We start from the raw sequence: 144,179 nt of genomic DNA, 5'->3' as shown, positions 1-144,179 counted from the left end.
CTTAGGAATCAAATTCAAAATAAATTTAGACATTAAAAAACAAAAACATCGCAAGTGATGACAAGTATTTCGCCCTCAAAAATATTAATCAAGAATGTATACATATGTTCCACATGTGGGGATATACTACAATGACTTATACTCTTTAAATCCTGATTGACTGAGAAAAGGATCACAAAAATAAAAGGCCACACCAAGCCTAATAAAAAGGGCTATGGAGATTTGAGGTGATTTAAGAGATGTAATTTGTCAAATATAAAAGAGCATTTCAATGTCAACCACACGTAGATGAATCTTGATGCAGTGAAATTGTGTTAAACATCAAAGGTTTAATCCTGTTCAAATGTGTCCATGTGGGTGGAGTTGCAAACTTTATCATACAGGACCATTATTATGGAATCAAATATGCACCCATAGTCGGAAAACAATCACACCTAACAGAATCTTTGCCTACATAGCTAGCATCTTGCCAGGCCAATAGTAATAAATTTTCAAATAACTATATGCCCAGCTAATGTCTATAAGAGCTGCTCTAAGGCTTCCAAATAAAAAGTTGGGTAGCCCTTCGAATTTGAGGCCCACTGCTTATCTTGCTGAGACAAAATGAGGCTTGTATGTTGAATCACATATTGTCCTGCATATGCTTGTAGATACTCTGCCAGCTCTTAGGAAAACAACCATCCATGCTTCTACAACCTCCTCTTTGCCTCACTTTCATTTTACACAACTCATAGGGGCATCTCATTCTGAATCACATTATTAACTGCTAAACTTTTGATCCTGTGTGGCACACCTTTCCTATAAATTGCCGGTGGCAGATATTTGTATCTTTACCTGTTTCATTGCAATGTTTTGGTTGAAATAGGGCTCCTGTCTTAATCCTGTTGTCTCAATGCTCAGATACACATCTGCTCTGCACAACCAACCCTTTCTATTGATTGAGAAAGTAATGGAACTCCCTAATCTCATCCACAATAGATTAGTGTGAAGGTGCCGATTTTCTCTTTGTTTGTGCAGTCTCCAATATGAGCCTCTTGAGAAAGAATGGGTCATAGGAAAGCTTGTAAGGTAGAATTAAGCATGAACAACCAATTGCATCCCTAACAAGCCATGCTAAAGATCAGGATTGTCCTTAATCAAAATGCTAACCATCACAACCTCTCTCTCTCTCTCTCTCTCTCTCTCTCTCTCTCTCTCTCTCTCTCTCTCTCTCTCTCAGAGCGGCTTAATAGTAACACTAAGATTTCCCTCATGCATGCCTTAGAAACTTCCCTACCGTACAAAATCTGTTGGTAGCACAATTGACTTAATCTAATACAATGGTCCTTTACATTAAAGTTATATTTCTACAAATCAGAATGCCTGCTTGAGCTTGCAATTGGAAATAAACAAATGGAATCTGCTAATCACAACAATAGCTTCCCCCTTGACCACACAAACAACAAAGTGTGTGCATTCCAGTGCTTATAGACCTCCCCGCTTGGAAATGTCCGCTTCACACTGCTCAGCCAATTCTAAGATTGTACATCAAGATTCCACTGATTGGACTTCTGCAGGTTGGACATATGTTACGGTCTTTTTGACATTGATTAAGGCATACATGGCAATAGTCAAAGTGCACTGTCAAACACCAGAAAGAGTGAGTTTCTCATCACATAAATGATGTACTGTTCTGCACAACATCATGAAAGAGATGATGGACTTACTGCATGGCAACGGCAGAACATCTCGAGGCTGCACATCAAGAGGCTCCAAACTTAGGTTAAAGAAACTCATTTGATATCATGACATATTCGTGTTAACTAAATACATTAAGATTACCTGGACAAAGCAGATTCTGCAGGTTGTTCTATCCTTTTCTTGCTCCTGTGCAAGCAGTCCAAGGTTATGAACAAATCTCAGCAGGACAGCACGAAGCTTTGAATTGGGCCACTGAGATACAAGATAAATTCAACTGTAGGCTTACATATTTCTCATTCAGATCCATGTACTCCCGTCTAAGCTGGTCAATCTCTGCCTTAAACATGGCATGTTCGTGTGCAGTGGCAGTTTCAATCTCCTTTTGCTGATGCTTGAGTTTGTTGCATTCTTTGATGGCCTCTAGACTACAAAAGAGCCTTATATCAAAAAAGTTGCATCCTGCTGGAAGCACACTCTTGCAGCATGGCTGATATGCAACTCACCGTTGCTCCTCCAGCTTCCGTCGAACCGTTTCATCAATAACTTCTAGGAGTTTCCTAGCTGCATGCTGGACAGCAACCAGATCTTGATAATCAGCCCTCCCAACAGATGCCTCATCAACAAGGAATTTTGCCCTGTTGATAAGGTAGAATTAGGACACTCCTGTTTATTTCCACCACAGCATTTTACGAGCAAGATTGATAGCAAGCCACAGAGCACACATATAAAACACAGGCATTGCCATGACTCTCAAATAGGTGCCTATTGATACAAAAGTCATTATCATGATAATTCACAGGCCCTGATGTAAGCTTGTGTTAATGTTATAATAAAGCCAATAAGCACAGTATCATACAGACCCTCGTGTAATGTGGTAGTGTCATAAAGTCAGTAGACACATCTAAATAAGAGTACCATACAGACCCTCACGTAAGCTAATGATACTCTAAATCAGAGTATCATACTGATGCCCCTCAGTTTTTGAACAAAGTCCATTGCCATACCCCTGAATCAAGGACTTCATCATTAGATGGCACTCAATATTCTTTGAGTTTGCCAGCTCCGCAAGCTCGACATCATTTTTCTCTTCCATCTGACGAATCAACTCAGCTTCCTCAACAGCAGAGACCTTGCAAGTTTGACATATTGAATTTAGAAAAGGGCAGCCAAGCCACACGCAGACAAATGATAAGCAAAGAGGTATGTTTTGTGGCCAGGTTCCTCGTTACCTCCTCCTCTGCATGCATCCACTGTGCCCTCTCATCTTCGATATCAAAAACCTAGTCCACAGATCTACCAACGCTGTAAAACTGAAAACGCTTGATCAAGATGCCACATCAGAAGATCATATGTCCTGCATACCTGTGACAAAAGGAGATCTCTATACCTGAGCGTCTTCGGCCCTCTCTTCTACTTCTGCGTCCGGCGAGACGGTAGCAAGCAAGGCCAAACCCTCGTCGGCGAGCTGGAGGACGAGGTCTTGCTGTTGCAGCCAAGCTTCTTCTTCCTGTGTGGCAGGCCTGGGGGGTGCACGCTTCCCGGTATCAGAGCAGGCACAGCCACCAGGGGTGGTCTCCATTTTCATGTGCCGGGCGGCGATGCGTTCGGCACCGGAGGAAGAACAGGTACAGGGACGGGCACAGGCAGACAGACAGACAGACAAAGAAAACCCTAACCAGACCCTCAAGAGCTTCCCCTTGCTATTTTTGGCGTTGGAAGTTTGAACTTTTAAATTTGATGGGGATAAAACTGCACACTTGCAGACTGTTTAGAGGGCGTCCCTGCGCAGTGCAGTTGACATCCGCGCCACCTGATGCGCGATGGACCGTGCACACGCTTACGCGTGTTCATCGAAACAATTTTTGGAGCCAATACAAAAACCTTCAACCTTGACAACTTTTAATTTTTTTTTCTTTTGATTCTAGAATACAACAGCCTTCAACCATGACAATTCGAAGGCTTTTTTTTTTTACTCTGTAGGATTTATTGGTCATAATATGACTAAAACAAACCTCGATTTTACAACTAAAAAACTTCTCTGTAAAAATTTGAAGTTCCCCCCGCCCCAAATTTTATGATTCACTTGAGAGGAAACCTTAAGGAGTGAGAAAGGAAGACATGAAAGAGGGACCCTTCAATTAGTTTAGGCATGTATCATGAACTTCCATTAGTAATATCACTTACATGCTCATGGATTTCCCTACTATGGTGATTGTTTTCCTACATGGCAATATGTTATTCCTTACTACTAGTTAATTTAAGCCAATCTAATTCACCATGGGATTTTTCAATGTTACATGCAATACCCACAAAAAATACACATTCTAGCATACTTGTACCAACTAGAATCTAAAATACAGAAATTTTTATGCCCTTCTTTAAAATGAAGGTACATTTTCTTTTGTATTAACCAATGTTTCATATAGACTTTGATAGCAAAACTTGCTGCTTTGAAAATTTGCCCTTATTTTGACCTAGAAAAAATCACAAGCATTGGAATTTACATGACCTATTACGGTCGATGGCAAAATCTTCTTCAACATCTCATGTTCCTATTCAATGTTGCGAATATATGTGTGCCTAATATTTTAATCAACCAAAAATCTTCTTATTACATTGCAATCAAACAATGCCTACTTGTTGAAAAGGATAATGCTAGTTATCCAAGATCTATGGAAGTGAGAGGGTGCCATGAGAGAGAGAGAGAGAGAGAGATTTTTGCAAATGTGCACATTTATGTTATTTGTTACTAAGGAGTCTTTAAATAGGCATGTGCAACGTCCTTTCGAGTAGCCCACAACCTTGATTCCGCCTCACTAGACTGGAGATTGCACCCCTAAGTTCACTCCACCTTCTTTATTAACACAAGATTCATGATATGAAGTAACATCTTACTTGCATCAACAACAGCTTAATAGTTTTAACCACCCTTTTAGCCTAATGTCCCATCAAGTTGTACAAACATATTAGTCCTAACGCACATTATATTGGCTTAATGGCTTCCTGGTATACATGATTGATAAGATTTTAGATTGCACTAGGTGTAAGATCTCTAGGATGACTCTTTGGCTTTGAGTGGCTCATAGCCTTTTAATATTTCATATTGGGGAGCTTAAGTGATCCCATATAAGACATTGTCCCTAAAGTTAAATATATAATCTCATTGATCACTAGATTACATAATAGTAGCACCCATAGCATCTTGCTTCATACAAGATGCATTTGTGGTAGTGCTTCTAATGTGTTTGGCAAGGGATTTGGTTGTCTCAAAGCTCAGATCCTAACAACATCCATAATAGCTCAACAACCTAACATATATCCCAACCTCCTTGACCCCTATATCTAGAATGCAAGTCCTGATTACGAAGGACATGCATGATGTTTCTTAAACCAAGCGTTACAAAAGATTCCAAATGACGATTGACCTCCAAAGAGCAACCTCGTGAATTTTAAAGGAAAATGAAGGGTCTTGGAAGTGGCTTGGATTCAATAACAAAATGAGACAAAGTGGAACCTCCAAGACATGTGCATTCATTTTGACCATGTGCACATGGTATATGGTTTGAGCTAGCAATGTGTGTAGTGATTATGATCCATATATTGGGGTGATTCTAACTATTGCTATGTATAAATTTAAAGTGGAGGATAAGTTTTGCTTACATTACATTTTGGCTCATAGTTAATGCATTGCTAGAAATTTTAGTTTTTCAAAGCCATATTTAGGGGTTTCATGGCCGATGAGGCCCAATAGAATTGGAGTGCTATTTGTATTGTAAACCTTGGAGAGGTAAATAAGATAAAGCTAGAGAAAGAAATAAGTTGTATTTTGACTCGTGTTTTAAATAAAAATCAAGCACCTTGGAAATGGCTTGGGTTTGATAATAGAAAGGGACCAAGTGGAAACCTCCAAGGTATGGGTGTTCATTCTGACCATGTGCACATGATCTATGGTTTGGGCCAACTATGTGTGTTTATGATTATGATCCATATATTTGGGGGACTTCTAACTATTGCTATTTAGGAAATTAAAAGTGGAGGATAAGTCTTGTTTACATTACATTTTGGCATATAGTCAATGAAGTGGTTGATAGTTTGGTCTTCTGAAGCTAAGATTTGGAGCCTTCACAAGTGATGAGACACAATAGAGTTGGAGTGCTATTTGTATTGTACACCTTGGAGGGGCAAATAAGATAACACTAGAGAAAGAAATAATTTGTGTTTTGCATTTGGAGAAAACAAGATATTTCACACATGTAAATGCATTATACAATATTCATTAGAAAAACATAAATCTTTTTGTTGTAAATTGTGAAATTCATAGTCTAAGGGTGTAGCTCATATTTGCAACAATAAGCTTAGAAAAGCTTGGAATGCATGCCATGCTCTATATGAAAGGAATTATGTACTCTAGAGACCTAGTTGATGTGATGGGATATCATATCATTTCATTGTGGTTCACGGTTTGTTACGCAGAAGGAATTCAGTGTCCTTTGTTCGAGGATAAATCTTGTTAAAGCTAAGCATACTAGCATGGGAAGTAGTGTTGGCTAGAAGAACCAAATAGCTTTGTTTGATACCATAGAAGCATACATGTCATTGCCATTGTTACAAAGTGTAAGTATAATGCATACCTAAAGGAAAACATGTTTAGCAAACTAACTAGGGATGTTAGGCATGACAAATCTTTGGATTATGCTCATGTAGTTACATCCAAAATAATAGCTTACATCTAGAACAATAGCATCCATCCTTAGTTTTCTATCATACAAATAGTTTAAGAGATAAAAAACATGTGTGGATCCACATGTTAGTTTTTGCTATGTGTTTTTGTTGTGGTGGTTATGTTGTAGCTCCCTCTAAAGAGAGAAGCATTGTGATATTATATTTAAGGGGATTGTTTGCCACATGTTGCTTGGTTTTCTACCTTGTTAGAGGAATGCCTTTAGTTTTATTTTGTGAGGGTGGCAAGTTTGTGTTAATTGAAAGAAATACAATCAAGAAATCCAAATTAAAGATTTTTAGGAAAGAATAACCAATGCTATGAGTTATTGTACTTTACTTTACAATAGATAGGTGGCATCTAATGTTAGATACAAAAACTACAAATAGCAATAATCGCATGCTTTTTGACTCCATATGCAAATTCTTTGATGGTTCTAATTGCCTTGAGTGAGCTAAGAAGGGAGGTTAGGATAACAAAAAACTTGTATACAATATTTTTAGGATAAAACCAAAATCTAGCTCAAATGCATTAATAAGGATACATTAATAGTAATCTAAATTACTATTAATGTATCCTTATTATTTGTTTGACTTGGAGCTTAAAAACTCAAATCACAATATCACATAGTTTAGGATAATTAGCTTAAGTAACTCTTGCTTAAAGTGTCTCAAGTAGAATGTACTTTATTAACCTCATATTCATGCCCAATTAATTTTTTAGTTGAGTAAACAATAACAAAAAACTTGATGGGCCCTTAGAATTTCATTTACTTGAAAATAAAAAAACCCAAATCACAATGGCACATTGTTTACTATAATGGACTTAGTGAGCTAAACCTTCCACAACCCAAACCTTTGTGGCTAAGCAATAAAGCATGCTTTAAAAGTTATTTCCATTAAATTCATATGATTGTATTACTTGCGATTCACATTGTTAATTGTGCACAACTCTCAGAGACTTGAAAAGAGCAATGAATTTTCCTTGAGTTCTCAAGCCTTGTCATTATGACACAAGTTATTTCTCCAATCAACATGTTTTAATGTGAGACAAAAGTAATTACAATCAACCTACATGTTGCCTCACTTGAAGTCGTGTTCAAATCGAATGTTGACCCCAAAATGATGCACAAATCAAATGCCGTATGCGTACATAGCGAGCGCTGAAAGGTCCCCAAGAACAAAGAACTCTGCTTTTTGCTCAAAATCCAAGAGAGTAGACTTGCACGACATGAAGCAAGAAGACCAATTGGGTACAATCTCCCCCCATGCCTTGTGTGAGCGCTCCGCAAAGTATGTATTTAATATATTATTCATCTCCAAGCTCAAAAATAGCCCAATTTTACAATTAGCATGCCTTAGCTTTTGTGTTTGCTTTTGTCCAAATAAAGAATAAAGTGGTTGGGCGTCCCAAGTGTCGGATTATGCCCAAATACAATGACTAATAATGAATATTTAAATCGTGCGCCCATGCGCATACAAAATAATAAATATATATCAAGCGCTTTAATAAATAAGCGTGTCAAAATAAATATTGGTGCCACGCCTAAGACGCGTGCCCATCAAAAATGATAATTTATTCTAAATAACTTGAATAAATGTTATCGCCCACCAGTGCTTCTCAGCGCCACCGTCGCCTGCTCTACACATCAACTGAAGCATTCACAATTGCTAGAAAATAATAAAATTAAACCAACAAAAGTGAATGCCTAACAGTCTTCAGCTACAAAATAAATAAATACGTTGGAACTCTGTCCTAACCTTAATTTAATATGAGTGCGCACTCTAAACTCATAAACATCCATTAATTTAAATATGTATTTTGCGGAATCGCTTGCTATGGAATCGCCCACTTGCACATTAAATTAACGAGACATCCGAAAAGGACAGGCGTCCCCATCGACTTTTTGCACAAGGAATCCACCTTGTGTACGAGCCCCATCAAACAAATATAATTTTGAATCCACTGCAAAACCTCACGGAATCCATTGTGGAATATGCCCTGGCATCATACCCCTGGGGTGGGATAACAATTGTCCTCAATTGCTATTAGCTCAATGTGGAGCGAGCAATGAGGGGTAAGTACTTAGGTCACGAGTGTGCATCCATTGGGCCTCTTCAACAGGACGATTTTTTAATTTTACCAAATATCTAGAATATCTACGGCCAGTTCTAGTGGTCATAAAGTCAGTATCTAGAATAGTCTCAGGTTCAAGGATTTCAGTTTCTTCTTCTAACAAAGGAGGATTTTCATAGACATGGTGCACAGGTAATTGGCCTTTGAAAGGTCGTAACAAGCTGATATGAAAAGTATTATCGATTTTCCAGTGTTGGGGTAGTTCTAATTTAAAGGCATTGTCATTGATTTTGTGAATGATTTTGAAAGGTCCATAAAATCTAGGAGCTAACTTTACAACAGGGTGTTTCTCAACACTTTGTAGTCTTCGCTTTTCAATTCGTAACCAAACATAATCATCAACTGTAAAATTCATAGCTTTTCTTTTCTTGTTTGCTTGTTTAGTATATGATTGCTGGGCTTTCGCAATCATATCTTTAACTTCATAAAAAATAGTAGCATGCATGTTGGCAATATCATCAACAGCTTTAACTTTGTTTGATAATGAAGTAAGAGGTATAGGCAATCTATATCCATAAATGATTTCAAAATGTGCTTTTCGTGTAGTTGTATGTGGTGTGTTATTGTATGCAAACTGAAGGAAATACAAGTGTGTATCCCAGGTTTGTGGTTTTGAAATTGTGTATGCACGTAAAAGATCCAAGATTGTGTTGTTTGTAGCTTCTGTTTGTCCATTTGTTTCAGGATGAAATGTAGATGAAAAATCAATCTTTGTTCCTAAGTTAGCAAACAAACCAGTCCAAAATTTATTACAGAATCTACAATCACGATCAGAAATAATAACTTTTGGTAAACCATAGTTAGTGAAAACAGTTTTCAGAAACAATTGAGCAGCTTGAGATGCAGTTAATGTTTTCTTGCATGGAATAAAATATGCATGTTTGCTAAATCGATCTACAATAGTCCAAATCATATCATGATTAGCTTGAGTGTTAGGCAAACCAGTAAAAAAATCCATTGAAATATGTTCCCATGGTCTTTCAGGAATTGGTAAAGGCATTAACAAATCATACTGCTTACCACGGTGTCACTTAACTCTTTGACAAATAAAACACTCAGATACAAAGTTAGAAACATCAGATTCCATCTATGGAAAATAAAAATCTTCAATCAAAGTACGTAAAGTGGAAATGATACCTCTATGGCTTTGATATGGGGGACAATGAATTTCGTGCAACACAAATGATCTAAATGGAACAGTTACACATAACCTTTTCTCATAAAACATAAATCCATCAGCATAAGACAATGAATCAATTGGAATCCAGTTATTGGCAATTAATTTATTCCAATTAGCTTGAAAACTGGGGTCTTGATCATATGTATCTTTCATAGAGATAAGAGAATCAAAAGATATCACAAAGATATTATGAATAGTTTATCTTCTACTCAAAGCATCGGCAACAACATTTTCTTTTCCGGATTGGATAAGTGGATGAAAACTTTGAATAAAAGCATCCCATTTAATGTGTCGGTCAGATATTTGTGGTTGATTAAGGAGATGTTTGATACTTTGTTGGTCAGTTTTAATCATGAATTCAGATCCCATTAAATAGTATTTCCATTGACGTAAAGCTTGTACTACAGCTAGTAATTCCTTATTATAGGTAGAATATTTAAGTTCAGAGGGTCTAAGCTTACAACTAGAGTAGGCTATAGGATGAGAATCTTGCATAAGGACAGCTCCTATTCTAGATCCACTAGCGTCAATGACTACTAGGAAAAATGTCTATTAAAGTCAGGGAGTTGCAATGCAAGAGCATGGATTAAAGTATGTTTTAGTAAATCAAAAGACTTTTGCTAATTTTCAGACCAATGATATACAATACCTTTCTTTAATAATTTTGTCAAAGGTAATGCAAGCAATGAAAAATTTCTCACAAATTTTCTGTAAAAGCTAGCAAGACCTAAGAAAGAACATAATTGATGCACATTTTTAGGTATCAGCTAATTCAAAATTGCTTCTATGTTTTTAGGATCAACTTTAATACCTTCAGATGAAACAATATATCCTAAGTATTCAATTTGTGTTTGAAAAAATTCACTCTTTTCAAGATTAGCATATAATTGATTCTCTTTCAGTAATTTGAAAACCAAAGATAAATGTTCATAATGCTCATTCTCATTCTTACTGAAAACCAATATGTCATCAAAGAAAACAATGACACAATGCTGATGCTTCAAAAATATGTGATTCATCATACGACCGAATGTGGCTGGTGCATTAGTTAAACCAAAAGGCATAACAAGGAATTCATAATGTCCAAATTGAGTTCTAAATGTAGTTTTGAAGTTGTTAGATGTGTCAAGTCGTACTTGATGGTATCCAAATTTAAGATCTATTTTGCTAAATATTTCAGGCCCTTGTAGTTTGTCCATAAGATCGTCTATCCTAGGGATCGAATATCTATTTTTGACAGTGATTTTATTTAGGGCACGATAATCAATGCACATCATATAGGTGTTGTTTTTCTTTTTAACTAATACGGCAGGTGCACCAAATGGAGAACTACTGGGCCTAATGAGTCCTGGGTTAACAATTCTTCAACTTGAGTTTGAATTTCTTTCTGTTCAATTTGATTATGTCGATAAGGTGCTTTACATGGTGGTTGAGGACCTGGAATTAAGTCTATTTTATGATCTTCAGGACATGTGGGTGGTAAACCAGGTGGTAAGTCAGCAACAAAACAATCTTTAAATTGTGAAAGAAATTGTGCGTTGCTAGGATGCATCTTATTTTTCTTAACTTCAATTTCATTCACCCAGATTAAGTAAGATTTGCTATCTTTTCTTAGTGCACGTTTAGCCTATGTATGACTAAGCAATGGAAAATTATCAAAAGTATGTATACCATGCAATGTGATTTGTTTCCCATAAGAATGAATCTTCATTAAAAGCGTGAAATAATCTATATCGGGATTATACTGATGATGCCAAGGCATTCCTAAAATAATGTCACTAGATTGCAGAGGCACAACTAAGAAATTTATACGTTCAACATAGTCACCAATTTTAATTTCTAAGTCATGCACTTCTTGTGTTCCATTGTATCTAGTGCCTATGATGCCAGGAGGCATATTCCACGGTGGATTCCGTGAGGTTTTACGGTGGATTCCGTAAACTTAGATGACCGGGGCTCATACGCAAAGAGGATTCTTTGTGCGAGAAGTTGATGGGGACGCCTGTCCTTTTCGGGCGTTTCATTAATTTAGTGTGTACATGGGTGATTCCGCAAAATGCATATTAAATTAATAAACGTTTATGAGTTTAGAGTGCGCACTCGTAATAAATTAAGGTTAGGATTTATTTCTAACCAGTTGATTTATTTATGTAGCTGAAGACTGCTAGGTATTCACTTTTGTCGGTTTAATTGTGTTATTTTACTAACGATTGTGAATGCTTCAGTTGATGTGTAGAGATAGCAGCAGTGGCGGAGGAAAGCATTGGAGTCTAGCGGGTTTTCGATCTTTGGACTATATTTTGATAGGCGCCACGCCTATATTTTGATTATGTCTATAGAGACATCGATTATTTATTATTATTTTGTATGCGCTTATGCGCCTGGATATGTTATTTTTATTTGGACATTGAGATTGGGCGTGCCAAACTCTATGGGCACCGTCCATTAGCTTTATTTTCCTATTTTTGGTAGAAAGCAAACTCAAAAGCTAAAAGCTTGTCATATTTTTGTAATTGGGCTATTTTTGAGCATAAAGATTGGAAATATACATTAAATACATGCTTTGTGAAGCGCTCACACAAGGCATGGGGGAGATTGAACCCAATTTGTCTCTTGTCTCATGTCGTGCTTGTTTTTACATTGGTTTTTGTGCTAAAAAGTAGAGTGCTTTGTTCTTGGGGACCTTTGGGAATTCACTACGTGAGCTACCTGCGTCCGATCTGCGCACCAGTGGTATCAGAGCAGAGAAGAGATCAAGGGCTTCCAATCGCTACCAATCTCGGGCGAAGGCGGAGCTCCAGGAACAAACGGCCTCTACAGTCAATCTCGTCGCGAACCGTCGATACAGGCAGACTTCTGGCGATCAAGAACCCCTATTCCCACTGTCAGATCACGAAGGACCAATCTCTGTCGGCGGAGGACCACTCAAACACTTCCTTCATGAAGTCGTGGAGTTACAGATAAGCTTGACTAATTTTCTCATTATTTCATTAAACAAAAAGCTTAAGACAAAGCTTAGGAAGCTTTATAAGCTTCATAATTATCAGTCGACTGGCAAGAGGAGGGCCCCGAAAATCACGCGCGGAAAAAACGGACCCCCCCCCTCACGAAAATCGTCGACGTGCTGCTTCCTTTCATATTTAAGCTTATTAAGCTTAAGCTTAACTCATTAAGCTTAAGTCCCTCCATACTCTGCAAGTCAGTGAAGGAAAATAAGTCTGTAAACTCCGGGTCTCGCACTCCAGAAGTCAAGTTCAGTAAGTCACTTGGAATCAAGTCCTGCAAGTTCTGCAAATCGGCTAAGTTCAGCAAGTCAACAACCCTGCAAGTCTGTTATCTGCAACTCTGCAAGTCAGACTAAATCAGAACTGACTAACGCTCGAAACTCCTAGAAGACTTGTTCGTTTGCAAAAACTCAAAACTGGAAAGTTGTTCGCAGCAAGCTGTTTTACCTATCTACAAGTTCGTTGAAGTATTTTCAGCAAACGGAGACAGAAATATTTCGGAATTTCTGAAAATTGAAGAAGAAAATACCCAAAAATACATAGCCTTGTAACCCCAAATTTGAGCTACGCTCATCCCGCTAACTGATTTTGAGTGAGAAATGTTTGTTGAGTTTTACAGGATGACTACCCCACATATGGATGATCCTATGGCTGAAGACGACCTACCTGAGCCTACCATGGAACAAAAGCTGGATCTTATCATGTTACAATTGGACGAAGAGCGAAGAGCTAGGCAAGCCTTACAAGCGCAATTGACAAAGCTACAAGGAGCGTCCACTGATAAAGAAGAACCTCAAGCTGAAGATCTGATTCGCCGTACCATCGATGCCACTCTTGAAGCACAAACCATTCGCAAGGAATCCAAGATAAGTAAACGAAGTTTCAAGTTTCGCACTTTCAATGGCATAAGAGAAGGAAAGACTGTTTTATCATTCATTAGCCAGTTTGATGACTATTTCCATGAGGAAACTTATCCTGAGAAAGATAAAATCAAGTGTGTTACTAATCATCTAATAGATAGAGCATCACTTTGGTGGACTGTCGTCCGCAAGAGCATAGAATGTCCTGCTACATGGGAAGATTTCAAGAAGAAGTTCATGCAAAATTTCCTACCACCGCAATTTCATGAGAAGGCTATCAAGCAATGGGATTTACTTCAACAACGCGACCGTGAGCCTATTCCACAGTATACAGAGCGTTTTTGGAATGCACTCCTACAGTTACGCATGCTTGAAGACGTACCAGAGACGACACATAAGCGGAAGTATATGTCTGGACTTCTTGGACATTACTACGCTGAGGTGAATATGTTCAAGCCTGCTACCCTTGAAGATGCTATCTCCTTAGCTCACGACACTGAAGATAAGTTACGCGGAAGAGATCGACGACCACAGCCATTCCAAGCAAACGGTAATTATGGATCTAAACAATTCAATTCCAATTTCAGAAGGTTTAATCCAGGTCGTTTTTCATCACCATCTTTTCGCAAGAATTGGCCTAAACCACCTGCATTACCATCCACTGTCAATCCAAATCCTAAGCCTATCCAACAAGCAAATCCAAATATACCCAGACTCCCAGCCATTGCAAATAATGTGACCAAAGCCAAGCCCATCGTATGCTACAAGTGTCACCAGCCAGGCCATCTCGCAGCAAATTGTCATTCAAAGAAGCCATTAGCACATATCAACTACCTTGGAGCTATGGACGAAGACGAGCATGAGGATATGCCGGATTTCACTGAAGAAGAAGATGATCCTACTACTACTTCCGACACTTTACCAGGTATGCCTACTTTACATTCATTATTGACTATGAAATGTATGGTGCATGGAAAAGAAAGAACTATATTGCATGATGACGGTAGTACGCATGATTTTATTTCAGCAAAATTGGTAAAGGAATTGAAATTGCATACAGTACCTACGCATTATCGCATAAAAGCTGCATTTTTAGGCACTAGGTACAATGGCACACAAGAAGTTCAAGATCTAGAAATTCAAATTGGTCCATATATTGAAAGAAGAAATTTCTTAGTTGTCCCATTACAATCTAGCGACATTATTCTAGGAATGCCATGGAGACACCAACATAATCCCAATATAGATTATTCCACACACACAATGAATATAAATTTTCAAGGAAAATCTATTACATTATTTGGTATGCATGCATCTCATATGTTTCCACTGCTTTCGCATACTCAAGCAAAACGTGCACTACGCAAGAATACTAAATCATATCTCATTTGGGTGAATGAATTGCACGCAAAAGAAACTCATATGCACCCTAGGCATAAGGAATTTCTTGCATATTTTAAGGACTGTTTTGCAGAAGACCTACCACCAGGTTTACCTCCATCACGTCCAGAAGACCATAAGATTGACCTAATACCTGGCACACAACCACCTTGCAAAGCCCCATATAGGCACAATCAAATAGAGCAAAAAGAAATCCAGAGTCAAGTAGAAGAATTACTAAATAGAGGTTTAATTCGACCTAGCAGTTCCCCATTCGGTGCACCTGTGCTCTTAGTCAAGAAAAAGAATAATACTTATCGGATGTGTATTGACTACCGAGCATTAAATAAGATCACTGTAAAGAATAGGTACCCTATACCTAGAGTTGACGACCTTATGGACAAACTGCAAGGATCTTCTATATTTAGTAAAATTGACCTTAAATCTGGATATCATCAGGTGAGGTTAGATAGATCTGACATATTTAAGACTGCATTCAGGACACAGTTTGGCCATTACGAATTCTTAGTTATGCCATTCGGATTAACTAATGCACCTGCCACTTTCAGTAGAATGATGAACCGTATTTTTCTAAAATATCAGTATTGTGTGATTGTTTTCTTTGATGATATTTTAGTATTCAGTCAAAGTGAAAAAGAGCATTATGAGCATTTATCATTAGTTTTTCAATTACTAAAAGAAAATCAATTGTTTGCAAATCCTGACAAGAGTGAATTCTTTAAGACAGAAATAGAATATCTAGGTCATATTGTATCAAAAGAAGGAATAAAAGTTGATCCTAAGAAAATTGACGCAATATTGCATTGGCCTGTTCCTAAAAATGTACATGAAATACGCTCATTCCTTGGTCTTGCTAGTTTCTATAGGAAGTTTGTACGTAATTTCTCATTACTTGCTTTACCACTGACCAAACTTCTTAAGAAAGGTATTGTTTATCAATGGACTGAAAACTAGCAGAAATCCTTTGATTTACTTAAACGTGCATTGACCAATGCCCCTGTCCTACAATTGCCTGACTTTAATAGACCATTCTTTTTAGTTGTGACCGATGCTAGCGGATCAGGAATAGGAGCCGTGCTAATGCAAGACAACCATCCAATAGCATATTCTAGTTCTAAACTGAAACCCTCTGAGCTCAAATATTCCACTTATGACAAGGAACTCTTAGCAGTTGTACAAGCATTAAAACAATGGAAGCATTATTTAATGGGTTCAGAATTCATGATAAAGACCGACCAGCAAAGCATTAGACATCTACTTAGCCAACCCCAAATTTCTGACCGTCATATCAAATGGGCTTCATTCATTCAAAGTTTCCATCCTATCATTCAATACCAACCTGGAAAAGAAAATGTAGTTGCTGATGCATTGAGTAGAAGACCTGCAATTCATAATATTTCTATCATATCTTTTGATTCTTTGATTGCTATGAAAGACACATATCACCAAGATATTACTTTTCATTCTGATTGGCAAAAAAATTAGTTCAAAATAATTTCATTCCCGTTGATTCATTGTCATATAATGATGGATTCATGTTCTTTGAAAAGAGACTGTGTGTTACTATTCCATTCCGAACTTTTGTTTTAAATGAAATTCATTGTCCCCCATATCAAGGTCATAGAGGTATCATTTCTACATTATGCATGTTAACTGAAGATTTTTATTGGCCGCATATGGATGCAGATGTGTCTAATTTTGTTTCTGAATGTTTGATTTGTCAAAGAATAAAAAGACATCATGGTAAACAGTATGGGTTATTAATGCCTTTATCTATTCCATCTAAACCTTGGGAACATATATCTATGGATTTCATTACTGGCTTACCAAATACTAAATCTAACCATGACATGATTTGGACAATTGTAGATAGATTTAGTAAGCAAGCATATTTCATTGCATGTAAGAAAACTTTAACAGCATCACAAGCAAAACAGTTATTTTTGAAAACTATTTTTACTAACCATGGATTGCCGAAAGTGATTATTTCAGATAGAGATTCTAGATTTTGTAATAATTTCTGGATTACACTGTTTGCAAATCTAGGCACAAAGATTGATTTCTCATCTGCATTTCATCCAGAAACAAATGGACAAACAGAAGCCACAAATAGCACTATTTTAGATCTTTTACGTGCATACACTATCTCTAAACCTCAGACATGGGATACTCATTTGCATTTATTACAGTTTGCATATAATAATACACCGCACACATCTACAAAGAAAGCACCTTTTGAAGTTATTTATGGACATAGATTATCTACACCTGTTGCATCTTTGTCTAATAGAATACAAAGTGCCGATGATATTGCTGTTATGCATAACACTATTTTTGATGAGGTAAAGGATATGATTGCTAAAGCCCAACAATCATATACCAAACAAGCCAACAAGAAAAGACAAGCCATGAATTTCAAAGTTGATGATTATGTTTGGCTTAGAATAGAAAAGCGTAGACTGCAAAGTGTAGATAGACATCCAGTTGTCAAATTAGCCCCTAGATTCTACGGACCATTTAGAATCATTCATAAGATTAATGACAATGCATTCAAGTTAGAACTGCCATCTCATTGGAAAATTCATAATACATTTCATATTAGTTTATTGAGACCATTTAGAGGACAACTACCTATCCACCCTGTCTATGAAAACCCACCTTTACTAGAAGAAGAGACTGAAATACTTGAACCAGAAGCCATTATAGACACTGACTATATGACCACTAGAACTGGCCGAAGGTATTCTAGATATCTAGTGAAATTTAAGAACCATCCTGTAGAGGAAGCACAATGGATGCACGCTAGAGACCTAAATGCTTTCCCCACTCTGTTAGCTCCACATTGAGCTAATAGCAATTGAAGTCAATTGCTATCCCACCCCGGGGGTATGATGCCAGGAGGCATATTCCACGGTGGATTCCGTGAGGTTTTACGGTGGATTCCGTAAACTTAGATGACCGGGGCTCATACGCAAAGAGGATTCTTTGTGCGAGAAGTTAATGGGGACGCCTGTCCTTTTCGGGCGTTTCATTAATTTAGTGTGTACATGGGTGATTCCATAGCGGGTGATTCCGCAAAATGCATATTAAATTAATAAACGTTTATGAGTTTAGAGTGCGCACTCGTAATAAATTAAGGTTAGGATTTATTTCTAACCAGTTGATTTATTTATGTAGCTGAAGACTGCTAGGTATTCACTTTTGTCGGTTTAATTGTGTTATTTTACTAACGATTGTGAATGCTTCAGTTGATGTGTAGAGATAGCAGCAGTGGCGGAGGAAAGCATTGGAGTCTAGCGGGTTTTCGATCTTTGGACTATATTTTGATAGGCGCCACGCCTATATTTTGATTATGTCTATAGAGACATCGATTATTTATTATTATTTTGTATGCGCTTATGCGCCTGGATATGTTATTTTTATTTGGACATTGAGATTGGGCGTGCCAAACTCTATGGGCACCGTCCATTAGCTTTATTTTCCTATTTTTGGTAGAAAGCAAACTCAAAAGCTAAAAGCTTGTCATATTTTTGTAATTGGGCTATTTTTGAGCATAAAGATTGGAAATATACATTAAATACATGCTTTGTGAAGCGCTCACACAAGGCATGGGGGAGATTGAACCCAATTTGTCTCTTGTCTCATGTCGTGCTTGTTTTTACATTGGTTTTTGTGCTAAAAAGTAGAGTGCTTTGTTCTTGGGGACCTTTGGGAATTCACTACGTGAGCTACCTGCGTCCGATCTGCGCACCAGCCTAAGAATGCAGCCTTGATGCAATAATGAGTAGAAGCAGTATGTAAATTCAATTCTTTGACCAATTTTACAGAAATAAAATCATGTGTACTTCCATCATCATGTAAAACAATCTTTTCTTGACCATGCACAAGACATTTAATCGTTAATAAATAATATTTCTTCATGGTCTTTATCTTCAGGCGCTCCCAAATAGTTGATGTGAACAATTGGCTTTTTGGATTGACAATTTGCCGCTAGATGTCCACATTGATGGCATTTATAACAGACTATGGATTTGGCTTTAGAAACATTATTGGTAATAGCTGGAAATTTAGGAATGTTGGGATTTGGCTGAAGAGATGGCTTAGGATTTGGATTTGTGTTTGATGGTAAAGCAGGGGTTCTTGTCCAAGATTTATGGAATGAAGATGGAAAAAAGCGGTTTTGATTGAATCTTCGAAAATTAGAATTGAATTGCTTTGTACCGAAGTTATCATTGTTTGAGAATTATTGTGGTCGCTTCTCTCGTCCTCGAATTTTGTCTTCAGCATCATGGCCAAGGAAATTGCATCTTCGAGAGTCGTTGGCTTGAACATGTTCACTTCTGCATAGAAGTGACCAAGCAAACCAGACATAAACTTGCGCTTATGGGTCGCCTCAGGTATATCTTCGAGCATTTGAAGTTGCAATAAAGCATTCCAAAAATGCTCGGTATATCGGGAAATAGGATCGTGATCTCTTTGTTGCAGAAGATCTCACTGTTTGATTGCTTTTTCATGGAATTGGGGTGGAAGAAAATTTTGCAAAAATTTCTTTTGGAAAGTCTCCCAAGTAGTAGGACAATCAATGCTTTTGCGGACAATAGTCCACCATAGGGATGCTCTGTCCACTAAATGATTAGTGACACACTTAATTTTGTCTTTTTCGACATACTGTTCTTCATGGAAATAATCATCAAACTGACTGATAAAAGCAAGTACAGTCTTTCCATCGCATGACCCATTGAAAGCACGAAATTTGAAATTTCTTTTACTTATCTTGGTTTCTTTTCGAATAGATTGTGCTTCAAGTGTCACATCGATCGTACGTTGTATAATATCTTTAGATTGCGGTCCATATTGATCGGCAATAGATCGTTGCAAACTGGCCAATTGAGCTTGCAAAGTTTGACGTGCCCTTTGTTTCTCTTGAAGCTGCATCATAATTAGGTCCAGTTTTTGCTCCATCATTGGTTCCGGTAAATCACCTTCGACCATAAAATCTTCCATATTTGATCTGTCATCCTACAAAATTTCAAACAACCTCACATACTCAAAATCTTGTTAGTGAGATGAGCGTAGCTCAAGGTTGGGTTTACAAGGCTTGCTCTTTTTTTTATAAAAAAGTGGTTTTTTAGCAATCTTTCTTCTTCACGGTTACGAAAATTGATGTCGGCCTTCTTTCAAGTGGATATGTCTTCTGTATAATCTATGTGTGATTCTCTGCTTGCTGGAATTCGGCTCTATCGAGGCTCTGTCACAGCATAGATGCGAACAGGGGCTTGCAGGGAGGTTAAAAGCCAGCTTAGGAGTTATTGCATGTGAACTCCTACTATGGGAGAGATTGGAACTTTGAGAATTTAAGCTTAAAAGCTTAGAAGACTTTAAGCTTTGTCTTTTAAAGCTTTTAAATAAAACGTTTTTGCTTGAATCAAAATGGCAAGAGCGGCAACATGTCGTCCACGGAATCTCGCTGATCAGAAGATACTCCCACCGTCGTTCGAAAAATTGATGGAGCTTAAGCTTATTTTAAGCTTTTGTTAAAGCTTAAACTCAAGTTTGAGCAGAATTCTTGCATGTTCTTTTTGAGAAGAAGAAGACTTAGCAAAGGAACTTCCCGGGTGGTCCTCTACCTACAGAGAATGGTCCTTCGCAATCTGACAGTGTAGTAGGGGGTTCTTCACTGCCAGGAACACACTGGTATTGACGAATTGTCGCAAGACTGACTGTAGAGCCCGTTCGTTCCAGGAGCTTTGCCTTCACACGAGATAGTAAGCAATTGAAAGTCCTCGATCTCAACTTTGCTTTAATACCAGTGATGTGCAAATCGGATGTTGTATGCGTACGTAGCGAGCACCGGAAGGTCCCCAAGATCAAAGAACTCTGCTTTTTGCTCAAAGCCCAAGAGAGTAGACTTGCACAACATGAAGCACGAAGACTAATTGGGTACAATCTCCCTCCATGCCTTGTGTGAGCGCTCCACAAAGCATGTATTTAATATATTATTCATCTCCAAGCTAAAAAATAACCCAAATTTACAATTAGCATGCTTTAGCTTTTGTGTTTGCTTTTGTCCAAATAAAGAATAAAGTGGTTGGGCGCCTCAAGTGTCGGGTTGTGCCCAAATACAATGACTAATAATGAATATTTAAATCGTGCGCCCATGTGCATACAAAATAATAAATATATGTCAAGCACTTTAATAAATAAGTGCATCAAAATAAATATTTACGCCACGCCTAAGACACACATCCATAAAAAATGATAATTTCTTCTAAATAACTTGAATACACGCTATCACCCAGTGCTTCCCAGTGCGCCACCGCCGCCTGCTCTACACATCAACTGAAGCATTCACAATTGTTAGAAAATAATAAAATTAAACCAACAAAAGTGAATACCTAGCAGTCTTTAGCTATAAAATAAATAAATAGGTTGGAACTCTGTCTTAACCTTAATTTAATACGAGCGTGCACTCTAAACTCATAAACGTCCATTAATTTAAATATGTATTTTGCGAAATCACCCGCTATGGAATCACCCACTTGCACATTAAATTAACGAGACACCCGAAAAGGATAGGTGTTCGTATCGACTTTTCGCACAAGGAATCCACCTTGTGTACGGCAAATAAATATAATTTTACGGAATCTACCACAAAACCTCACGGAATCCACTGTGGAATATGCCTCCTGGCATCACAAAAATAACTTGTTTAAGCATGTTCTAATTTTTGTATAGAGTCAACATCTATTGTACTTCTATGATTTTATATTCTTTTCAATGTAGACAAACTTATTTCATTGGAAGTTTGCTACTTTGCAAAGCATGCTTAAAGAATTTTACAAGTAGCTACTATGTCTTACCATGTAAGGTTCACAACAAATGTCAAGTCTATTGAAGCTACTTTTACTACGAAACCTTTTTGCCAATTTGGTATTTGGCAACAATAACAAAATCAATCATTCAACAAAGTAGACAAACAAGTTGAAATTTCAATATAGCATGTTTCAAAAAAGGAAGCAAAGAGGGGTTTGCCTTTTATTTTGGATTAAAGGGAATGGTGAACAATTAAACAAGTGCAATTAAAGGGATTGGAGCATGATGGACATAATGGGAAAATTCAAGCAAGTATGGCACTCTTACACAAGAGCAACCTAGACATATAGCATGGCTTGGACTATTATATCTCCTTACAACCTCCTCAATACATTATCTAATGGAATAAGGATCATGATTCTTGTTTTAATGTTGGGAGGGTCTTGTAATTGACATTACTTCAAAGTTCCTTTGTTTTATGATATTTATTATTTTGAACATAAATGAGAGGAGTTTTGGAGAATGTCTTATAATACATTTGTAGCCTTCTTAGAATGATTTGTGAAGTCATAGCACAAGGAAGTTATTTGTCAAAGCTAAACAAATTTTAGAGTTGAAATGCAAACTTTTCTTTTTATTTCAAATAATCAAGTTTATTCTCAATTACATTTTTATCTATTGCCAAGTTATACATTGATCATTCTGTATTTTTGCTCATAGCAATGATGCATATTATAAGTATCAAACCTCCTACAAAACAAGACTATACTGATTAAATGTGTAACATTACAAGGATAAGGTTTGATCGAGAGTACAATAACAAGAGATTAGAAGTAGCCTAAGTATCAACACTATGCTCTATAAACTTGCCCTTGCCCTTGCTAATGTTGTTGCAAATTACGTACATGCAATAGTCTACAAGGGATTTAATTCCATTGAAATATATGTGCATGCAATTGTATGCAAGGGATTACCATAGGCAATATGAATTTTTAGAACACAGACATAACATTAACGCAATCACATAGTAGTAAGTATGCATTGGAAAATTTCTATTACATTAGAATCACCTAACAAGTAATTTAAGTCCAACCTTACAAAGAGTGGCTATAACCCAAAACACAAGTACATTATACGTAAAACAACCCCATTGATAATTTCTACAATTCCTTAAAACAAAGTGCGCAACCACCTCAATAAGCAACTTTTGCACCCATTGGATGATATATGAACAAGAGAAAATGATACATGAATGCATTTTCCATGAAGATATTTCTCCAGGAGGTTAGCATACTAAAGTAAGATGCATTGATATAAACTTAATAAATCCTTAAAATGCCTATACTTGCTTAAAGTCTCCAAAGACTCATCATTAAGATAATAATCATGTGGAAGATATTTTCCCAAAAGGTTTGTAGATAAAGAAATATGTGTTGATAAAAAGTCAATAGATCCTCAAAAGAGTCTATACTTGCTTGAAGACTCAAACACCCATCATTTAAGTAATAAATTTGCATCAAGATTTTCTATTTATTAGATGCTATAATTTTAATTGAAATCCTTTAGCATTGTGTGCAATAAGATTGTAATAAAGTAGAACAATGTACAAACTGTGTTCCTTGGCAAAATACTTCTCACACAATGGCTTGTCACATTTGATCAATAGGAAGAGAGATCATGAATCAAGGTAATGCATATAGAGACACAAAGAGACAAAAAGAGGTGATGTGTAACTAGCTTTCGAAAGAAAATCTTTGATGAGAGGCATACTAGACCCTCCATCAATGGGTTCACTAATCAACCTCTTATCCCCTTTCATTATTATTGTTTACACATGACATCGACATGGAAGCTTTGAATGCGATGATGTGCCCCCCTTCTCAATGTTTTGCTCAACACTCATTCTCTATCCGAAGGCCTAAATTTGACAACGATCATCCTTATTGTTGTATATTCTTCTAGTCAAAACAAGTAAAAAGAAATTGCATTTATCAAACATATGTCTTGTAAAACATGTTTTTCATTGATCTTATGCATATCTAAGTTTTTATATTGTTTTGACACATACCACATAAATCCAAGGTATGCTTAAAAACTTATCACATGAAATAGTGAGCACCTCATCAAATTTAGCCCTTGCTAGTCTAGTTCTACCTTCTCTTTACTACTCCTCTTATCCCCATGTTGCATGAAGAAAAATAAAGCCTAATTGTCAAAAGACTAATTTCACTTGCTTTGACTATGACGATTGATTACTTCCTTCAAGAAAGCCTCTCTCTCTCTCTCTCTCTCTCTCTCTCTAGAATGCCATTATGTAGATAGATGCTTTGATGTGAGAATATGAGACTGTTAACCCTAAGCCGAATCCTCCAAATGAAAAAGTAGAAAGAAGATGGAAAAGGAGCAAGGACACGTAGGTAGTCTTCAAAGCTAAGCCGGGGCCAAAAGCGTAGTTTTAAATAAAAGGCACCTCAAAAACTCCATAAACTCTTGTAAAAGAGTGCCAAGCTCCCTCCTGTGCCACCTGTAAAAGAATAGTCGAATATAGGCCTAGGGCATGGAGCGAAAAGAGGGAATTAGAAAAAGGGACCTTGCCACAATGGCCGGTCATGTAAAAAAGGATGGGTGCCCATGGGGTTTTAGGGTTTGTATATATAAAGTTCAAAAAGTGAATGGAAGCTCATTCTTTGGTGTGTGCCCAACAAGAGCTCTCCTCTTCTTCTCTTCTTCTCTTCTTCTCTTCTTCTCCTCTCCTTGCTTGTGTGTGCTCTTGAGAGAGGGAGTGATTGTGAGAGTGAGGGAGGGAGTGAGTGGAAGTGAGGGATCAAGGGGGTGAAGCTCTTTACCATCTTCTCTTCTCTTCTCTTCTCTTTCCTTCTCTTGCACACATGGCTATGGTGGTTGGAGCTTGGAGAAGGAGGAGGCTTGAGCATGCTTGAGCTAGCATCTAGGATCGTGGAGCTACCGGAGTGTGGAAGAGAGGAGGCAACTCATATCGGCATCAATGTAAGCTCTGTGGGTCTTGGCGGTTGAGCGAAAGCTCCCACATTTTGGTTCTGTTATTGCCAGGACCAACGGATTCAAGCTTGAGCACTTGCGCGCCCCATATCAAGCATCAAAGTAAGGGATTCTCCCCCGAAACGGAGCTTGAGGTAGGTAGGAAGGTTGGCTGTTTTGATCTTCGAAACAAGTAAGTATTTTGGGTTAGTTAGTTAGTTTGATGATTGGAAAATAGGGAGAAATCATGTCTGTTTGTCGCTTTCGATTCTCGTTGCATTTAGTGTAGGATAGCATTAGGAAATCAAACTGGGAAATGGTAGGGTTTACTATTGCAAACAGGAAAAAACATGGCATAAAACATGCAAAAAATGGCAAAAAGCTAGCTTGGGATGTTTAATGTTGGCAAGTGAGTGATTGAGAGTGTCAAAGCCCTACCCGGGAAGGGGTTTAAGGGCTAGGAGGCCAAGGGAGAGCTCATTTGCAACCATTGCACAAAGAGAGAGAGAGAGAGAGAGAGAGAGAGAGAGAGAGAGAGAGAGAGAGAGAGAGAGAGAGAGAGAGAGAGAGAGAGAGAGAGAGAGAGAGAGAGAGAGAGAGAGAGAGAGAGAGAGAGAGAGAGAGCCCACAAAGATTCGATTCGATCGCGTCGTCAGAGAGCCTACCGCTCACCCCAGGTATACCAATCACTTCCCTTGGTGCCTTAGCCAGGATATGGAAGTTTATGTAGGGGGTGATTGCCTGACTAGGGAGATTCGATCGAAATCGTCATTGCGCGGCATTCGTCGCGCCGCATTCGGCCCGTCTGAATGGCCCTTATTAGGCCAAGTCCCAGACTCGGCCCTCGGACCCACCCATTCGGACCTCGACTCGAAAACCCTAATCGGCCCTCGGACCCGATACCCGACTCGGCCCGTCCGAGTTACTCGGCTTGGCCCTTTGACCAAACCAACACTCGGTCTGAGTGTTCACTCGGCCCAGGACATGATACTCGGCCCTCGGCCCAACATCTGGTTCGGCCCGTCCGAGTTACTCCACTCAGACCTTGGCCTACGAAAAACCTTTTGCACTCGGACCGGAGAGATTCGGCCCGTCCGAGTCACTCTCTCGGCCCCTGCAATTCAAACCAGTTGGGCCGAGTGTGTGCCTAACTCAGTCTCAGAGATTTGACTTGACCCAACTGGAGCTCAGCGGCGCAACTTGTCGTAAGCCCTCCTGATGTTTAAAGCCTGATTCTGGTGCACTGAGTAGACAAAATCGTAAGGCATGGCCGCTTACCAGTTTGAGTGGGCTGTTGCGATACCTAGAGACCCAGAGACCTAGAGGTAACCTACCGAGCCATAAAACCCTAATCGAGCCTAAAAAATGGCAAGGCAACGTAGCCGAAAGGTCCTAAACCCCGTCTAGATGGCCAAGAGAATTGATCTACCAAGCCTATCAGGCCCGAGGGTGCATGAGACGCGTAGAGGCTGTTTGCCACACTCACCTTGAATTTCCACACTTGAAGTGCACTTAAGAAAAACTGAAAGCCTGATTGAACACACGTGCACCAGAAAAAACACATGCATGGGGTGGAGATAACTTGAGGACTGCATTTAATAAGTCAAAGAACTCACTCAGATAAGCCACTCAAGGAACCCACGAATAGGAGAGAACCCATGGACGGAGACAAACCATCAACACGCAAAGTAGGACCAAGCAAGCGGCGTAAACAAAGGGGATTTGACAAACCCACTCAATTCGATTGATAGCTTGGTGAAGCACGAGAACTTGTCTATGGCGGAGGAAAGCTCGGACCTCAGGTTTAACGAGGAACTCGACTTGGGCATCTTTCCAGAGGCTATTCAGCAATTGGTCAGTAGCTACGATGCTCACGCCCGATATGAGCACCACGGTCGGACAACAGATGCTATCATTGCAGACTTAGAAGAAGAGAGGAAGCTAGCCCATAAGGCATTGCAAGGCATAGCCACGTACAATAGAGACCAGCAGGTCAGGAGCCAAAGGCAAAGCACAGAGTTGCGTGAGGTATAGCGAATGCTGAACTTAGCTGGCAGAAATCGAACGGATCACGAGAGAGCCCTAGAAGGAGACTTAACACTGAGCGAACTTCTTATGAAGTGATTGTTAGACAACACCACAGCAAAGCAAAGTGCTGCAGCATTAGCAACCTCACTGCTGATAGGGTTAGGAGCAACCCAAGGTTCTAAGAGCCAGTCTAAAATCCCGATAGTCGCAAAGCAGCTCGACAAGTACCAACCCCATGACGACCCATACAGCTTTGTAGAGCAGTTCGAGCAAGTCTGCAAAGCCAACGGCCTCAGCGACCTGACTCAGCATTCTCAAGCGTTCGGACTCTACTTAGGTGACAAGGGCAGGACCTGGTATACAAGTTTAGATGCTGCAGAGCAGCCAAACTTCAAAAGCCTCAAGGATCTCTTCATTAAGAAATTTTCTGAGCCTGGATACTTCGACAATCTGCTGGTGCGATTGATGAATGTCAAGCAGAAAGAGAAGGAGAACATTCACAATTACGTAACCCACGTAAGGAGCCTCTTCAAGAGAATCCCTACAGGTGAACGACCGACTGAAAGAGCAGTTTCAATTGTGTTCATTAGCGGAATTCGAAATGAGGAACTACATAAGGCTTTGGTAGCCAACTCGAGCTTGTAGTGAGACATGCTAGCCAGGGTTTTTGAGGAAGCTATCAGAGTTGACGATCAACTGAAAGAGAGGAGCTCCATGAACTCCAACTTAGAAGAAACCATCTCGTGAGGCTTGGAAAGAGCACCAACCTCTGGTGAGCGACCAACACCATCATCCCAAGATAAGGGGAAGACCATCAAGACGAACCACGACTTGGCTGATGTCAAGATGGAGATAGTCAAGCTGCAAGACCTGTGGAGACGATCAACGCGGCCACACATCCAATGTGTATACTGTGGCGGAAATCATTTGCTAGTCGAGTGTCAAGACTCTCGGTCGAGACCTTGCACTAACTGCGGCAGGTTCGGTCACGATCCTATGCACTGCAGATTGCCCAGGAGACTTCCGTACTCCCAACCATATGGTCAGCCTTACCTAGCAAACAGATTGCAGCCACTTTTCGGTAGGGGAGCCCCATTGGCCCTTCCTGCGCCTAACGACATGAAGCCGGTTGTCCCCAGGATGGACATAAACCCTACAGGTATCCCTAGGCCGCCCGGTCCCTATGTGACCCATCCACCGAGTGATGCTCCAGTCGACTACGTGGAAGAGCCAAATGAGGAAGAGACCTACTTATATCCTTATGTCTCTCACGACGAAGAGGGTAACGCCGTCCTCATGGACTATCGACTAGTACTAGTGATGGCGTTAGGAAGAGGACGAGGTAGAGGCCTAGGGGGGCAGACGCATGATCCAATCATCTGTTGGACCTGTGGACACCCAGGCTTTGTCTTATCACGTTGCCCTGAGAGGGAGCAGTAGAACGGAGACAAAACTGACCTAAGGTGTGTAGAGTGTGGAATCACCCATCTCTTCGTCGATTGCCCAAAGTGAAAACCTTCTACAAATTCAGTCGAAGTACCATCTGTCCCATTGGGGCTGTTCGGCGTCGAGAACCTTGATACCCATCCCATTGCGGGTCATGACCCTTGCCCAGACAAAGCAGGCCGGCATATCACTACCAGGGTCCAGCAACCTCGATATAGCCTCGATGGGGAAAAAGAGCCGCATGAGAAGGAAGAGGAGGCCGGAGGCTAAGATCACACTAAAAGCTGAGGGTGCTACAACTCTACCTGTTGGAAAGAAAGTCGAGGACGCAGAGATGGAAACTTCAGCCCCCAAGATGGCCGAAAAGGGGAGTGCCAAGGTAGGGGAGTACCCACATCCGAAGAGCCAACTCGAGGCCATAGAGAAGGTGAGGGACTGGGTAAAAGAGGTACAAGTGCACTTAAGAGATGTTGAGCCCATCCTAGAGGACGAGAGCGAGGATCTCATCAGCATGACCACGGCAGACTCACCCCCTCAACCAAAGTCAGGAAGGGCAATCACACCCCAGACAGCACCCCTTAGGGCAAACCTTGATGCTGAAGGCCCACAAATTAGTCACGACCATTGGCCAAGACAATTCGGCACAGGAGAGGGACGAGCAACTGACAGCCTCCTCACCATGCTAATGACCACCCCAGTGACGTTAAGCCTAGGAGACCTGCTTAAGCAGCACCCCACCCTATGGCAAAACCTCAAGCAGTGGGTCGAGGAGTCACGAGAACAGGCATCGGATCTGCAGGATCTGGATGCAAAAACACAAATACTGAGTCTAATGCTACACTCTGTGCCAAAATCCTTGCACATTAACGCTTTCTAGGAAGGCACTGAGATGCATGCAGTGTTACCAATCCTGGCCTTAGGAAACACAACAAGAAAGGGGATCATAGACACGAGAGTCGGGGTTAGTGTGCTAAGCCATGCAGTATAGCAAACCTGGGGAAACCCGCCTGTTGAGATCACTCGGTTTAACGTCACGTTAGCAAACGGCATGAGGGTGAGGCCATTCGGGGTACTTAAAAACTGGCCGATGAAAATCATAGGTGTCCAGTTCTCTGTCGACTTTATAGTTATGAAGGGGGTGGATTATGATGTCCTGTTAGGCCAGCCTTGGATGTGCAATGCCAGAGTTATTGAAGATTGGGGTAATGGTTTGATATTCTTAGGCAACAGGACGGAAGCTGTGAGGGTGGAGATGGACACTTGGAAAACCTCACCAATCAACTTGGATGCCATTTCCTCGATGCTCAAGGGCGACAGTCAGGTCAATAAGTCTTATGGGCCCTTGACCAAGTATATCCCATGTCCAGAAGATGAGGGGATTGGATGCATGTCCTTGCTACAATCAACCTACTGTTCTCGGACCAAGAAGCGCATGAGCAAGCCATCAAGATGACGGGCACGACCGACGGCACGCCCTCTATACCAGTGTGCATGATGGAAGGAACCCATCTTGGGAGACCTAAGTCTGTCACCTTCCAAGTGCGAGGCAACAAGAAAGAACTCCAAGAGGCCTTGGAATACATAATAGACAAGCTGGCTGACAACTGAGCAGCAAACCTCACACCTCTCCATGACCTCTTAGGCGAATCTGAGTGGCAATGGACCAGAGTGCATGACTTGAACCTTATGTACAACTGGGCCTTAGTCCCGGATTGGCAACAAGAGAAGTACCAAGCCCTATGGGACGACGAACCGGTTGGTGCAAAGGACTCTGACGACGAGTATGAAGGCTGCCAACCCTTCAGGGATGAAAGTGAGGGTGAGGTGGATTCGGTAGAGTACAACACGGAGGGACATGAAATAGAAAAAATATGGGCAAATTCCAAGCCGCAAAAAAGAAGGGCCTACAAGACAGAACGAGGACTCAAGCACATAAATTGTGACCGTGCTTGGTTGGAACACGTAGCAGCCATAGACCTTGAGCAAGCAGGCCTAGCTCAATCAGGGGCAATACAGGTGCTTAGAGTAGAATCACCATCTGAACTGCGACCACCAGGGGAGACCCCCTCTTCTAGCGAAGATGGCGATTTCGACTTTGAGTCAAAAGTGAGCTTGGATAGCGACCCAGAAATACCTAGGCCGCCCAAGACCCAACGCACAGCCGGGGACTTACCTGTCCACCTGAGGCGCAAACGATTGAAGCAAGAAAGGGCGAACCAACCCAGGGGCGTAGACGAGCAACAAAAACCACGGGACCTTCCAAAACGATTTACGAAATTCAAGAAAGGAGATAGGATAATGATCTTGTTGGGTGCCAAATGGCAAGGGCAAACGAGCAAACCAATCGAGGGACCAACTAGGGTCAAAGAGTGAACTTAGCCCGGGAAGGGGAGACACCCCGACTAGTCTTCGTTGCCGATGACTTGGCTGAGGACGAGGAGGCGAGTCTGGTTGCTCTCTTGCGAGAGTATGTGGATGTGTTCGCATGGTCCTTGGAAGAGCTTAAAGGGGTAGATTCGAGTGTAGTGACTCATAACATACCCATGACACCAAATGCAGCGCCGGTGAATCAGCGACCATACCCAATGAATCCTAAGCACGCTCATGCTGTCAAGGAAGAAATTGATAAGTTGATGAAAGTAGGATTCATTTACGAAATTGAGCACATGGACTGGGTATCACCCATAGTCATTGTGATGAAAAAAAATAGAAAAATTAGAGTGTGCATCAATTATAAAAAGGTGAACACTGCTACCAAAAGGGATAATTATCCACTGCCATACACCGAGCACATGCTTGAAAGGGTGGCAAGCAAGGAGGCCTACAGCTTTCTGGACGGCTTCTCAGGATACAACTAGGTGCAAGTGCATCCTGCCGACAAGCATAAGACTGCCTTCGCCACCGAGTGGGGCGTCTTTGCGTACATAGTCATGCCTTTCGGGTTGACTAATGCCCCTGCCACCTTCCAACATCTCATATGCACCATATTTAAAGACATGCTTCGCAAGGAGTTAAAATTCTTTGTCGATGAACTCTGCGTTCACTCGACCTGGATGGAACACTCGAACAAACTCCAAGCAGTCTTTGATCGGTGTCGCCTATATTGCCTCTCCCTGAACCCCTTGAAATGCCAATTTTGGGTGAACATGGATGCATCTTCGGCCATGTGGTGTCGAAGAACGGCATTGCCACTGACTTCTCAAAGGTCAGGGCCATTGTCGACCTTCCACCCCCAACCAACTACAAGGGAGTTCAATGCTTCTTAGGCCATATGGGATACTATTGACGATTTGTGTTGAATTACGCATTGATAGTAAGACCTTTATACAAACTGTTGATTGTCTTCGAATGGACTAAAGCCTGCCAATGCGCATATGAAGAGCTGAAGAGGGCTCTAACCACGGCACCAATTCTACGAGCCCCGGATTGGACCATAACCTTCCACGTGCATATCGATGCTTCTAAAATCACTATGGAGGCAGTGTTGTGCCAACTTGGCGAGCACAACCTAGATTATCCAGTGAGCTTTGCTAGCAAACAACTGATATAGACGGAAATGAATTACTCGACGATCGAAAAAGAGGGCTTGGCCATGGTGTTTGCTGTGAAGAAGTTCTGGCATTATCTATTGGCTACGCCTTTTACCTTCTTTGTAGACCATCAAGCCTTGCTATACCTAGTGAACAAACCTTGCGCTACAGGACGCATAGCTCGGTGGCTCCTTCTGCTTTTGGTTTGACTTCTCTGTGGTTGTACGGAAGGGGAAACAATACTACATAGCTGATCATATGTCACACATCCCCACAGGGGAATCCGCTGGAGAAGGGGAAACAACACTACATGGCTGATCATATGTCACGCATCCCCATAGGGGAATCCGTTGGAGAAGGCATTGCCGATGAATTGCCAGATGCCCACCTCTTTAATCTCTCCAACGAGAGGGATTTATTCAAGGCCGATTTAACACCATATTTGGCGGATGATATAGTCCGACTGCTTGAGCATGGACTGCCTGAACGACCAATAGAGAAGGCAAGACTGAGGCAACTTATTCTTAAAATCCAACCCTACTAGTTGATAGTAGGCTAGCTATATCACTTAAGGCAAGATGGATTGATGCGCAGATGCGTGTGCGAACATGAGATGCACGACGTGCTCTCGGATTGCTGGTGGACACTTTTGTGGAGACACAACGGTCCGCAAGGTGTTGCAATCTCAACTATGGTGGCCAACACTGTTTCGTGATGCCACACGATTTGTTAAGCATTGTGACGAATGTCAGCAACGGATGAAGGTCCCGATTTGCAAGGATCAGATGGAGTTGACCCCATTCATTGCACGACAACCCTTCGAAAAATGGGCGATCGACTTCATGGGACCCATCAGCCCTGCTGCACAGTATTCTCAGGCCAAATACATCATTGTGGCCACAGAGACTACCTAACAAAGTGGGCAGAGGCGAGAGCAACCCGAAAGAACGATGCTCGAATGACTGCCAAGTTCTTATGGGAGCAGGTGATCTCACGATTCAGATGCCCCATCGAACTAGTCAGTGACCAGGGGACACACTTCATCAATGAAGTGATAACTCATCTCCTATCCACCTTCCTAATTATCCATCGGAAATCCTCTCCATACTACCCTTAAGCAAACGGGCAAGCGGAATCCACAAATAAGATTCTTGTCAACGTCCTAACCAAGGTAGTCTCGGCCTCACACAACGACTGGGATAACAAGCTAATGGCGGCCTTGTGGGCTTACCGTACAGCTTACAAAACGACCGTCGGACAGACCCCCTTTAGGCTAACCTACGAAACCGAAGCAATTCTCCCCGTAGAATTCTTTGTGCCTAGCCTACGAATTGCGCTTTAGGAACGATGGGAAGGAAAGGAAGCATGGATGCAATGCCTAGAACTTGAACGCCTCTTAGAGACCTGTCTTGTAGCCACTCACACACTCATATGCGAGAAGGCACGACGCAAGAACTGGTTTGACAAGCATGTCAAGCAACGCGACTTCGAACAAGGCGACCTAGTGCTCTTGTACTCAGTCAAGGGGCACAAGCAAAAAATGAAGTTTCGGGGTCTTGGACCTTTCAGGGTCCGTGCGATCAGCCGAACGGGCAACGTCGAGCTTGAGACTCTAGCTGGCGAAGGAATAGGCTTCTTCAATGGCAACCATGTCAAGAAATACTATCCCCCCATGCATCCTTTGCATGAACCACCAATGTTGGAACCACCAGTCAACATCCGAGTAGCCACCCTCACCGAAATCGATGAAACGGATGAGGAAATCATGGAACCTGCATACCTGCACATCACGGTCACTACCAAGCAAACATGCATCTTCAAGGCCTTAATTGACGAGGGAGCGGACTTCAATGTCCTGACTCACGATCATTGGAACCAACTTGGCAAACCCCCACTACAACCCACTAACGCCATGTTAAATCCATATGGGGGCCTCTCCTATGCACTCCTCGGCAAGTGCAGGGCCGTCATTTCTATCGAGACTGAAACAGTACCAATGATCTTCTACGTGCTGCCGAACACCAAGGATGCAGGCATGGAGACGCTGCTAGGGCGAACCTTCAAGAAGTAAACTCGTTGCCACATCGATTATGAGTCGCAGGGCGTTCACCTCGCCATAGGCAACATCCGCATTGATACACCTTTCAGCAAGGATTGCGCGATGGAACAATCCGGCCACAGTGCTCCCCAGGTCCACATCCATCAAGCCCATCTACACATATGACCGAGAGACTCAAACAAGCCTACCGGCCCAAACGCCAGACACCATCACATGACCCATCACCCACTAAAGTCCATCCAACTACAATGATCCACTCTGAAGGTAGCAATCCATCAGAAGTAGCGGCTGCTCCCCCAGCCCTAAGCCAGGAAGCCCAACTGCTACCTAAGGCACACCCACAACCACAACTATCCACTGTCAAAGGCTCTAGTGCCATCAAACCCCAACCACCAACATGTCTTAAACCCTCCTATGAGCAGAAGTCATTTTTGACACTGGCCTCAGATCTACCTAGCCCCGCAGATATAGGGGATGATGTGGTTGATTGCATTAGACGTCTCGATGCCACCTTAAGAGAGCTGGCTCTGAGCTATGACCGCTTGGACTTAGGCTTGTTGCTCGAACCTTTTGCAACCAAAATTCGCACGATGCCTTGTTCTTGGGAGACGTTTGAACTTGCCTTTGCAAAGGCAGCAAACTCCATTGCTGTATTGCTCAATAGAGAGGTCTCTAAAGAGCAAGCCCTCAAACAGCACCTCATAACGTCATACAATCAACAAACCACTTCTGCCATCACTGACCAAGAAATCACAAAAGTATCCCAACTTGTTGGGAATGAATCCCCATTTTTGTGTCATTGGTACACGCTTAGGTTGCAATGGGAAGTAGAGGGATGCCGAGTCATGACCAACGCGGAGCAGCACCGCGCAATCAAAACAGCAGAGTACGACCCCACTTATATCACGCCAACCTCCTATAGAGTGTTAACCACTCTTCGCAACTGCCCCCTGGAAGAGCACATCAAGGGATATCCTTACCTTGATTGCCTACTGACTGAGGAGGAGCTACACATTACTAGCCGCGGTGCCTCCGGTGACTTCCTAACATATGTTTTCACTTACATAACACACGTTGGCACTCGCCCTTTTGATCTCGATCGCACAGCTCAGTTAGAGTACAACCCCGATTTTTACACTTGGTTCCTACACCAATGACTCCTAAGATCCATTGCCGAAGGTCCTCAACCTCCTACCCCTTCAATCCTAGTAAGGATTCTTCTCAAGCTGGGAAGGGAAGGAGAGTAAGGTGAATCAAGAGATCAATTAAAACCAGTGAAAATCAAGCAAAACGCATAAGCACGTAGACAAGTGAGGTAGAAAGATGTCAAGAGAACCTTAAAATAAAAGGCAAAAAGTTAAAGCTGAAAGGGAAGGCTCCACATTGGATAGGATTTTAAGGCTTTCATTCAAAAAACACATAGAGTCTTTCTTTTTAGTCTATGATGTTTTTGTATTATTAATTTGGAAGAACTAATGGAAACTGGGGTTTATGACAGGAACGAAAGATGTCGCAACAAGATCGTGCCCACCGACTTCCATTCAGGGAAGAGGAAAGAGCGCAGTACAACATCACTGTGGAGAGCCGCGCCTACAACCAGCTAAAGTTCCAAACCATTCACAACGAAGGTTTGGTGGCCAAGAAAGAGACGGCCAGGAGAGTCGTTGAAAAATGCAACTTCACCAAGTACTTGGAAAGATTCGCACAAGAACCCGACCACACAAAGTGTGTGGAATTTCTCAGGTCTTATGACCCTGACAATGAGTGCGGCACCATCACTTAACCCCCGCCTTGGTGAAAAAGGCATTGGGACTGGAGTCGAAGATAGAAAAGAAACAGAAGAGAGATGTGTACACCATGCTGAGGATGAGAAAGGAGGATGTGCTGACAAATGACAGCATCAGCATTCATGACATCCCTGATGTAGAAACCAAATTGCAGGAAAAACTGGTACACACGCTCTTCTCCAGCCAGCGCTACAACGCATTGATGCACCGAATCAGTGTGCCTGTGCTGGAGAACGTAGTGGCTCATACCCTACATGAAGTCGATTGGAATGGCTATGTGCACAAACCTATCGACTAGGCGGCTAAAGCACTGGCCTTAGGAAGCACGCCCACTGAAGGAGAGTCTCCAACATCTAGGGTCACAGAAAGAAAGAAGGCCTCGTCCAAGGCATCGTTCATCGCCTACGGAAGCATTTTAACTGTGCTCATCCAAGAGGTAGTCAAAGAGACACAGGATACAGAAGCGGGGGAAGGGGAAACGCCCGACAGGTCACCCCCTCATCAGTACCAAGAGAGGTCCAACGATAGGACTGAGACCGATAAGGAAGGACAGGGGCAAGAAGAGCAATCAAGCAAAAAGCAGGTCAAGGAAACCAAGAAGAAGACATCACAAAAGAAAAAGAAACCGGATGAAGGCCGCAGGAAGGAGAAAGAGGATTTGGAAAAAGCAAAAAGACAATCCCTCAAGGAGGTTGAGGAGAGGGAGAAGAAGAGGAAGCAGGAGGAAGAAGAAACAACAGAGCAAGTCAAGAGGGCTAAAAAGGCATCAAAACAGGAGGCTGAGAAGAGAAAAAGAGAAGAGCAGGAAGAAAAGAAAAACTGGAGGGAGAATATAGGAAGGCCGAAAAAGAAAGGCAAAGAAGAGCTGGGGAGGAAGAAGAGGAACTAAGAAGAAAGGAGGAGGAGGACTTGGCCGAGGCCACATGCCGGTCCATTGAGCAATAGTGCAGGGCTGATGATCCAGGAGCCTGGAGCCAACTGAGGGAAGAAGGGCCTAGCTCTAGCACGCAGGTACCAGAAGTTGCGCCGCCCACAGTCCTAGAAGGCAAAGGCAAAGCCCTCCTCCATCCTATCCCCACCCTCATAGCACCCTCCACTGAACCCACTATACTCACCCCTAGCATCCCCACCAGCATGGAAGTTTCCAACTTCGTGGCCTGGATGCAATACTTCATCAGTAAAGAAATAGCCCAAGGGAAGAGCACAGAAACCACGGCCATGGGGCAAAAGAGGCCAGCCGCGGATGCTGAGTGGCCTCGACCACCCCCACCCACGCAACAATGACGCTACCAGCCAGTTATGACGAATACGTCGCCGAGCTGCTCTCCCAATTGGAGAGAGCAAAGGAGGAAATGAGAATGACGGTGGCTGAGTTGGTGGTAGAAAAGGAGTTAGTAGCCGCCTTCAAGCTAGAGAAAACCTACATAATAGCCATGCAACAACGACAAATCCTCGGCCTCAAGCAAGAATTGAAAGCCAAGGAAGACATTGAAGAAAGCTACAAACAACGGCTTGAGGAGGAAAATCAAGAACTGGTGCAGATGCAGCGGGAATACAAGCTCCTCCTGATGCAACATGGGAAACTAGAGGCGAAAACTGCCAACATCGAGCAAATGATAGAGGAACTAAATGCCAAAGAAGAGGAGAGAAGACAAGAGAGGGAGCAACAACGAAAAGAGATCGAGTCTATGACCGACCAACTGCACCTTGGAAGAAAAGAGCACGAGAATATGAGTAGAGAACTCAGAGCCCAGGAGCAGAAGCTCGTAACCCTCGCACAGAAGTAGGGGGAGAGCATGGAAGGAATGAACAAAAGGGCAGAGGAATGGGCCGCACGGAACGAGAAACGGGTGAAGGCACTGGCGCAGCACCTCGCTTTGGTGGAAAAAGAAAAAATCTTGGCAGAAAGTAAAGTAGACGTCGTCCAGACAACCTTTAGTGCCCAGCAACAGGCCTTCCTCAATACATTACAGGACACGACCCGACCAGAGGGAAAGGAGTTGTTGGAGGTGGTGCAGAAGAAACTGAGCATCGCATGCAGGGCTTTGCAGGCAGGGCTACGAATGCCATCCCAACCTGCGGAGGTTAGGATGGGCTTACAAGAATAGCGAAAGTACCTACTATTGGCCGGCCTAACCCCCCAGGAGTTGGATGCACTCGGCTTTGAGGAAGGAGCGCAACTAGACAACCGGCAGGGAGAGGAGGCTGACATTGAATTCGTCATAAGGAGAACCAACGAAGAGATAATCCCACAACCCCCCTCGTTGCATGATCAAGAATGGCAATAGATTGAACCGCACTCGGACAGACAAACCGCGCTCAGGGAGCGATGGAGGAAATTAGTTGAAGAAACCAAGAGGCAGCTAAGAGCCAAACCAGTCGTGCGGCCGTCCTCCCACTGTGCCCTGATGACCTCCCTGTGGGATTCCAAGCTGAGCTGGTGATTTTGGGAACAGTAAGAAAATGAAAAGGACCCTTTCACCTTCAGCTTCCTCATGCCTAACAGCCTGAGGAGGGTCCTATCAATTAAGGTAATGGAGGAGGTGATTGCGACTGGCAACCGACTGGGCCAAAAATGGCTGGAAGAAAGAGAGAAGACCCCCACTCTGTGGGCATGGAGGAAGCAGAGTTTTGACAAGGCAAAGTGTTCAAAATACCACACACTGTACAGGGCTACAACTGCCAACCTCTTTGGAGGAGGCGAGTGTGCGATATTAGCATGCTCGCCTGGATGGCATTTTGCAACACCCTACCTTACGAGAGGAACGACCCCACATTCATAGTGTATCCTCATAGGGTAGGTGTGGATTTTGCATGTACCCTATGATCTCCATGATGCGCTTTCTCGCGGACTTCTCCTCTTGTCCCGATCCCGTTGAAAGGCGCAAAGATAAAGGGAAAGACAAAGTGCAGGATAAGTCTTCTGATCGCAGCATATTGCCTGCAAAGTCCAGTGTTAAAATTGAAGAGATCAATGTTATGCAGCCTGAGGATGTTGATGATGATGATTATATCCTTGCAGCTTCTTCTAGTGCTTCGTAGATGACAGAGATACACTCTATATATGCACAGTGTTGGCTCTTGGACTCAGGTGCGTCCTTTCATGTGACACCTTGCCGAGAGTGGTTTCATTCATACTGTACTGTTTCGGGTTCTGTGCGCTTGGGTGATGACAGCTCTCTTGATATTGTGGGCATTGGTGATGTTAGGCTGCAGTTTCCTTTTGGCAGCAATTTTGTTATGCAGGATGTACGTCATGTACCTATTTTGACACGCAGTCTCTTGTCAGTTGGACATCTTGATGACTCAGGTTATCATGTATCTTTTGGAGACTCTCCATGGAAGATCACTTGTGGTAGACTTGTGATTGTGAGAGGTGCCAAGGTTGGCAGCCTCTATCCCTTGATTGTATCCGCTTCTTCCCTTGATCATGTTTTGTTTGTGGGTTCTATCCCACATGTATCTCTTTGGCATGCCCATTTGGGCCATATGTCTTTGAAGGAAATGAAAATGCTTTCTGGTTTGCAGTACTTACCGCCCCTTGATTATGCATGTTTTGATTCATGTAAGCATTGTCTTTATGGCAGGCAGACTAGGTCTATGCATAAGAAGTCTGGTAGGCCATGCATGAGTGATCCCTTAGCATTGGTACATTCGGATGTCTGTCATGTGCCCAGGGACAAGAGAAGTAAGCTGGATCCTAAGAGTATCAAATGCATTTTCCTTGGTTATGGAGATGCAGGAGAGATGGGTTATCATCTCTGGGATCCGCAGGCGCAGAAAGTCATCCACAGTCATGATGTAGTTTTCCATGAAGACAAGATGCATCGGCAGCTTAAGAGAGTTGTTGAGATCCGCAGGGTCATATTTCAGGAGGAGTCGAGAGCTCCTGCACAGCCAGTTGGCCATCCTACAGCTGTAGTAGATGCTCATGGTCAGGATGTTGGACATGCAGCAGAGCTTGCCGTGAGACGGTCTACTAGAGACAAACATCCACCTGATAGATTTTAGCCCTCGATGCATTATGTCTTGGTTACAGATGTAGGAGAGCCTTTCACTTATGATGAGGCTATGTGCAGGGGTGACAGTCACTCCTGGGAAAGGGCTATGCAGTCTGAGATAGACTCCTTACATAAGAATGACACTTGGGATTTGGTTTCCCTGCCTACGGGCAAGAAGACTTTGCCATGCAAGTGGGTGTACAAGCTGAAAGGTACCCCTAAACACCCCAAGCCGGCATACAAGGCTAGATTGGTAGCAAAGGGTTTTAAGCACGAGTATGGTGTGGAATTTGATGAGGTCTTTTCTTCTGTGGTTAAGATGACCACCCTGCACTTAGTCTTGGCTTTGGTTTCTCAGCTTGACTTGGATTTATACTAGATGGATGTCAAGATGGCTTTCTTACATGGGGATTTGCATGATGAGTTTTATATGGAGCAGCCTAAGGGCTTTGCAGAACTTGGCAGGGAGCACCTAGTGTGCAAATTGAAGAAATGTCTTTATGGCTTGAAACAGGCACCTAGGGAGTGGTATCATAAGTTTGATGCCTTTATGCAGTCATAGGGCTACAGCACGAGTACTATGGATCCGTGTCTTTACACGAAGAAAGCCCGTGATGGTTCTTTATTGATTTTGGTCCTCTATGTGGATGATATGCTGATAGCAAGGAAAGCTCATGATGAGCTAGATGCTCTTAAGGCTCAGCTCAAGAAGAGCTTTGAGATGAAAGATCTGGGACATGCCACTCACATACTTGGTATGCGCATTAGACGCGACATGCATTAAGGACTCATCTACTTGTCACAGAGGGAGTACATTCATAAAGTCCTTGAGCGCTTTCACATGCAGGACGTAAAGCCTATTGGCTATCCATTGCCTTCTTATGTGAAGGTATCATAGGCTGATTGTTCACAGACAGAAGACTAGAGGGCCGAGATGGCCAAGATTCCCTATGCATCCGCAGTGGGCAGTCTTATTTTAACATACCAGGCGAGCCTAGTAACGAGAGGAAGGACTTGTTGAAAGAGTTAATACAAGCGCATGTTGAATAGAGAGAACCAGTGAGCGAGGCTATTTTAACATACCAGGCAAGCCTAGTAACGAGAGGAAGGACTTGTTGAAAGAGTTAATACAAGCGCATGTTGAATAGAGAGAATCAGTGAGCGAGGCCATACTTGAAACAAGAAGTTTAGGAGACAATGGCAAGGATAGACTTTGGACTTGCAAATATCGTAGAAGACCACAAAAGAAGCCCAAGCCTCATAGATGAAGGTATTGATGGAGAATTAGCACAACGCCGCGATGGATATCCAAAGCGTTGCTACATACTCAAGGGTATTGTTAACTCTCAAACGAACAAGATGAAAAAGCTGAAAAATTTAAAGCAGAAGACAAGGCCAAGGCAAAAGTGAAACAAAGGATGAAGGCGGACCAAGAAGAATCTGGAAACACAAGAAGTGTAGAAAAGTCCTAAATCAAGGAAAAATGTGCATGAGAAAAAGTGCGAGTCTATACTATTGTAAAAAAGTGCAAGGTGCACCATGATTTATTTTGAGTGCAGGGCTCTCACCCGTGCAATTTGTAAATATAGATGGGTGGTGGAAAGGAAGCTAGGAAGATAGGAGGAAAATGGAAAAAAGGACCTAGGCCACAGCCGGCCATGTAAAAAAGGGGATGACTGCCCAAAAGTGATTTAGGGTATTGTATATAAAGTTGAAAAGTGAATGAGAAGCTCATTCTTGTGTGTGGCCAAAAGTGGCTCCCCTCTTCTTGTTCTTGTTCTTGTTCTTGTTCTTGTTCTTGCTAGCTTGAGCTTGTGCTTGAGAGAGGGAGTGTGAGAGTGTGAGGGTGAGGGACCGGGGAGGAGAAGCTTTCCATCTTCTCATCTCTTCTTCTCTTCTTTTCTTTTCTCTTGTCTGCTCGCAGGAGTGGAGCTTGGAGCGTGGAGCTTGAGGATGGAGCTTGCTTGAAGCTTGCACTTGGATTGTGGAGCTACCGGAGTGCGTGGGAGAGGAGGTAACTCGATTGGTATGGAGGTAAGCTCACTACACCCGTAGATGTGGATGGTGCGTCGGCTATGTGAGAGGTAGCCATTAGTGCTCGGCTTGAAACGCTTGAAGCAATAAGCGGTCCGTGGGTCTTGGTGGTTGAGCGAAAGCTCCCACATTTTGGTTCCATTACCGGGACCAACAGATTCAAGCCTTGAGCACTTGCATGCTTCGAATCGAGCATTGAAGTAGGGTTTTTCTCGAACCAGTGCTTGAGGTAGATAGGTAGGAAGCGAGGGAGTTTGAAGAGGTATTTGATCTCCTTAGCAAGTAGGTTTTTGGTTTTTGGACTTGGAAAAGCATGTTGGAGTAGTGTAGGTATTTGCTTTGTGATTCGGATGCATTAGGGTAGGAAAAAACAAAGAAAAAGAAGAAAAAAAGCACCAAGGTTTTTGCTATCATAATAGGGCATGAGGATTTGATTCATTAGGTGATTGGCATTTTGGAGTTTGTTGGCTATTCCAAGTATATACAACTCTTTCCCTCCACCCATAGCTTTGATCTGGAGGTGTGTGCGACAGACCGTGACCTAAATCGTGTGATTTGAGCGATTTATTGTTACGTCGGACAAAATCATGCCGCGTTTGGCTCATTCGAGTGACAGTGATTCTGGGCCAAGTCCCAGAATCGGCCCTCGGCCCCGACCAAATCAACCATCCGGCCCATCTTACTCGAACGCCCACCACTCGGCTCCGAATTGACCATTCGGACCAACTTGATATTCGGCCCGGCTAACTCGGCCCACTTGACTCGGCTCTCGGCTTGCTCGGCCACTCGGCCCTTGGATAACCACACTCGGACTGGCCGAATTTGGCATTCGGACCAGTTACATTCGGCCCTTGGCCCTCGAATGAGCCGAATCGAGCATTCGCCCCCAGCAATTCGGACTTGTTGGGTTGAATTTGGATTTTTTCAAATTTTAACTTGTAGACCTTGAAACTGACCGAGAGACCATATAGAGCCGAAACCATATCATAGATCAATCACTAGGCTGAAATCTAGAGCAAGTAGCTCAAAATTTGGCTATGAACGGTCCTTCAAATCGCGCATGGCATTTACCATAACGGCCCTGTGGCCCCCTCCGCACCTCCCCCAAGTAGGTTGGAGAGAAAACGCGTGCTGTGACAGGTCCTCTAAATTAGATCCTAGTGTAGTAAGGGCTCTACACAAGCATGGTTTCTCACTTGCAAAGGAGCAACCAAAAGCCCATACCTGAACAAAGACAAATAGAGACCCTGGAACCTCAATGGGCCAATCTAGCCAACAAGGGCAAAAAGGCCACACCACAAAAACACGTATGCGTTGCATTTGGACTGCATCTAGTCAAATCGAAAAGCAACAACATCAAGCTACAACTGCAAGGATGATTAGATATGATAGTCCTGATGATAGATGCACCTTGAATAGCACTGCATAGACGATCCAAGACATCAGTGGAGAATCCACATTTGGTCATGTAATTGGGAACTCAAGGGCATTTGTCAGAATACTTAAATTTATAAGCCAAGACTCGGAAGATGAAGACATAGTACCGCCTGCTTATCTTAGGGTCAAACTCACCACAAAAAGAGAGCACAATGTCGATGCTCTCATTGATGAAGGGGCATATTTTAACATCTTGACCTATCGAGCATAGACCCTAGTAGGCCAACCAGATCTCACACCGACTAATGCAACTCTTAGTCCTTATGGGGGACACTCACAAGCACTTATAGGGAAGTGTAAAATCCTTGTGACCATTGAAATGGAAAGCTTGTCTATCCTATTCCATGTCCCTCCAAATAGTGCTAATTGTGGAAAGGAAACCCTCCTAGGAAGACCCTTCAAAAGGGCAACCAAGTGTGAGGCTGACTATGTAGCACAGAGAATACACTTGACACTACCAGGAGTGAGGATAGTCACAATTTTTAGCAAGGGTGACCTCATCGAACCTCGAGGGATAGGCAAGGAAGGTGTTGACATAACAGGCAAGCCTAATAATGAGAGCAAGGACCTATTGAAAGAGTTGATACACGCATAGGTTGAACAACGAGAACCAGTGAAGAGTGAGGCCATGCTTGAAACAAGAAGGTTAAGAGACAATGCCAAGGACGGGCTTGGGACTTACAAATATCATAGAAGACCCCAAAAGAAGCCCAAGCCTTATCGACGAAGGCATCGATGGAGAGCCATCACAACGCCGAGATGGATATCCAAAGCGTTGCTACGTGCTCAAGGGTATTACGCAGGTAATCGATGGATTTGGATACCAAAACCCCTTGCTAAACCTCCTCTATCAGCTGAAGGCCACATCGTATCAAGAGCAAAGAAGCGTAGGAGGAAATCTAAATGAAAAACCAAGTCTCGAGTCAAAGACATTGGAATGATCGAGCCCCTCATGGTCGAAATCAAGAAACCAAATGGGACTATTCGAAGGGTAGATCCTCAGCCTAGCGTGCTTGACCAGTAGATTTCAGATGTAATCGTTGAGGGTACGCAAAAGCCACTATTGCCCAAGGAGCCTTTGATTTCCCAAGTAGATAACAAGCATCATAGGCACAACATTGCTCATGGCAAGGCTAAATGCTCAACAAAGCAAATGGCAGAATCATCTAACAGCCATGAGAAAATCTTCCAGCCAGTGTCAAAGCCACTTAGGAGTCCTAAGTCTCCTACACCCTCTTTCCCTAAATAGACACATGAAGCACAACAGCAGCCATCAAGTGTAGTTACTCAATCCCAACCTCTATCTCCATTTAAGCTTCCAGATGTCCAAGAGGTGGGACATGACACCACGCGTAGCTCTCAGCCCAAGGATATGCATGCGCAACCTAATGTGACTAGATCAATTGATGCTTGATCTACACAAGTGAATGATCAAAGAGCAACAAAAGACACAACCACTTTCAATCGGCCTAAGGACTTGACATCGCAATCCATCAATAGTAGTTAGTCCATTGAACTAGCTACTACTACTTCCAATCAGGGATCACAACAGTCAGCGCCCTTGGCTGTGACAATGCCCCTTGTGGAACATGTCCTTAGTAGTTCACATGTGGAGGAGGCGTCGCAACCAATATCCTTGACACCTCTAGCACTTCCGAAGCACCTAAAGCCTAGGCTTGAGGAGAAATCTCTCAAAGAGATGGCCAAGGAGAGGATGCCTCTAACCAATCAACCTAGCAAGGCTGTTCAGCAGGTCGCAGCTAAGTCCCATAAGGACACACTAGAGAAAGAGAATGCTGAGGCCCAACCAAACACATCAATGGTTGACCTGGTGTTCAGGGTCCTGGGTCCTTAAGGGAGGCACCGCAATTGCCCAAGAAAAATAGGACAAAACAATGAAAATAACGGCAGTTGCAAGTGGTGGTAGACACCAGGACAATCGAGACCAAGAGCACGGAAGAACTTGGGAATAAAGCATTGAGTCCACCCACTAAGGAACCCAATGCCATCTCCCCTAACAGTGGTGAAACCTCAGACACATCCCTGTGTTCTAATAAGTCAAAGCAACCATCATCACCAGCAGTTGCTTGCAATACTCAATCCACCGACAACAGAACTCACATTGACCAATCAAGAGTGGATACAACACTCTCACAATAGGGTGACAAATCTATACCAGTCACATTCGAGGAGAACCATGACACAATAACAGCAAAACCTCAGGAAAAATGCACAAACCCCGAGAGCATAAGCAATCCTAGCATTGACCAATCTTGCTCATCTAGGCCTAAGCCCCCAGCTATGCTAAAGCCTACGGAAACTCCTAGAACCTTGCATGAGATAGCAACCGAGTAGGCCCTCATTGAACATAGAAGTGTCGCATAATGCTTAACTGAGTTGGACGCTAAGCTCAAAGTGTTCGCACGTGTCTATGTCCTTGCAGACATGGGCACATTCCCTAAGGAGCAGCTTGAAGAATACTTTCCATTTCCCCTATCCTGGGAAGAGCAAGAACATCTTGACGAGCACCATGACAGGCTCTTGCATGAACGCATGCAACTCACCTCTGATGAGGAAGCCGACGAATTACGCTTAACTGTAACATTCAATGATGTGCTCTACCAACCAAATCTCTTAGAGACAGAGAAACTACAGCGACAATCAGAGGATTGAAGTCAATTTGAAAAAAATTGGTTTGAAAATCGCGTTGCAATGGCCAAACTAGGAGCCTAGATTATGACAGTCTCAGAGGAGCGATTGGCCAAATGGCAGTCTCAAAGAGACCCAACCTATGTGGCACCAACTTCCTTTCGAATGCTGATTGCCATCCGAGGTACGGACTTAGCATGAACTAGCCAAGAGAACTCTCTGGTTGATAAGGTTCTCACTGAGGAGGAGTTACATGTTGCCAGTAGACTCAGACAAGGTACCATGCTACTCGATGTTACAAAATATCTATCGTTATTGAGTAAGTTGCCACGAGTATTGGATGCGTGTGCCACACTCCAGTACAATCTTGAGCTCTACAATTGGTTTTTATCCTCATGAAGTGACATGGATTCATAAATATGTACATAAATAAACAATGAGTTTCGTGACCCTGTATAGATAATATCAACACATACAAGCGATGATAGTTAAGCATAGGGAGAATAGTTGGGTTTGATAGGCTGAGCTCCTCAAGTCCTCCTCTCACCACACATTTAGAAGTCGTGTGACCATTCCTGCCTCCAAGTGGAGGGCATGCAACCCTCATTACTGCCATAGGAAGCCTTGACCAACATCTCTGATGGCGTAGATGGGGCACTACCCCCTTCCATACACCTTTCTCATTTTCGGTCTATCCTTCCGGGGACGTGAGCTCTGCTCCAGTCCATGCAACTTTGCATAAGCCAAGATCTGCTAATGGGGCTAGAATACACCCCGCAGTCCAGGCATGATGAACATCATCATGGGGGCCGTCCCTCTACAACAAACACTGCATGTCTCACCTCGCCCCTCCTCCTCATATGCTTGATAATCCATTGTTTAATCCCGTTCATGCAAATAATTCTATCCAGCCTCAAAGCCTAACCTTGATTCACATTTTGCAGATTTCCTCGACAGTAGCCGTCATGGAACACCCATTGTAGCTGGCTTGCAAGGATGCTATCCACCGTTGGAGGAAGCATGCAGCACAAGCTCCTCCCCCAGAATGCTATGTGCCTACCCTTAAAAGTTATGCAAAGAAATGAGGCCCCAAGAACCACCGTCCGGACGCAGGCCAAACACTTCCCATGCCAAGAAAACAGAAGCTCAAGGGAATGCGTGGGGAGTGGCAACCCCGACCGTGCACGGGCCCTCCCTAGAAGCTCGGGTACTAGGTGCTCAAAGGAGGAGAAGGAAGATCGATTCAAGGAGGAATTTGACCAATTGTTTTGAGGCATTCTTGAGATCAAGGCGGCTAGGGACTATACATTTTGGTTCCCAGCCGATGTCTTCCCTGCCCAGCCTAGCCAGGAGCCCACCATCGGCACAGCCCCAATTGCCTGACCATCCAAATTCACCCTGCCTCGTACAGATCGAGTAGGCCCTATGTTATATGAGCTACTTGCCAAATGCCATCTTGCCACAACTTTTTGTTTTTAAGTGGTTAAAGGGGCAAGCCTCCCCCATCTATACAAACCTTCCTTACTACTAATGCACGTCACCTCTTTAATAAGCTCGAATGAGATGCATCGCTATCAACACCATAGGATTTAGATGAAGTAATATATTTTTGCATTGCAGCTGTTTGTCATAATTGATGCATGTGATTTACATATACTCTCACGAAGCGTCAAGTGGATGCAGGACGACACAGGTCTTTGTACAGGCCACTTTCTCTTTCTGGGTCAAACTATACACCTGGCACTCACGGCAGCTGTTACCTCAATTGTACCAACATCGTACTTTACAAAGAGGTTTTACAAAATCTCCAATGTATCTCCCCATCTCAACAACGGTTTCTCTAGCAACGAGGCTAGGACACAATCATTGTTGTAATATCCAGTTTTGCAGCCTTTGAATCTCGACATTTTCTGATCCAATTGAAAGGTTGTGGCCTCAACGTATTGCAATGGTTGTACTTATGTTATTCTTAAAAAAAAAAAGAGGTGTGGGAAAGAAAAGGAAAGAAGAAAAAGAAAAAAAAGAAAAGAAAGAAAAAAAAAGAAAAGAAAAGGAAAAGAAAAGAGAGAGAGAGAGAGAGAGAAAAAAAGCACTCACAATCACAACACGACACCTAGGGGTCCTCAAATTAGGTACGCCCAATGACCTTGGTTAGCTGGCTCCGTCCCTAGTCCCCTAGCCATCTACATATCCCCCACAATTGTTCAGTGCACATCAAGGGTAGGACATACCTAGTGAGCTTGTCTTGCCTATGGTTAGACCTGTCACCTGACCCATTTGCACGATTCCTTTTTGCACTCCGCCTTAGTATCATTGCAATTGATTGTGGTAAGCACCACACGAATGTCCATAAAAAGTACACCGTACTCGTCGAACAAGCCCAATAGCTACCGACTACCAAAAGTTCGCTGTCAATGTGTTCGATTATGCTACATCGTGCTATCACAATGCAAAGGATGTCTCATACACCTTCATGTATACTTCTCAACATGAACAACTTTGCTTCATCACATGTTGTTATGAGGAATCAGACCTGCGGTCTTCTAACTACGTAATATCTAAGTATCCAGGGGCACTCACATAATATCTGCGCCAAAATATATACATAGTTTGGGTCCACAAGTGCAGGACATTCCTCTTAGTATGCTTAGAGTTCAATATGTCTCCCAAACTAATCAAACTATGTCTTGTGTATGATAAGAAGACTGGCACTAACCCAGGGAGAGACCACATATGAGAGGTTTTCAATGGTAGGTATTGAAGACTCCAACGAAACTGTTGTTTGCTCTTCATCGACACTCAACTCTAAATTCTTATCCTTTATCATCCTGCGAGCCTGCCAAGAATCATCACGTGCAGAATCTCCAAAAACCAATACCTGTGCCAGCCTAGTGCAATTCCCAACGGCGAACAATCCTACCCCCAACTCCAACCATCCTACCACCAGCCACCCACACCAACAATGTGGCCCCAACAACCTTCATCTGCGCACCACCAGAAATCCTCCAAGGCAACCACAGACGTCCTTGCCACCCACGTCTTCGGTGCACGCTAAAGCCTATTACCTACTACTGTGAGTGCCATGGAACTGGCACTCATCTAGCAGGGGGGTAATGTTAACCCTCAAACAAACAAAGTGAAAAAGCTAGAAAATCTAAAGCAGAAGACAAGGCCAAAGCAAAAGTGAAATAGAAGACGAAGGCGCGCCAAGAAGAATTTGGAAACACAAGAAGTGCAGAAAAGTCCTAAATCAAGGAAAAAGGTGCATGAGAAAAAGCGCGAGTCTATACTATTGTAAAAAAGCGCAAGGCGCACCATGATTTATTTTAAGAGTGCCGGGCTCTCACCCGTGCAATTTGTAAATGTAGACGGGTGGTGGAAAGGAATGTAGGAAGATAGGAGGACAATGGGAAAAAGGGCCTAGGCCATGGCCGGCCATGTAAAAAAGGGGATAAAGGGATGACTGCCAAAAAGGGATTTAGGGTTTTGTATATAAAGTTGAAAAGTGAATGAGAAGCTCATTCTTGTGTATGGCCAAAAGTGGCTCCCCTCTTGTTCTTGTTCTTGCTAGCTTGAGCTTGTGCTTGAGAGAGCGAGTGTGAGAGTGTGAGGGAGTGAGTGTGTGAGGGTGAGGGACCGGGGAGGAGAAGCTCTCAATCTTCTCCTCTCTTCTTCTCTTTTCTTCTCTTCTTTTGTCTTGCTCTCGCGGCAATGAAGCTTGGAGCGTGGAGCTTGAGGATGGAGCTTGCTTGAAGCTTGCACTTAGATCGTGGAGCTACCGAAGTGTGAGGGAGAGGAGGTAACTCAATTGGCATGGAGGTAAGCTCACTATACTCATAGATGTGGATGGTGCATCGGCTGTGTAAGAGATAGCCATTAGTGCTTGGCTTGGAACGCTTAAAGCAATAAGTGGTCCGTGGGTCTTGGCGATTGAGTGAAAGCTCCCATAGGTATTATGCTGGTAAGCGATGGATTTGGATACCAAAACCCTTTGCTAAACCACCTCTGTCAGCTGAAGGCCGAATTATATCAAAAGTGAAGAAGCGCATGAGGAAATCTAAACAAAAATTCAAGTCTCAAGTAAAAAACATTGGAGTGACTAAGTCCCTCATGATACTGAAACCAAGAAACCAAGCATGACTATTTGAAAGGTAGATTATTAGCCTAGCATGCTTAACAAGCAGATATCAGATGTAATTGTCGAGTGTGCACAAAGACCACTAGTGCTAAGGAGCCTTTGATTTCACAACATGATAATGAGCACCATAGGCACAATGCTGCTCATGATAAGGTTGATTGCTCAATAAAGCAAATGGTAGAAGTGTCTAATAGCCATGAGCAAATCTTCCAGTTAGTGCCAAGTCCACCTAGGAGTCCCAAATCTCTTGCACCCTCTTTCCCTAAACGGATACAGGAAGCACAACAACAGTCATCAAGTGTAGTTGATCAATACCAATCTCTATCTCCATCTGAGCTTCCAAATGTCCAAGATACAGGATATGATAGCACCCTTAGCTCTCAGCCTAAGGATATGCTTGTGCAATCCACCACGACTAGCTCAACTGATGCGCGATCTGCACAAGTGAATGCGCAAAGGGCAACAAAAGACATGACCACTCCTGATCTGCTTAAGGACTTGACACCATAGTCTACCAATAGTAGCCAGTACACTGAACCAGCCGCTACTACTTCCAATCAAGAATCATAGTAGTCACAACCTTTGGCTGTGATCATGCCCCTTGCGAAACGTGTCCTTATCAATTCACCTATGGAAGAGGTGTTGCAACCAATATCCTTGACCCCTATATCACTTCCAAAGCACCTAAAGCCTAGGCTCGAGGAGAAATCTCTCTAAGATTTGGCCAAAGAGGTAGTGCATCTAACCAATGAGCTAAAGATGAAGTGCATAATGAAGCTTGATCACAAGCTGATAGCCATCACACGGCGAGGCTGTTCAACAGGCCATGGCTAGGTCCCATAAGGACATGCCAAAAAAAGAGAATGCTGAGGTCCAACCAAGCACATCAATGACTATCTTAATTTATGGTCTGAAGTCCACCTCGATTACCCAAGAAAAAGAGGAGAAAACAACGAAAATAATGGCAGTTGTAAGTGGTTATAGATGCCAAGAAGATTGAGACCCAGAGTGCTAAAGAGCTAAAGAACAAAGCATCAAGTCCACCCCCATGAATGAACCCATTTCCATCTCTCTTAACAGTGGTGAAACCTCAGACACATCTGTGTGTTTTGGTAAGTCAAAGCAACCATTATCATCAATGGTTGCTTGCAACACTCAATCCACCAACAACAAAATTTACATTGACCAATTAAGAGTGGATACAACACTGTCACAATAGGTTGACAAAACTACATCGGTCACATCTGAGGAGAATCGTGACACAATAACGGAAAAGCCTCAGGAGAAACATGAAGACCTCGAGGAAAAAAGCAATCCTCGCATTGGCCAACCTTGCTCATCTAGGCATGAGCCCCCAGCTATGCTAAAACCTAGGGAAACTCCTAAAACCTTGCACGAGATGGCAACCGAGCAAGTTCTCATTGAACATAGAAGTGTCACAAAGTGCTTGCCCGAGTTGGATGCTAAACTCAAATTATTCACACGTGCCTACATCCTTGCGGACATGGGCACATTCCCTAGGGAGCAGCTTGAGGAATATTTGTCATATTCGCTATCTTGGAAAGAGCAAGAATATCTTAACGAGCACTATGACAAGCTCCTACATGAACACATGCAACTCATCTTTGATGAGGAAGCCGTCAAACCATGCTTAACTGTGACATTCAATGAAGCACTTTGCCAACCAAATCTCTTAGAGATAAAGCAACTAAAGCAACTAAAGCAACAATCAGAGGGTCGAAGTCAAATTGAAAAACGTTGTCTTAAAAACCGCGCTAAAATGGTCGAACTTGGAGCCCAGATTATGATAGTCTCAGAGGAGCGACTGGCCCAATGGTCTCAAAGAGACTTGACCTATGTGGCACCAACTTCCTTTCGAGTACTGACTACCGTTTGGGATATGGACTCAGCTGGAACTAGCCAAGAGAACTCTTTCATTGATAAAATTCTCACTAAGGAGGAGCTACATGTTGCCAGTAGACTCCGACAAGGCACCATGCTACTTGATGTTGCAAAATATCTGTTGTTATTGAGTAAGCTACCGCGATTACAAGATATATATGCCACACTCTAGTACAATCCTGAGTTCTACAATTGGTTTTTATCCTTACAAAGTGTCATGGATTCATAAACGTGTATATAAATAAACAATGTGTTTTGTGACTGTGTTCAAATATTACCAAAAGAAGCAAAGCAAGCACGCACAAAAGCAATGATAATCAAGCGCAGGTGATATGCATCGAAGTCAACACTATGGGATTCAGATAAGTGATGTATCTTTGAGCTGCACCTGTTCATTATGGTTGAAGCATATGACTTGCATGTACTCTCACGAGTTGCCAAGTGAATGCAAGATGACAAGTCTCTGTATAAAAGCTTTCAATGTTCTTGGTATTTCCGTCATTGCATAAAATCACGCATGCAGAAAGCACACATTGTATAAAAAATCACGCATGCAGAAAGCCCCACTGGAAGAAAAAATCACGCATGCAGAAAGCACACATTGCATTTGAGCATGGTCAAAAGCATAGTCATTGGCTAGTCTCCCTTTCTTAGACAAACTCTATATCTGGGTAGGAGCCATGCTCTCAACAATAACAAACGTTTCTTCATCAACCAGGATTCAATCCACCAAATTCTTTGTCCCTTGTCTATGCACAATTCACTCCAGATACTACCTCAATTGTTCCAATGTCTCACATATTACAAAGAGGAACTCGAGATGGTAGGCCAACTTCTGTTCTTAGAGGAAGAGAACAACAGGGACCGATTGACCACTAAAAACACAAGCCTACAACCAACCAAAGTACTACATCGTTAGCAATTTGAGAACTCTGGTGAATAAGGAAGGCACGATGAGACAAATAGTTGACCAGTGCAATCTCCACAAGACACATGGAGAAGGTTGGGACCACGGCAGATGCATATAATTTCTAAGAACTTTTAATGAAAGAAGGAACATTAACATGGTGGCCATCAAGCACCCTACCGTTTTCTGCAGGTTAAAATGGCCCACATCCTCTTCACAAGCCAGAGATGTAATGCTCTCAAGAACAAAATAGGTGTATCATTACTAGAGAGTCTTGTAGGAAATGCCTTAGATGAGGAAAATTGAAACAGCTATGTCCGCAAGACAATACATGCATCGGCAAAGGTACTAGCCACAACACCAAGGTGGGGGAAAACAAGTCTTTGGCTACTATAGCGGAGTTCGAGAGGAAACAACTTGTCTCCAAGGCTTGAACTGTAGGCTTTGGAGAAGTGTTAATTGCCATCATTTGGGAAACTCTGGGGGAGGCGGAAAGAGAAGTAGCAGAGAAGACCCCATAGCCATCACCAATCCGAGAGGAGCATCGCTCTCCCACCCCATCAAGCCCAACCATCTCACTTTCAGTAGTAGGAGAATAGGGGGGAGAAAAAGTCCACAAGGAATAGTAGGACAACATGGAGAGAGTTACTAATAAAAAGAAGAATGACCAACCATCTTAATAGCAAGAGAGCGAGATGACAATCCATGAGTAGCAAGGCTAAAAATTGTCAAGTCAAGGGGAGAGGAAAAGATCACACTCTCAAAATCCCCATAAGAAGAACTCCATCCACCTCCAAAGAAAACAGAGAGCTGCAAAGGGTGGAGGAGGAATCGAAGAGACTAGAAGAAAAGCACAAGCAAACGCCAGAAGCGGAGGAAGAACGACTAAGGCAAAAGGGAGGAGGAGATGGCTCTAATGAAGATGGAATCAAAGATTTAGCCTACAAGCTGGCACATTGATGGCAACATGGACTCCATGCCATGACACTTAAGCCTAATACTGTCTTAGGAGTAGAGGAGCAACGTACTCCCCTAATCTCAACTGGCTGAACCTCAAAGGAACTCTCCTTGCTAGGGCTTGGGGAGCCAAAACAACAAATGCAGTCGACCTCAATAGGAGCCACTGGGAGCCGATAGTCCAAGAAGAGGGGCGTGACTCTAAATCGGATCAACAAAAGAAAGAACGAGTGTAGGAACCAAGCCCCCTCCGTGGCCACAACAAGTACAATCAAAAGACAAAAGGGCTCCATGCCAAGCCATGCATTCTCGGTAAATCTCTTAGGCCCCCTTGAAATGTAACTATTGTAGAGCATCAAGATGATATCTAGCGTACCCCCTCCCAATGCATCTCCAAAACAAAACAAAAAGAGAGAAAAAGAAAAGAGAAAACAAACAAAAGACCCACACAAAGCAAAAGGAAAGGAACAATGAGCTTTTCCATGTATATCAGAGTGCCATAAACACTGTACCTAGGGGTTCTCAAGTTAGGCATGTTCGATGGCCTTGGTCAGTTGGCTCTGTGCCTAGCCCCCTAGCCCTTTCTGTCCCCCCAGTTCACACTTAGGGCACATCAAGGGTAGGACACACCTAGGGAGTTTGTGCTAGCCTATGGTTAGATCTGTCTCTCTAAGTGATACCCACAGCACCTCTCTTGTACACAAATTGGGTCCTCAAGTGTGGGACAACACCCCAGTCTTCTCGACCCAACTCATAGTTTCACTAGCATGGATACCATGCAACACTCCACAGTGAGGTGGACACATTCCAAGGTAGTGCACTTCCTTTTTCTTTTTTTAGATATACTCAACAATGGTGATCAACCACCAACATTGAAGGCCCCCACTACCTGATCAAATCTAATCTCGGCGTCAATGAGCTCAATTATACTACATCGTGTTGTCAAAATCACAAATGATGTCTCAAAAAGCTTCAAGTGTACTTCTCCTCAACAACGACAAATTTTTCCACTCCATTGAAACCTCGCTTCATCCACACATTGCTACGAGGAACTAGACCAACAGTCTAACTACGTAATATCTAAGTATGAATGTGTGGGTACATAATATCCGCACCACAATCTATACAGAGTTTGGGTCCTCAAGTGCAAGACAATACTCTTGGCTTGCTTAGAGTTCGATTTGTCTCCCAAACTAATCAAACTACGTCTTACATGATAAGAATACTAGCACTAAGCCCTAGGGAGAGACCATATGAGAGGTTTTCAATTGCAAGTATTGAAAACTCCAATGAAAGTATTGCCAGCTCTTCATCAACACTCAACTCTAAACTCTTGTCCTTTATCATCATCTAATCCCACCAATGAATCGTTACATGTGCAAAATCCCCAGAACACCAACACCTGTGACAACCATGAGTGCAACTCCCAACAAAGAACAACCCTATCACCAACTACAACAACCCTATCACCAGCCAATTAGGCCAACAAAGTGCCACCAACGACCTTCATCGACACCACCACCAAAACTCCTCGACAAACCACAGCAATCCCTTCCACCCACGTCTTCAGTGTATGCCAAACCTTGCTATCTACAACAGAGTGCCATGGGATTGGCACTCATCTAGGAGAGGGGTGATATTAACCCTCAAATGAACAAGGTGAAAAATCCAGAAGATCTAAAGCATAAGACAAGGCTAAGGCAAAAGTGAAACGAAAGACGAAGGCGCGCCAAGAAAAATCTGGAAACACAAGTAGTGCAAAAAAGTCATAAATCAAAGAGAGAGATGCACAAGAAAAAGTGCAAGTCAATGATTTTGTAAAAGAGTGCAAGGCGCACCACGATTTATTTTGTAAAAGAGCGCCGGGCTCTCACCCGTGCAAATTGTAAATAGTTAGAATGGGCCAAGCCCGGACAAGAAAGGGGATGACCACCCAAAAGGGATTTAAGGTTTTGTATATAAAGTTGAAAAGTGAATGAGAAGCTCATTCTTGTGTGTGGCCAAAAGTAGCTCTCCTCCTCCTCTTCTTCTTCTTGCTTGCTCGAGCTTCTGCTTGAGAGAGGGAGTGAGCATATGAGGGTGAGGGACTGTTGTGGAGAAGGTCTCCATCTTCTCCTCTCTTCTTCTCTTTTCTTCTCTTCTCTTGTCTTGCTCGCAACAATGGAGCTTGGAGCGTGGATCTTGAGGATCGAGCTCACGTGAAGCTTATACTTGGATTGTGGAGCTACCAGAGTGCTCGGGAGAGGAGACAACTTGATCGGGCATGGAGGTAAGCTTACTATAATCATAGAGAGAGTGAACGCGTTGGCTATGTGAGAGGTAGCCATTAGTGCTTGGCTTGAAACGCTTGAAAGAATCAGTGGTCCGTGGGTCTTAGTGGTTGAGGGTGAGCTCCCATTACAAATTGGTTGAAAGATATTCCTTGAAGTACAAGAGAGATGTAGGAAATTTCTAGCAAAAGAGTATGGGCAATAATATTTTCAATCAACCTACAAAATATGGATAAGTTTTTAGCCAATCAAGATACTCTTTTAAGCAAGAAAATAGGGGTTATAACAGTCAAAACAATTATAACAACAAAGTATCATATTTTTCCACTGTTTATGCCTCTAAACAATGTGAAAATTATGCATAGAAATAGGGGTAAATTTTCAGAAATATGGTTGAGACAAGAGACACTTTTTCAAGAACTAAAAATACTCCTAAATTGTCCCAAAACAATTCTAACATCAACTTCCTTTCTCACGACAAGCTTAGAGAAATGCATGCCAAATGATTATGCTTCAAATGTGGGGAGAAGTGGTCACAAGATCATAAGCTGAAGTGTAAAGCTAAGAATTTAAAAATCAATATGGTGATCACTCAAGATGTTAAAGTTGAGGAAGAAGAAGATCAAGAGGAAAATTTATTACATGTTGATGCTTACCCAATGGTAAAAAAGATTCATGAAGAAGAGGATGCCACTAACGAAGGATTCTATGATCCCATGGATGGATTTACATTTGATCCGGGTGGTCCTCATGATTTTCATGTTTCCTTGTGTACCATTTCACATGATGCATGGATCGGTTGCAAAGGAAAAAGTACACTTAGACTCAAAAGTATTATTAATGGCAAGGTTGCATATATTTTAGTGGATATGGGTAGCCCTTGTATCTTCACTCTTTTGCTTGCGAAAGTAAGTTTTGCTTGTGAAAGTAGATGAAGAGCAAACATCAAATCAGCCATATTCCTCCACAAAGAAAAGGGGTCTAAGATTGAAAGAGGTATTGGAGAAATACAAGGATTTATTTTAGCCACCATCATCTTTACCTCCGAAGTGAGTGATTGGCCATCCTATCGATTTGTTTCCCAACACAAAGCCCATCAACAAATCTCCCTATCCTTTGTCCAAGTTTGAAAGGGAAGAAGTAGAGCGATAAAGTTAAAGAATTTTTACAAATAGGTTCAATTCAGCAAAGTCAATCACCGTTTGCCTCTCCCATACTCTTAGTCAAGAAGAAGCATGGATCATTTCATATTTGCATTGATTATTGGGATTTAAATAAGTCAATGGTCAAGAATATATATCCTATTCTCTGAATTGATGATCTTTTGGATGAGCTAAAGGATGTAAAGGTCTTTACCAAAATAAATCTTCAATTGGGTTATCATAAAATTCGAATGAAGAAAGGAGATGAGTTCAAAAAAACTTTTAGGACTGGAAGAGGGTTATACCACTTCTTGGTTATGCCATTTGAGCTTCCAATGCACCCGCTACTTTTCAAGCCCTCATGAATAAAATATTGCAGCCCTTCTTATTCAAAACAGTCCTTGTTTTCTTTGATGATATCCTTATCTATAGTAAATTCAAGGATGAACATTTGAAGCATATACGAGAGGTCTTTGACACATTACGAAAACACATACTCTTTGCCAAGATGACAAAGTGTTCTTTTATGGAAGATGAAGTTGAATACTTAGGTCACATTGTGAAAGAGCAAGGCATTAGAGTGGATCTCAACAAGGTAAAATGTGCTAAAGAATGGCCTACTCCTACAAATGCAACCTCTTTGAGAGGATTCCTTGGGTTATCATCCTTCTATAGGAGGTTCATCAAGAATTATGCTCATCTAGCGGCTTCATTTTTAGCACATATTCTTGTATGCTCGAATTTCTCTAAGGAGTTTATCATATGTACGAATGTTAGTGGAAGATGAATTCGGGTTGTTTTATATCAAGACCATGGACTCATAGCTTATGAAAGTCGAAAGCTCGATGACAAGGAGCGCTAATTATATGTTTATGAGCAAGAGATGTTGGTAATCTTGCATGCTATTAAAAAGTGGCATCATTACATATGTGGCAACCATTTCAAGGTCAAAAGCGATTGTGTACTGAAATACTTCCTTTCACAACCAAATTTGTCTCTCAAGCAACGAAGATGGTTAGCTACTCTTCAAGGATATGACTTTGAGATATCTTATATGACTGAAAAAGACAATGTGGTAGCGGATGCCTTATCAAGAATGTGGGCATGTTCTATCTCTCCCATTTCAATAGTGCATAAGGATTAAATCCATGACATTCAAGAAGAGTACTTGCTTCATGAGCAAGTATCCAAAATGATGAAGGAATTTCAGCAAGGCAAAGGAGAAGAGTATCCAAATTATAAATGACATAATGGTCTTTTATGATATCAAGGACGAGTTTTCTTGACTCCTCAATTATATTTCAAAGACCGCATTTTGCACGAGATGCACTCTTCATCTTTAGCGGGACATCATGGTTTGTTCAAAACATTTGATAATATTCATAAGAGCTTTTATTGAAAAGGGATTTGGAGAGATGTTAAAGACTATGTCATGAGTTGTCTTCAGTGTCAACAAAATAAGAATTCCAAACTTCTACCTAGTGGTTTGCTTTAGCCACTACCTATTCCTCATGGGAAGTTGACTGATATTAGCATGGATTTCATAACGAAATTGCCTACAACAAAGCACGGGTGGAATAGCATTTATAGACCGGTTGACTAAATTAGCCCATTTCATTCTAACAAAGGCTCAATTTACAACAAAGTAAATGGCTGATCAGTTTATGAAATGTGTTTTTAAGCATCATGGAATGCCGATGAAGATTGTGTCCGATCGTGACACCAAGTTTATAGGCAGCTTTTGGAGAAGTTTGTTCTCTTCTATGGGAACTATTTTAATTCCTAGTATAGCTCATCATCCACAAATAGACATGCAAACTGAAAGGGTCAACAAATGGCTAGAAGTTTATTTGTATCATTTTTACCATGACATACAAAATGTATGGGACCATTGGCTTCATCTTGTAGAACTTTGTTATAATAATACTTATCACATGAGTATTGGAATGTCTCTTTTTAAAGCATTATATGGTTACAAGGTTCAAGTGCCTTCCACATTGTTTCATGATGATGTAAATCTTAATGCTCGTGAAGAGTTAGAGAAGATGGAGGCTTTTATGAAGCATTGCAAGGACAACATTGGAAAAGCTCAAGAGGCAATGAAGGCTTATGCGGATGAGAAAAGAAGATATGGAGTTTGATAAAGGTGAATGGGTTTTCCTGAAGGTTCCGAAATCCCATTATGCTTCTTTTAAGGAATGATATAATAAACTTGCTCATAGGTATTATGGTCCATACCACATAGTTAAGAGTTTTGGGGATCTTCCTCTATCAACTTGATTTACCTTCAACTACATGCATCCACAATGTCTTTTATGTATCTTAGCTTAAGAAGTATGTTGGCCTTGAAATCCAAGTTCTTGAAAAACTACCTCCCCTTCATGAAGATGGTCTAATCATTTATGAACCTGAAAAGATTATTGGTAAGTGGGAGAAAGTTCTAAGAAACCGAGTTCTTGTGGAGTAATTGAGTGGAAGGGTTTGCCTATGGAAAAATCTTCTTAGCAACATGCTTCATATTTGGAACAATTTTCATGGCTTCTTCATCAAGAGGATAGTTCATTCACTAGATAATAAACTTGCTATAATAAATTTTTGTTTTGAAGTTAAATGCTTTATCTTCATTCAAAATTTGATTTTGATGGCGTGGATGGATACTACACATTGTCCTCTACATTTCTATATCTCAAAAATGAAACTTGAATACTTCTACTTCAAGATATGACCGAATTTGTAATGTAGCCTATTTTGGCAACCTACAACAGTTTGTTCCATTTACATAGTCTTTCTTCATTGACTTATTTGGTCTTTTTCAACATGGACTTTTATTTCAACATGACTTCATCTATTTCAAGCCATTCTTGTACTCATCCTTGTATCTTGTTTTCAAATTCAGCTTTGAGGACAAAGCTATTCCAAGCCGAGATGGCTTGTCATATAGTAAAAGTGCCTAAATGCCTTAACTAATATTTAGCCTATTAGGGTTAAGTTGTAACTAGCCTAGGATCTTTTTGCCATTTTACAACATTATATATTTAAGGTCTCAACTTCCCACTATCTAAGAAGGTACATACTCTTGGCCACTATAGCTTGGAGTGCATACCATGTTGCAATCTCTCATAATTTGATTCTCAACCAACAATGGTAATATCATTTCATGCCTAGCCACATTGGCTATGGTTTCTTGGTTAAATAATCGATTTCTTTGTATTTTTTGTTTAATGGCTTCATGTATGAATTAGTTTCTTATCGGATGAAAGGATACATTTGATATAACCTCAACTATTTCCAAACATGTCTAAATTTGCAATGAAGTGGCTAGAGGAGCGATGACTCCTGAGAAAATGACACATGATGGATCATGGGGCTTATCACCTGACAAACTATGGCCTTAAAAAAGCTTTCATTGTCATATTTAAAGATTGCATGTTATGATTCGATTTGTTTATCCTCTAAAAATAGAAAGAGCTTTAGCTCATTTAGAGCCACACACACACACACACACACACACACACACACACACACACACACACACACACACACACATATATATATATATAGAGAGAGAGAGAGAGAATGTGTGCGTGTAACACATAATAGATTATGATATTAATACCGAGAAATCATCCTAAAGTAACAAATAAATAGTAACATTAGAGGGAATAAAAAATGAAGGTAATGTTTGATATTGATAACGGGTTTCATTTTCAAAAATTCCATCGCAATTCCCAAATCAAGTTGAATATTAAGACCTTCCTAGGGTAGGCCAAAAAGTATTTGCCTCATCTTAGCCACCCTCTTGTAACAAGACGTGAGGGATTTCATTGACTGCACATGTCAATGTAATATGTTTACTTTCACATAAGCCATAGAATCAGATACTCATTGTGTATCTCCAAAAAATGTGATATAAACTTCCACTTTCTCCCACTCAAAAAATAGTGCAACTTATAGAAGAAAAATAACTTATTAGATGATTAGTAGAATATTAAAGTTGTTCAAAGAACAAAAGACCTTTGACCTAGATAGGAGCATTATTCTAAATAGCTCACATGTTTTTGGCTTTATGGAAGACTCTTATTTTAATGTTGGAGGTTTTCATATGTTGAAATAATTGCCATCAATCCTCATATTCCCATCTCCACTGATCCTCTTCTTTGTCGTCTCCCTTAGTTGCTTGAGCTCCTTCCCACCCTAAGCATATCGTCTTCCATGAGTATGATATCTTCACAGGGAGCAAAGGAAGCTGGATCCTGGTAACCCAATCATAACCCCTTCACTTTATCCACAATCTTGGTGATGTGCAATATGCACATTCCACAATCCACAACCTATGTCCCAAAACCAACCGAGCAACTAGTTATTACAGCACTGTAAATGCAGTTATGACATGCTTAGATTATCTAACCTGCAAAAAACTCTCCTTGAAAACCAGCAGAATACCATCATTGATGTTGATGCCATTATGGTAAGCTTCGATTATCTAAGCTGCAAAGAACTCTCCTTGAAAACCTGCAGAATCCCGCCACACCACACAACCACCCACCCCAAACAAAATAAAAACCAAAAACAAAACCCCACCTTTCTCTTCCATCAAGGAGCATGGAGATCACGATCTTTGTATTTTTTATCATGAATAAGTTCCATAGACCTGAATCTCAATTCTCCTGAAGCCTGCAATTAGATTGAATCTTCAAGAGAAACCCAAACTTGCTTGGCTTTGGGGCATAAAGAACCGAAGTGTGTGCCTTCGCATGATTGGAGATGAGAGTATAATACTAACTACTGTTGAGCAAACTGATGAAAGGCTAAGCAGTTTGCTTGTTTTTGAAAGTGGACCCTCAAAAGGATCAGCTGTTGTGAGATACAGCTGCTTCTCTGCATTGTCTTGTTCAAAGAACTCAAAGAGCCACACATGTGATTGTATTTTGAAAGTTGGTAACAATCATTTATCCAAACTATCAAATAGAGAGAACTTTAATGATCCAGGAACTGTAACCTAATTATACATTTACTGAGAGAGAGATAAGCAGGAAAATCTCCACTGAGAAAGTAAGATTGACATGCGCTGAATCTCAGAGCTCCAGTTGTACATATTTACACTCAAACATGCTGAAGTATTGAGAGAATATATTAGAAGAGTACATTAAGAGCTGTGAGCTGCATGTTTTTGAGGTCAGCTGGTCTTAAAACTAGGATCATTCTCACAAAAAGGCTTTTCCTTGGTCAACTGCTCTCTGCTGAGGCTTCTTCTGGACCTGTGCCTTTTCCTTTCCTTCCGCATAGTTTTAACATCTTGTTCAGAATGATCATCTTCCGATAAGCTTTTGTTGACCTTAGAGGACCACCTCCTTTTATGCTGTCTATTACTGTGTGAAACTCCTTCAGCAACTGCATCTTCCTGGTAAGAATACTCATGTTCAGATGGCTCATTGTCTTCATAATCCTTGCTTCCATCCCAATTATGATTGTGTTTCCTGTCATCTTTCTTGTGGCAATCCGTTTTTCTTCCATGCTTCTCATAAGAAGCTGTCTTAAACTCTTCCTGTTCATCATCCTTGTACAAGTGTGCGCTTTCTTTAGTTTCTTTCTTTTCACTTCTATGCTCCCTTCTTTTCTCATGCTTTTTGCCATGATATGAAACATCATCTCCTTTCCGATGATATGTTTTCTTTTCACGTCTCTCAAGCTGGTCTTCTTTATCTTCCTCTTCATGTATGGCTGTGTCCTCCTCATAGGAATGATGATACTTCATTTCTTCAGACGTCTGATGAACTTTTCTCTTTTCGTGCCTCTCAAGAGCATCTTCCTCATAAACCTCCTTATGTGAACTCTTCCTAGTTGCATGTGATCTATGGCCCCATCTATCGTCCTCTTCATGCTGATACTTGTCACTTCTGTAATGATGATGGCGGTGTTCTTTATCACCCTCTTCTTTCCTTTCATGCCTTTTGTGATGCCGTTTCTTGTCTACTTCACTGTAGGTGTCACTTCCCCTTGCATGACTTTTATGCCTTCTCTCACTATCACGTTCCTCCAATGTAACTTTTTCTATTGTTTTCTCACGTTTTGTTGACCCATAAGACTGCAAAAACCAGAACTTTAGTAAACAGATCCATTCCAAACCCACCATTCCCCCTTCCCTTCTCAATCCCTCTCACAATATATACTTCAGAACTTACATGATGAGACATTTCTTCTTCATCATGTTGGCTTGACTTTCTTTTGTTGCACATATCTGATTTCCTCTTTGGTAAAGGAGGATTCTGAAAATATGTAATTTATTAGCTGCCTGTTTTAGCAATCCCCTTGGATTTACTGGAAAGAAATGTGCATGTACCTCAAAACGGGACATATACCGGCCTGGAAGAGGAATCCCAAGCTTTTCAAGTTCTTCTTGAGGGATTGGCCGCCTGTATAGTCCAATTCAGGCACCTCTCCATCTCCCTCCCTCCCTCCCTCTCTCGGATCTTGCAGGGTGACAGGAGAGCCATGAGCTCGTGTGCATAGATGGCATTATTTTATTTTTACTTTCTCATGACCAGGCATACCAAATAAGACTTTCTTTATCTCTCCTCTGTCATCATGTGCTCTTTTATCTAACATTGATTTCACATTTCCTCAGGATGGTCATATGGAGTAACCACTCTTAGTGCATGGCACCAGTCATGATGCATTTCAAAAACCTGGCCAACTCATTTGGAAGCAGATTGAAGAGGAGCACATGCAAAAGAATGCAAAATATCCTCTCAACTCATAGCCCCTGTACCATCTTTAACAAAAAATTGAGTGGCAATACAATGGGACAAGTTACAACCTGGTCAAAAAGCTCAGAGCCAAGATAACTAAGTTTAGAAGTCAAGGTTTCTTGAACTGAACAGTCAAAGTTGTAGGTCATGCTCACATAGCTAGAGAGTCAAGATATCCGCTTTGTATTGAGACTATGCTGTCAAAATTGGGGTTCTAAGACTTTTGAGCCTTGTATTTTTCACATTGTTCATCTAAAACCTCGTTTCCTTCAGACATGTCTTGTCATACAGGATAGACTTCTATTAGATGTACCAAGTCTCCGTGGAGAAAAGAAAGTTCTTACTGGATGCTATTATAACATTTCATTATAGCTCTATCTTGAGAATGTGGCTTCACTCACTTGTCTGCTTTACAGCCCTCATTAGCTTGGACTGTGGACCTGTAGGGAGGGGTAGTCTGCCCAATGTTCCATGACTACAACCTCCGCACTAACTTGGCAGAACTCTTGTAAATTTGTGTGCTCCTAGTTAGCGTCAGGATTCAATTAAAGCTTCACATCAGTATTGATGATGACCTCTTTAAATCAATCTGAAGTATGCACTTAACATTGGTATGAACTTACAATTGTATCCAAGCAAAGAGCATATTGACCGCAACTATAGGGTAACTTCCATGGCAAACATGCAATAAAGTTAGACATCTTTTACAAGCACAGCAAGAATAGTTTTTCCAGAAGATGACAATCTGAATGCATCGTTATTGCTCCTTACAGAGGTTTCCGAAATGGACGATCTCGACCACCAAAACGCAATTGTCCCGACTCTTTGCGTCCACCTAAACCACCACCTGAAAAGCCCAGCCAAGCATGTTAGTGTGTGCTGCAAGATTATGGAAAAGTTTCCAAAAAGTTTCTATTATTCAGGAGCCAAGTAAATTATTTGTTACGACTCCAAAAAAAGAAGGATCAATTCAGTTAAGGTTTGTGCTAAGAGGGAGGTGTCAGAAATTTGGTGGGCTCAAAGGAGAAAGGAGGACGAAGAAAGTGTCGTAGCATGGTCATATGCACATAGATTAGTATACATACTAAGATGAACCAATCCTTATCTGACCAAAAAATAAACAAACTATTAAAGGATATGAGAGTTATTCATTTGTCCTCTTGCAAAGCTTCATAACCAATCCACCACTAAGCAATATCTTGGCCGATTATCTTCATCATCATCTCCAACTCCCCATGACAAGGATAAGACACTCATACCACACAACACACATCACCACAAAACATAGAATATAACATTCATAATCGAAAATACAAAATAGTCTGAATGGCAACTTTCCTCAACAATGAAAGGCAACTAGAAGGGATTCCATTAATCATGAAAAAGAAGAAGAAGATACATCTCAAAACTAATCCGCCTATTTGCTAGGATGAAGATACTTCTTCTTGAACTGCATACCAAGCTTGAGGCGTTCTAGGGTTTTGCTTTCATCCACAAAATGGAGAGGTACATTTTGAAGAAATTGCAAACAGCATATCCTTTCCAACAATATAATGAATTTGGTGGGGAAGGCTTACGATTCAAAACAAAAGATGGAAGGAATAGGAGGAACAACAAGAGAAGGATCTGTAGGAGGAAAAGAGGTAGTAGGATCAGCAATAAAAGGGCATGAAGTAAAAATTGGAATATGAGGGGATAAAGCAAGGGTAAAAGATAAAATAGAAATGGAATTAGGATTGGTAGTAAGAAGATGAATATAAGAAGGAAGGCGAAAAGCATGAGAGAATATGAAATAAGATCATGAGGATAAATAGAACAGCGGAATTTAAAATTTTGAAAAAACTCCTTAGTAAACAAGGGATTATCAACAATGTGTTGCAACACTTAAGCATACAACTGTTGGATATTAGACTTATAAAAAGCATAGTTACCTGGAATGGGGAACGAAAACGGGAACGGGACCCCCTGGAACGGGGGGGACGTCCAAGGTGGGGAAATGGGAACAGGGGGAATGGCACATGTCTTAAGTGCTTCGAATATGCCTTGCATCACCCAAGTTGCCCCAAACAATGTCCCTCTAATTGCCTCAATACCCCTCAATGATCTAAATTGACTCATGTCCAATTGACTCAATTACCCCCATAGCTCCAAATTGCTATGAATTGCCCAAATTATCCCAATTTTCCCTGAAATTAGACAATATAAATGGATGATTACCTTGGAATTGAGAATAGGCTGAAATTTAATTGTGATTTGCAAGAGTTCATAATGCATCAAATTTAAACTTTGCATGGACTCTTGATTGGCTTGTGGATTGTCTTGACACTTTGAATCTTCAATGAGAGAGAGAGAGAGAGAGAGAGAGATTAGTGTGTGCACATTAGGTGATGGAGATGGCTGAACATGTGGTAGGAGTGTGATACAAGCAAAAAGAAAAAACTAGAAAAAACATAAATTTTTGGTCAACAAGCTTGGAACGGCTATACCAAATAGGGAACGGTAGGGGGAATGGCAAGGAACGGCCTTCGGAACAGCAGGGAATGTTCCCTGGCCGTTTCACCTTCTCCGAGGGTCTATGATAAAAAGTACTCTGTCGATGATGTGGACTCATGATATCATCATCCAAAGGAGGATGCCAAGCATCTCCTCTATACCATGACGTGCGCTGATGAAAATTTTGTAGACCATCCACAAGATCTAACTCCACAGAATGTACATACAATATAGCTTGCAAAACCACATTCCCCACATAAAAATTCAAATCCTCCTCATCTGGAATTTGCAAATCCCCTTTAAAATACATGAAAGATCGATCTGACTTGAGGATCAAGCATATCATCCAAGGCTTTGTCAAACACCGATTTGAGCAAATCACTCGACCAAAGATTCTGCCAATTGTCCTCTGGAGGTTGTAAATCCACATTGCTCAAAGAGATATATAAGGCCAACCTGTGCTAACGATATTCAAGCCAAAAAGAGGATGGAGGGGAAACAAGTTCACTGTAATGAGTAAAACCTTCCTACACACAATCCATACGATGATGTGACCGTTTGACTTGGGCAACAAAGACATCACACAACCTAGCTTGTTTCTCTAAATTCTCCAGCTCCTCCTTAGACAGTACAACAGAACGAATAACAGGAGTAGGAGGGGTAATAGAGAGGGTAACTATTTTAGATTGCAACTCATCAATATGCTTTTGTTGAGAAGATTCCACAGTCACTTGGGCATATTTTAATTCACCCTCACAAATACTAAGTTTCATGGCTAAAGTAAGCATATCAGCCAAAGCATTATCCTTCTCTTTAGTAATGGAGACCTTATCTGTCTCTGAGCTTGCAATTTTAACTTCCAACTCGCTAATAGTAGCTTTCCAAGAACCTATTTAAACAGTAGTTCCTTGCATTTGCTTATGTATGTCACTTAGGATAGACCTTTCTAAAGCTAAATCTTCGAGTGCCTAGTGGATACAAAGTATCACTCTTGCAACCTCCGGCAATAACCCTAGATCCCTTACAGATCTTTCATTTTCCATTACCAAAGGTGGTATAAAAACCATCAACGTCTAGTTGCCCTGTGCTAATCAAGCTCTTCTTGAGCTCAGGTACATGCCGTACATGCAGAAGTGTAAAGACGGAGCCATGCTGAAACTGTAACTGCACACTGCCAATACCTGCAATCTCACATGCATAGTTGTCCCCAAGATAGACAACAACATGTGGACCCCCTGTATAGGCGGAAAACCACTCATGATGAGGGGTGACATGAAAGGAAGCACTTGAATTAAGAATCTAGGTATGCATGTCATCATTTGTATCAAGTAAAGCACATGCACCAAAGTGTGAAGAGACAAAATGTACGTCACTCCCATTGTCACTGTCATGAGTGACTACATTCACCTCTTCAATTTTTACAAAGTAGATCACTCCCACCGTCACTGTCATGAGTGACTACATTCACCTCTTCAATTTTTACACTGCTCTTCTTAGGCTGATTGTCCTTCTTCTCTTCCTTGCTATCATCTGTCTTCTTGCCTTTTCCTTTCTCTTTCTTCCATTTGTAGTAGTCACGTTTAAAGTGACCCTTCTTGCCATAGTGATGGCATTCAATATATTTGCCACGTGATTTGTTGCGTCCCTTGCCATCATATTTGCCCTTTTGCTGTGATCTGCCCCTAGTATGCAAAACACTGGAAGACTTACTGGATGCATTGTTCTACCAATTCATCTCTTCCATAAGTAGAGCACTCTCTACATCAGCATACAAAAGGATTATATTAGAATTTCTCAAAGCAGTCCTGAATGTATCCTAACTCTCTAGTAGAGTGCAAAGCAAGAAAGTAGCTTTGAATTCCTCATCAATCATGAACTTCAAGGCAACCAACTGGCTAAAAATGGAGTTAAACTCACTCAAGTAAGTAGACATTGATGTACCCTCTTTCATACGCAAATCGATAAGCTTTTTCAGCCAATACACTTTGCTTGTAGCACTCTTCTATGCATACAATTCTTCCACTCTAGTCCATATAGCATATACAGAATCCAAACCTTCAATGTTGAAGAGTAAGGCATCAGAAATCGATAGCTCTATGGTTGAGTGTGCAAGCTCATTCAACTCATCCCAATCATCCTGATCCATGTCCACAAGCTTTGCCCCTTTGGTTTTGATCGGCTTTGCCTGCTTCTTTTGTAACAGGATATTGTAGCACTACTTTTACCAAACTGCAAAATTATGTGCGCCTTTAAGCTTCTTTATGTGCATCAGATTACTGCTGTCATTGCTGCCAGCCATGATTTTCAGCCCAAATGTGACCAAAAAACCAGCAAATGCAGGCCCAAACTGTCACCCAAGTGACCAAGGTACAAACAAGTACCAATCAGCAATAAATAACCACGCAGCACAGATTTCAGATCTGTAATTAAATTTTCAGGAGCACCAAACCATGTGCTACAGCCTTATCCAACTGATTATAGCTGTTCCAAGGGCATATGCATCACATTACATGAGAAATCCCAAAATTTCAGCTGCAATTTCTGTTGTACATGTACCCACAGGCATAAAATTTGACACGAACAATCAAAAGCCCCAAAATTTTGTGCTCAAAGCATCAAACACACATCTGCATTTCCTCTGTCATGCATAAAACAGGTTAGTTTTGCCAAAATATAGCAATTTCAGCAAAACCCCCAAATTTTACCAAGTGTTGATGTCCAAATTACGCGGAATTCAACCTACATGTACATAAAATGACCAAATGCTGCACAAATTTTGCCCAAACTGCAAAAGCCCCAAGTTGCACGGGTTCCAATGTGCATCTATGTCAAGAAATTGGGTAAATTTCAGGGCTGCTCAACTTCTTCCTCTTCTTCGGCTACCCAGTCGCCTCCATAGAGAGATAGTGACTGTTGCCCACCTCTTGCTCATTTAGAGCCCCACCCTTCCCCACCCTCGACTACTCAGGTTCGAAAGGCTACCTCTAGAAGCTCTTCGACACCCCAGATACCTTCTTCGACACGACCGACGGCACTTCCTTCGTCATCAGACATTTTAAAGTCCGTGATCCATGAGTTTTTGGATTCCCTATCTACTTCAAAGGGGGATGTTATTTCTTTGCCCTCAGAGGGGGCATCTACTTCTTCTTCGACTTCAACGGGAGCCCCTCCACCTCCCACCTCAAAGGGGGAACCTACTCTACCTAAAGTTCTTCACCCATCCTCTACTTTCTTGGGGTGGCGGTCTTCAACCAATCATCTCTTCTATTGATACCCAGGATCTTCAGGTATGACCTAGATCGGGACCTCGAAGGTTCAGCCGCGACTTGGTGACGAGGCCTTCGTATTCCTTCCAGCATGGATGCATGGAGCTAGTGGCTTCTCTCTCAAGGTTGTGTTTCGGGTTCTCCAATTCACTCTGTCTACTGGTCTTTACTATAGGCTCCCTTTCCGGTGGAAATCTTGGATCTTAGGGATCCTCTATATCTTCTTCCTCCTCTTCTCTTCTTGCCTTGGTCACTTGGTTAGCATGTAGACACCTCCCAAGATCGAGTACGGGCATATCCTTATGATTCTTGGCACCACACAAAGTCCGACATTCCTCCTATGCATTGCATGTTTTCATCATCTTTGTACTAGAGTGCTTGGGCAAGTGAACAATTTTTCCACGAGGGACACTGTCCAAGTGGCACCTGTTGCATGAGCATTCTTCAACATGTAGCATTGCATCTCTACCTCACTCTTCTCCTGTTCCCCTTTTTGGGCCTAAGAGGGGGTGTTGAGAAACCCTTCACCCTTCACCTGTAGTTTGCGTTTTGCGTTTAGAGTTTGCAGCCCCAAAAAGGGGGCGCCATCCTAGATTGACTGTGCTTATTTATAGGTCACTCTCTCATTCATTCCTCACGGCTGATTCATTCAATCCATCACCTCTTCTCTCCAGCCTCTCCACTACCCTCATACCCCTTCAGGAGGACATTGTGGTTCGTGGTTCGTGGCTGTCTTCATCATCTTCCTTGTGCTACGGCACCTGCACCCTTGTTCCCTTGCATCACATTCACTCCATGATTAAAAAATTTCATCATTCCATTCATCACAGTTTTGTCTCTCTTCTTTTCTCTTCTCCATGTTTGCCGAGTTCACTCCGTGTTCCTCCCCGCAAACCCTACTATCTCGCTAGTACGTCATCTTTTGATAGGGCGGTCCATTTATAGTACCCTTTGTCCAATGCTTTGGTCTCTTTGGAATGGGACCTTTTGCATGACAAAGAAAAGAAAAAAAAACGAGGGCAAGAGTCAAGCATGTCAATCCATTGTTGTGGGCTTAATAGGGAGTGTTAAGCTGCCAAAGATTTCGCATGCATTAATTCCATATTCGTCAACTCTTGTACAGATCCTCCACAATACAAATTTCAAGCATTAATCCAAGTCTATAACTTTGGTAAGACAATGGGCACAAAACCTTCTATAATAGAATACATAGGGTGTCATCATTTGCTTCCCTAGTTATCAATATCCATACGCCCTTAGCCTTCAGGCATCCTAGAGAACATGTGCTCATCCCGTTCAAGCAACTACATCCTCGGAGCAACACTGCTGCTACCCTAGTCCCATCAAACCTACTGCCACATCATCTCTGTGTGGTGATGAATAGAATAAGAGATAGCAACGAAGAGTAAGAGAATGTGGTCACTGCTCGACACTTGATTGATTGAAAGTACAAAGTACCACCCTTAGACTTTAGGGTTGTGTAAATGACTTAAAGTGTGTGTTCATACACAAATGTGTGTAATGTGTAGTAAGTGACCAAACTGTGTAGCATAAATACACAGATGAGAAATAATGTGACTGGAAAAAAAAAATAAAGAGTAAAAAGTGCCCCAATGTTCTACGTGTGGATCACCAACACTCTTGTGTGAGCATAGGCGTGAGTAAAACCCAATAAACCCCCCTAGAGTAATAAGTGATCAATATACAAGAATCATCCACCAAAGGAGATCAAATTTAAAGTATTGCGAAATGCTTCAAATTTATCACAAGGAAGAGCTTTGGTGAAGATGTCTGCCACATTGTTGTTGGTAGGACACTAGACAAGGCTGATATTTCCTACATGTAGCCTCTCTTTGATAAAGTAATAATGTATCTCAATGTGTTTCATACATGCATGAAACACTGAGTTCCGTGCCATTGTAATGACACTCTGACTATCAGTAAACAAGGGGTAGACTTCGTGACAGATGTAAGCTTGTGGAGCTTGTTTCAAACCATACAAAGTCTTTTTCAGCTTATATACCAAGTGTTTGGATCTTTTTAACTGCAAAACCCATGGGCTAATGAACATAAACTTCTTTTTGAAGTTCCCCGTGTAAAAATGCAGTTTTAATGTCAAGTTGGTGCCCAATCCAACCATAATGGGCAGCCAATGTAACCATACACTTGATAGTAGTCATATGAGATGTAGGACCAAATGCGTCTTCATAATCAATGCCTTTCTTTTGTGCATAGCCTTTTGCCACAAGCCTGGCCTTGTACTTATCAATGGATCCATCTACTTTTCGTTTTAGCTTATAGACCTATTTAGTACCAATGGCTTTCTTTCCAACAAGCAATGTAACTAAACCTCATGTTTGATTCCTCATGATAGAATCATATTCAGCTTGCATTGCTACCATCCAATGCACACTCTATTGTGCATCCTCAAAAGAACCAGGCTCATCATCATCAAGTGTGTTTGCTGCCATAACAAACTCCATAGCATTAGCATGATCATGCAAACATGTTTGTCTTTGAGTACGATTAGCAAGAGAAGCATCCAAATGATTGTCTTCTAGAGTCTACAAGTACCATCTAGGTATATGTCTAGCCACCTAATTATATACATGCTCTTGATGAACCTTATGTTCAACGTCTTGCTAAATATTCAGATCAGCCATAGGCTGAATTTTTACATTTTTTAATGGAGCAACTGGCTAAACATTTTGTTCATTTAATGCAGCTCCAACTATATCATCAAAAGAAATAGGCAGCAACCCTTCAAACACATCTTTTGCAGCCTGATATGTGTCATAACCAGCAAGAGATAATTCTGATTTTTCAGCAAGAATCACGTATCTACTGACAAAAACTTTCTTGGAAATAGGATCGTACAATCGGTACCCTTTGCTTTCACTACTGTACCCCACAAATATGCATTTGACAGCCTTATTGTCCAACTTTTTTCTCAGTACTTTGGGAATATGAGCATATGCAAGAGACCCAAAAGTACAAAAGAAACGTGACAAGTGCACATAACTACTTCCATCCAAAATCCATGTGACAATTTTTTAGCTTTCAGCATATATTTGGCCATCTCCACGAGTGACCGATTCTTCCTTTATACAACCCCGTTTTCCTGTGGAGTATATGCAGTAGTATATTGATTGAATATACTACAGCTAGCAGAGCAATTGGTGGAGCTGTCAAACAAGGCAGGTAGAGCTGAGCAAGTGGAACTGCTGCTAGTGGCACCAGGCACATGGTGCCATAGCTGGCAGACCTGTAGGTCACGAACATACTAGAGCTGGCGGGCAGACTGCAAGTGGTGCAGTTTGCAGGATTGGTGGGCTGGCAAGTGGACAGCGCAGTCTGCAGGACTAGCGGGCTGGAACTGAGCTGCAGGGTAGGCAAGGTGGCTGCCAAGTGGCTGAGGCTTTGATAACACTTGTTGGTGATGAACAATATGAGAGATAGCAGCAGAGAGTAAGAGAGTGTGGTCACTGCTCGACACTTGATTGATTGAAAGTGAAGTACAAAGTACAAAGTACAACCCTTAGATTTTAGGGTTGTGTAAGTGACTTAAAGTACGTTCACACAGATATGTGTGTAATTGACCAAACCGTGCAACATAAATACACAGATGAAGAATAATGTGACTGAGGGGAAAACCTCTCTTATGGAGAGTAAAAAGTGCCCTAGTGTCCTATGTGCGGATCACCAACACTAAGTGTAGGCAAGAGTAAAACCCGACAATCTCTAGGGATGTGTTTGGGGTTGCTTCTATCTCATGAGAGCTCCAAAGGAGTCAGGTGGTACTAGTTGTGAACCCTACAGTCAACACCACTGCTGCTGCTCAGATTCACTGCATCACAGACCTACCATGTCAGATGCTGCTGCTGCAATACTGCTGTCCAGCAGGTGCTGGTGTTGTCACAGCCTGCCCAGATACACCATATCACGGACATACCATGTGATCAAAACACAGCCTGACTGCTGCTGCACTGCTGTCCAAGAGGTGCTCCTGTTGTAGCTTGCCACACCAGCATCTCAGCCAGGAACAACCATGTTCTAGCTGTCTACATCTGTCTTGCAACTAGGCAGCTGATCCTACATCCTTTGGCATCAAATTTGGCTGGTTGTTTGCCTTCAGGATCCATCTGTGCACAACAATCCTGTTCATGGCATCATCAAGGACTCTGCTAGTCACCCTCGTAGTCCACACCTAGAGAAAAAAAAATAGGCGGGAAACGATATTCCAGATGTGGATGATTTTTTTACAGTTCCCTACTTGACCTTTCCCAGCAAATTTTTTATCATTCCATACTTGACATTATGATTGTAATGCTTTGAAGTTTGATATTTTATGAATTCAAAGTTAATATATTATACCAGCTTTGAGTTCCAAGTTTGAAGGTTGAAAGTTGTGTCCAATGTTTTATTTTTCTGGTTTTTTCCCATAAGATTAGGGTCACAGGCCCCAATGGCTGAACCATACTCCAATCATACTTCCATGTCCATATGCATTTGCCATATGAAAACATATGGAAAAAACTATAATTGATTGAGTGTCACACAATGCATTCATTCATTACAATTTCATTCCATTTCGTGGTCTCTTTTGGGCAAATTAGGCTATACATCTGTGAAAGCTTATTCTGCAGTATGGTAAATATATCTAGCCCATCCACCCCACTTATGTGTCCAACTTGCAATGTGCCTTACAAAAAAGGTCTAGCTAAATCTTACACAAAATACCCTCGAGTACAGCAATGATCCCTCCTATAATTCTGCATTCTGCAGACATTTACACATCTAAAACTGTTCTACCTTGAGCCCCATCTGGGTCTAAACATCAATAAATGTCTGCATTCTGCAGACATTTGTTGAGCACTGCATTCTGCAGACATTTACATCTCTAAAACTGTTGAACCTTGAGCCCATCTGGGTCTAAACATCAATGAAGAGTAAGTCATTCTTCATCATATATGTAGGCACAGACCTCTACTCTTAGGTGCAATCAGTGCAGACATCTACTCTCAAGCAGAGTGACTTGCATGATATAATTTATTAACATTGTGCAGTTCCTTTGAAGTCATAGTTTTTGACTCATTTGCAGATGTTTCATAGTAAAGCATTCATTATCATCAGTGACTAATACATAAGCATAAAAAATAATAAAACACCAACCCAATCTACGCGGAATCCATCCTGGCATTAGTAATTGCCGATTGTAATCTACCAAAACTGGACGTCCATCCATTCTGATTTGATGTGCTGCCTGTAATAATAGCTACTGTAAGGGCCCCACCTGTCTATAGCTGGAGTAAATATAACATAAAGCTTATCTCACCTCATATGCACGCCGCATTTCTTTCTCTGTCTCATACTCTACAAACGCATAGCCTTGAGATGCTCCAGTAACTATAGCAAAATTCACTTAAGGTCATGAAGTAGATAGTAAAGCCCAAGTGCCATGACACAAGTGACAGGAAAAGACATGAACGATGTTATTTACGAGCAGCACATTGTTGACATATGCAAGGTTCACTCTCGTAGTACTCAAAGCAACAGATGGAGCATGAGACGAAGATGGAATAACATTCTCATTAAGAGTGAGAAACAGAAACATAACAGCAATTTTACTGCTTTAGCTCACCAATGTCTCGCACAAGTCGAATGTTCTTTATCTTTCCAAACTTGCTCATGACCTGCATAAGTATGCAAAAAGCACAAAAGGTGATATCAACCTAGAGGCTGGCACCTCAAGAGCACCAAAAGGCAATACTACCTAGCATGCCATGGGTGGACACAAGCAATCACTTTAAACCCAATATGGACTTTATTGAGGGATTCCAGTGTTGTTATCCTACTAGCTTGAAGAATAAAGTTGCAGCAATGATAATATCGCACACCACAGTTTTTGAGCATCATGCATATCATGTGTGTATGAGGCCTTTTTTTCCATCTTTTTTTCCTTGTTTTGGGGGCCGGTCTAGTGTGGGGGTGTGGGTGGGGGACCGAGGTACACTTAACATATCATGTGCAAGACATATACTGCTATTGCGTACAATACACACCTCCTCAATTGTTGCTTCTATGGTTTCTCTTGCTAATCGCCCAACGAAAACAATACAATGAGGGTCTCCTTGAGCTTTAGGATCTCCCATGGGATCATCTGAAAAAACATGAGAAATAGAGGATATCAGCAACAAGCTTTAAACACTTGAAACGGCGTAGTCAACTAAAGCTGGAAATGATAACAATTCGAAAAGCCTAATTACAATACCACAAGTTAATATAGAGGCAGAATGAAACCAGCCTTCCTTCTTGGAGAGGGTGGTAATTCCTTGATTAAGCACTTCATTATAGCAATCAGCAAATAAATATAAATTGAAATGCACAATTTACCTTAATAATCTTGGACATTGGACACCCTGTTGGCCCCAAAACTGACGCCCCTTTCAATATTTCTTTAACTCTGATTGCTAATGAAATGAGTACAAGCTAAGATTCCACAATCTTCTTTGTTGTTCTCCACTTCATAATATTTTGTATGTATTTGTTAAGGCATAGGATCAACATGCATGAGAATGTGTTGTGTTTTTGTGTCACGGGGACATGAAACTTTAAAATGCTTTTAAGATGCTTTAATCTTGCCGATAACATTTGATTAAGTTATCAATCAAATGTACAAGGTTGTTTAGCACACATGATGCACATGGCAATTATTTCATGGTAACAAGCCAAGAACCCTGAGAATGCAGTGGGTATCGAAGGAAAAAGTTACAACAAGTTATGTCTGACAAGTACTAGGTGGTACCCAATGTCAGATTTTGACCTAGAACAATTTATTAGCCACTAATATCCGTGGTGATATTAGAGACTAGGCATTAATTAATTAATTAATTAATTAATGCCAATCTAAGGGCCAATTATTGCTCAAGGATACTTGGAAGACAAATTAGCCTAGCCAATTTAATATTGGTTAGTGAAATTAATTTTTTGAGCACTAGAATAATTATACAATTAATTTTTTAAATTAATATTCCAAAAATGAATGTAATAAGTTGGATAATGTTGCAAAATGGTTTAGAAGGCAGCCATTTGGGAGCCTCAACAAGCAAGGGACAACAAGGAGACACCTTCCAAAGACTGGCAACAGCATTGCTGATCAGATGACAGCATTTGGAGGTGCCTGACAGTAAGTGACTACATTAAATGCAGACTAGAGCAGGCAGCAAGCAAAGTTTAGGGTCTTCTCGCGAAGAAAATCAGATTTCTCTCTCCTCTTGGCTTTCTCTCACCTCCAATAATTTCTCAAAGATCTCAACATTTCTCAGCCATTTGGAGCAAATGTTAGTTATATTTGGTAGACAGCAAAATGATTTTTGTTGTAAACCTTAGATTTGTGCAAAAATTAGGGTTTGACATCCACCTTGGAATCCGTGCCAATAGGAGAGGGCCTCATACGTTGAATTCAACACTTGAAATTTATGTAATTGTCAAGAAATTCAAATGCTAGCCCATTCATTGTAAATTGGGGCAGCATAAAAATAGGATATTATGAATGCACCATAAAATAGAGGCAAAGACACAATACATTCTTAGGCATGTTGATCCTATGCCTTAACAAATACATACAAGATCTTGTGAAGTTGAATATACACCTACATGACATTAAAAATGAATATTGTGAACTAATTTGAACCTTCCAATATTTATGGAATCTTAACTATTGTTGCATATAATGCTTGAATAAATGCTTATGTTCCTTCAAATAATTCAACTAAAAAGTTGAATATTTTCTTGCCCAAATGGAGACATCAAAGGGGAACTTAAACTCTAATCTTGAAATTTCATGATTGTATAAGATATAAAAGGGGAACTTTAATCTTGAAATTTCATGACTGTATAAGATATGTGAATCAAATTAAAATTACAATCTCCTAAAAGTTGATGCTTCAATAAGGTCAAATCATGAATTGTTCCACCCTTGTGCAATCTCCTAGCAAAGGTAGTGTCACCCAATATTCCACAATCTGATTTGCTCATACCAATTGTAGTACGTGGTAGGCAGGGGCTACATTCAACTTTCTTGGGGAGCTCATGTAAACTTGTAATGCATTGGAAAAAAACCCCTTGAACACATACTAGACATGTTGAAAAACATGGTCACCGAGAGCTATTGGATGAAAAAATGAGACAATCCACTATGATTAACTAACCACAAAGCACTTTAGGCCACTCTAGTTAGCTATACAACAATGAAGAGTTGAGGCATAATTTAGTATAATAAGTATGGCATCCTTCTACTAAGCTTCACATCCATTTATAGCTTTCTGAGTTGATCTCTGTTCGTTTCTTTGATTAATGTTTTGCTTCCTTTCTTCTCATGCACTCTCTCTTTTCAACTTGATACCCAACACCTAGTGGACAAAATTACAAAGGAGACTCACAATGTGAGATTTTTGTAAATACAAGAATTTAGAAAAGGCAACCAAATTTTGGCGTGAGGTTCTTGATGTTCTAATAATGCTACCTTGAATCGTTTTTCCTATCAAACACCAAGTCAAAAGTTACTTCCATTGGGCCTTGCCATTCCTCCATGACATTTGCTTAGTTACTCCAACAGTTCTTGTATAATGGCTAATCCTTTTACACTTTGCACACATTTGTTTCATTCTATGGTCGCAAGATCTTTCATGACCAATTCTTCCCGAAATGGTTGCAAGTAACTCTTTGCCCTTTGTTCTTCATTTGTGATTCTCTAGAGTAAAATACAATCTCGTTTTGGGGTTTGAAGAAGTTTCATTGTATTTAGAGTTAAGGTTTCCCTCCTGAATCTTGATCATATCTCCACATCACCTAGCTTCTTCTCATAAGCATTGCTTAATGCAATTGTAACTTGCTCGTACTCTTGCATTCCTTGTTAATACTATTGAGAATCACAACTACAACTTTATCTTCTTCAATATATTTGACATTGAATTTCTCTATCATTTTATGTGTTTTAGAAACTTTAGTTGGAGGGCACATTAGTGCATTTCTTTTTGGGGCTTGGGCACTTTGGGCCATTTTTAGGGTTTTGCAACTTTTTGCCTATATATAGGCGGCTTGCCCTCCCACTCTCATTATCCATCATTGATCCTTCGTGATCAGGCAACCCTCCTCATTCTCTCATACCCCTGCTACCACCTAGTGCCCACACTAACACATAAAGCTACATGTTGCAGCTAACCATTGCAGCCTTGTACCTTCAGCCATTTCAATCACATTGTTCCTTCTCTCTCTTGCATTCTCTCTTTGTATCCTCTCCATGTTCACATTCCTCTTTCTGTAGCGCACTCTCACATGGTATCAAAGCCACGCATGGGAGACAGAAATCTCAACGAGGAGCACTCTGTTTGTGTAACCAGCCAGTTTAATCACCAGTTTGGGAGCTACAGCCCTGCATTTGAGAACAGGGTGGTGTTCTTTCCTGGTTGGCAATCCCATTTGTTTGCAGGACAAGTCTATCTGCTGCCTGCGTTTCAGTGCAGTCAACCTTTATTGCTTTGTGTTTGGTTGGGCAGACCATCATTGTGCACCTAGGTGGCATATATCAAGCTGGGTGACCTGATTTTTTATCTTGGGCAGCCTTAATCAGGCTGAGTGGCACCCTTTATGCAGGTTCAAACCTGTGTTTCAAGCAGGTGACCCCCCCTCCAATCTGTGTTTTTACTGCAGGGCAGTTACCAGGCTGGGTGGCTTCTTACAGACCTAGGCGACCTTCTTTACTGCACCCGAGCGGCCTTATCCAGGCTAGGCGGCACATTTCCAGGCTGGTCAGCCCCTTTTGGCAGAAAGACTTACTTTTGCTGTGTTTTCTACTGGACAGTTTCTGTCTTTACCAAGTGGCCCCTTTCTTGGCTGGGCGACAGGTCTTCTGACCTGTTTGACTGCATTTATTGCAGCCATATCTACATTTTTCAGATTTGCCCCTCTCTGCTCGGCATCGAGTCATCTCTCTCACCTCGAACACTCCTCGTCTACACTGTTGTCCATCAACTTTCTTGGCTGGGTGACACACTCTCTGACTTGTCTGACTGCATCGATTGCAACCATATCTGCATTTTGCAGATCTGCCCCTCTCTGCTTGGCATCGAGTCATCTCTCTCACCTTGAATACTCCCCATCTACACTATTGTCCATCAGTCCATTCTGATCAGCACCCCGACAAACCCCGTACAGGTGGAGGATATCCCAATTGCAGCATCTTCTTTTTTTTCTTGCGGGTATTTCTTGAAGGACATCAATGGTCAATGTGTATGCTATGGGAGATCATGTGGTTCGGGACAATTCAGACTGACCACCATCCTATCTCTCTTTCCCGTTGTATTTTTCCGGGGCTTCCAGTCCCTGATTGGCATCGATGGCATCTATTGAGTAAGCGCCAATCCTACCCCCTCTACCTACATCCGACAAGCTAGATGGGACAAACTACCCTCTATGGTCATGCTGCATGGAGTGTCTCCTCAACAATTGTGACCTTTGAGATTTTGTTACTATCCCTATATCCTAACCTACTATGGATCCTCATGATGGTGTGACTACGGATTCGGCTACTCTATGGGATCGATTGAATGCCAAAGCCCACTCTTTTCTCTTTTTTAGTTGTACAGATTCTGTGCTCATGCATGCTAGACGTATTTGCACCACTACACAGGTTTGGAGGAGATTGGCATCTCTCCCCCAAATCCAAGTACTTGGACATCGATTATCTCTTGAGTTGAAGTTACAACAGCTTTCTATCGCAAATTCCCCTTTGATGAGGGATCACATCCACAAGATGAAGGAGATTCGAGATGAGCTTGCATCCATTGGTACGAACATTTCTTCAGAGGACCTCACTATGATACTTCTCTCACATCTTCTGTCACCGACATAAGATGTTTCTACACTAGTCTTCTCACTTCTTGTAGCCGAGAGACTTACTTGGAAGGAGTTAGTCCCATTGGTGCTTGAGCAAGATGTGCGTTACAATGAGCCACCTTCTTATTGAGCCTATGCACATGGGTGTGCTTTTGCGGCTTTATCTATAGGTACTGAACAAGCAAAGAAAAAGAAAGAAAAGAGGAAGAAGTTAGAGTCATCTTCCAACTTTGATACAAATTTTGTGGAGAAGCGTAAAGGATATCCCACATGTCCTCATCATGGGAAGACCCCACACCCCGAGAAGAGGAGGAAATACCCTCACCTTTGTTTGAGAGCAAAGGGTGGATCTACATCGGGGCCTTCGTCTACCTCTACTTCGTCACTCGCCAGTACCACCATCTTTGTGTTTCTACACCTTTATCAAGTGGAGGAGCTTTCTTGGACCGTCTTGCCTTTTGAGTAGCCTTGGCTCTTTGATACTGGTGCATGGAGTCCTATAACTCCCCAAGGTGATTTGTTGCAAGATCTCCATCCATCACAGGGTATCTTCATTGCTGGTGATATGTGGTGTTGGCACCTTGCCTCTATTATCTAACCATCCCTTGAGCTTTGTTTGACAGGCCTACATGTTTCAAACTTCAGTATCCCTCTCCTCTCAATGTATCTCCTTTCTAGACTCAGATTCCATGTTATGTTCACCAAGGCGGCCATCTTTGTTAAGGATTCTTCTACAAGAGCCACTTTTATGATAGGTTAGCAGGAGACAGGGCTATCTATGCTCCATTCCCCTTCCATTGTGTGGGGCCCTCTGAAGCAGCTTTTTATTGCCACACTCGTCTCCGATTGTGATAGGTTAGCAAGAGACGAGGCTATCTATGCTCCATTCCCCTTCCATTGTGTGGGGCCCTCTGAAGCAGCTTTTTATTGCCACACTCATCTCTGACTGGGCACCCTCTATCCCACAGGTTCCATCCCATCCCCCACCATCTCCTTTGATGGTTCCCTCGTACCTCCCATCCCTTTCACAAGGGGACAATATCGATGATGCGGCTATGGATTCCTTGAGCCTTTGTGTTTCAAAGGATACTTTCCAGGATCATGGAGTTTCCTCAGGGTTTCCACCCTACCTTGGGCCTTTCTTTTATGCGGCAACCTCTTTTCTTCACAATCAAGCCACTATCCCCTGCCGCTTGGCCCTCAGTCCCTATTGTTTCTATGCAACTTATGGCACCTTCAATAGTTCCTTACTATTGTCTCAGAGTTGGGTTAGAGGCTTGGCTTGCCTAGAGTTTTCAAGAGTGATCTATTTGAGGTCTCTCCGTTTCCATTGCCCTTTGGTGGAATATCATTTGATCAGATTTTTCTATGGAGAGGAGGTCTTGCTCCTTAGCTAGCTTTCTTCATCGACAGACTTCATTGGCATTGGCAATCTTCTTGCCACCCTTACTCTCACATCTCCTTTGGCCTTCCACCACATCCAAGATCCGAGAGGAGATACTAGCAGTTATGCATGTCTTGTGTAGTCATCTCCCCCCTGTGAGCCTCATCAATCTAAGTCAGATGAGGACATTAGGAGCTCTAACATTGTATTTGTCTATCATTTTATATGTTTTACACACTTTAGATGGAGAGAACGTTGTGCATTTCTTTTTGGGTACTTTTGGTGCATTTTTAGGGTTTTGACCCTATTTAGAGTTTTGCCACTTTTGGTCTATATATAGGCGGCCTACCCTCCCACTCTCATTATCCATCATTGATCCTTCGTAATCAACCGACTCTCCTCATTCTCTCATCCCCCAACTACCATCTCGCACGCACACTGATGCATAGAGCTATGTGCCGGGATTGACCATGTTGTACAACACCTTCAATCATTGAAGTCACATTGTTTCTTCTGTCCCCTACATTCTCTCTGTCTCCTTCTCTCCGTGTTCACTTTCCTCTTTCTGTTGCACTCTCTCACAAAAACTTTGTTTCTATGAACAAGCCTTCTTACTAAACAACCACACCATTTGATAGCCTTTATGTACAAGAATAAGTCTTCAACATTTATTTGATTGTGAAGTATTAAAATGAGGAAAGAGACCAATCAAAGATCAATTATAGGGTTAAAACTTGTCGTCTTATCTTTGACAAGCATCATAGCTATTTCTCTTCCATTGATTGTGCATCTGATGCTAACACTAGTGGATGGAATGTCTTTGCCACATCGCAATGCAGCTGTAATCAGTAATTCAGTAGCCATTAGCATTAGAGTGGAGAGGCAATGTCAATACCAATGGCATGAGATAGAGAGCCCAGTATGCCTTTATCAAATCCAAATATGGCAACCAAGAGACACGTCAGCATGTGAACTACAATCCTTCATCTTCAATATCACTGACAGTCTTTAGTTGGGCTTTTCTCTCAACAGCAGCATGCAGCTGTTAGAGGTTCATCTCCTGTTTGTCTCAATCATGGACAGTTTCTGTCCATTTGTGGACAGGTGGCAGCAGTGTGGCAGTCCAAAAGCAGCCAGCCATCATTTATGACCAGTCAGCCATTTACAGCAAGGCCTATCTTACCCAAAGTGGCCCTAGAAGATTTGCTGGGTTTGCCCCTACTACCTTATCCACATCTATCTTCACGATAAATTATATAGCACACTCTAAGCCAGTAAGAGGCTCTAAAGCATCTTGAACAGTGATTAGCTGTGGAAAAGAGCTAGAGAGCATTAACCTGAACAGAGCTTGGAACTGTCAGAAGTGGAGCAGCAATGGAAGCATAAACATAAGCTGTAATAAACTGCTGAAACACAAGACAAAAGAGAGGGAAAGAAAGAACACAATACAGATGAGAACTCAGATGTATGCTCCAGAAATAGAATCCATATATCAAACACGACTGTCGCATACAACAGTGAGTCACCAACTGTGTGGGCACCGGCACCGGCACTGGCTCCTCTCTCCACATGAACTCCAAGTGGTGAACTGACCAACTGAGGAGGAGGAGCCCAGAATAAATAGGCACAAATAATGCCATAAAATATGTCAAGTTGGCCAGAAATTAATGCTGGTCAGCAAGCAATAAATGCCAAATATGACCATAAAATGACACAACAAAAAATGCTTAAATAATGTGCCCAAGCCTCTACAGCTCAGACTCACACATGAGCTGACATATCTACTAACAAGAACTTGTTGGAAACACAGCTAGAAGCCATTGTCAAAGTGTAGCGAAGGTGGAAGTGTATGACCAAACTGAAAGAAACAAGAGAGAAGAGGGAAAGAGAAAGAGACACTAGAACACAAAAATCTACAGTGAATGAACACTGAAATGAAGAAGGCAGATGTGCACAAGGGCTGTTGAGTGTATCTCCACCGGACCATCTCTCTCTCCACCTAAAAAACAAGTGAATATGACCAAAGGCTGGCCAGACTAAGAATAGGCAATAAAATAATCAACAAAACAATCAGGTTGACAAATTAACCAACTGCTGCATACTGCAATCGCAGCAATAAAATAATGAATAAAATGCTGCAACATCAATGCCTATGCCACACGGCATCCTATACAACATGCACGGCCTGCCTAACTACCCGGAAGTGCTAGAAACCATTCGGTAACTGCATGAAACTGATCAACCTATATACAGGGAATGTGTAACTATTCCCAAGAGTGCTAACCGTACAACAATACACTGTGTGTGTCCGTCTAGGGGATGATTGAATCTCTAACATCCCTTCTTAGATCCTGGACACGGCATAAGGCTCAAGGATCTAGAGTATTGTCAAAGAACGGCCTGAGGAAGAGCCTTCATAAACAAATCTACCAAGTTATCCTCTGTCATGCAATATACCATATCAATGGTCTCATCCAAGATCTACTCCCAAATGAAATGGTATTGGATTCCATCCCCAAGCAATGCAATTCTCATTATTGCAATGAAGCATACTAGGACTTGTTTGAGGACAACTGAGCTTTCCTAACACCTCCAAAGCCACATTGTCTCACATGTTGTGGAAGATGCAGCTTGATACTCTGCCTCTATAGATAATAGGGCAACTATGGGCTGCTTCTTACTACTCCAAGAGATGGCTACACCCAAAGTGAAGCAATATCTCGTTGTTGACCTCCTATGGTCAACATCTCCAAGCCAATCAGAATCCATCCAGCCTTGTAGAACAAAGGTTGAATCACTTGTAGCTGTTGGATAATAAATACCTAGGTCAAGGGTCCCCCTCAGGAACTGTAAAATCCTCATTAGAGCCTTCCAATGGACCAACATGGGTTCACTCATGAACCCCGCAAGCAAACCTACATGAAAACCCAAATCAATCTGAGTATTTAGAAGCCATATCAATGAGTAGCAAGTAGCACTTGCTACCCATGAATCTGCATGGGCCATTGGATCCATGGGAGTAGAAATTGCCTTACATCCCTCCATCTCAAAAGTTGTCAAAAGCTTCTGTATACACCGATGTGCTAGGAGATGAAAATCCCCCTCCAAGCCTGCCAAATCTCATAACCCAGAAAGAAGCAAACAAGGCTCATATTTGTCATCTTGAAGATCCCGTGTAGTGCCTCCTTTGTCTGCTTCACCTTCCAAGCATGGTTGCTTGTCAAAATGAGATCCTCTACATAACACATGCACAACATATGCCCTCTAGCTGAGGCATGGACATACAACTGGGATCAACACAAGAACACTTAACTTTCCTTGCAGAAACAAGTCAATCTTCTTGTTCCAAGTATGCGGAGCTTGTTTGAGGATGTAAAAGGCCTTCTTCAACCTATAAACTTTACCATTGGATAAGGAAAGGCCAGAAGCCTATTCAACATAGATCTCCTCCTTCAAAACACCATTAAGGAATGCAAACTTCACATAAAGCTAAGAAACAAGGCATCTCCTACGGCTTGCTAAGGCAAGAACAGCCGTAATGGTAGCCATCCAAGTTGTACATGCAAAGATATCATGGAAATTCACTCCTTGCTACTACGTGAAACCCTTCGCAACAGGATCTGCCTTGTGCTTAACCAAATTGACATCATTATGGTACTTGATCTTAAAGACCCACCTTCCCATGAATGGACCGTGGCACAAGATGCCAAGTGCCATTCTGTTCAATAGCATCCAACTCTTGCTCCATAGCCTTCTTCCAATGGTGAGACTACAAAGGCTCCTTCATGGAGGTGGGCTCCCTATCCTATATGGCACGAGACATCAAACAATAATTAGTACAAACAAGCTCTGTGAAGTGTACCTAGTATCTCCAAGATCATTCATGGCCATTTTGCAACTACCACTCCTCAAGAACTTCCTTAATCCTTGCATCACAGAGTGTATCCCGTGCCCAACGAGGAGGCGGTTGATACTCCCCTCACCACTTGACCTCTAATGAAGAATCTAAAATATTAATGGATGTTGTCTTAATGGGTGAATCCAATGATGAAGCAATCCCATCCGCCATTGATCATGGAGCATCAAGAGACATAAGCTCCAAAGGTATTGGCTCAAGCGCCCAATTGTCACTCAGATCTCCAAGGATGGGATAGTCAACACCCTCCTCTACAACTGGAAACTCCACGAACTGAACATCTGGACTCGTATAGACCTCTTGTGAGATGGGATTATAAAAACTATATCCCTAAGACAGTGGACTATAACCCACAAACACCTATATTTTAGAAGCCAGCTCAAACTTGTCCCTCTATTTCTTCCAGATGTGAACATAAGCATCACACCCGAATACCCTGAAATACAAGACATCCAGCTTTTGACCAAAGTATGCCTCAAAAGGTGTCATATCAACCACAAACAATGTAGATGATCAATAAAGGATTTGGATAGCAGTAGCCACTGCTTCGGCTCATAGACACTAAGTTATCTACTGATGCTCCATCATAGTTCACAATATCTCAATCACACCATGATTCTTTTGCTCTAATACGCCATTTTCCTGAGGTGCATTTGTATAAGCAAACTCTTGCTAAATCCCACAATCTGCATAAAACTTGAGTGGCTTGTTGGAGATCAACACCTCTCCTTTGTTGAAATACAAGGTTTTGAGTTTGCTACCATACATGTTTTCCTTGAAGACTAACCAATCCTTAAAGTAAGAGAATGCTTCAAACTTCAACTTCAAGACATACACCCAAGTCGCCTTGCTATAAAAATCATCAACAAATAGCATAAAGTATAAACTCCAATAAACTCCCCTTAAAGGACTCTATCCTTATTGGTCCACAAAAGTCCGTTGAAACGACCAAGGGCTCCTTAACCCTACATGAAGCATTGCTAGGAATCGCATATCTGTGCTCCTTGCCACAAATAACGACACACAAGGCAGGTTGCTCATCCCAATCTTTAGCAAGCCATGTGCAAGCTGACCACAAGCTATCTTCCGAATGTACTCATAGTTGAGGTGGCCAAACCAAGCATGCTATAGCTGAATCTAAGTTTGTGAAGAGAGAAGAAGAGAACTAAACACTGATGAAGTCCGGATCTTGTAAGTGTCATGAGGATGTGAAATTTTATTACTTTGGTTAGCATTTGATTAAAAGTTAATCAATTATTCTAATGTGACTTGCAAATGTGGGTGTAAGTTAATTATTTTACATTGTGGGACCCAAGACCCCAAAATATCAGTTGATACCAAAGGCAAAAGTCGTAATAAGTCATGTCTACTGACCATAGTTGTTAGGTATGAAAGGTACGATATGGTACCGTACGATTAAATATAGTACTAAATGGTACCTTATGATTTTATAAGGTACAGTACGATATTAGTACGAAAAAAAATTCAGATGATTTTTTAAATTAAATAAACCATAAATCATTAAATGATAGATCATAGAATACATGTTTAAAGTGAAAATAGCCATTTCATTATAAAATAAGATGAATACATGAAGTGACCATCGCGGTCGCATGGATTGTGCAAAACATGCGATACAACTACAGTCTAGTATATCTAATTTTTAAAAAAAAGAGACCTATGTCATATGAATCTATGATGAGGCATCACTATCATCATCATCATCATCATTAGAACCATCTGAGTGCTCATCAAGAGAGTCTGAAGATGACTCCTCGGCATCCAATGATGAGACACACTCATACTCATCCTCACTCATGAGGTTACCATCATCATCAAATGATGGCTCCCTAGGTGATGGCTGTGTAGGTAAGGGGGGAATGTCATCATAAGGCACAAGATGTGAGCTACTAGAGCCCTGCCTTACATATGTCTACAAGCCACTCGAACCACCCCTCCTCGATGATGGACGGCGTCGAATGACCATGCCCCTGCTGCTACCTACTCAAACTCCTCGCTCACGAGCACGCTGATTGCGAGTGTCACGAGTATCTGCTACTATAAGCTCCCTATAGAGCTCTGCAAAAATCATCTTCTCCTCCTCATCCACCTTCTTATGTATATACTCGAAAGAGTGCCGCCCATCAACTTGAATGTATCAACATTCACCTACACAATGCAGTGATGTACGTAAGATTGATCATTGTAAATGCTAAAGTCTAAATTGTAAAGTATAAACTTCAAAGTTCAAAGTTCAAAAGTTAAAACAACAAATTTAAAAATTTAAATGTTATGGTTAAGTATTTAAACTTTACCTGCTTCGGACTACCCAAGCTCATCATAGCTCTCATCATGCATAAGTTAGTGTAGCAATAGACTAGCCGCTCTAACGGTTGTGTGCTAAGCTGATTGCAAATCTTTGTGTGAATGAGAGAATAGGGACTCCAGTTTCTCTCACATACACCCGAAGAGCAATCCTGGGCAAGGACCCTCATGGCCAAGGGCTGAAGGATCTCCAGTGTGTATCCAAAGTTTTGCCACCAAAATAAAGGCTTCACCGATGACTCTCTCCTCCAACAAGTGGGAGAAGCAAAAGCCACATACCTTCTCTGACCTGCGTAGCATCCTACTTCCTCTAGCATAGCATTGTGGTCATCCACAAGGACCACACGAGTCAAATAAGCAAGTTGGTCCGAGCGGAACTCTCTATCATCCATGACCACCGGTGACTTATAGGCCGAATGTACCAATGCGGCAAAACCATGGAATGGCCTTATGCATCCACGCCCACCTCCTCTCTACTATCTCTAAAACATGTGCACGTTGTGTCTCTGTGATCACTGTACAAGCACATGCCTCCACCAATGCCGCTCTAAAGAAGTGAACGAGAAGGCCTATGGTGGATCCCTCGCAATCACTCATACGTAACACCCTATAAAAGGGAGTCACGACAATGACAACGGCACGGACTTTTTGCCAAAATTGCTCATTAAGGCACAAGCGCTCCATGGCTTTGGCCTCCTTTGTCTCATGCTCATCCCACTCATTCCATAGAGTGAACACCACTCTCTGCTGGCGCAAGGGAGACCGCATCTCATAAAGGCGCTCTAGCAATAACCACATGTAAGCAAAGCGAGTTGAAGAAGGCTTCTTCAACTCAAGTGTGCTATACTCACGATACATCGCAAGCACCTTTATCTTTGCCTTGAAGAATGTGACAATTGATGTAGCTTTGCAGACCATCCTCTTCACCCACTTGAGCTTCCCAATGTCCTCCATAAGTAAGTCTAAACAATGACTTGCACATGGAGTCCACACAATCGTAGGGAAACTCGGACTCAAGCAAACGGCCCATGCGCCAACAATTCGATGCATTGTCGGTAACAACTTGCACCACATTTGAGAAGCCCACCTACAACCACAATTTACAAATTACAAGTAAATATACTTATTACTACTTGGAAATTGGAGGTTAGAGAGAGAGAGAGTCTAAAGAGAGTTGAAACTTGAGGCTTTCAAGTTTCAAGTTTTAACTTTAAACTTTCAAGATTCAAGAATGAAGAGAAATGGGGCCCTGGGGCTGGGGGCCTTCCGGCTTGGAGGGAAAGAGAGAATCGAGATAGATCATAGATACTAGAGGGAGATTAATTATTAGAATACGAAGATAGATAGTTATGCATAAATCAAATTTCAATTATGAATCATGATATTATCATAATGAAATAAAGTGAAACAAATTTAAAAGGCAAATTGCAATGTATATCTCAATGATAGCTTGTCGAATGAGGTGGTAGATAAATGCGCCCGTTGTTTTTCTCCCCCTCTTGCTGGTATCTACGGCCCGCAAAAAGTAAGTGCCGAGTGGACATGAGACAAGTATCTTGATGATGCCACATTTCTTACAATCACTCCATCCGTCGATAAGAATGGAGCAACCGTATTTTATCCATGCGGCCTGAATAGGATCAAGGGCTCTATCAATCCTCTCCTCTTCATCAATCTTTTTCGTCCTCATGTCGTTGTATGTAACAACGATCCATCCTTCACATGGATCCACATTAGCAATGGCTTTTACCATCTTCTTCCATTGCTCTTGCTTTAGGACATTGAATGCAAGATTGCACTCAATCACCGTGCGTGCAATTTCAATGTCCGCAAGTCGTCGTCTTTCTCTAAGAAAGGCAACCAATCCATACACATGACCGGGAGCTTGAGAGAGAGAGGATTGTCTCTCCAGTACCGCATGAGCCTCAACTCTATGTCTTTTACCACAACCGGATGCGAATGTGGAGCCCCCACCACCAATGATAGAGGCCTCTCCCGCATCAATTGAAGATACGCCCACGTTGGATAATTCCTTGTTAGTAGGCATAGGAGTTGGTGTCGATAAGCCACTTCCTCCTCCTCTTGTGGATTCCTCTCTCATCATGGCGAGAATCTTCTCCGCAATGTTTTGAGGGATCTCCTTGCATGGAGCAACTTAGCCCCCCGTCTTGGAAAGATGTTGGAGAAGCCGAGTTGCACCACTTGTATAGCACTTCCCGCAATACTTGCATGTCCAATGGTGGGAGTTGGACTTCTTTGTGTCCCTCTCAACATGGATCGCATGCAAATTGAAGGCCTTGTGTTTCTCAGGAGTCATGGTGCCGATGACGGATAAAGAGGCCAAAGAGAGAGAGAGAGAGAGAGAGAGAGAGAGAAAGAGAGATGCTTGAGTCTCGACTCTTGAAACTTGAAAGTTGATTCTTGAAAGTTGAAAGGGAGGGAGACCTGAGAGGCCCAAGGGTTGGGGTAAACTTGAAAGAACAAGAGTGAGAGAGAGGGGATGGGAGATGAGAATGGCAAATGCTTTGATAGAGTGCAGGATAGAGGGGATGGGAGATGAGATTTGAGAATGGCAAATACTTCGATAGGGTGCGGGAAAGAGGGGATGGAAGGTGAGATCCTAGTTGTCAGGTACAAAAGGTACGATAAAATACGGTACTAATTGGTACCTTATGATTTTATAAGGTACGGTACGATATTAGTACGAAAAAAAATTAAGATGATTTTTTAAATAACAAAAACCATAAATCATTAAATGATAGATCATAAAATACATGTTTAAAGTGGAAATAGCCATTTTATTATAGAATAAGATGAATACATGAGGGTGACCATCGTGGTCACATGGGCTACACAAAACATGCGATACAACTACAGTCTAGTATATCAGATACAAAAAACAAGAGAGACCTATGTGACATGTCATATGAATGATGAATCTATGATGAATCATGAGGCATCACTATCATCATCGTCATTATCATCATCATCAGAACCATCTGAGTGCTCATCAAGAGAGTCTAAAGATGACTCCTCAGCATCCGATGATGAGACAGACTCATACTCATCCTCACTGATGAGGTTACCATCATCATCAAATGATGGCTCCCTAGGTAGCGGCTGTGTAGGCAAGGGCGGGATGTCATCATGAGGCACAGGATGTGAGCTACTAGAGCCCCGCCTTACATATGTCTACAAGCCACTCGAACCACCCCTCCTCGATGATGGAGGGCGTCGAATGACCATGCCCCTACTACCACCTACTCGAACTCCTCACCCACGAGCACGCTGACTACGAGTGTCACGAGTATCTGCTGCTATAAGCTCTCTATAGAGCTCTGCAAAAATCATCTCCTCCTCCTCGTCCACCTCCTTATGTACTCTCGGAAGAGTGTCGCCCGTCAACTTGAATGTATCAACATTCACCTACACAATCATCAATGCAGTGATGCACGTAAGATTAATCATGATTCATTGTAAATACTAAATGCTAAAGTCTAAATTGTAAAGTATAAAGTTTAAACTTCAAAGTTCAAAGTTTAAAAGTTAAAACAAAAATTTTTAAATGTTATGGTTAAGTATTTAAACTTTACCTACTTCGGACTACCCATGCTCATCATAGTCCTCGTCATGCGTAAGTTAGTGCGGCAATAGACTAGCTGCTCTAACTGTCGTGTGCTAAGTCGATTGCGAATCTTTGTATGAATGAGAGAATAGGCACTCCAGTTTCTCTCACATGCACCCGAAGAGCAATCCTGGGCAAGGACCCTCATGGCTAAGGGATGAAGGGTCTCCACTGCGTATACAAAGTTTTGCCACCAAAATAAAGGCTTCACAAGTGACTCTCAGTGGGAGAAGCAAAAGCCACATGCCCTCTCTGATCTGCATAACATCCTAGCTCCTCTAGCACTGCATTGTGGTCATCAACAGGGACCACACGAGTATGAGTCAAATAAGCAAGTTGGTCCGAGCGGAACTCTATCATTCATGACCGCTGGTGACTTGTAGGCTGGATGTACCAATGCGGCAAAACCATGGATGGGCTTATGCATCCACGCCCATCTCCTCTCTACTATCTCTAAAACATGTGCACGTTGTGTCTCTGTGATCACTGTACAAGCACGTGCCTCCGCCAATGCCGCTCTAAAGAAGTGAACGAGAAGGCCCATGGTGGACCCCTCGCAATCACTCATACGTAACACCCTATAAAAGGGAGTTACGACAATGACAACGGCACGGACTTTTTGCCAAAACTGCTCATTAAGGCACAAGCGCTGCATGGCTTTGGCGTCCTCTATCTCATGCTCATCCCACTCATTCCATAGAATGGACACCACTGTCTAGCGCAAGGGGGACCGCACCTCATAAAGGCGCTCCAGCAATAACTGCATGTAAGCAAAGCGAGTTGAATAAGGCTTCTTCAACTCAAGTGTGCTATGCTCACGATACATTGCAAGCACCTTTACCTTTACCGTAAAGAATATGACAATTGATGTAGCTTTGCGGACCACCCTCTTCACCCACTTGAGCTTCCCAATGTTCTCCATGAGCAAGTCCAAACAATGACTTGCACATGGAGTCCACACAATGGTAGGGAACTCGGCCTCAAGCAAACAGCCCATGCGCCGACAATTCGATGCATTGTTGGTAACAACTTGCACTACATTTGAGGGGCCCACCTACAACCACAATTTACAAATTACAAGTTATGTATAAATCAAATTTCAATTATGAATCATGAATGATGATATTATGATTTATCATTATGAAAGAAAGTGAAACAAATTTAAAATGCAAATTGCAATGCATACCTCAATGATAGCTTGTTGAATGTGGCGGTAGATGAACACGCCCGTCACTTTTCTCCCCCTCTTGCCGGTATCTACGGCCCGCAAAAAGTAAGTGCCGAGTGGACATAAGACAAGTATCTTGATGATGCCACATTTCTTACAATCACTCCATCCGTCGATAAGAATGGAGCAACCGTATTTTATCCATGCGGCCTAAATAGGATCACGGGCTCTATCAATCCTCTCCTCTTCATCAATCTTTTTCGTCCTCATATCATTGTATGTAACACCGATCCATCCTTTACATGGATCCACATTGGCAATGGCTTTTACCATCTTCTTCCATTGCTCCTACTTTAGGACATTGAATGCAAGATTGAACTCAATCACCGTGCATGCAATTTCAATGTCCGCAAGTCGTTGCCTTTCTCTAAGAAAGGCAACCGATCCACGCACATGACCGGGTGCTAGAGAGAGAGACGATTGTCTCTCCGGCACCGCATGAGCCTCCACTCTTTGTCTTTTACCCGAGCCGGATGCAGATGTGGAGCCCCCACTACCAATGGTAGAGGTCTCTCCCGCATTGGTTAAAGATACGTCCACATTGGATGCTTCCTCGTTAGTAGGCATAGGAGTTAATGCTGATAAGCCACTTCTTCCTCCTCCTATGGATTCCCCTCTCATCTTGGCGAGAATCTCCTCCACAATGTTTGGAGGGATCTCCTTGCATGGAGTAACTTGGCCCCCCATCTTGGAAAGATGTTGGAGAAGCCGAGTTGCACCACTTGTATAGCGCTTCCCACAATACTTGCATGTCCAATGGTCGGAGTTGGACTTCTTTGTATCCCTCTCCACATGGATCGCATACAAATTAAAGGCCTCGTGCTTCTCACGAGTCATGGTGCCAATGACGAATAAAGAGGCCCGAGAGAGAGAGAGAGAGAGAGAGAGAGAGAGAGATACTTGAGTCTCGACTCTCGACTCTTGAAAGTTGAAACTTGAGTCTTGAAAGTTGAAAGGGAGACTCGAGAGGCCCGAGGGTTGGGATAAAGTTGTAGGTAAAGTTGAAAGAGCAAGAGTGAGAGAGAGAGAATGGGAGATGAGAATGGCAAATGCTTTGATAGGGTACGGGATAGAGGGGATGGGATATGAGATTTGACTCTTTGAGAATGGCAAATGCTTCAATAGGGTGTGGGAAAGAGGAGGATAAGAATGATAACTTGTAAGTGCTTGCTGAATTGGTGTGGAAGCATGGAGGAGAGGAACACCTTTTGTAGATGAGAGAAGGGTCAAAGTTCAAAGTTCAAACAATCAAAGTCTAAAGAGAGAAGGAATCCAAAGTCTAGACTCTAAAGAGAGGGCTGCAAGCTGGAGCCTGGAAGGAATCCAAAGAGGAGCATTAAGTTTTGCATGGATGATGGCTGGAATTTGGAAAAGGGGGATGGGGTGAGGTATCCAAGGCTTCCCACCCCCCCAAAAAGTGCAAAGTGCACAGTGCAGCCTGCACAAAAAGCACAGGAAATGCGGGACGCGAGGGCGCAAGAAACCTGGGACGCAGGGCGCAGGAAAATGCGCGGAAAGAGCACGCACAGGCCAGGTGGCCGAAATAGGCCAGTTTTTACGTACGAAATCGTACCGTACGGTACCGTACAGACCGTTTCGTACCACGTACGGAAGCAACTATGAGCAAGATTCGAGGAAGACAAATCACAAGTTCATTCAAGAATCAAGATCCAAGAGAGGAAGATGAGAATGGTAAGTGCTTGCTGAATTGGTGTGGAAGTATGGAGGAGTGGAGCACCTTTTGTAGATGAGATAAGGGTCAAAGTTCAAATAGTCAAAGAGGGATCAACAGTCAAAGAGAGGGCTGCCAGCTAGAAGGAATTCAAAGAGGGCTAGGGAGGGGAGTGCATGGCTGGAAAAGGGGGTGGGATGAGGTATCCAAGGCTTTCCACCCCTCAAAAAGTCCCACGCAAGCACGCGAAGTAAAAGCGGGAGCGCAGGAAACACGTGACACGGGATGCAGGACACGCAAGTAAGGTGGCCTACATAGGTGCAAAATCACGTACGAATTCGTACGTATACATACCGTACAGTACGGACAGATCCGTACATTGTATGGAGGCAACTATGCTGCTGACAAATACTAGATAGTACCCGGTATCAAATTTTGGCCTAGACTTATTTATTGGATACTAATGTCACTAGAGACGCTAGAGACTAGGTCTTAATTAATTAATTAATGCCGTTCTAAGAGCTAATAGTTCCTCGTGAATACTTGGAAGACAAATGGGCCTAACCAATTAAAGTATTGCCTGATTAGAAGGCTACCACTCTAGTAAAACTTACCCATGTAGGTGAAAAAAACGTTTTTGGATACTAGTGGAAGTCTATTCGAGCCATTGTGAGAGAGAAGGAGACCATTACAGAGCAAGGAGATGTTGATGTGATTGCAACCACTAAGGACTAAACTTACAATAGCTGACAACAATTTGGAGCCCTCCAAACTAGGTGACAGGAACCCAAGGTCCTTCTAGTGTAGGTGACAACATACAAGGGGGGGCAATAGTCTTTTTGGTGGTCCTAAGTATTGAGCTAAAACACGCTTTACAGCTGATTAGCATTCTTAAACAACCCCAAAACATGCTTAATTAATAAAAAATACAAATTTGGTGTGCAATTCCAAAGAGTTTTAGAAGTCCCCCAAAATTCTAATTTTTGGGGCATCCTTCCACATCTATAGATAGACAAGCTTCCCACCATCTAGCCTTATTCTTTGATGTAGGTTTCTGTAGTGACAGGTTTGTCACGGAGATCGAGGCAAACAGTCGTTGCGCGCAATGAGAGCCAAAGAGAGTGAGAGACGACAGAGTAGAGAGTGAGCACATTTGTAGATACAATGACGAGTACGTACCTTTAGGTTTTTAGATAGATATATATATGTAAGTATAAGTGCTAAGGGTGTGTTCACACCAGAGCACATTTAAAAGGCACGAGGCCTTTATTTCCAACAGCCTCCCACCTAAAGGCAATGTGCCTTAAAAGGAGAAAAGAATCAACTAAGTCTAGATATGTACAAAGCTGAAATACACATATCTATCCAACTCCCATCATCTGTCGGCAATGAGCAAACCACTCTGTTGGAAAACCCTTCGTGAGAAGGTCTGCAGGGTTATCATCTATATGCACTTTGACAAGCTCAATGCTTTTGCTGTCAAGTACATCTCTAATGAAGTGGTACTTCACCTGTATATGCTTTGTCTTTGCATGAAAGAGAGGATTCTGTGCTAGCATGATAGCACTCTGACTATCACAATGGAGAACAGGTAACTCTGTGATGCCAAGCTCTCCCGCCAGACATGAAAGCCATAAAGCCTCCTTGCATGCCTCAGTGGTGGCAGCCACATACTCTGCCTCTGTAGTAGACAATGCAACACACTTTTGTAGCCTAGAGATACAAGAAACTGCTGCTCCTGTGAAAGTAAACACATACCCGAAAGTGGACTTCTTGCAGTCCGCATGACCAGCATAGTCTACATCCGTAAAGTCAACAACAGATGCCTTCTGCTTTCCAAAGCAAATGCACAACACCTTTGTGCCTTTGAGGTATCTCATAATACCTTTCACTGCATCCTCTTGCCAAGGGTTGCCATGTATCTACTAACCACTCCCATTGCAAAGGCAATGTCAGGACGTGTAGCAACCATAGCATACATCAAACTGCCAACAGCTGAAGCATATGGTACCTTGGCCATTTCAGCCTTCTCATCATCAGATGTAGGGTTGTCCTCTGCACTAAGTTTCACATATGGAGGCAATGGAACCCCAATTGTTTTCCCCCCCTCCATATTGAAACGTTGCAAAACTTTGGAGATATACTCCTATTGAGATAGATAGAGTAAGCCTTTCGATCTATCTTTGAGTATTCGCATGCCAAGAATGTGATTTGCATCACCAAGATCCTTCATGTCAAAGCTGCCATGAAGACTTTGCTTCAATGAATCCAAGGCATGAGTATCCATGCCAGCAATCAGCATGTCATCAACATACAAAACCAAGATAATCAGGCTGCCATTTGCTGCCTTCTTGGTATACAAGTAGTGATCCACTTGACTTCTATAAAAGCCTTGGGACTACATGAATGTATCAAACTTATGATACCATTCTCTTGGTGCTTGTTTCAGCCCATACAAACTCCTTTTGAGTTTACATACAATTCTTTCTTTCCCTTCTTCAACAAACCCTTCAGGCTGCTGCATATATATGTCTTCATGCAGATCACCATGTAAAAACGCAACCTTTATATCCATCTGTATGAGCTCTATATCCTCGATTGCAACCAAGCCCAAAATGGTTCTCAATGTAGTTATCTTGACTACAGGAGAGAAAATCTCATCAAAGTCAATTCCATGCTCCTGCTTGTACCCCTTTGCAACCAATCTTGCTTTGTACTTTGGTGAGGAACCAAAAGTGACCTTCATCTTGTAAACCCATTTGCATGGAAGGGTTTTTTGCCCTTTAAGCAACTGCACCAAGTTCCAAGTGCCATTTTTTCAAGAGATTCCATCTCCGACAGCATGGCTTTATACCATTTATTGTTGTCCTGTCTGTCCAATGCTTCCTTGAAGCAAGACGGTTCACCACAGTCTGTCAACATGACATAATCAACCACATTAATTGCACCAGGAGCAAACCTGTCAGGTTGTCTAGTAGCCCTAGACAATCTCCTAACCCAATGGTCATTGTTTGTTGGCTGTTTCTGCAAATTTCCATTTTCAGCATGCTGTCCTAGTGAAACCAGCCTTCCTTCTTGGAATGGGTAGTGATAACCTGATTTAAGAGTTAATTACAGCAATAAATAAATGCACATGAAATAAAATACACACTTTACCATAACATTCTTGGACAGTAGACACCCTGTTGGCCCCAAAATTGGCGCCCCTAGCGGTATTTCTTTAGCTTTCATTCAATTGGAAGGAGTACAACTTGAGATTCTTCAATCTCCTCCTGCTAACCAATTGCTCTTGCTGTCATAAAAGACCAACAAGCCTTTTGGGTCATTTGCCCCTTGATTCACCCAGGACTTCTTCTCCAATTTCACCCTTGGCTGGCCAAATGCTGCCCCAAATCAATTCGGGATGGGCTGCTCCTGAAATCCCTTGATAATCTTCAATTATCAGCTGCTGATTTAAATCCCTTGAGCCTTCAATCTCTGGCACGGATCCCAAGGTGGCTGTCAAACCCTAATTTCTGCTGTAAATTAGGGTTTACTGCAGAAATTACAGATCAGCCCACCAAAAATGGCTGAAATCTCCTCCAAATGGCTAAGAATTTCTGAGAATGGCTGAGCATAGGCTGAAGGAGATGAGAGAATGCTGTAGAGAGAGAAAATTCTGAGATTTGTCGCGAGGAACTGATCAAAATCAGCTGCTGCCCTACTATACCAGCCCCAAACGGATGCACCAACAACAATAGGGGCATCAGAGACTGTGATCTTCAGGAGAAAGTGCATCAGCAGCAATTGTCAACTTCCCAAGGTCAAGAATATGCAATCTCCATCACCAAAATGGTCTCCAATGGCTGGGAAATGGCCCGAAAAGCTGGCAGCAACAGTCCAACAGCTCCAAAATGAAAAAACGAGATTTCCCTCTCCCTTCAGTCCTATTTAGCCTTTCCCCCACTTGCATGAGAAAGTTTTGCTAAGTGGCAGCTTTCTTAATCCATTTTTAGCAATTTCCAACCATTTAATTAACTTTCAGAATTAATTAATTCTGAAAATTAATTCAGCCCTTAATCCATGCCCAGAAAATTGACCTTACCCATCCAAAAATTAATTGGCTAGGCCATTTTGAAAATTAATTCAGCCCTTGATCCATGCCCAGAAAATTGACCTTACCCATCCAAAAATTAATTGGCTAGGCCATTTGCAACCCAAAGTGGTCCCATGCATTAACTGACCCTTGGACAAGCATTAATCCATTAATTAATGCCTAGTCCCTAGTGTCACCACTGACACTTAATGGCTAATTAATGGTCCTAGGGGCAAACTGACACCAAAATTCACCTAGAATCTAACAAGTGTAACTTGTTACAACTTTTACCTTTGACACCTATCTTTTTCACAGGGTCCTTCGGCCTTCAACTGTGAAAAAGTAGCTTGCACCTCACATGTGCAACACATGTGCATCTTTTAATTGCACATTTGATTAATCATTTAATCAAATATCAATTAAACATAAGCAAAGCATCAAATTTTCACATCCTCGTGACACCTGGCATTTCAACCTGCAAATCAGCATTAACAGCTTGTTGTCCTGGCTCTTCCTGCATGTGTAATGACTCGTTTTCATGGGCAATAGCTAGCTGATCATTTCCAGCATCATTTCCTGCATTTACAGGTTCATTTACAAGAGGTATTTGCTGCTGTACAGCGGGCACATTTTGCTGTCCAAAAGGTATTTCTTCCCGGAATACAACCCTACAGACCTTCTCAGTCTTTTCGGGTTGTTTGTGCATGCGATCTTCCCGGAAGATAACGTCATTGCTGCGTACTACTTTTCTTTTCTCGGGATCCCACAATCTATATCCCATTTCACCCTCGTCACCATACCCTAGGAAAATACATTTACAAGACTTTGGCTCAAGTTTGCTACGTTTTTCTTTACGAATGTGCACAAAACCCTCGCAGCCAAACACTTTCAGATGAGCATATGAAGGTGGCTTGCCCGACCACGCTTCTTGGGAAACTCCCCTCCCAAAGACCTGTTTGGTGACCGATTAATCAAGTGAACAGCTCTCATAACAGCCTTTGCCCAAAAACCATGGGGTAATGCAGCATGAGACAGCATCGTACAGACCTTATCTTGCATGGTCTGATTCATACGCTCTGCAACTCCATTTTGGGGCGGATTATGAGGGGCAGTGAGCTCCCTCTTTATCCCTTTGCTGTCACAAAATGCCTGAAAGGCCTTGGACACATATTCCCCACCATTGTCAGAGCGAAGACACTTAAGTGTCTTATCTGTCTGATTTTCAGCCAATGTCAAGAATTTTTTAAACTTATCAAGCACTTCATCTTTGCTACGAATGGGATAAACCCACACCTTTCATGTAGCATCATCAACAAAGGAGACAAAATATTTCTTTCCCCCTAAAGATAATCCTGGCATTTGACATACATCTGAAGGAGAAGATTTCAAAGAAAGAGACTTTTTGTGAGACGTCTGTGCATGTTTGCCATAAATGCAATGATTACAATGCTCCAAATCAGCATAACGAAGACAAGGCAAGTAACCCAAACGAGAAAGCACTTTCATTCATGTTTGACTCATGTGTCCCAACCGGCCATGCCACAAAGAAACGCTTGGTTGCTCAGTCACGGCAACAACATGGTCACGCACACTAGATACATGAAGTGGATACAAAGTATCACTCTTGCAACCTCTAGCAATAACCCTAGATCCCTTACAGATCTTCCATTTTCCATCACCAAAGGTGATATGAAAACCATCATTATCTAGCTGCCCTGTGCTAATCAAGCTCTTCTTGAACTGAGGTACATGCCGTACATGCTGAAGTGTAAAGACAGAGCCATGCTGAAACTGTAACTACACACTGCCAATACCTGCAATCTCACATGCATAGTTGTCCCCAAGATGGACAACACCATGTCGACCCCCTGTATAGACGGAAAACCACTCACGATGAGGGGTGACATGAAAGGAAACACCTGAATTAAGAATCCAAGTATGCATGTCATCATCTCTATCTGCAAGTAAAGCATGTGCACCAAAGTGTGAAGAGACAAAGAGTACATCACTCCCACTGTCACTGTCATGAGTGACTACATTCACCTCTTCAATTTTTACACTGCTCTTCTTAGAATGACTGTCCTTCTTCTCTTCCTTGCTATCATCTCTCTTCTTGCCTTTTCCTTTCTCTTTCTTCCATTTGTAGCAATCACGTTTAAAGTGACCCTTCTTGCCACAATGATGGCATTCAACATCTTTGCCACATGATTTACTGCGTCCCTTGCCATCATATTTGCCCTTTTGCTGTGATTTTTCCCTAGTATGCAAAGCACTGGAAGACTTACTTGATGCATTATTCTACCAATTCATCTCTTCCATAAGTAGAGCACTCTCTACATCAACATACAAAAGGATTACATTAGAATTGCTCATAGCAGTCCTGAATGTATCCCAATACTCTGGTAGAGTGCAAAGCAAGAAAGTAGCCTTAAATTCCTCATCAATCAGAAACTTCAAGCAACCAACTGGCTGAAAATGGAGTTAAACTCACTCAAGTGAGTAGACATTGATGTACCCTCTTTCATACGCAAATCCATAAGCTTTTTCAGCCAATACACTTTGCTTGTAGCACTCTTTTGTGCATACAGTTCTTCCAGTCTAGTCCATATAGCGTATACAAAATCCAAACCTTCAATGTTGAAGAGCAAGGCATCAGAAATTGATAGCTCTATGGTTGAGCATGCAAGCTCGTTGACTCATCCCAATCGTCTTGATCCATGTCTGCGGGCTTTGCACCTTTGGTTTTGATCGGCTTTGCATGCTTCTTTTGTAACAGGATATTGTAGCAGTGCTTTTGCCAAACTGCAAAATTATGTGCGCCTTCAAGCTTCTTTATGTGCATCAGATTACTACTGTCATTGCTGCCAGCCATGATCTTCAGCCCAAATGTGACCAAAAAACCAGCAAATACAGGCCCAAACTGTCACCCAAGTGACCAAGGTACAAACAATTACCAATCAGCAATAAATGACCACGCAGAAGCACAGATTTCAGATCTGTAATTAAATTTTCACAAGCACCAAATTATGTGCTGTAGCATTATCCAACTGATTACAGCTGTTCCAAGGGCATATGCATCACATTACATGAGAAATCCCAAAATTTCAGCTGCAATTTCTGTTGTACATGTACCCACGGGCATAAAATTTGACACGAACAGTCAAAAGCCCCAAAATTTTGTGCTCAAAGCATCAAACACACATCTGCATTTCCTCTGTCATGCATAGGACAGGTTAGTTTTGCCAAAATATAGCAATTTCAGCAAAACCCCCAAATTTTACCAAGTGTTGATGTCCAAATTGCACGGAATTCAACCTACATGTACACATGTACATAAAATGACCAAATGCTGCACAAATTTTGCCCAAACTGCAAAAGCCCCAAATTGCACAGGGTCCAATGTGCATGTCGAGAAATTTGGTAATTTTCAGCCCGATTTGCACATTTACATGAAAAGCCCCAAATGTCGTGGACAAAACGTCACAAATTCCTGCAATTTCTGACACAAATTTGTTTGTCCTGCATCACAATCCCCAAATCTAGGAAAAGCCCCAAATTTATATGAGTCCAATGTTGAGAAATTTCACTTAGATGAGCAAAATTTCAATAATTGTGGCGAAATTCCCAATTCAAATGCGCACAATGTCTGCAATTTCTGACGCAGATGCCTTAATTTTGCATGAACAGTACTCCGTCTGGAGAAGCCCCAAATTTCTAGGCCAAGATTGCACAGATTTGGCCCTTTTGTGCCTACCACGCGAAACCCCGTCATTGGGTAAAAGAAATTTCAAAAAAAAGAGTGAATTTTACAGAAAATTCTGACGGGTCCATTGACCTACCAAGCGTCACGTGACTGACGGCCCGCTGACGGCCTTCTTCTGCCTGTCACCTGTCACGCATCGCATTGTCAGTGCCCGCTGCAGTCGCCGTCAGCAGAAGTCGTCCCGCCAACTGCCGGTCAATGCCCCGCTGGTCGTCAGCGCAGCAATAAAGTCACTGTCACCAGGCTGTAGCGCTGGACATGAAGTCCAGTTGTCTGCGACTGCTGCCCGTCACACCTGCTGCTGCCTTTTGGTCCACACTGGACCAGTCGCATGGTCCTGCCCGTGTCGCTGGTCACTTGTGACTGTTCTCTCTCCTGTCTGGCAACAGACACACACTCAACTGCTGTACATGAGCTGCCTCAGCTGCTGTACATGAGCTGTCTTTGACCTCGGGGAGCGTGCACTCTACGCTCTGATACTAGTTTGCAGTGATGGGTTTGTCATGGAGATCGAGGCAAAAAGTCGTTACGCGCAGTGAGAGCCAGAGAGAGTGAGAAAGAGCAGAGTAGAGAGTGAGCACGTTTGTAGGTACAATGACGAGTGTGTACCTTTAGGTTTTTAGATAGATATATATGTGTAAGTACAAGTGCTAAGGGGGTGTTCACACCGGAGCACATTTAAAAGGCACGAGGCCTTTATTCCCAACAGTTTCTCGCTTTACCATGCAAATTTCAGCCATCAGAAAACTACCATCTACTGTCCAGCCATCACCGACTCCAGCCCACCACTAAACAACCCTATGTGGGTTGTTTTCAGCCATCACCTTGCTGTTTTGAGGTCTCCAACTGCTACGCCATCATAGCACCTGATCAGCTTGTGTTTTCAACATCTGGTGCCAAGTAACAGACTATTGTCATCTCTCCGCTAGGCGACTGCTGCAATACCTGTGTTTTTGCTGTCCAGCAGGCCCTCTACATTAGGAAACACTTCTCCTATTATCGCCTACCAATTCTCTATCTTGGTTGATCAATTTTTAGCCTTTCCCTCATGGTACACTGCTACGTTTACTAGATTTCAGTCTCCGATTGCTGTGTTTTGGTGACCAGCCTGCTACCCTTCATTATTCAACACTCTCTCATCTCTGACTTGCGGTTCTGCACTTGGGATCCATCTTCAATGGATGTCACTCTCCGATACTGCCACCATGCATGCGAGAAGTGTGCATAGCGAATCCAAATGTGGGAATGGGTGAACTGGGGAGGAACATGGTAACCGCCTGAGGAGCCCATGGTGGAGGGATAGGACACGCGGAGCAGAGAATGAAAATCCATGCGTGGAAGTGATCCATGGGATGCGAAACGATAGTCCATAAGCAAAGGATGGATATGCTTGCATTTGAAAGGTCATGTGGAGCGTTCGTAAGTGTTTTGGGGTAGTGAGGGGGATTCCCATCACAACCATCCCAAAATGGAAGGATGTAATAAAGTGGGGATATGTGGAAGGTACAGTGTTGAAGAGCATTTCCCCTAACGATGCACCGAGAGGTGAAGTGATTGGAGGGTAGATAGGTGATGGGATGGAAAAAGAGAAAGTGTAAGGAGCCAAGATGGAAGATCCAACCCCTGGTGTGCTTTGAGCGGAAGTGGAATGTAATCCAAGATTTTGGAAAATGAGGATGTGAGTAGATCAAAATGTGGACAAGATAGTGGTGGGATGAAAGGGAGTTGAGAAGTGTGGTTTACGTGCTCAAATGAAACAGGTAGTATAGATATACTTGATGAAGGGTGTTTGCTTCGAGAGCCTCCTTTATTATAGTTAACATGTTGCAAGCCATCTGGATCTTGCACACCAAAAGGAGAAACAGAAGAAGGTTTTGACTCATATAACTCAAAAGGTTTATATCGCCAATCTCACCGATCGGTCCAAATGGAGTAGTAGCACCTGTTGGAGGAGTGTAAACCAAACTGTACATGATGCGTAAAAACTCCTTAAACTCTTCATTTGTAAGATGACCAAAATGAGAAAAAGAAGATGGTAAAGGTGAAGGTGTGTCTACCTCCTCCTCGAGACTATAATGCCTTCTTAGGGCCTCCAAGGATAGAGAAGCCTAATGGGGCATAACAAGATCTGAAGAAGAAGATGCATGAGACATCATGAGTTAGAATTGAGCCGCGTGTGAGTCTCACACAAAGACCAACCTCCACATTCATTGCAAGATACTCTTTAGAAGTGCACTGGCTTTGATACCATGTGAAGATATGGTAGGATTTGCACCAAGGAAACACAATATGTACAACCAAGACTAAAACACAAAGATTCAAACAAGGACAAGTCAAACTCAAACCCAAAATGCAAAACGCAAAACGCAAAAACTCAAACATAGAGACAGACACAAAGAGAAGAAAGTTTGAAGTGATTGAATGCTATAAATGAATGTAAGAGTGTACAGAATGCCTAAAGGCAAAGCATCCTAGCACTACCACTCCTACTGCAACGGCCAAAAATGCCTTGATAGATAAGACCTGTTTTAATGGGTTGGATTTCACCACTTGGTTAAACTTCATGCCACAAGTGCTTGAATCTCAAGGACTTTGGGATCTCGTCATTGGTACCAAGCCTATGCCCAAACCCTCGATTAGCTCACCTTGATCACATCCATCAATGGAGAGTCCGCAATGCCACAGCCATTGTTAAGTTAATACAAGGGTTGCTTCTTGAATTCCACTCTCAATTACAGCAATTTCTCCTCGCAACTGAGCATTGGAGTGATCTCATTGACTATTATGTGGCAGATCGCACTTGACATATCTGTAAGTGTTGGGAAGAATGTGAGAATGACAATACTTTGAACTTAACCAACTCGATCAATTATCACCATGAAAATTAAAAGAGAGAGAGAGAGAGAGAAATTGACACCATGTTTTGAGGGAAACCAGCCCCTCCCCCTTTATAGAAAATTAGTGAAACAAACCTCAGGTACAAAGTGCCTAGACCATATATAAAATGACTAATTTGCTATAATTTTGAAAATTAGAGTTTTGAAACCCTTGGCCTGTCACATCGCCTGCTACCCCGCCCCCGACTATCGCATCACGCCCGCCCCTGCCGTCGCTGTCGCCTGTGGCCCCGCCTGTGTCCCCCACATGTCTATCATGTTGCAATGCTACCGAAGGGGGGGGGAGAGTTGTTGCAAGGGGAGGGAGCAACTGGAGGGGGGGTGAGGGGAAAGTTGATGTTTTCCAAAAACAGGTGGTGTATCTGCTTGGTCGGCGGGCCTCAAGGCGGAGGTAGTGCGGGGGGGGGGGGGGGGGGGGGGGCGGGGGGGGGCGGTGCGTGTGAGGGGGGGGGTGTTTTTTGAGGGCCGAGGGGGTTTAGTGGAGCAGGCACACCACTGGCCACAGGCAGGGCGACGGGCAAGGCGGCGTTACCATGTGGGGGCGACAAGCCACATGTGGAGGCGACAGCCAAGGGTTGAGGGCGACGAGCAAGCCAAGCGCCACTAGGCCACAGGTAGGGGGCGACGGGGCCGTAAGTTCTCAACAAGGACGCGCAAGGAAACCTCTGGTCAGACGCTGTCGCATTCTGCGAGTGCCCCCCAATCAAACACCTTGCGTATCATCCTCTCTGAGGAACAGCTCTTAGCCGTCTAAGCCACAGAGTTGGAGTTGAAAGAAACAGCGATCTTTGGTCAGGTCGTTGGACACTCCCCATCGAGGGCCCAACTGCGGGATTGGCTCCACTCCATGCTGCGCATTGGCACAGTCAGATCACGAAGGCAGTCATCATGAGCCAAGGGATCTTCATGGTTCGACTCACCTCTGCAGATGCAGCTCATGAGTTAGTAGAGAGCACACCCTATGCCTCCACAAAGGGAGTCATTTACATGGTCCCCTGGTATAGAGGCTTCGCAGTGGAGACATTTGCGCTCCATAACAGATTTCTCAGACATCCAGTCACTCTACTTTTCCCTAGACTAGCGGTTGAGTACCGCCAGTTAGTGGAGGACTTTGGATGGCTCTTCGACACAATTCTTCCTGCCTCCTTCGCGGATACACTGACAGTTGCAAGAGTCCCAAAGGTACGTGTGGCCATGAAAGACACAAAGAGTATAGTATATACCAAAGTTCTTGGAGATTGAGACAAGAGGTCACTCCTTTAGGCAGCATGTCATTGTGACTGGGTAACCAGGGCAGTGCCTACACTACCGCGACTTTGGGTATTAGATAGCAGATTGCAAAGGTTTCGGAGCCAAGGCGGCTCTGCCGACAGGCCCGCAAGTGGACACTGACGGCTTCACACAGGTCCTAAGACGACAGAGAGGGAGACGGCAAGGGGGGTTGGAACCAGCTTCTTAGACGCAGCCTCAACAACACGGAGGAGGAGGGTGAGCGACGGCCCCTCGGCAAAGCACTCCGTAGCCCCCCCTGCGCGCTCCACCCAACAGGACCGCAGCCCCCCACATCCACCACCCGCGCCACAGACTACCTCACTTGAGAGCCCATAGCCCCCACACCCACCCACCTCCCATGGCCCCCCCACTAACCCTGGCCCACAGTCCCTCCCCCTCCCAAGGCCACCAGCTCCCCCCCACACCCGCCACGTACCTCCGATCATCCCACCATCCCTCGATCCTCTTCCCCCCCACTACCTTTCGTGCCGAGCATCGCCCTTGATCCGCTGTCACAACTCTATAGAAACAGAATTTGTATCATTTTTCATTAATTTGTCTATATAATGATTTATTAAATTTGTTTCCTTTGCACTAATTAAATATAAAGAAAAGTGCATTGGAGTTGGCCACTGATGAGTGGTCACAGGTTATGGTGGACCCACATGATGGGTTAGAGAAAAGATAGTTAATACTTCCACCTATATGGTCCGATCAGGCGTCTGTGACCAGAACTCACGCATATCAGGGTTAGACTCGCACACAGAAAGAATTGATGCCTTGAAGTGTGGGCTAGATCCGCCAGAACAGACAGTTACAATCAACAAGATGGCATGATCATGAAATGCTTGTTCAATGTGCATGTGTGGGCTGAAAGCTTGAAATGCACATTTCTTTGCATAGGAAAGTCACATGAAGATTCTGATACCGTTTTTGCGATGTATACGGAAAAAACTTTCATATGACACCCATATTGGGGGGTCCCTAAATTTTAGGAGCCTCGAATTAGCCTAAAAATACTAGTCCTAAAAAATAGGGATGTCATTCTAAAAATAGTAAATTCCGTACTCTGACTGTGCTTACTAAATTTGGTTGTTTCTATTCTTGACAGTATTCAACCCAAAAAGGAAGGCCATAGAGAAGAGACAAGTGTCAAGACACTTGTCACACAAGTTTCCAAGTGTCCCACCACTTGTCACATCTCATGACATGTGGCTGGACACTTGTCTTGTACTACTCCACTTTCCCCTTTTGTACTAGCTCTTCCCTCTTCTATAAATAAGAGCTCGTTTTTCTTCATTCAACATCATTTTTCTTTGCTGTAAACTCATGTACAGCACCCACAGATAGCCACAAACTGGCCCCATCCATCCCCATCACCATCCCCTACTTCTCCATTATCAAATTCCTCCATATTCCCTCTTCCATCACTGCTGTTTTACAGGACAGCAAGCCTGTAAATTCATTACAGCACCTCCTTCTCAAGCTCTTTCTTCCATTTTAGCAACAAGAAGCAAGCCCTATCCATGTACTGCTGATCAACGATGGAGAAAGGCTGATTTTCCCTCTTTCTTCTCTCATACTGTAAAGAAATCAGTTCTTATCATTGCATAATAGATAATGCATGTGTGTTTGTACATCTTTGCATGATCTTGTGAGAGTGAGAATTACTTCTCATTCTCAAGTGGATTGTAACTGAGCTCTTTCCTAAGGGACTTGGGTTGAGCAGAAATACATTCCTTCGGGGGGGGGTTGCCCATCTTCAACCCTCAATCTTGTCTCCATTACTTTTATATTTTCATGGCTGTAATTTTGTGAGTAATTTTCATTTTCAGCTTTAAGTGTTCATTCTCTTTTATATTAAATCTCGAAAACAAGCGAATATCATAATTGTTAAGCATACTACGTTGTTCGGGGCGTTTACAGTGGTATCAGAGCCTTGGCTCGGTCCTCACCCCAACACTGGTAGTGCTTACAATTATAAGTTTGTTTGTTTTCAGCCCTTGCATTGAGTGCTTGAGCATATTTTTCTTAGAGTCTCAATGGATTAGTCGAGTGCTATCCTTCAAGCTATTCAAAGTCTTAGAGAGGAGAATCAGCAAATTCGTGAGCAACTTCTCAAACTAAAAAAAGTTGAGAATCCCAAAGAATTCAAGGAAAGAAGCCCATCTGCTTCAAGGAGACAAAGCCATACCAATGAAAGGAGCCAATCAAGAAGTCCAACTACTTCTAAGAGACAGTCCCATTATACTTCAAGACAAAGAAAGAGATCGCGTCGAAGCTCATCCTCTTCTTCAAAGTCATCTGGCTCCTACTCTGATGGACCCTCTTCTAGTGGCGAAGAGTTACACCCTTCTCGTGGAAGACCTCATCATCGTCAAAGGCGTCGACATTCTTCACCCTCGTCTCCATCTTCATCCCCATCAAGCACTTCATCATCTTCAACCTCAAGATCCGGGCATGGACGAAGGCATAAGAAGAAGAAGAAGAAGACTAAGTCACTATCTCAACTTGAAAAGAAGATCAAGTTCAGTATGTATGATGGTTCCCGAAATCCTGATCTCCTTCTGAAGTTTATTCGTCAATTTCAAATTTTGTATGGTCGTGACAAGTATAAAGAAAAAGAAAAGATTAAGTTTGCAGCTTTACATTTGACCGACTTAGCCCATACTTGGTGGACGGGGTTGGAATATGATCATGCTGCCCCAAAATCATGGCGGTCCTTTGTTCGCATGATACAAAGCCAATTTCTTCCTGTTCATTTCAAAAGAGATGTAAAAATGGAATGGGATCGGCTTTGGCAACGGAAAATGAGTCACTTGGTGACTATACCAAGAGATTTTGGAGCTACTTTTGAAGATCCAACATTTCAAGAAGATCAGCAGTTCGGAAAAGCTTAGGAAGTTTCAAGGAGGTTTGCATTTTAAACTTCGTACTGCTCTTAATCATTATCATTGTTCTATTCTAAGGGAACTCATTGACCATGCTGAGACATGGGAAATGGAGCACAATGGCAACAAATCATTCCAAAAGAATAATAAGAAGAGAGTAGCTGATGATAAGGAGTATTCAGCCCCAAATGAAGGACAAAATCAACGGCAAAAGCAGCCATCAAATCAAAAGAAGATGAAGCCCTATGCACCTCCTAATACTCCTCAATTTCGCTCCAATCTATACCCACAAGCAAAGCAACTTTCCAAAGAAGAACAGCAGCGCTTCATGAAAGAAGGGAAGTACATTAAATGTGGACAAACAGGCCACATAGCGAAGCAATGTCCAAACAAAGGACAAAGCAAGGTTTCTGACAACAAGCCTAAGTCGCCAGTGAAAATCAATGCTATCAGTGATGTAGTTGCAAACACAACTCACACTCCAGAGATGCGCAAATTATTAAAAGCTTGGGGACAGTTGCAAGGTAAGCAAACACTATTCTTGATAGATCTTGGGGCGAATGAAAATGTCATTTTCTTGCAATTAGCTAAAGAGCTTGGATTAAAGAATGAAGAGATGGACACTCCGGCAGAAGTTCGCCAAGCTTTAAATGCCGATGAAGGTGACACAATGAAGACTGTGACACCCTACATTGGCAAGCTCAAGTTTCAAATTCAAGGCTACAGTGACGAAGATACCTTCTGTATCGAAGACCTTAATGGTTGTGATGTGATTCTTGGCATGCCCTGGAATCATAGAGTAGATTCAACCATCTTCTCTCAGAAAAAGAAGGTAGAACTCACCAACAAAGGCAAGAAGTACGAGATCCAAGCTGGAGTTTCTAGAGACACCATACCTATGGTAAGCCATTGCAAGTCTCTAGAGCAATTAAGGATTGTGTTCAATGTTGTTTGCTTTATGTCACTGATGTAAAAGATAATATGAATGCTGAAAACCAAGAGCGACTTCAACTCTTGGAAAAGTATAAAGATTGTTTTTCGGAAAATCTTCCTTATCAGCTTCCCCTAGAAAGGCCAGAAGACCATCATATTGATATTATTCCAGGCAGTTCTCCTCCTAATATAGCACCACACCATGTGAGCCGTCCTCAACAAGAAGAAATCAGAAAGCAAATCGAAGACCTACTCAACCGTGGGCTAATTAGGCCAAGTAGCTCACCATTTTGTTCACCGGTTCTTCTTGTTCAAAAGAAAGATGGCACATTCAGGATGTGCATTGATTATCGAGCCCTCAACAAAATCACTGTGAAGAATTGGTTTCCTATTCCCAGAATTGACGACATTTTGGATCATCTAGGAGGCTCAAAGGTTTTCAGCCGCATTGATCTAAAGAGTGGTTATCATCAAATTAGGGTAATACCACAAGATGTACACAAAACTGCTTTCCGCACTTCATACGGTCTCTATGAATTCTTGGTGGTTCCTTTCGGATTAACCAATGCACCAGCCACCTTTAATCGAATGATGGAGCGCATCTTTAAAGAGCATCGACGATATGTCGGTACTTTCTTTGATGATATTCTTGTCTTTAGCAAGAATGAAGAGGAGCATCATCAAGACTTGGAGATTGTTCTACAATTACTTCAACAAAATCAACTCTTGGTAAATGGTAAAAAGAGTGAATTTTTCATGCATAAAATAAAAAATTACCTTGGGCATGTCATCTCTTCTGAAGGGATTCAGATGGATCCTGAAAAGATCAAGATAATCCAAGAATGGCCTCATCTTCATGATGTACATGAGGTGCGATCGTTTCTTGGCTTATGCTCTTATTACCGCCGCTTCATCAAGCATTTTGCACATATGGCTTCTCCACTTCATGACCTTACAAAGAAGAAGACCTCTTTCCAATGGAAGGAAAAAGAGAAGGCAGCCTTCACAAGGCTGAAAACAGCTCTTACTTCTGGACCTGTTCTTATCATTCCAGATTTGGTAAAACCATTTGTGGTGGAAGCAGATGCTTGCGGTGATTGTATTGGTGCAGTGCTAAATCAAGAAGACCATGCGGTAGCCTTTGAAAGCCGCCGTCTAAATGATGTGGAGAAAAGGTATGACATTTATGAAAAGGAGCTCTTAGCAGTGGTTCATGCTTTGAAGATCTGGAAACATTATCTTTTAGGCAATGAATTCCTTATTAAAACTGATCATCAGAGCTTGAAGTATTTCAAGACTCAAAAGCATTTGCAGGAGAAACATGCAAGATGGGAAAATTTCTTGTCTATGTTTCATTTTCAAATTATGTACACTCCAAGGAAACAAAATGTAGTTGCTGATGCACTTTCTAGAGTGCCTCGCATTGCAACTATTACAGTGGTTCATCATGAAGATTTTCAAACGATGAAGAATACTTATGATGAAGATACTGATTTTGCAGCAATTTGGTCAAATTTACAGCAAGGAGGTTCTCATCCAGATTATTCCATCAAAGACGGTTACCTTCTCATGAACAATCGCCTTTGTGTCACTCTTCCTGTTCGACAAAAGGCTTAAAGAAAGTCATGAACCCCCTTATGCAAGGCATAGAGGGAGGGCAGCCACTCTAAGTGCAATTGAGCGCTACTTTTATTGGCCAACATTACGAAGAGATACACATAACTTCATTGAGGCTTGTTTAGTATGCCAAAAATCCAAGTATGATAGGCAGAAGACTCCAGGATTATTGCAACCTCTTCCAGTGCCCAAAGATCCATGGGAATCTATCACAATGGATTTCATCTCAGGTATTCCAAGAACACCTCAAGGTCATGATATGATTATTGCAGCCAAGCTCGACAAGTCTGGGGACAGCCAAGCTCCTCCAACAATCTCCGAAGCCACACAGCCTCACATGTGGTGGAAGACGCAGCCTGATACTCCGCCTCAGTAGACGCAAGGGCTACCGTGGACTGCTTCTTGCTACTCCAGGAGATAACACCTGCACCCAAGGTAAAACAGTAGCCTGTCGTAGACCACCTGTGGTCCACATCGCCAGCCCAATCCGAGTCGCTCGAACCTGCAAGTACAAGATCGGAACTACCTGTGCCAGCTCGATAATGAATCCCTAAGTCAGATGTCCCCTTCAAATACCGAAGTATCCTCTGGGCAGCCTGCCAATGCACCGTCTGAGGTTCACTCATGAACCCCACCAAGAGACCAACAGCAAAACAAAGATCAACACGAGTGTTGAGGAGCCAAATCAATGATCCCAGTTGACGGTAGCGGGAAGCATCCGCCATGGGAGAATCTGAATGTGAAATGGCCTTCCAATTCGGATCCATAGGAGTAGAAATGGTCCAACAATCCTCCATCGCAAAAGAAACCAAGAGCTCCTGTACATATCTCTGCTGAGAGATGAAAATCCCCCTCTGAGACTGATAAATCTCATGGCCCAAGAAGAAGTGGAGGAGACCCAAGTCCGTCATCTCGAACGCCTGATGTAAAGCTGCCTTCGTCTCTTTGACCTTCTGTGCATGATCACCTGTGACAATCAAATCATCTACATACAACACAAAAAGCACACAACCAGCCTCGGAAGTGTGTACATAAAGCTGCGGATCAGCCTTGGAACGCCGATATCCCAACTGTGGCTGAAGGAACGAATCAATCTTTTCATTCCATGCACGCGGAGCCTACTTGAGGCCATACAAGGCCTTCTTTAACCTATAGACTTGCCCATCTGAAGATCCAAAGCCAGGAGCCTGCTCGACATAGATCTCCTCCTTCAAATCACCATTAAGGAAGCCGACTTCACATCCAACTAGTAGACAGGCCATCTCCTATGGCCAGCCAAGGCAAGAACAGCTCGAATAGTCGCCATACGAGCAGTGGGGGCAAAAGTGTCATGACAATCAATCCCTGGGCACTGTGCAAAACCTTTAGCAACAAGGCGAGCCTTGTGCTTGTCCAAAGAACCATCGCTAAGGTACTTGGTCTTGAAGACCCATTTGACGCCAATCACCTTCTTATTCGAGGGGCGAGGTACGAGATACCAAGTGCCATTCCTCTCAATAGCCTCCAACTCGGCTTCCATAGCTTTCTTCCATGGTGCGGACTATAAAGCCTCCTTCACGAAGGTGGGCTCTCAATCCTGCATAACACGGGTCATCAAACAATAGTTAGAGCAAACAAGCTCCATAGAATGCGCATGGTGCCTCCGTGACCGCCGCGGACCATCCTGCGGTCCCCACTCCTCAGGGACCCCCTCGATCCCTGAATCTCGGAGTGTGTCACGTGCCCAACGAGGAGGAGACCGGACCTCTCCTCGTCTCTCTCCATCAACTGAAGACTCTGGGATATCCACCGATGGTAACTCCTCGGGGGTGACCGGTGCAACAGTAGACTCTGTATCAGAAACAGAATCAGAATCAAAAGGCGCGGGCTCCAAAGGAACTGTCGCGGGAGCCCAAATCTCCCCTGGATCTTCAAGAACGGGATGCTCCTCACCCGCTGCTATGGCCGGAACCTCCACGAACCGCACATCTCGACTGGTGTACACATCCCGCTTGACGGGATCATACAAACGATAGCCTTGGAACTGAGAGTTGTAGCCAACGAACACCTGTCTTCGGAAAGCTGCTTCAAATTTATCACGATGAGTCTTGGGAATGTGAACATAGGCATCACACCCAAAAACCCTGAAATAAGAAACATCGGGCTTAGTCCCAAAGTAAGCCTCAAAAGGTGTCATCCCATCAACGGCCGAAATGGGGGATCGGTTAAGGATGTGGCCTGCAGTAGCCACAGCCTCGGCCCACAGAAACTGAGGTGTCTGTCGGTGCTCCATCATGGTGCGCGCCATCTCGATCACACTTCGGTTCTTCTGTTCAAGAATGCCATTTTCTTGAGGAGTATTTGTGTTAGCAAACTCCTGGCGAATACCTTTATCTGCACAAAAAGGAGCAAACTCATTAGAAACAAATTCACCACCCTTGTCGGATCGCAAGGTCTTCAATCACCGGCCCGATCGGTTCTCCTCAAAGAGAAGCCAATCCTTGAAGTGGGAGAAAGCCTCCAACTTCAACGCCAAGAAATATGCCCAAGTCATCCTACTGCAGTCATCTACGATCAACATGAAGTACGAGCTTCCTCTCAAGGACTCGTTCCTCATAGGGCCACAAAGATCCGTAGATACAAGCTCCATCGGTGAAGTAGACCGCCGCGAAGCTTTGGTGGGAATCGCATCCCTATGCTGCTTCCCACGAATGCAGGAGACGCATGGCTGCTGGCTCACCACTATGTCCGGCAACCCTCGAACAAGCTGTCCACGTGACGCCCTCCGAAGATAATCATAGTTGAGGTGACCAAACCGAGCATGCCATAGCTCTGACTGTGTCTGAGAGGTAAGAAGAAGAGTAGGGAGGGCGGTAGAAGACGTCAATTTGTAGATGCCGTTCTCCTCATATCCTGATGAGAGAACCTTCCTTGACCCACGATCAAGGACTCGCACTGAATCACTGTCAAACTCCACCAAAAGTCCAAGTGAACAAATCTTATGAACCGAAAGTAGATGATACCCCAAACCTGGCACATGCAAGACCTCTGAGGTATGGGTACTACCACGTCCATTTGGAATAAGCTGCATCTCACCCCGTCCTGCAATAAACACCGAAGAGCTATCTCCAATGAGAATTTGCCCACGCGAAGATTGCAACTGGGCAATACCAACTGATGAAGGAGTCATGTGCCGGGAGGCACCACTGTCAACGATCCACTCTCGAGCCTGGGGAGCTGTCATTGCAACATCAGAAGCCTTTGATGTAGAGTCTTCAATGACTGCTAGATGAAGAAACGCAGCTAATGAGGGTGCAGCCACCGCTCCAGAATCCTTCGAGTCCTTCTTGTTGGTGTCCTTCTTGTCTTTGTCAGGGCAATCCTTCTTCCAATGGCCGGTCTTTCCACAAATATGCAGCCACCGCTCCAGAATCCTTCGAGTCCTTCTTGTTGGTGTCCTTCTTGTCTTTGTCAGGGCAATCCTTCTTCCAATGGCCGGTCTTTCCACAAATATGACATGTGGATTCTTTGTCCTTGTCCTTCTTTGACTTGTTGTTCTCCTTCTTCTTTTGGTCCTTCCCCTTCTTCTAAGAGGCTTGACTTGTCAAGGCTTCCGACTTGGAAGCATGCTGTCCCTTCAGTTGTTCCTCTTGGTCCAGGACCATAGGAACCAGCTCTTCCCACCGAAGAGTAGACTCTCGCCCCGAAGCAATAAGGGCGGAGTAGAAAGCACCGAATCGTGCCGGCAACTGGGACAAGAGTGTGATCGCCATGTCTTCGGAGGAAATCGGCTTCCCCGCATTCTGAAGCTGTCTAAGCTTGTTGATGTGCTCCCGCAACGAAGAAGACTTGTTCACGGACAAGGTCCGCATCTGCACCTCCAAAGAAACCCGCTTCTTAAGGGTCATCCAGTTATACATCTGGTCAAGCTCTAGCCATATCTCCCGAGCCACCGTCAAGTGCTCGATGTGGGCTATCACGGTTGTAGTACAAGACAGAAAAAGAAAAGAACGAATCCGGGCATTCAGTTTGTCCCAATGAGACTGTGCCTTGGCCAACTCCACACGAGCATCGGAAGAGAGTTTGGACTCATCTCTCACCGAGGGCCGGTCGATCTCCTCCTATACAAGCTCCGCCAAATCGTAGGACTCAAGGATGGCCAACATCATCACGTGCCAGATGTAGTAATTGTCGCCATCGAGCTTTTGATCTGCGGGAAGAGCCGGTAAGACAGGCACCTTCCGGTCCATGATCGTTTGGAACTCCAAGTCAATCTCTGTAGACATCTTCACCTGTAATGCCTTCACAAACGCAAAAGCAGTCCCCTCTGACCGTGAAAACGCAGCCTGCTAGGGCTCTTTCTTCCACATCCCGTACCTTCTTCACCCGCCGGAGGCGATGAAAAAGCAAAATCTACACTTGAAAGCTGAAAACTCAGCCTTCCTCCTCTTTAAACAGCAGTAAACAGTAGTAAATCCACAAACTGGACTCCTTTCCCGCACGCCCACGCTCGCTTTAGCCTTGTTCTGATGCGCAGCCCTCCCGCTCGCCCTCGAACACTAGAAACGCAGCCTTGTGTCGCAATGGAATCTCCTCTTCAGGTAGGTTCTTCACTCAATCAGCCCTTCTTCACTGCTCTGATACCATGTCAGAGTGCAGCGATGCAGAAGCGTGGGACCAAGACTGAGAGAGAGAGTGAACGCAGAGAGAAGAGAGAGAGACAGTGGAAGATGAAGATCTACTGTATAAGTGTGCTGTATACAAAGATATGCAGATATGTACACGGCCGCAATGCGCGGGACTGCGTGTCTCCACCTCGACGATGCAACGTACTATTCACCTCGAAGTCCGCTCCAGTCTGCACGATCTCCAGCCTGAAACCTGCGATCAGAAGTGAGGGAAACAGTGCAGAACATCGGCTATAAATAGCCAGCCAGAAAGCGCCCAAAATATGCAGGTCGGCTGCATTAAATGCAGCCGATTGACCAGTACAGGTCGGACAGCCACGTGGCAGTCCGACTGGTCAGTCCGACCAGTCTGCTTGTACGGCCAGGTACTGATCATCGCTAACAACTCATCCACAGGGAAAGCTCCAAATGAAATAGTACAGGGTAAAGTGATTCCTCCTCCAATTATTCGCACTAAAGATAAGATTTTTACTATTAATGAGTTTGCTTCAGATTTAAAAACAACAATGGATCAAGTTCGAGCCACTATAAAAGTTGCCCAAGAGCGACAAAAGAAGCAAGCAGATAAACGAAGAAGACCTTTGGCTTTTGAAAAAGGTCAATGTGTCTTGCTAAAGTTTAATAAAAGCAGGCTCAAACAAGGTTCCGGTCAAAATTCATCTTTTCCAAAGCTCTCCAGTAGATACTTTGGACCCTTCAAAGTGATTGAGAAAATAAATGAAGCTTCTTATCGACTTGAGCTTCCTGCTCATTGCAAAATACACAATGCTTTTCATGTAAGTTTGCTAAAAGCTTACATAGGACCAGAACCAAAGGAACCCATTACTGAAGATCCCCCAGAAGATGAAGAAACAGAGCAACTCTTGGAACCTGAACATATTTTGTTTCACAAGGATCGAACCACGAGAAGTGGCCTTGTGACACGAAAATTCTTACTAAAATTTAAGAATCTGCCCACAACAGATGCACAGTGGATAGATGAAAAATTCATGAAAGATTACCCAGACATTCTTCAGCCATATCAAGAAGCTTTTTAACTGAGGACAGCTGAATAAAAGCCAGAGGGCTGTCACAACTCTATAGAAACAAAATTTGTATCCTTTTTCATTAATTTGTCTATATAATGATTTATTAAATTTGTTTCCTTTGCACTAATTAGATACAAAGAAAAGTGCATTGGAGCTGGCCACTGATGAGTGGTCACACGTTATGGTGGACCCACGCGATGGGTTAGAGAAAAGATAGTTCACACTTCCACCTATATGGCCCGATTAGGCGTCTGTGACCAGAACTCACGCATATCAGGGTTAGACTCGCACACAGAAAGAATTGATGCCTTGAAGTGTGGGCTAGATCCGCCAGAACAGACAGTTACAATCAACAAGATGGCATGATCATGAAATGCTTGTACAATGTGCATGTGCGGGCTGAAAGTTTGAAATGCACATTTCTTTGCATAGGAAAGTCACATGAAGATTCTGATACCGTTTTTGCGATGTACACGGAAAAAGCTTTCAAATGACACCTATATTGGGGGGGTCCCTAAATTTTAGGAGGTCCCTAAATTTTAAGAGGTCCCTAAATTTTAGAAGCCTCGAATTAGCCTAAAAATGCTAGTCCTAAAAAATAGGGATGTCATTCTAAAAATAGTAAATTCTGTACTCTGACTGTGCTTACTAAATTTGGTTGTTTCTATTCTTGACAGTATTCAACCCAAAAAGGAAGGCCATAAAGAAGAGACAAGTGTCAAGACACTTGTCACACAAGTTTCCAAGTGTCCCACCACTTGTCACATCTCATGACATGTGGCCGGACACTTATCTTGTGCTACTCCACTTTCCCCTTTTGTACTAGCTCTTCCCTCTTCTATAAATAAGAGCTCGTTTTTCTTCATTCAACATCATTTTTCTTTGCTGTAAACTCATGTACAGCACCCACAGATAGCCACAAACTGGCCCCATCCATCCCCATCATCATCCCCCACTTCTCCATTATCAAATTCCTCCATATTCCCTCTTCCATCACTGCTGTTTTACAGGACAGCAAGCCTGTAAATTCATTACAGCACCTCCTTCTCAAGCTCTTTCTTCCATTTTAGCAACAAGAAGCAAGCCCTATCCATGTACTGCTCATCAACGATGGAGAAAGGCTGATTTCCCCTCTTTCTTCTCTCATACTGTAAAGAAATCAGTTCTTATCATTGCATAATAGATAATGCATGTGTGTTTGTACATCTTTGCATGATCTTGTGAGAGTGAGAATTACTTCTCCTCACTCTCAGGTGGATTGTAACTGAGCTCTTCCCTAAGGGACTTGGGTTGAGTAGAAATACATTCCTTCGGGGGGGGTCGCCCATCTTCAACCCTCAATCTTGTCTCCCTTACTTTTACATTTTCATGGCTGTAATTGTGTAAGTAATTTTCATTTTCAGCTTTAAGTGTTCATTCTCTTTTATATTAAATCTCGAAAACAAGCGAATATCATAATTGTTAAGCATACTACGTTGTTCAGGGCGTTTACATCCGCACCCGTTTCAGGTGGTCTCCCCCAGATCCAACCCCCCTCCTCCCAAAGGAGGTGATAAGCCACACACGCCTTCATCCTGCTCGCACCAGGAGTCTTCCCCCTCCCACACAACCACTAGCTCATCTGTCCCTGCGGCCCGTCACACTTTCCCTAGATAAGCGCAGCTGTTACTACAAGAGTTCTTCCGCAGTGGCCCGTGGTCCTACTTGAGAGTTGCGGAGCGCGGAGTGTTCCCACTACCTCTAGAGGTGGGGATCTTCGTGGTTTGTAAGTCAAGGAGGGGCAAGATCCATCTACTGGCACCACCGGATGGACCAAACTACGCTTTTTTCCTTCGGTCCTCTCACTCAAGGGATTGGACAACAACACATAGAGGAGGAGGTGAAGAGTCAAGTGGCCGACCACATCTCCCAGTGGATGGAAGAAGAAGGACTAGTACTATTTGCACACCAGTGACCTGGTTGCATGATGGACATTAACTAATGGGCCAGTGTCGAGGTCCCACACTTTGGAGCATTATCTTTCGAGTCCCCCACAGTGGAGAGCTCCAAGGGATGTGATCAAGTGGCCACTGGCACAGGCGGCCCGTTTCTACTAGCATACAAAGTCATGACTCTCAGCATGGCTGATAGATGCATTGATAGTACCACCTAGAGCATCTATCACCCCTATGGTCCGTCCAAGGGTCACCATGGGGGACTGGAGTTTGATGTCCAGGCCTGCGGCAAAGCATACTTGCATGTCCTATAGTTTTTCCTCCTCATTCCCTAATGCAAGAACTGACATTCGAGCTCATAGAAGGTTGGCAATCAAGGCAACAAGATGATGTGTTGGATAAAGTGAAAATACTTTTCAGGAAGCTTATTGAGAAAGAATGTAACCTAATCATCATTTACTTGACTTCGGTGAGCCACTAATACCCAACTCGGCGAGTAATCACCAATATTCAGCCAACTTGACTTTTAGACCATCTCCTTGATAGAAATCTCCTGAAGCTCAAAATCAAAATTGATATATCAAGTGCAATCTCATACCACACACTGGTCAATGAGATGTCTCCAATGCTCAAATGAGAGGGAAAAATATATAATTGAGAGTGAAACTCAAAAACCAACCCTTGCATTAACTCAAAATCGGCTGTGGTATTGCAAACTCTCCATTGACGAATATATTTAGTGTTTGCCAGTCAGGTATGACATAGGCTTTAGACCAACAACTAGGTCCCAAAGGCCCTGATTCAAGCACCTATTGCATGAAGCTCGACCAAGTGGTGAAATTCAACCCATTAAAATGAGTCTTATCCATGAAGGCATTCTTGGCCGTAGCAATAGGAGTGGTAGTGTCATAGAATGGAAAAGGTGGGTAGGGTGGTTAGGGTGGTTGAGTAGAGTACACTTGAAAATTAATCCCAAAGTGCCCACCATGCAAACATGAAGTATGTATCATGGATCCAAAAGTGGGAATGGACTAAGCAAGCATGGACATGTGACCGCATGAGTAGCCCAAAGAAAAGGGATAGGGATACAAGGAGCAAAGGATGAAAATCACTACATGGGGATAACCCATTTAGTTATGACTTCTCATGTCTTAAATCGTTGCTAATCAAGATGGAGTGGTTTCCTCTCTAGATTGGACTTCGTCATTACCTATAAGCCTAGCCACCAACAAGGTAAGCCATATGCTTTATCTCAAAGTTCCTACTTGGCACCAAAAGAAGGCGATGAAGCCCATGACCAATAGAATTCAGTAATCTTGAAACCCGAGCAACTGAAGTTAAGGGCAGTTATCAACAAAGCCCCGAAAGACTTTGGATTCTTATCAAAGGTCAAGAAGGAAATTACAAAAGACTAATTTGCCAAGGATATAAGAAGGCAATTACATCAAGGCCAAGAACAAACTCAAAGGGATTTCTAGGGCATTAATGGGTTGCTCTATTATAAAGGATTCCTTTGTAATCCTCTCGATCCTTTGCAAGTGCATATATTCAAAAAGAAATGTCATCTCCCCTCAGTAGGGCATTTTGGGGACAAGGCAATCGAGCTAGTTTCAAGGAATTTTTGGTGGCTGCAACTGTGTAAACTAGTCAAGGACTTTGTGCATTCTCATGACACGTACAATCAAGCTAACGTCCCTCGTCATCGACCTCGTGGCCTTTTTCAACCATTACCTGTTCCAAGTAAGCCATGGCCATCTTTATCCATGGACTTCATTGTCAAAGTACTTTCTTCCAAAGGTTATAATTCCATCTTGGTAGTGGTTGATCGACTCACAAAAATGGCACACTTTATCCCAACAACCAAGAGTAAGGAACAAGGCTCTTCTTGGAACAAGTATATCGACACCACAGGTTACCTAATGATATTGTCTGTGATCGCAGCCCCTAGTTTATATCTGGGTTTTGGGGAAGGCTCTATAAACTTCTAGGAGTACAAGTGAATCTTTCTTCAACCAATCACCCATCGAGTGATAGACAAACAAAAAGAGTGAATCAAGTCTTGAAGCAATATCTTAGATGCACGATCAACTATCATCAAGACAATTGGGTGGATCTATTACCCCTTGCCGAGTTTGCATACAATAATTCCTTCCATGCCTCCACTCAATTCACATCATTCTTTGTTAATTATGGTCAATACCCAAGGATAGACAATCATGTTAGATCACAGGAGAAGAATCCAACTGCTATAGACTTAGCTCTTGATATTCATAAAGAGTTGCAAGCATAGATCTAACAAGCTCAAGAGACATACAAGAGAAATGCAAATAAGCTTTGCATGCAACACCCAGCTTTCAAAATCGAAGATTAAGTTTGGCTTCTTCGATGCAATCTACGTTCTTCTCGCCCCTCCCAAAAACTAAATTATCAATGATTTGGGCCCTTCAAGATTCTTGGTGAAACCGGTCTATGACTCACATAAAGCGGTAGTTCCTTCCATTAATACCTGGTCTTTTCACATACACACACAAACAAAGACCTCACTCCCTCGCTCAACACCAGATTGGCCCCGAAGACCGGCGCCCCTCCCGGTATTTCTTTATCAATTAAAAGATGGACAGTTACAAAAAATGAAATGTTCCAAAATACAAAACCTGTGAACAGTTGGGTTTCATCTTTTCTGAGTAAATCTCAACTGCATAAGGACAGTACAACATATCCAGAACAGCATCTCTTTTAGAAAAACACTTTCTGTGACCATAACTCAATAATTCAAGTGCAGAATTGCAATCTGCAGAACTCTATATTTACTGTTTTTACTGTCCAGCATATCCAAAACAACATCCCAAGTAGGAAAACACTTTCTGTCACCATAACTCAATAATTCAAGTGCAGAATTGCAGTTTGCAAAACTCTGTGTTTACTGTTTTTACCTGTTTCTTGACTTGTTCTCAGCCTTATTCCATTCCAGACCTATTCCATACCAGTTGGAATGCAAACCCTTTGACCTTGGCATCATTCCAACAGTAAAACAATCCCACAAACAGCATTAAATCAGAGCTGAAAACCTTATTCCCATGTGGCATGGTCATCACTTTCTTTAGTTCTTGCAATGGAGAAGCTATCAGATGCTCCTGAACCTAGACAGTGAGGCTCTTGCCTCAGCAGAAGTGCAAAGAAAACACAGAAATATACATTCGATGGAATCAGCCCATCATGCAGAGCCTTTTCTCTAAGAATAGAGAGAGAGAGTTGACCAGAGGGAGCAAGCTCTACCTCCGTACATGAGTTAGAGACGAAGCAGTACTCTCCATAGCTGATGTACTTGAAGCAATCTACCCTCAACCCTTGAAAACTTCACTCTCAGATCTGCGCCTCCTACCTATTACGGTTTTTTTTTTATGCTCTCTCTCTCTTTTGGGAATTTTTGCCCAAATAGTGACACATGGCATACATGTAACAATTTTCCTGTTTAAGCCTTGTGGTCTAAAATTCTCCATGATCGGTGCAAAATTTGACCTCCGCACAGACCAAAGAATTAATCCTCGTGCAAAAACGAAGATAATGCACAAACAGATTTTGGGGTCCAAAAATAGTAACTCCCTAAATTTTAGGGATGGTGACCCTTGCATTCCTCAAGTTGTTTTGAGTAACTTTTATCATTGTAACCCATCAAAAAGTGTAATGTGGCTCAGTTACGGTGACTTTTATTCCATGGACATTCTCACATATGCATCTTCTATCTTGGCCAGGCTCATTGTCCTCCACCATCTCCAGTGGCTAAGCACACAGTCCCAACCACTGGCATTCTATTCTTCAGTGCCCATTCAATGCGGTCCCAAGGCTCAAACAAACCATTGGTCCAATTTGTCCCAATGGCTACCTCTTTTGGCCATGCAAAGATCCCGGGTTAATCTAAGAGAACTCTGGGGGTAAAAAGCAACAGCAACTAAAGAAAATAAAAATAAAATATTTATATAAGTAAATAAGGAAAGCAACTGCAAAAAGCATCACCACTTGGTGACACTTGGCTAAGTAAATCCAATCACCTATCATCTTCAGCTTCCCCCGTTCATGTAAATCCATCTTGTATTCCATGTTTTAATCTTAGAGCCATGTCATATATCTAGCATCCCTGGAAGGATACCAAAGCCATCACCTCTAATCATAATTGAAGATCGCCAAGATTATAAGGTAGACAAAATCCTAGATTCAAGAATTTCAAGAGGCTAATTACAACTTCTTGTTCATTGGAAGGGCTATGATGCAAGTAAACGAACATGGAAACTAGCTTCACATCTTCGAAGAGCTCCTTTTAAGATTTGCAAATTTCATCTTCAATATCCAACCAAGCCCAAGTCTATTCAAAAGCACACCACCACTCCTCGTGGATCTTGGTGCTAGAAGGGGAGGTAATGTAACAAACACTCAAGCAAGGACAACCCTTGGTTCGTATGCAAGCTAGTACAGCCCCTAATTCCATGAAGTTTCTAAAAGATTCCAAATATCCTAGAAGATTTGAGAAAGTACTAGATGATTCTAAGAAGGTTTTAGATAACTCTTTGGAACGTTTTAGAATAGGCTTATATCAATGCTTACATCAACATTACTTATATCATCACTTATGTCAATGATGCTTATGTCATCAATGATATCATCATCTAAAAGCTTCCCCTTAACCTCCTTAATTCTAGTATAAATAGGAATCTTGGGCTACAAGCCCTTTAGTCTTGCCAACACCACTTGTGAGACTATTGCAAGGTAAGTCCTCTTCCAGTTCTTGCCTTGTTTTAGTATTATCTTGTATCAAGTCTTGTCGTTTAATCAAGCCACACTCTTGTGAGTATTCTCTTGTAATTCGGTTACCTCACAATCAAGTTCTAGTTTAATTTCTCTTTCAAGTTTTTCTCATGTAAGTTGTGAGACGATCTCCTCACTCTTGAAGAGTACTTGCCATGCTTATAATAGATGCTAAGTGGATGGAAGAGGATGACTTGGCACACCATCCTCGGTTGTTGCAACTTTATCTCGAGGCTTTTCAGTTAGAGCCAACTTTGAATCAAGCTCAGTCAGGTTCAACAGAGCAAGGTCTAGAGCATTACCTTATACTCGAGAGGGAGATAGCACTTCCACTTCTCCAGTAATGGACAGCTCTTGAGTATAGTGGATCTCGAATGTATTCAACATGCATCCAAAGGTATTGTACTAATAGTATGTCTGCCATGAGGCCACTATTTAGTGTACAAGTCATTACAGTTGGTATGAACTTTGGTTCTCACTGTAGCTCGAAAAATATACATTTGCATTAGTTTGCATTGGTCTATGATCATCAAAGATTGATTATTAGTTACTGGTTTTCAATGGATAATCCTCAGTTTTCAATGATACTCACCTGGTTTTGTGCACAACAGCATGTCTTATGAATGCCATTGATGATTTAGCCATGGTTTATACTTGGTTCATGCTTTGCTATAGTTATTTTGTCAAATCAATTGAGATATCCTAATGAGAAATGCATTCTATGGATTCACGGCAACAATCCTAGATTCTTTATGAGTCTTATGTTTTATTTATGTTGGTTGAAAATTTTCAGCAAGCCTTTGGGCATAAGTATATCTAAGCAACAGTGGCCAATGTTGTTTTTACTATGATGCCTTTTGGAAAACTCCAACGTATTATGTTTTGCTATGGCACATTACAATGCAATTGAGGACAACTACAAGGATTTCAAGAGGGTGGCCCATCACAAGAACGTGAATTTTTATTACTGTGCTTTGCATCCGATTATAAAATTAATGTGCAAATTTGCCTTACATATGTGAGGTACACGTCAATTATTTCACAATATGGAACCCAAGACCCCGAGATATCAGTTGGTGCCAAAGATAAAAGTTGTAATAAGTTATGTTTGACAAGTACTAGGTAGTACTGGGTGTCCAAAGTTAGCCTAGAATATTTAATTGCCATTAGTGTTAGTGGTGACACTAGGAAATTGGCATTAATTAATTAATTAATTAATATCAGTATTGGCCAAATGAGTGCTCAAGATCACTTGGGTGATAAATTGACCTAGCCAATTTAATCTAGTTGTTAGTTGGTTAGAATTTTTTTCGAACATAGAAATGATAATTTAATAGACTGAATAATGCTAAAAATTCAATTTAGAAGGCTACCACTTGACAAACTTGTCCATGCAAGTTTAGGAAAGCTAAATTAGAGCTAAAGAGAGAAGTTTCCCAACGATTGGAGATCATTTTGGTAAAAACAATTACATGCTCCTAACCAGAGAAAGCTGGCGATCGTAGTTGATGCACTTTTTCTTGACGATTACAGTCTATAACGCTCCCTTTACTATTAGTAAATCCATTTGGCATTGAAAAACCGGATCAACAGCTCAATTTCACCAAATCCTCGCAACAAATCTCTAAATTTTCTCTCCTTATAACATTCTTTTTTTTCTCCAACAATTTTCTAGCTTTGCTCCAAGTTTTACAGCAATCCAACCATTGAAGGTGAAGACTTTGGTAAATCTCTCCTATAAACCCTAATTTACAACAGAAATCAAGGTTTAACAACCACCTTGAAACAATATGCAAATTTCAATGCTTCAAACTTAAATTTTCAGAGTTGAAATCAATGTATCTCATGAGAATTCAAGAGATCAGCCAGTCAACATTGAACTTGAGGATAATTTATTTCCCAAGGAGCACAAGTGAAGATCAATCCCCCAACAAATCAAAGGACAAATTGATTTGAAAGTTGGCTGGTCATTTATGACAACAAAAGACGCATTAGTGGAGAAAGTTGAAGAATCTTAGTTATACTCCATCCATTTGCAATACAAGTTAAAGAAATACTGCAAGGGGCACCAAGTTTTGGGCCCAACACGTTGTCCAATGTCCAAGATTAATGATAACATTTGCATTTTCAGTTTATGTAATTTTATACTTACTATAATTAGTGTTAAATCAAGTTAGTACCACCCTATCCGAGTAGAAAGGCTAGTTTCAATGACACTAAATACTTCTTTTGGCTCCAACATGTTTCATACAAGAGACTCAAGGTGCACACCACTTTTTATCGCTTTATCTCTCTATCCCACAATTGTTGTCATCATCACTCAATCTTTATTATTACCTCATCAGCTATCATCAGAGGCTGCTGCCAGACAGCTGAGATGCTGCCCAGCCTGCCAAAGCTGCCACCCTACTTTCTGGATCTGCTGCCACACTTTGGAGGAGCCAAACTGATGCCTCATCAGCCTGCTGCTGTCAGCTTGTTCGATGGACCTTCCTGTGGTCGTAAGCTTCCCCACAAGCCATGACCTCTAGCAACTACATTTTTTTATCTCAGCCTAGAGTGGACCTGTTCCACCAGCCACATGGCACTCAGCTGCTGCATTTTCCTTCATATAGAGCTGATCACCTGCTGATCATCATTGCCAGATCTGTATTTTGCCGCTACAGCATCCAATATCAGCCTTCCGCATCATTGACTGGCCCTCCACTATTGCATGACATTGCCCTCAGCTCCAATCTACTTCATCTCTCTCATTTTTTGTGGTGTGCTGCACTCAAGATCCGCACATGACAAAGGTGACACTCCCCAACACTTCACCTCAGGCTGCTCCCACAAGAGTCCATGGTTGTTGGACCCTTCCACTCCTTGCACCCCCACATCTATATCATCTTCTTTTCTCATTCATCTTGAACATTCATTCATTCATCAGATACATGTCATCTCCTTTTTGTTTTTTTGTGTTCTTTTCTGAGTTCACTATGTGTTAGTCATTTGTGTACACTCAATGTTTCTCTATGCAAACACTAGAATATCTTCACATGGATCTGTTGAGAATAGCAAATGATTCTTGTATGTATGCCCATAGAGGCTGGATGTGTGCCCCAAAGAGGCTGGCCTATAAGTGGCTTTATGAGAAAAGATGTATGCTCTAGAAGCTCTATGAGAGAGGCCCAAAAACCCATAAGCACAGTGAGGAAAAGCGGTACAATCCAAAAAGCTATATAAGCATATACTTGACACTCATTTCAATGTAATGAAACTATCATTTTGAGTTACTCAAGACTGTCTTTATGAGTCCAAGCTAATCTATCTTGGAACCTAATTCACTTGAGTTACAATCTCTCATTCTGATAATGTATCATGTATTTGATTTGCGTCCACCATAGCTAACTAGCTCTAGATCCGTGTTTCTCAACATGGTATCAGAGCCATGGCTGAGCTGGATAGTTAGTGGGCACATCTTTCCAACATTGTTTTCTTCCTTGTATATTCTAAACCCTCTCATTCTTCTCCTTGTACAAGCCTATCTCCATTCTATTTTCTCAAGCCATCCAACATCTATTGCTTTGTACGGGGTAAAGAAGCTCAAGGAGGGAATACAACAGGTGCTACACAAGAAACTCAAGGCTCGTGTGTGAAGATTGCATTGGAGATATATTTCATTCATTGTCATTTTGGAAGGCTATCATTGTCAAAGAAGGAGACAAAGAAGGAGAAGAGTATTATTATTCAAGAGCTGGTTTCAAGTCAAAAGCATCTTGGTCCTTTTGGTAGCTATTGACTTCACAAGGGGACTACTTAAGCAAAACAAGGGACTTGCCTTCTCTATTACAGAGACAAAAAAGGAAAAGAAGAAGTTTTTTCTAGAGAGACAGAGTAAAGTGCGGCATATGTGAAAAACATTGAAGAGAGGATTGGTGGAGCAACTTCTCTCTTTCAGACTGGTTGAACTATTACTTCCAGTGATCTATCACTCTTTCATAGTCTGCAAGTTTCTTCTCTGCCTCTTCCAATTGCTCTTGCAAGGTAAGAAGTGGTCCAGCATCACGGATCTTCACGACTGAGCTTACAAGCCAACAAAAGTGACTAAAGCAAGGATATACTCTCCAAGAGAGGAGCAAAACCTTGCAACAGAGCACTAGCGAAACAACTACAAGCTTGTTGAACCCTAGTTATACATCTATGAGCAATCGCACAACAAGCACAACCATCCTCCCACGGATGAATTAGTCAATTGCCACTCACTAGATTTGCAGTTAGTTCATTTTCTAAAGTCTTGTTTTTAATAACCCTTGTTTTTAAGGTTAATATTGCCTTCTCTAAACCCTATTCATGCCTTGTCTTACCCATTAAACCTCTTTCACACTCGTACTCTCAAACCGGTTCTATCTAGCCTCTATTCCCACTGCTTTCTGCCCCGAACTCATTCCTAAAATCACATTAAAAGGTGTTTTCATGTGAAGGTACAAAGTGAATAAGAGTGATCTTATATACTGGTTTTCTTGATCTTTGACAATTCCTACGAACACTTGATTGTAAAACCAAGTTTGCATTATCCTTTGTAATTCCCACAAAGCACTCTGTAAAAGAGATTAGACACTGCCATTGAGTGAAAAGCCAATCGATAAGACCTTCTCGCACTTGAAAATATTTGCCTATACCATGCTCAAATGTCCAATGCCATGTCAAGCCATGTACTCCAAAACCGAGAGCTATACAAGGAGAAATGTGTTCATCATGCATGCCCAAAACGTTGCAATGACTCAAAAGCCACCAAAATCCTAAAACTATGTATTCCAAGATCTATGTAATAACAAGCTACAGCAATGTATCTATCCATCTCAAACTCACTAAGAAAAAGGACCTCACAAAGAAGACTAGAGCACAAGTCAAAGAGCATTATGAAGACCAAGAAGATCGAGGGCATCACCAAAGGATGCCAAAGAAGCAAAAGGAAGATAAAGAAGATACTTTCCATTACTGAAAAACTTCCAATAAGTGGATCATGTTTTCCCATAGTGGATGTAAAAACCCTACCAAGATGTAAAGTTTCAAGCCTTAACTTGACTAGGCTGCCAAAGAGCTAATCTCCTGATCCATATTAGCATGCAGGGAGGGGCAAAAGCCAACAAGGATAGAAACTCACTATTTGAGGGGGGGTGTTGAGAATAGCAAATGATTCTTGTATGTATGCCCATAGAGATTGAATGTGTGCCCCAAAGAGGCTGGCCCATAAGTGGCTTTATGAGAAAAGATGTATGCTCTAGAAGCTCTATGAGAGATGCCCAAAAATCCATAAGCATAGTGAGGAAGAGTGGTACTATCCAAAAAGCTATATAAGCATGTACTTGACACTCATTTCAATGTAATGGAACTATCAGTTTGAGTTACTCAAGACTGTCTTTATGAGTCCAAGCTAATCTATCTTGGAACCTAATTCACTTGAGTTACAATCTCTCATTCTAATAATGTATCATGTGTTTGATTTGTGTCCACCATAACTAACTAGCTCTCGATCCGTGTTTCTCAACAAGATCAAAGACAAAGCTCTTCTGAAGAGTAGTTGTACTACTATCATGAAAAGCCTAGTTTGTAAGAATCACCCGTGTAACATGTAACCAATTCACAATATCTCAAACACCTCTTTCTTGGGACTCGAGGGCCTATGGTCACATGGTGTCTTCTCAGATCTCTCCTTAATTGGACAATCAATGAATTTGGAGAAATGTGAGCTATAGTAATTTTGCAAAGATTGACAACCAATGATGAATTTAAAGAAACATGAGCTATGACATTATAAACAAATAAAAAGTGAGCTCTCAAGGATGTAAGCTTTGTGGCCCTGTGGCCCATTGTACGGTTAGAAAAGTTTGGTGCCCTAGGGAAGTAACCTCTTTTTACTTTTGTTCCTCGATCTTGTACTTTGTATTTTCACCTTAGTTATAAGTTTCGTTGAGGTGCCCTTTCAATCTCTCTAGAAAACTAATTCAGTTTGTTGGCTATGTCTCATGGGAACCCACCGAATAACTCAACTTATTTTCCCTCGCACTAAATCATGTGATTTGGATTAATGCATTGTGTTTACTTTACTTGTGCAAATTTGCAAAGAGGGTGAAAGACATTACAAAGGCCCGTAGATGTAGCAAGCATAGCCCTGTACACAGCATTGTCATGGGGAGCTGTGTCAGTTCCATCAATGCTGCCCGCCTGGATGGGGTGGTAGTAATCTGCGTAAAAGACCGCATTGAGGTCGTGCGCCATGGATACCTTGCAAAACAAAAGTTTGTGAGACCTTGTGGTGGAGAAAATCAAGTGACTACACGGATGGTAACAATACAATAGAAAACCCTAACAGTCCACCCACCCTAAGATCAAGACTCCAAATAAGAGAAGGAAAATCACAATCTACTCTGGCAAATGGCGGCCTACCTGCAGGGCTCAGCCTCCTTCTCTCTTCGACATGTAAAATCACAATCTACTCTGGCAAATGGCGGCCTACCTGCAGGGCTCAGCCTCCTTCTCTCTTCGACAAGTAACATGAGGCAATCGAGCGTAAATAAGAAAGCTGTGATCTCGACAAGCCATGGCGATGATCCTACCTGTGCATATGATCAATGTTGGCTGCCCTTATCTTCAGCTTGGCTTCAGATGCAAATAAAAGGATGATGGTCTCGGAACAAGAGCTGTGAAGTCCTTCCTGTGAGGAGTTTTACCTACGAGAATGGCAGAACTCTCAGTGAGTCTCAGTGTACATATATAGTAATACGAATATTAAAATAATATATACCCAAGAGCAAAAGCTATAAGCCTAAGCTCTAAGGCTAGTAGCCCTAAAGTTTAAACCTTTGAGTTTTGCAAATTGCCAAGTCAAGCTCCAGGGAGTTTTTAATTTTAAATATTTAACCTTTCAAGTTTTGCCCGTCGGAATCCAAGTTCACCACTCCTGAGTTTTGCTAGCAATTGGGTTACGACGGGTGCCGCTCCACCACTCCTAAGTTTCCAAACACAGCTGGCATTAGTTGCGCAACAGCCAGCCAGCGCCCAAGTTCCAACTATGCTTGTTGCACCAGGAGTCAGCAGAGACAAGCACATTGTAGGGGCTACACTGGTGTCTCGATGCTCCTATGCATGACTCATCAATCACTCCAGCCTCTAGTAGCATCCACAACCTTGACCCTCCACCATCCCCTGTGCTTGCTGCAGCAGTGCAAAATAGCCGCTTGACGATACTAGCCGCCCAATGCTAATTGATCAGTGATGATCAGTCGTCTCTATTATCTAGACACTAATGATTAATCCCATCTTCATTCATTAAACGTTTGATTCTCCATCTTAGTCTAAATCACTTGTTTTAACTATAGTCTATTTCTTCACTTGTACTTTAATTGGAAATTAAAATGCAAATTGCAATGCTTATAAGTTACAGGAAAGAAGTAAGACACTGAGGAGTTAGGGCCTAAATCATCCGGACTTTGGATTTTGAACACACATTGCATAAATGCACGTTGGTTGCAACATCAAACAATAAACCTTAGAGATCAAAGGTAAACTAAGAGCTAGTGTTTATGTGATGCATTATTGTAAATGCATTAGGCTTCAACAGAAATAATTAAGTGGTGCATTTTTAGTAGATACGATTGCATTTGAGCTTGGGATTCAGGATTCAAACTCAAGAGTTCCTTACGGATTCAGCTACATTATCAGATTCAGTGTATCGAGTACAATTTTGCACCTCATTGTCTTATTGTATTGTATGTACTATGATATCTATTTTAAAGCATTTATGCATCTTTTGATGGAAATCATTATGTGGTGCAATTATGTATAGATATTTTGTTTAAAACCTAATTTAGACATAGTTCTTTTCATAAGACAAAGGCTAGGTCCATACTATCGTAACGATCTCTTACAACATCTTCATGTAATAATAGACTTAAGGCACCTAGACTATCCTCTTATTATATTCAAATGTGAGAGTATCTCATTCTCTTATTCAATGAAACATGAAATCTATTTAGAAGTGCTAACATGTGTCATTAGAATGTAAAACTTATATTATAGGCTTCGATGGAAATAATGATGTGTTGCATTAGGTATACATACTCCAAGATTTAAACCATATTTAGACTTAGCACCTTTCATAAGACCAAGGCTTTGATATATCTCCATGCTATCTTAAGAATTCTTATGATATCTTTTTTCTAATAACAAATCCAAGGTTCCTAAGCTATCCCCTTATTTTATTTGTACATGGAAATATCTCATTCTCTATCAAGTATCTTAGGCTTATGATTTCTAGTTGGAAATCTTAGGTCAATGTTTTCTTTTCCCACAACTTAGGCAATTGATACATTTCTCACTTGGTTGTTGTCATACAATGGTAAGGTCAATGTTTTCTTTGCCGTTGATACATTTCTCACTTGGTCGTTGTCATACAATGGTTAGGTCAATGTTTTCTTTGCCCATATCTTGGGCAAGTGATGCATTTCTCAATTGGTCATTGTTATACAATGGTTATAGTTGCTTATTAGACACATAATTACAATGTTCTCTTATTATCTAGTACGAGATCTATTCAAAGTGCTTATATATATCATCAAAATGTGATATTTATTATATGGCTTGTTTATGTACAATTAGATAAATCAAGGATGGATGCACTAGGATCTCAAAAGGCAACTAGAAAAAGAAAGGGAGATTCTTCTATCATGTCTTTCTTTTTGAAAAGTCCAAATATTTCTCCAAGGCAAGAGGGTATGATGTTGGGGGACAACAATAACAAATCTCAAGGGGAACCCAATGTTAATATAACTCAAGAATGACCTAATGTAGAGAATGCAAATGTAATTGTGGAAAATGATCAAATGGAGAACTCATCTCATGGTGATGCTTCTTCTAAAATGGTCAAAAGAAAGTGGTGACGCCACAATGGATTCTTCTTTACCCATGGGCATATATATGCAAAACCATACATAATGAAGAAAGAGTAAAATGTTAGTGGTGCGAAGATGTTAGTAAAGTGAATATCTACACCCAAGTAGGATCATGTAAATGCTACACATATTCGAATTGCAAAGATAAAAATTAGTAATGATGGTAAAGGACCTATGGATCATGGAGTGGACACAATGGTCCATAGTGAGCAAAAGTGCATTATATCATGCATGAAGCTCGTGTACTTTTGTGCATGTGAAGATTTACCACTCGAGAAATATCTACAATTGTGCATGTTGCAAAGAGAGCTTTCTACTCCAAATATGCCTACATATAATGAATATAGATCATATGTCAATACGATTTCAGGAATAGAGATGTTATTGGCTATGAGAGACCATGTAAGGAAGCAAATGTATGCAAAAGCATATAGAAGTCCCTTCTTTTTTATGCTTATTGATGGGAGCACTGATTGCACAAAAGTGATGGAGGTAAAGGGCATGTGATTTTCAACTTTGTGTGGTTATTGCCAGTATAGATAATGGGACAATAGAGGCAATGCATGATGTTATCGATGCATTCTTTCTAGAAAGTGGCTTGGATATGTCTAAACTTGTTATGATAGCAACATATGTGCTTCATCTATGATTGGGCATCAGAATGGAGTTGTGGCACATTTTCAAGCATTAATTTGGTGTATTATGGGCATACATTGTATTGCACATTGATAGGCATTAATAGCAAAGGATGGATTTATTTCACCTCCTTATGTACTTAGTTTTTGGATAAAGTTGTAAACAAAGTGTATGCATGGTTGATCACTTGAAGCTAAGATCATGCACGAGTATGATATATATGGATGCAAAGATGTTGTAAATTCATACCGTTCGATGGCTTTCTAGAGATCAAGTCATGGAAAGGTTTATGAAAATCATGCTCGTTGGTCTTGAGCAATGGAAAAGACACAAGAAAAAGTGGTATGGATATGCTACAACTAAAGGGACTGAGCCCTAAAGTGGAAGCACAGAGAGGAAGCAAGAGCTATGGTGGAAGGAGTAAGAGTAAGAGAAAGAGACACACACAAGATATGGAAGTCCACCAGTCACAATGTGGCGACCAGCCTTCCCTTTATTCAAATGTCATTGAATGAAAAAAGAATGCAGTGACAATGATTAGCACCCGCCACCTGCAATGTATAGGTGTGAGGGTAACTAATACATAGTGTGGGTACTGTCAATGTAACTAATACACAAGTGCATTTACCCCTAATAACCTCCCACTTAAAGGGGAATGTGCCCCTAATGATGAGAGAACAATATAAAAAAAGTGACAAAGTACAAATATACATAAGTACAACAGGATTAGGAAAGGCGTCATCTCATCCAACGCCCATCAACTTTCTAAGAAAGTCAAAAGGCTCTGTTGAGAGACTTTTTGTGAGCAGATATGCAAGATTTTGGTCAGTTGAGATCTTGACAAGCTCAATGGACTTGTCCTTAACAACTTCTCTAATAAAGTGGTAATGCACCTCAATGCGCTTTGTTGTAGAGGGTGCTCACGCTCAATTGCCAAGACCCACAGAGACCACTTATTGTTTCAAGCAAGCACAAATGGCTATCTCTCACCTAGCTGATGCACCTTCGATCCTACCGGAGTGTGTAGTGAGCTTACCTTAATGCCCAAATGAGTAGCCTCCTCCCTCAAGCAAGATGGTAGCTCCACGATTCGTGATGCGAGCTCAAGCATCCTCGAGCCTCCACCTCCAAGCTCTATCCTCCATAGCCACGTGCAAGAGAAAAGAAGAGAAGAGAAGAAGAAGAGAGGAGATGATGGAGAGCTTCCTCTCCAAGATCCCTCACCCTCACACACTCACTCCCTCACACTCACACTCCCTCTCTCAAGTACATACAACAAGAAAGAAGGAGAGAAGAAGAGAATAAGAAGAGTCCACTTTAGCCACACACACACACACCAAAGAATGAGCTTCTCATTCACTTTTTGAGTTTATATACAAAGCCCTTATCGTTTTGGGCACCCATCCCATTTTTTACATGACTAGCCATTTAGGCAATGTCCTCTTTTCCCATTCCCTTATAGTTGCCATTTCTCTTTACTTATGCCCTTCTACCTTTTACAATTTGCACAGGTTGGAGCCTGGCATTCTTTTACAAGAGTTTTAGGGGTGCCCTGCATTTAAAAAATAAGCCTTTGCCTTTGACTTAGCTTTTGAGGCCGCCCTTGCGCTTTTGGCCGTTTTCCTTCTTGCATCTTTCGCTGTTGTATCCGCATTTGGAGTTTTCTTAGACTTCTTTTTCTCTATCTCAAACTGGGGTTAACATTATCCACCTCCTAGACAAGTGCCAATCCCATGGCACTTGTGAGTCTATGTTGATGAGGATTCGGTGATTTGAAGGGTGGTAGGAGAGTGGCTGATGATGGGGCCTCTTGGGGATTGGTTGTTGGAGAGAAGTTGATCAAAATGTTGAGGTGGTGGAGGTTGAGAATGGTTGGAGTGGATGACGGGGCCTTTGAAGTGGGTGGTTTTTTTGCAGCCCTTGTATGTACACGAAAAGAAAAGAAGTGCACTACCTAGGGGGAGTGTCTACCTTATCGTGTGGTGCATTGTGCTCCTGCTAGTGGAACTGGGAGTTGGTTCCAAGCCTGGGTATTGTTCTACACTCGAGGACCTAGTTCGTGTGTAAGGGAGGTGCGGTGGGTGCGACTTAGGGAGACATGTCTAACCATAGGCAAGTGTGACCTCCCTAGGTATGTCCTGCCCTTGATGTGCCCTAAGCATGATGTGGGAAATCAAAATGGGCTAGGGGGTTAGGGATAGAGCTAGCCTATCGAAGCCACCGCGGTGAATGCACCTAACTTGAGGACCCCTAGGTACAATGACTGTGACCTACGTGTAGTGAGGTGATTTGATTACTTTTCTGGTGATTTCCTTCTCTTTTTCTCTTTTTCTCTTCTTTGTTTTCTTTTTCCTTTACTTTTCTTTTTCTTTTTCTCTCTCTCTCTCTCTCTCTCTCTCTCTCTCTCTCTCTCTCTCTCTCTCTCTCTCTCTCTCTCTCTCTCTCTCTCTCTCTCTCTCTCTCTCTCTCTCTCTCTCTCTCTCTCTCTCTCTGAATTACATAACTATGACGAGAAGCTATTCTTCGTCATCAAAGTCATGAGAGGGTGAAGTTGGAGGACTTAAGGGATTTTTCAAGCAATTTTCAGCTTTGTGTGTACCCCTTGAGGTTAATTTGCACCTGGAGAGTGGTGGTGGAAAGAAATGGATGATTGCAACGGATGAAGTGGCTATCATTCATATCTTCACTAGGAGGGCTAAGCAAAAAGATAGAAGTAGAGCAGCTCTCATCATTAATCTAACCATAGTGCAACTGTCTATGACATTGGGATCAAAGAAGAGTGTTGGGAGGCGATGCTCTTGTGGTGTAGGATCCTGCCTTAGTAGTATCCTAAGCAATCTAAGTTAGTTACACGTGGTGAGTGATGAAGGCAGGATCGGGGCACAAAGAGAACTCATTAATGAAGCGGGCTATAGAGTCATGTAGGTCTTGTAGCATGAAGACAAGGGCTTCTTTGGGTTTAGTAGCATTTGCATTGTAGATCCATGGAAAGTCACATCTACCGTGGATGCTCGGATTAAAATCCACTCCTATCCTTCTAAGATATGGCATGAAAGTTGGATTATTCCTTTCGAAGGGTAGGGTGCAAAATGCCATCTGGGCATCCATGTTTCCCTAAAAAATGCGTCCTCTTCACTTTGATTGGTATTCATAGCCCTTCACTGACCTGGGCACTTCAAAAACTTTGTTCTGCCACCAATAATCTGCATCCTCTATTCCCCATAGGGTAGGGTTCTGTGCTCTCTCGAATGTCCATCAGTCTCCTAGCCTTCTTCTAATGTCAATTACCTCTTCCACCACCTTGACTGACAATACTCAGTTCAAATTAGCGGGGAATCAGAAATTAAAGTCGAAGGGCTTACGAGCATTCTCTTGCCGCTCCCAGATTATGAGTTCAGCATGGAAGTTTGCTGGGAGGTCTTCTTGACCTGTCGGGATAGGTGCTACTAACACTGCTGCTGGTTGAGCATTCAACCTCCTACATGCTTGCTCTACCATATGTTCTCTCCTCCTTTTAAGTGCAATTTTCCTTTCTATAGAGGTGTCCATTTGCTGTTTCTCTTTTGGTCAAGGGGAAGCGAATATGCCTTGTTGTTGTGTTTCCTGGGTGAACTCTAGGGCATCCACTTCTTGTGGGGTCAAGCAGCATGACCTTAGTAGAGAACTCCTTTGTTCTTCAAGGCTAAGGCTGACACCTACTGCTTGCATCGGCATATGCAATCCTCCTCTCAGGCCCTGCGGGCAACACCCAGCTTCCTCTTCAATGATTCAACAGTCTCTCCTTCTTTTTGAGTGATATCTAGGATTGTTAAGGAAGGTGCGTTGTTGGGTCTCTAGGCTCACTTGATCGGCCTCTACCCCCCCTCTACAAGCACTTTGTATGCTTACACCCGGGCCATATGATGCGCCAAGTCCCTAACTCTTCTTTCATTATGGTTAGCCCAATCTTCTACTCTCTTTTTCATTTCTTCAAGGCTCTCCCCTTACCTTTGCGCCATGATTATGAGCAATTGCTCTTGCTCTTCAATCTCTCTCTCTCTCCAATCTCTTTTGCTCCTCCTACCCCAAGGTTGCCTCCTTTTTCAAATTTTCTATCTCCTCTTGATGCATGCGTGCCCTTTCCTCTCGTGCTGCTTCTAGCATTTGTGTGGCGTCTTGGACATTCTTCATTTCTTCTTGCAGCTCTTCATACAACCCTGCTATCTCCTCGGTGCGTTGATGCATCGTCAGTAGGCCTTGTTTCTCCTTAGCTAGCCTTGCCTCCCACTTTCCTTCTTCGCCTTCCTTAGCTTCGAGCTTTATCTTTAGCTCATGTATTTCTTTCTAGTAGATAGCTACTTGGCGGGAACGCTGCCATGGACTCCTTTTCAGCTTCTAACTTAGCCTGCCACCTTCTTATCCTCCTTTGCTTTCTCTAACTGCAAGAGAAGCTCTTTGACGTACTCATCATAGTTTGCAAGTGGTGTCATCATTGTGGGAATGGAAGTCGTGGAGGTTTCCACCCTCTACCACTTAGGGTCTTGTCTCGACTCGGTGTCTACTACTACCGGTCGCTTGTTGGTTCTTGCTCCAGGGGCACCTTCACCTATCCCTTGGGCCATTTCTTTATTAACCAATAATTGCGCCTAGGTCAACATGTTGCTTAGCATCAAATTTAGGCATGGAGTCTTGGGTGGTTGTGGTTGTTGGGGTAGTGGGCACTAGGAGAGTAGGGATGGGTTCAATTAGGCCCTTGCCCTTGCTTTCTTTCACCAGAGGAGGTGTGATCTCTGGAACTTCGGCACTTGAGCCTAGGCCTTCACCTCCTGGTGGGCTCATAGCACCGAGCTCGTCCTATCTGCATTGTTGTCTATATGACATGCGCATGGCTAGCACAATGTCCTCTTCTTCCTTCCTCTTCAATTCTTCCTCTTTTTCAGCTACTTTCTTCCTTCTCTCGTCTTCGACTCTTCTTGATTCTTCATTTAATCTCTCGGACTCTTCTTTTTCTTTTTTCTTCCTCTTCTTTTTTAGACTCTCTTTGAGCCTTCTGTAGATCCGCTTTCTCCTTTTCCTCCTTTCTTCTTCTTGCTTCTCCTATGTAATCTTTTTCTTTGCTTTCTTAGCCCCTCCACGGCTAGATTGTGTTTCCTTTTCCTCCTCTTCGTCATTTACTGTTCTCTCACTAGATTATTCTCAACTCCTTCTCCTTCTCCTTGTCGTCCTTTTCCCAAGGCTTCCCTGATGATAGTAGTTAAGACCCCACCAAACTCGATGGTCAAGGCCTTTGAGGGTGATGCCTTTCTTGTTGCCTTAGAAGCAAGGGACTCTCCTCCTACTGGTCTTCCTCTTGTTGCCAATGTCTTTGCTGAAGACTCAATGGTCTTCTGCACGAAACCATTCATGTTTACTTAATCTAGAGATCTGGCGGTGATCTCTCCAACATAGGCACATTGATTTGGCTCATTATCAAGTTGTACCTTTGGCTAGAGAACATTGCATGCACTATTTTGGCCTGCCAACTGGATTTCTGGATCAAGAGTATCAGCCAAGCTATTAGCATCATTAGTGTGGACCATCACTTTGTCCATTCGTAGCATGGCATACATGTCTCTCTTCGGTGTCAACTCAATTTGTACTATATGGTGGGTTTCCTCTCCTTTTCGCGCGGTCACAGTGCCGCGATTCCTGTTGAAGGTTGGAAGGAACTCTGCACACTCGTTATAGTCCACCATCTGGCCAATTGCCTCCACATACTTTTGCATATTGCATTGCTCCACAATCTGTTTTATGGCTTGCTCCTCCATGGCTATATCGTCCAAGTTCAAGACATGCCTGAACTTAAACTAATTAAAGGCCCTTGTTTCAACTGAGAGGTAATACTTTGCTTGCTCTTCCTCTGAGAATGGCAATTTGTCGGTCTTTTCCTGTCCTGCCATAGTGGGTGCCTATCATTAATCCATGCTCTCGATTATTTATCTTAAAATAATTTCTTGTGGAAAGAAAAAGATTATGTGCTTATGAACGATTGAAATGCTTAAGTATAAAAGGAGACTTTTCCTTCAAGCAGTTCTATCCATTTCCAAAATTTTTTGACACTTTTCCTCAATCACAAGTTGATTTTTAATCATTCTTTTCTTTTGGACATTGATTGAGGCTTTGTTTTTTCCTTGCATATTTCATTCACCTTACATGTTTCATTCATCTTACCCCCTTCCCCTTGGAATTGGGAAGAATCCTTCCTAAGATTAAGGGTTGAGAGGTCAAGGGCATTTAGCTTGTGCTCTCGGTGCTTTACTTTCACATGAGCCAAACATAGAAGTTCGGATTGTACTCCAAATTAGCATAGTGGTCCATATCGAAAGAACGGATGCGTACTTGAGTGATGTAGGTGAGAACATCCATTAGGAAGCCACCAGAGTCTATTCTACTGGCAATGTATAGCTTCTCCTCAGTCAGAATTCGATCTAAATATGGATGGGTGTCATGATGAGCTCTTCTAGGGGTTGGTTACGAATTGTGGTCAACACCTTATAAGAGGTTGGAGCTACGTGAGTGGGGTCATACTCTGAGGTTTTGATTGCATGTTGTTGCTTAGCGTTGGTCATGATTTGGTAGCCCTCTTGCTCCCATTGAAGTCAAAGAGCATACCATTTCCTTAAGAAAGAGGAGTCGTTGTCAGCAAGTTGCTTCAACTCCTCAATTTCCTGGTCGGGAGCAAGGACCATATTCTTGTCATGAGACGTAATGAGGTATTGTTTGCGTGCTTGGTCTTGGGAAATCTCAGTGGCAATTAGTTCCTCAGCTACATGGGGAGCTTTAACGAATACAAATTCAAAATATTTCCATGAGCAAGGCAATGTGCATACCTTTGTTGCTAAAGGCTTGTCCAAAAGACCTAGGTCTACTCGATCATAGCTTTTAGCAAGTGTGGTAAATGTGGGGTCCAACCGTCGAACGCAAGCAACCAAGTCATCCCTCGTATTTTTCATTAAATCTGTGCAACCAAAGTGAGAATTGATCTTCACTCGTAAGAGGGTCTAAGACCTGTAGGTGATTGGGGTTTGACTAAAAACTAGATAATTCGACAGCTGATTGTTGCAGCTTTGGTTGCTCCTGAGGGTGTGGTTGGGCCTCTTGTGCGATGGGCATGGTTGGAGTTGTAGGTGAGTAGCACGTTGTGGTTTCGGTCGATGGATCTGTTTAGGCTCTGCTAGCCTATGCATTTGAGGCTCTACGGGTTTTGCAGCCTGAGTCGTTTGTGGCATTGGTACTTTTTCTATCACATGTGGCTTGGTGTGGTCAAGTTTGAGGGTGGCGTCTGAGTAGTGCCCTTGGCCATCTTGGCTTTAGATATCCAAATCCATGTATTATCCTTGTAGTAGCCTTACACTTGCAATAAGGTCTCGTGGCTTAACCGTTCATCGATACCTATAGGTTCTTCTGTGCCTCCTAGATTTCAAATATGAGTTACTAGCCTTGCGAGGTCGTGATTGTGTAGTTCTAGGCGACATTCCTTGATGTTTAGGCATCCATTTGAAGTGTGGTTCTTGGGCCTTAGCTCTGATTTCTACGGTTTGGTGGCATGGAGGTTTGGCGGGTTGTGACAAGTCACAACCTCCCTCCTTAGGCTTTATTGTGGGTTTCTCTACTAGTGGCTTGGCAGACTTTGATGGAGTCATGCAGCCCTTCCTGAAAACTGTGACTATATGTATGTTGCTGATGGCTAGGTGAATGCACTGTGACTGGTAGTCGACATTACACAATGTCATCTTTTTAAATGTACATCATAGTAACGATTCAATACCCGCATCCTTTGTATTTGGCAACACATAAAAGATCACGGGTAGGCTTTCAGACTCGATAGAGAGAGCAACCTTGCACTTTCCCAGAACTGCGTATGATTGGCCCCCATATGGGTTGAGTTTGGCGTTAGTGGGCTGTAACTGTGGTCAGCCAATTTGAACCCAATGATCATGAGTCAAGATATTAAAATTAGTGCCCTCATCGATCAATGCATCAAATGTATGTGTTTTCTTGGCAGTGACAGTCATGCGTAGATAAGCCGGAGCTACAACTTCCTCATCTTCATCTTCAATTTATGTGATAGTGGTCACTTGTACCTTGACAGAGGATTCTAGCAATGGAGGCTCATGTAGTGGGTGTGTGGGAGGTTAGTACTTCTTTATGCAGCTACCATTGAAGAAGCCTATGCCCTCACCCTCTAGGGTTTTGAGTTCTACACATTATCGGTTCAATTGATGGTATGAACTCTAAAAGGTCCTAGCCCCTGAAACTTGATTTTTTGCTTATGGCCTTTGACCGAGTACAACAATACTAAGTTGCCCTATTTGAAATCTTGTTGCTTGATGTGCTTGACAAACCAACTCTTGCATCATGCCTTCTCGCATATCAACGCATGGGTGGCTAGAAGTTAAGTCTCCGATAAGCGTTCTAGCTCGATAAGGCACTCCGTCCATGCTTCCTTTCCGTCACATCTCTCTTGAAGAGCTATTCTCAAGCTAGGAACCAAGAACTCTAATGGTAGAATTGCTTCAGTTCTGTAGGTCAACTTGAAAGGAGTCTGTCCTATAGCCGCTTTATAGGTTGTTCTCGGTAGGTCCATAAGGCTGCCATTAGTTTGTTATCCCTGTCATTGCGTGAAGCAGAGACTACTTTGGTCAGGACGTTTACTAGAATCTTGTTTGTGGACTCAGCTTGGCCATTCGCTTGAGGGTAGTACGGTGATAATTTTCGATGGATGATCAGAAAGGTGGACAAGCGATGAGCAATCACTTCATTGATGAAGTGTGTGCCTCGATCACTAACCAGTTCAATGGGGCAGCTGAATTGAAGATCACTTGCTACCATAGGAACTTAGTAGTGGTCCTAGCGTCATTTTTCCTTGTGGCTCGTGCCTCTACCCATTTCATGAGATAATCTGGCAATGATAATGTATTTGGCGTGTGAGTACTATGCTGTAGGACTAATCGGCCCAATGAAGTCAATTCCTCATTTCTCGAATGGTTGTCTTGCAATGATTGGACTTAACTCCATTTTGTCCTTGCGAATAGGTACCCTGGTTCATTGGCAATCATCGTAGTGCTTTACGGATCGTGCTGCATCTTGAAAAAGAGTAGGCCGCCACACTTGAGACTGCAACACTTTGCGGGCTATCATATCTCCATTGATGTGTCCTCCTACAATTCCGCCATGTGCTTGTGCAAGTGCATTATGCATTTCATGCTCGCACACGCACTTCGCAACAATCCGTCTTGCCCTAGCCTATAGAGTTGGCCTGCTATCAACTGATAGGGTTGGACTTTAAGAATGAGTCGCCTAAGTCAGACCTTTTCGATGGGTCGTTCAGGTAGTCCATGTTCAAGCACTTGGACTATGTCGTTTGCCCAATATGGTGTTAAGTCAAATCTAAACAAATCTCGTTCATTGCTAAAGAGGTTAAACATATGTGCGTTTGGCAATTTGTCTGTAATGCACTATATAGCGGCTTTTCCTGTGGGTATGCGAGACATATGGTCAGCCATGTAATGCTACTTTCCTTTGTATAACCACGGAGAAGTTGAATTCTAAAAGCAAAAGTAACCATCGAGCAATGCATCATGTAGCACAAGGTTTGTTAACGAGATACAATAAGGCTTGATGGTCAACAAAGAAGGTAAAAGACATAGCTAAAAGATAATGCCGAAATTTCTTTACAACAAACACCATGGCTAAACCCTCTCTCTTGGTTGTTGAGCAGTTAATTTCCATATCCATGATGATAGCAAACATTGATTGAGGCATAGAGCAATAGTTCAAGATGATTGGGTTTTAGTCTCTGATAGTAACCTTGAGAACCAATATAATACTATCACAAAAATGGCAAAGAGCCTAGAGCTTATCTTATAAAACATGCTTATGACAATGCAACATGGGCTTTGATAGAGTTTGATGGGACTACCTTGAGGATACCCATAGCAAGGAGAAGGATCAAAATATTCAAAAAGAGAGAAGTGAAAGACTATGAAGTGGAAGAGCTTAAGGAGGAAGGAGAAGACACAAGATTGGTTGACATTGTAGAAGAAGGAGAGAAGAGCTTGCAAAAGATGAAGAACTTGGAG

The 144,179-nt window shown here is 42.3% G+C and overlaps 2 protein-coding genes across 12 annotated transcripts; both read right to left on the bottom strand.

Annotated features, from left to right (window-relative positions):
* Positions 1 to 86: 86 nt before the first annotated feature.
* LOC148016134 (uncharacterized) lies at positions 87 to 3,382 on the bottom strand. The gene is made up of 8 exons (XM_087664684.1): positions 3,068 to 3,382; positions 2,910 to 2,960; positions 2,685 to 2,809; positions 2,184 to 2,315; positions 1,967 to 2,105; positions 1,822 to 1,866; positions 1,707 to 1,734; positions 87 to 1,620 (listed from the first exon to the last, which is right to left on the bottom strand). Exons 1-8 carry the CDS (start codon positions 3,263 to 3,265, stop codon positions 1,505 to 1,507), a joined length of 834 nt encoding a protein of 277 aa, XP_087520810.1. The 5' UTR covers positions 3,266 to 3,382; the 3' UTR covers positions 87 to 1,504.
* Positions 3,383 to 61,043: 57,661 nt separating this feature from the next.
* Positions 61,044 to 131,257, bottom strand: LOC148016133 (RNA-binding (RRM/RBD/RNP motifs) family protein). 11 transcript variants are annotated; one of them, XR_015688070.1, is made up of 12 exons: positions 130,940 to 131,255; positions 130,636 to 130,777; positions 75,650 to 75,747; positions 75,229 to 75,280; positions 74,923 to 74,993; positions 74,760 to 74,850; positions 64,600 to 64,675; positions 64,452 to 64,496; positions 63,420 to 63,492; positions 63,262 to 63,345; positions 61,488 to 63,164; positions 61,045 to 61,410 (listed from the first exon to the last, which is right to left on the bottom strand). XR_015688070.1 is itself a non-coding variant. In XM_087664096.1 (12 exons), the coding sequence occupies exons 3-12, from the start codon at positions 130,769 to 130,771 to the stop codon at positions 62,256 to 62,258; spliced, it is 1,635 nt and encodes a 544-aa protein (XP_087520222.1). In that variant the 5' UTR covers positions 130,772 to 130,777; positions 130,940 to 131,026; positions 131,110 to 131,237; the 3' UTR covers positions 61,045 to 62,255. The 11 variants fall into 11 exon arrangements, 8 of the variants coding, with proteins under 8 accessions (XP_087520223.1, XP_087520225.1, XP_087520226.1 ...); XM_087664096.1 differs by having other exon boundaries at positions 61,045 to 63,164; positions 130,940 to 131,026; positions 131,110 to 131,237; XR_015688071.1 differs by having other exon boundaries at positions 61,046 to 61,410; positions 61,523 to 63,164.
* Positions 131,258 to 144,179: the final 12,922 nt, after the last annotated feature.

The sequence above is a fragment of the Lygodium microphyllum genome, chromosome 23, assembly GCF_053477565.2.
Source record: "Lygodium microphyllum isolate KBCC chromosome 23, Lygodium_microphyllum_v1.1.10, whole genome shotgun sequence".
Taxonomy (NCBI): Eukaryota; Viridiplantae; Streptophyta; class Polypodiopsida; order Schizaeales; family Lygodiaceae; genus Lygodium; species Lygodium microphyllum.
This window is presented reverse-complemented; position numbering and strand designations above follow the sequence as displayed.

What these genes read in the sequence shown, in the direction of transcription:
- LOC148016134 (XM_087664684.1), bottom strand. Translation starts at nt 3,265, where the DNA reads ATGAAAATGGAGACCACCCCTGGTGGCTGTGCCTGCTCTGATACCGGG. An exon ending in AGAGGGCCGAAGACGCTCAG is followed by an intron (nt 2,961 to 3,067) that starts GTATAGAGATCT and finishes TCTGTGGACTAG; the next exon opens with GTTTTTGATATCGAAGATGA. An exon ending in TGGATCTGAATGAGAAATAT is followed by an intron (nt 1,867 to 1,966) that starts GTAAGCCTACAG and finishes CTGCTTGCACAG; the next exon opens with GAGCAAGAAAAGGATAGAAC.
- LOC148016133 (XM_087664095.1), bottom strand. Translation starts at nt 130,771, where the DNA reads ATGGCGCACGACCTCAATGCGGTCTTTTACGCAGATTACTACCACCCC. An exon ending in AAATGCGGCGTGCATATGAG is followed by an intron (nt 74,851 to 74,922) that starts GTGAGATAAGCT and finishes CTATTATTACAG; the next exon opens with GCAGCACATCAAATCAGAAT. An exon ending in CTCTTTGCTTGGATACAATT is followed by an intron (nt 63,493 to 64,451) that starts GTAAGTTCATAC and finishes TGGACTATACAG; the next exon opens with GCGGCCAATCCCTCAAGAAG.